Source organism: Panthera pardus, unplaced genomic scaffold, assembly GCF_024362965.1.
Source record: "Panthera pardus isolate Hobbes unplaced genomic scaffold, ASM2436296v1 HiC_scaffold_27, whole genome shotgun sequence".
In the NCBI taxonomy this organism is placed as follows: domain Eukaryota; kingdom Metazoa; phylum Chordata; class Mammalia; order Carnivora; family Felidae; genus Panthera; species Panthera pardus.
Genome location: NW_026526843.1, coordinates 108,941,213 through 109,063,108, shown reverse-complemented (window position 1 = coordinate 109,063,108; position 121,896 = coordinate 108,941,213). Strand labels below are relative to the sequence as shown.

The 121,896-nt window shown below is 42.8% G+C and overlaps 2 protein-coding genes across 13 annotated transcripts in view; both read right to left on the bottom strand.

Annotated features, from left to right (window-relative positions):
- Positions 1–209: 209 nt before the first annotated feature.
- Positions 210–113,795, bottom strand: MAP7D2 (MAP7 domain containing 2). Of its 12 annotated transcripts, XM_019431677.2 has the most exons (20): positions 113,592–113,689; positions 97,915–97,974; positions 97,416–97,565; positions 58,544–58,621; positions 57,327–57,490; positions 50,726–50,837; positions 49,791–49,889; positions 47,345–47,455; positions 45,146–45,268; positions 39,379–39,533; positions 36,066–36,193; positions 20,900–21,168; positions 20,167–20,299; positions 9,176–9,401; positions 8,303–8,407; positions 7,185–7,241; positions 6,671–6,749; positions 5,521–5,707; positions 2,844–3,116; positions 210–367 (listed from the first exon to the last, which is right to left on the bottom strand). In XM_019431677.2, exons 4-19 carry the CDS (start codon positions 58,617–58,619, stop codon positions 2,867–2,869), a joined length of 2,274 nt encoding a protein of 757 aa, XP_019287222.1. In that variant the 5' UTR covers positions 58,620–58,621; positions 97,416–97,565; positions 97,915–97,974; positions 113,592–113,689; the 3' UTR covers positions 210–367; positions 2,844–2,866. The 12 variants fall into 12 exon arrangements, with proteins under 12 accessions (XP_019287222.1, XP_019287224.1, XP_019287216.1 ...); XM_019431679.2 differs by lacking the exon at positions 97,416–97,565; XM_019431671.2 differs by lacking the exons at positions 97,416–97,565; positions 97,915–97,974 and having other exon boundaries at positions 113,592–113,794.
- Positions 113,796–120,775: 6,980 nt separating this feature from the next.
- The window catches only part of EIF1AX (eukaryotic translation initiation factor 1A X-linked), a 25,728-nt gene continuing 24,607 nt past the window's right edge, over positions 120,776–121,896 (bottom strand). The window contains exon 7 of the mRNA XM_019431669.2: positions 120,776–121,896. This exon is cut by the window's right edge and continues 2,745 nt beyond it. The gene's annotated coding sequence lies outside the window, so the exon portion shown is untranslated.

The following is a 121,896-nucleotide window of genomic DNA, read 5'->3' as shown; positions in this document are numbered from 1 at the left end:
AAAAGACATCTAAATGTTTATGTACTCCAACTTTGGGAATAAGAATGGTTATAAGGTGAATTTCCAGCACAGAATCACCTGGGTTATTCAGAGGATCACTATGATAATAAAGTAGTATAGGAAGCACTTTATCAGCAGCTGAAGCTCATAAATAGAACTGTAACATGAAACTTCGCTAAAGCCCAACAAGGCCAATGTTTCAAGGTTTCGACCAAGAGTGGCCAGTGTTTGACATACTAACTAGGGATACAGTTACATTTTCATCTAATAATTTGGAATCCAGTGATTTAGGACAACAGAAGCTTCTTCAGAGGACCAGCAGCTTGGATTTGACTACCAGCAGCTTCATGGGGTCTCCAAACACCACCTGTGTCAATCCAAAAACAAAACCAGATGAGATGAATGAAGAGACCACATTGTACCTATTCTTTCTCACTAAAATGATCACTCTGTCTGGAACTTTCTACCTTCTTGATAATTATATAGCAGTATCTTTCAATGGAAGAGCTTCAGCATTTTGGGTGGGACTATTCTATTAGGTGGCCAAATTTTCTGCAGGATACTTAATGTCCCAAGCTCTGCTTTCCAAATGGTATTGCTGCCCCTAGCCACCGTGACAACAAAAACCAACACATTTTAAGATTTCAGTGCAGAACTTATTTTAAGAAGCCAAATGCAGTCAAAACAAACAACAAAACACATGCTTATTTATGTTCACTTGTATCCTATCCTTGATTTTAAGTTTTTAATTCAGTTAACATACAGTGTTATATTAGTTTCAGGTGTACAATATAGTGACTCAATACTTCCATACATCACTTGGTGCCCATCAGAACCGGTGCACTCCATAATCCCCATACCCTATTTCCCTCATCTCCACCGCCCCCTGCTTTCCCCTCTGGTAACCATCAGTTTATTCCCTATAGTTCAGAGTCTGTTTCTTGGTTTGCCCCTTTTTCTCCTCTTTGCTCATTTGTTTTGTTTCTTAAATTCCACATGTGAGTGACATCATATGGTATTTGTCTTTTTCTGACTGAGTTATTTCACTTAGCATAATACTGACACAGTTTATTCTAAATGTTACCTGTCATACATTCCCTTTTATGTGTCAAAGGGCCACAAGTGCTTTCCTAAGAACAAGAGAAGTGAACTCTTAAGATGCACTATCTACAGCTGATAGCTGAGCACAGGAAGATGTATGCAAAATACAGTGACCTTTGGCCATGTGCCCTCCCCAACCTGTTTCCTCATTTGATTTTATTTATTTAAGTAATCTCTGCACCCACTGTGGGGCTTGAACTCATGACCCCAAGATCGAGAGTCACATGCTCCTCCAACTGAGCCACACAGGTGCCCCAAAATAGACTTTACTATTTTAAAATAGGCTCTATGCACAACGTGGGGCTTGATCTCACAACCCCACGATCAACAGTCGTGTGCTCTTCTGACTGGGCCAGCCAGTCAGCCTGTGTTTCCTCATTTGAGAAAGAGAAAGATTGGACTAAATCATATCAGGCATCGAAGCTGTGTTATAGGAGTGGAGCCTCATAAGAAACGAAGTGAGAGAATGCTGAGAATATAAAAATGTTTTCAGAGTCTAAAGTGGGAGGACAACTGGAATTAACTTACGAAAGGATTTGATGATAGATTCTAATTATGTTTTCGTTAATTAAAAAACAAGCCCCAAACTGAAGTAAATCCAATGTAAGGTATGTATAACTAAATCACACAAACGCAGAGTGTTTATAACCCACTTTGACAAGAAAAAAGGCCAAAGGTGGGGAACAAAAGCTTCAGGACATAAACTTCAGCTCTCCATCTCCCCACTCCCTCAGTGTGATCCAAGAATAGATGTTTGCTTGCAAAGATTCCAGAATGGGTCGAGAGAACAGCAAATCATTTGACCCAATGCTCATCATTATATATGAATGACTGCAGATAGAATGTGGAATGTCATCGAGTAAAACTAGGGGAGAAATTCACTTTATTAATACCACCTTGTACCACTATTACAGTATTGTCTTTGCCTCTAAAAATGGTGCTACTCCAGATAGATGGTTGGTCAAGCTTGTAGCAGTGCTTCTCAACACACACACCACACACCCATCCACACACCCCCAACAGCAGGGTGGGCATGCTGGGGTGTGGCACTGAAGGCTCTCATACAAAGGATTCACTTGAAATCCATCTCAATTATTGTGTGCGCTGCAGTATATACCATATACAGGTTTCCTCCCATCTGAAAGAATGTTCCTATGAAACCTTTTGTAAGCAGAAATGCCGCAAGGTGAAGAAGCAATTAACTACTATCAACTCATATGGAAAAATTTTTGAGTGTTCCCAGACCCCCAAAATAACCTCTTAGGCTTTTCTTTTACCTTAGAATATATCTTGCTAATGGATGTGTAAAATAATATGAGAGAAAGCACAGATGCTCGCAGACACAGTGCAAAGCTATGGCGGCTGAATGCTGAGTGCAGCTCTCAGGAAGGAGTTTGACGGAGCCACTGTCCCTGTGCAGGGTGCATGCTGCCTCTCAAACAGCTCACTCCAAGACAAACGCTGAAGGCTGTTTTTGCATTTTGCCTTTTTTTTTGTAAAAGTGAAAAGTCTCTTTGCACTACTTTCAGTTAATGCAAACAGGTAGTAATGCAGGTCTTTCATAAACTACATTTGGCATAATGTTAAGTTTTGAAAAATGAGTGATACCTCTATTCATATTCACATGTGTATTTTTCAAAAAAAACTGACCATTCAGGACACTGAGTGATGTTTATCCCATCTTTACAAACCCCAGTTGGAGAGGTATAAATTTACACTATAACCAAAGGACTGGACTGTACCTTTCATTAAAGAGATGTATTTGTCAACAGAAGGTGTTCAGAGTATTTTCTTGGCCAGGACTGTTAAATCCTTCAATCAAGTTTTTGTTACAGTCATCCAGGCTGAGATTTTCACTGGATCGCTTGGGGTACATGGGCGGGCCAGTGAAATCTAGGAGATCTTGAAGTGCTCGGGCATTACCAGTTCCATTTTGGTCCAGAGACACCCCAGGAATCATTTCACTTACTGGTGAAAATTCTGGGATGGAGATAAGCTCTTCCTTTGAAACAGGACTGGGATGGGGGGAAGGGAGGGACAGTGAAGGAGGGAGGCAGAGAAAAATATGAAAATTAATTCTATTTACAATATTCTGTTACACTACTTTTCGAGAGAAGATGGATTTAGAGACAAAGCTGGTGTGAAACACACTATAAAAAACACAAGTTAGTTCAAATCTGAGACATTGAGAGATAGAAGCCCCCCTCCCAAGGGAAAACAAGGGAAGTGGACTGGGCAGGGCTGTGAAGGCCAAGCTCACACTGCCCACAGGAAGAAAGAAAATAAAAACCACAGGTACCAGCACTCTACTGCAGAGAAGCCAACCACTTCCAAAACCTTCAAAATGGGAAACCCAAACAGAAAGCAAATGTTAGAAGTTAAAACAGAGCTGAGGAAGGGCCCTAATCAGCACCAGGGTTCCTGGTGCTGTTTCTCTTTAGCAGTGCTACCTTGGACAAGCTGTTTTTTCTCCCTGCCAGCCGCAGTTTCCACTGCTGTACAACGAGATGAACAATCATTTCTCCCTATCGGGGTTCCTGTGAGCATGACGTGGTCATACTGAGGAAGTCTGTGCAGCCTGCAGTAAATGTTCAGTTTAGGTGGGGGCCATTGTTAAGAAGGACCCCACCATGCACCCAGTCACCTGCAGAGCAAATCTCTCCCATGCTCCCTCTCTAAAGTGAGGCCCCACTCTACCCTGACTTATCTAGCTCCTGCCCAGTGGGTATGGCTCTCTCTCTCTCTTCAACCTAGAGATGGAAGAAGGAGTTTCATAGCTGGGTCAACCACAGGCCTAGCTCAGATGAGGTGGGCTGGGATGTGAGGTCCTGACCCTGGGGGTCTTTCTTAATAGCCAGAGTAAGGTTGCTGCCAAGTTTGTCTGTTCTTTTCTTCCTTGATAAGATCTGAGAGAAGAATCTACAAAAACCAGGTGAACTGAAGAAACTGAGAAAATCCATTTCCCTCATACTCAACCTAGTTACAAGGCAGTAGAAGACCTAACACCACTTGTGGTGGCTGGAGCCTGGACAAACTGCCCCATCAGCAGAAGCACCCACCCTATCTCCACCTTGCCTCACCTCCATTCCCTGGCCTTCAACAGCTGGTCAGATCGTGAGGAGGAGAAAATGCTACAAGCTTGGGTGCAACCTCCAAGAGTCACCTTTCTTTAAATGCAGAGGTGGCCACAGGAGAACTCAGAGTACACACTGAGCCCCTTCACTTTCTTGAACCCTGGCTGATGCTGTGTCTTATCGTCTTCCCCACACCCAGAGACATAAGGAATAAGTAGAGGTAGGTTCAACACGGGGAGGGGGAGAGATGCTGTGTTAATGTTTAAGATGCCTCTGCTGTTTCACCCTAGGGCCTAAGCAGATGGACAGCAATGGAGGCAAGGGTTGTCTCCATAGAATTTGCTCTACTGGTGATGGGGTGCTGGACCCTGGGTTTGTACATATCTGGCTTAAGGCCAGGGTGCACAAGCTAGGACATTTACAATCACTGTGCCCTAGGAAAGACCCTCCTCCCCAGACCCCACCCCCAAAGAGAAAGCTGAGAATTCACAGCCAAGGAGAAAAGGTTAACCTCTGGCCACCTGGAGCTCTGGCAGAACTTTTGTAAAACACTGTCACTGCTTCCTGGCTCAGATAGCTGCCCCCACTCCAATTGCCCTGCCCAAGGCTCTCCGTTTCAGTGTCTCTGTCTCAACCACATGCTAACTGAATTTGCCTTTTGTCTGAGATTAATTTGCCAGGTGAATTGTTTAAGATTTTAGTATCTGGAATCAGATTAGATCTTTTATCAAGTCTCCAATGACAAGACTACTTAAACATAAGACACTGGACACAGTGAGTCCTGTTGGTGCCCCACTCAGACCCCACTGATGTGTAGGCGCATCCGTCTCCCAGCTGCACAGAGAGCTGGCTGCTAATAGCTCATAGTTGCCACCCTTTCTCTGGACAACTGCCTTTGGCTGACAGGAGTCCTACGCCCACAGAAGTTACAACTGCATCCCTACCTTGGGTGACCACACTCAATGGCTGATGGGTAGAGTGGCACGAAGGCTGCCTCCCTTAATCAGACCACCCTCTAGTGGAAATTCATCCTCCAGAGCTCCCATAGGACCAGCTAAAACAGAATCCTTGCTTAGTGACTTCCCCTGCTTCATACTCCTTCCCACCCTCCACTTGCTTGTGAGAACTCTTTCCCGATAAATCCCATGCCTTAGAGTACCTGTCTCAGGCTCTACTTCTAAAGAACCTGACCCAACACACTAATATACCACTGATAGCTTTTGTGAATGGCAATCGAACCTCCTTTAGTTGATTTAGGTATGTAAAAGATGAAAAAAATCAACAAAGAGGCAGTGGAAGTGTTTGGAGAAGAGATGAGGCTCACATGCAAAATAAACCAGCTTACCTCACATCCATAGACTGAACTTCTTCAGTTGAGTCATCCAGGCTGTTTGATTTCCCATCAAGGGTGTCTAGATGAACAAGTCCCCCAACTGGTTTAAGCCCATTAGAGAAAACGTCTCGAGGAAAAGTTTCTGGGGCAGTACGCCCCACACCATTAACTTCCTGGCAGGTGTTCAACCCATTTATTTCTGATTGAGAACACAAAGTCATTCTGTTAATCATAAAATACCAGAACAATGAAATAGCAGGGGAAATATATATTGAGACAATTAATTTAATCCTCTGCTTTACCAACAGTCCAACATCCTTTTGCAAAAAGAACCCGATGTCATCAGCTTCAGAGAGAAAAGAAGACAAATGACATCATCAGTGTCTGTGCAGGGCTCATGACCCACCCAGGAGGCTTGGTGTCATATACTGTGCAGGTCCCCAGGCTCTGTGTAGCATTTTCTTGGGCCCCAAGGCAAAGGAGAGATGTAGAGTACCTCTGAGATGGACATGCCTTTCTGACTTTGGCTGCCATGATATATTCACATCTAAGGAGGGGTTTTCTTTGAGAGAGAGAGAGAGAGAGAGAGGGAGAGATGGAGGGAGGGAGAGGGAGGAAGAGCGCAGAAAGAGAGAGAGCATGAATGAGAATCCCAAGCAGGCTTCACACTCAGTGAAGAGTCTGATGTGGGGCTTGATCCCATGACCCTGGGATCATGACTTAAGCCTGAATCAAGAGTTGGGACAGTCAACCAACTGAGCCACTCAGGTGCCCCTCACATCTAATGAGTTTTAAGTATACATGAGAGAGAAGAGCTGGACTGTCCAGCTCTCCTGTGTGGAAGACAGGAGAAACCACTGTAGAATAGCAGAATCGGTTCTGAATAGAACCTGATCAGCTGTTAACCTCCCTGGAAACTAGCATGGGACTCCAGGTGGCCGGCTTCCTGTGCTGGGACTATTAAAGTAACCGAAGACCCCAGAGCTTTCTGAATGGACCTGACAGACCTGTACTGGAGATGGAGACTCCCCCAGGAGGAAAACTACACAGTGCCCTTACAGGAATAATGTTCTTAAGACCCATGGGTGTTCATCCCCGCAGGAAGTGCTTTGAGCCCTCACCTGCTGAAAGGAAGAACCCAAGAACCAGCCCTCACACTCACCTATTTTGTTCGGGACAACTGGTTTTGTCTTATTTTCCACACACACAGGCAAGTGAAGCTCTACTTTTGGGTCTTCTTTCTAAAAACAGAGGGAAGGATGACTTTACATACAAAGACAAGCACTTTTGAAAAGCATCAAAGGATATTCAGAACTGTGCTGAACCATCTGCCTATTCCATGCTAATTCTTTGAATCTTCTGGGCTTATTACAAGTTAACTGTATTTCCCTTATCAATATGTCACCATTTTCTTTTTTATTCATGGACTACTGTGCCTCTCTCTGCATCCACAACCCAACTCCTCAAATTTTTTATTACCACCCTGTCTCTGAAACTCCTCTCTTAGACTCCTCTTTCCATCCAAGTACCTGTAGCCTCCTTAATCTAGCCAGGAACAAAGCAGGAAGAGTTCGTTTTTTTCTGGCTGTTCCTCTCCAAGACCTACAATTCCACTGAACATACTGTGCCATTCTCCTCAGTCCATAAACTATCAAAATGGCACTCTGAACACCTACCTTCACTTCTGGAGACACATCACTCTTCCTTGTTCTCTTCATGATTTCATCTATTCTCTGGAAACCAAAAAGGACCAGGTAAGAGGACTATAATACCAAATGAACATAAAAGCAGCTGGGTCTATATGTGATTTTACATATCTCAGAAAACTCGTAAGAGAGAAATGTCAGAAGAGGATAATGAGTACAGAAAGGTTTCCATTGGTTTTGCAGATACACACCTCTGCCCTATGGACAAGGTCAAATGCTTGAAAAGTGAACTAGTATTTGGAATCGACATTCAGTTTATATCCCACCTTTTTCCTTCCTCTCCTTAGGTTACCTAAAAACAACAGATCACTACCTGCCATTCTAGAGGACCACCCTAGAGAAAGTGAGGGTGAGGTGCAGGTCATGAAGGGATGCCAGAGATTGATCTCCTAGCTCCCAGACCTAATTCAGTACAAAGCTTAGGCTGGATCTAGGACACCACGGGAATGGAGCTTTATTTATAATCAGCCTCCTTAAACCCAACTTTATCCCTAATTACATTAAATGTAAATGGACAAAAGCACCCCAATGAAAAGCCAAAGGCCATCAAACTGGATTCAAATAACAAGTCCTAACTTTATGCTGTTTACAAGAGACATATTTGTAAGGAAACACATAGGTTCAAAGTAAAAGGATGGACAAATATTTACGATGCAGACAGTGAACATAAAAAGGCTGACAAAGTGGAAAAAAAAAGTCTGACAAAGTGGACTTTAATACAATTATTAATGGAGATAGAGATATACTAATGATAAAAGGGTCAATTTAACAGGAGAATTTAATAATCTGAAATATGTATTCACCTAACAGTAGAGCTTCAAAACGTTTAAAACAAAAGTTGATAGAACTGGAAGGAGAAATGGATAAATACATAATCACAGAGAGAACTTTTAACACTCTTCTCTCAGTTACTAAGAGAACAAGATGACAGAAAACCAACAAAGATACAGAAGATGTGAACAGCACTATCAACAAATTTGACCTAATTAGACAATTCTAAGATCACTCTACCAAACAACTGCAGAACAGAACTGGATTGATTTCCTGTTCCTGCCTCACCCTAACTCCTCCTGATCCTGAGCCCTTACCTTCTTCCTCTCCAGGCGCTCCTGCTCAATCTGCAGCATGATCTGTTCTCTTTCTAGACGCATCTGTTTAGCTGCCTCCTTGGCCTTTGCTTCTGCTGCTTCCTTCTGATAGAAATAGGGAAACCAAGGCATAAACTTTACTAAGCTGAGAAAACACTGTAGTGGGATTCCCTGGGATATGCACGTGTTCTTCTACCTTATCAGCTACCTCAAAGTAGATGCTGTTCCAATATTCAGTGTGGATTTACACAGCCTGCTCTATGATGTAGTAGACACGGCTGGGCCTCACTCATATACTCTGGGTCCATCATGCAAATTACCTGCAGACAGTTTCCATACTGCCTGCCAAGGTCTTTCTGTGTCTGAGGGTAGTCTCTGGCCATGTGCACATGGCTAGGTGTTTCAGAAAGTTAATTACCCAAGGAGTGACCTTCAACCATGAGAGATAGAAGTTGGCAGATAAACAATCCAGTTTCCTCACCCCTTAGAGAGACAATTCTAAGGCATATTCCACAGTCTCTGGGAGAGTCCCAAAGGCATTAGCTCCCAGTGGTCCACAGTAAGCCACTCATCAGTGCACTTATACTGGCTTTCCTCTCACTCTCCTACCAGCTTCCTGGGATCTTCTCCCAAATAAACTCCTGGCACCCAAATTCTCATCCCAGGATCTTCCTTCTGGGGAATGTGAACTGACATACAGCAAACATTACAAACTTCACTTTTATTGCCCAAAGTAACTCATACTTAATAACCATCCCAGTTAGTTTAAGAGAAAACTTCAAGCAAACATTATGAATCATTCAAATTTAACTAATTTTACCTAATATTAACTAAAGCTCTTGAGGAGAGTCCATATGAAGACTTATACTATACCTGCTTTTCAATCATGGCTTTTTCTTGCTTTTCTTTTTCTTGTTTTTCCTTTTCTTGCTCTTCTTTTAACAACAGCTCCTCCTTGGCCTTCCTCTTAGCCTCCTCTTCTGCCTTTCTTTTTTCTTCCTCTTCCTGCCGTTTCTTTTCCTCCTCCTGCTTACGGGCTTCCTCTTCTAGGCGAAGCCTTTCCTCCTCTGCCTTTCTTTTCAATTCCTCTCTCTCCAGCCTTTTGAGAACATAACTGTTGTTAGAAGATGATGACATGCTCAAAAGGCAAACTGCCAAAGAACTGTGTGCCAACAGGAGAGCATAACACACGGCACACAGACGTGTGAACTTGAATTAGCATCCACTCAAGAAATTGACTCATCCTTCCCGGAAAGCAACTTCAGTCTATACGTTATAAAAAAAATTAACCAAGGTTGACTTTAAATTCTGTTATACAAAGAGTAATGATGTACTGATTTGAGAACACACCATAATGAAGACATAAATGCTCCCTAGTCAATCTACAAATGACCACAGTCCCACCATTCTTACTTAATGACAATTCTTTGAAAAACTAAGTGAAATATTTAAACCTAATTGAAGCTGAAAAAAACTAGAAATGTCTCAATGGCTACAACTGTGCCAGTTGGCAACTTAAAGAGCAGTGACTACGTGCTCAATAAGTTTACTTTGGGTTCTAACTGCTGTGTTAGTTCTGAAGCGGCAAGTAGAAGAAAGTATTCAACAGAACTCTTATATTTAATATAGAAATTCAAACATCTATTTCTCATTTGTATTACCAATATTTAAAAATCTTTTAGCTTTTATTCATTGCTATATGAAAATTAAATGACATTTAGACATTTTTCATCCACAGACGAACAGTTGATGATATAATGCTAAAGAGCTCCAAGCAGTGAGGGAAAACCCTATGAAGTCTAAGCAGTTGTTTTTACATTTCTAACATTCTTCCTAGTCACAAGTGTGTCGCTTTCCTCATCTATGAAAAAATGCGAGTAATCATACTCATCTTGCAGTGTGTTACTGAATGACAATGTGACATATGGGCAAGATCAAGACTGTACCTGATTGTACCACTCACTGTGTGCCCCTTCCTTGGAAAGTCACTCAACATTTCTGATGCCCGTTAAAAAAAAATAAAACAGGAATAGCTATACTACTGGGTCCATGACATCATTGTGAGAACTAAATGATATAATGTAAGGGAAGCACTTGGCACAATACCTGGCCCTAAGAAGATTCTCAAATGCACGCCCTTGTAAGCATATCTATAAATCTGTATACTTTTCAGACATCACCTTTATACAAAAGCAGGGGTCACTAACTTACTGGGGTATTGTTACATTTTTATAAAAAGTCAGGACTTAAAAAGGATATCCTGCAGGAACTGTGGAGGCAATTAGCCTATATGTCACCAAAGAAATATTTACATTTTTTTTTTAAATTTTTTTTAACGTTTATTTATTTTTGAGACAGAGAGAGACAGAGCATGAAGGGGGGAGGGGCAGAGAGAGAAGGAGACACAGAATCGGAAGCAGGCTCCAGGCTCTGAGCCGTCAGCCCAGAGCCCGACGCGGGGCTCGAACTCACGGACCGCGAGATCGTGACCTGAGCTGAAGTCGGACGCTTAACCGACTGCGCCACCCAGGCGCCCCTTACATTTTTTTAACGTTTATTTATTTTTGAGAGAGAGAGTGAGCATGAGTTGGGGAGGGGCAGAGAGAGGGAGACAGAGGATCCAAAGAAGGCTCTTCACTGTAAGCACAGAGTCTGATGTAGGGCTCAAACTCACAAACTGTGAGATCATGACCTGAGCTGAAATCAAGAGTCGGATGCTTAAATGACTGAGCCACCCAGGCGCCCCCACCCCGCCCCCACCAAAGAAATATTTTAAAAGGTAAAGAGATACTTAGAGACATTAGCCCAGGACTATAATAGTATGTAACATATTCTATATTTGCCAAGACTGTGATGCCTAAAAGCACTGCTGGAACAATGGAAATTATTAACAAATATTCTAGGGAACTCTGGCCAAGAGCATTATGGGGCCTAATCAGAAAGAAACTCCAGTTCTTAGATTCCTCAATGGAAGACTAAGTATGTCTAACACAAGATTATCAAAATGTCAATAACAAAGTTTATCCTAAGATTAAACAGGACACTATTTTAGTTCCTAACCCTCACCTGATGAGATGGTTTTAATTGTCCCCAAGGAACTAATACATAAAGGATACAGTGTTTATGAATTAATGCACAAGCTACTTCATCTTTAGCTTCAGGATCTGAAAAGCGTTCTGTTTCTTCTGTTTCACCATGAGGACTTCAGAGGTGCCCAATGCATACACAAACAGTAAGTAACACATCCCCTTGGCTCCAAAGTCTCCATAATCTCTATCATTATGCACAACACACATTCCTCCTCCCCACAGGCCCATTAGCTCTACCTTGTCCCTCCTGTTACAGACAGAATACCCTCCATTAACCAAACTCTGCTTTCTCCAAATTAGGTCAAAACTAGCTTCCCACGTGAAACCGAGTCCCTCAATATCCTCTCCAAGGATGAGTATTCTTTATCTGCTTAAAAAAACAGACAACATGGATTTGGTCATTTCTCCACAGTCATGCTGCTGCAGACTGCCCCACCCCCTTGCCCTTGCCATCATTACCAAGTTCCTTCTGGAGTTCACAACTCCAGAACTGCATGCAGTTCTCTCACCCCTCTGTTTTTATTCCTGTCACCTACTCCAAACCCATCCCCCTTCCTTGCCAGGGAGAAAGTACCAAAAACCTATGCATCATGGTCATCATTCAACATTTAGCAGATGCATCCTTTATCCCTGTCACTGGCCGCTGGTGAGGGTCTTGCACATCTCTGATACATGCTCAGCCTTGAACTACTTACTCCATCTGTGGACAAGGATGGGGGTTTTGCTATTCTCTCCTGTGTGCTTAAAAGTTTTCATTAAAAAAACAAAAAACAAAAAACAGGCCTTCCTAAAGAAGGAAGAAAGAGCTCAGATACACAACCTAACCTTACGCCGTAAGGAGCTGGAAAAAGAACAGCAAATAAAACCCAAAACCAGCAGAAGACAGGAAATAATAAAGATTAGAGCCGAAATTAATGCTGTCGAAACCAAAAAAAAAAAAAAAAACAAAAACCAGTAGAACAGATCAATGAAACCAGAAGCTGGTTCTTTGAAAGAATTAACAAAATTGATAAACCACTAGCCAGTTTGGTCAAGGAAAAAAAGGAAAGGACCCAAATAAGTAAAATCAAGAATGAAAGAGAAATCACAACCAACACAACAGAAATAAAAACAATAATGAGAGAATATTATGAGCAATTATATGCCAATAAAACGGGCAATCTGGAAGAAATGGACAAATTCCTAGAAACATATACACTACCAAAACTGAAACAGGAAGAAATAAAAAATTTAAACAGACCCATAACCAGTAAGGAAATCAAATTAGTAATGAAAAATCTGCCAAAAACAAGAGTCCAGGACCAGATGGCTTTCCAGGGGAATTCTACCAAACATTTAAGAGTTAACACCTATTCTCTTGAAACTGTTCCAAAAAATAGAAATGGAAGGAAAACTTCCAAATTCTTTCTATGAAGTCAGCATTACCTTGATTCCAAAACCAGATAGAGACCACACTAAAAAAGAGAACTATAGACCAATTTCCCTGATGAACGTGGATGCAAAAATCCTCAACAAGATATTAGCCAACTGGATCCAACAATACATTAAAAAAATCATCCACCACGACCAAGTGGGATTTATACCTGGGATGCAGGGCAGGTTCAATATCCGCAAAACAATTAACGTGATTCATCACATCAATAAAAGAAAGGACAAGAACCATATGATCCTCTCAATAGATGCAGAGAAAGCATTTGACAAAATACAGCATCCTTTCTTGATAAAAACCCTCAAGAAAGTAGGGATAGAAGGATCATACCTCGAGATCATAAAAGCCATATATAAACGACCCAACGCTAATACCATCTTCAATGGGGAAAAACTGAGAGCTTTCCCTCTAAGGTCAGGAACAAGACAGGGATGGCCACTCTCGCCACTGTTATTCAACATAGTATTGGAAGTCTTAGCCTCTGCAATCAGACAACACAAAGAAATAAAAGGCATCCAAATCGGCCAAGAGGAGGTCAAACTTTCACTCTTCGCAGATGACATGATACTCTGTATGGAAAACACAAAAGATTCCACCAAAAAACTGCTAGAACTGATTCATGAATTCAGCAAAGTTGCAGGATATAAAATCAATGCACAGAAATCGGTTGCATTCCTATACACCAACAATGAAGTGACAGAGAAATCAAGGAATCGATCCCATTTACAGTTGCACCAAAACCCATAAAATACCTAGGAATAAATCTAACCAAAGAGGTGAAAAATCTATACACGGAAAACTATAGAAAGCTTATGAAAGAAACTGAAGAAGACACAAAGAAATGGAAAAAGATTCCATGCTCCTGGATAGGAAGAACAAATATTGTTAAAATGTCGATACTCCCCAAAGTAATCTACATATTCAGCGCAATCCCTATCAAAGTAACACCAGCATTCTTCACAGAGCTAGCACAAATAATCCTAAAATTTGTATGGAACCAGAAAAGACCCCAAATAGCCAAAGCAATCTTGAAGAAGAAAACCAAAGCAGGAGGCATCACAATCCCAGAATTCAAGCTATACTAGAAAGCTGTAATCATCAAGACAGTATGGTATTGGCATAAGAATAGACACTCAGATCAATGGAACAGAATAGAGAACCCAGAAATGGACCCACAAACGTATGGGCAACTAATCTTTGACAAAGCAGGAAAGAATAGCCAATGGAATAAAGACAGTCTCTTCAGCAAGTGGTGCTGGGAAAACTGGACAGCGACATGCAGAAGAATGAACCTGGACCACTTTCTTACACCATACACAAAAATAAACTCGAAATGGATGAAAGACCTCAATGTAAGACAGGAAGCCATCAAAATCCTCGAGGAGAAAGCAGGCAAATACCTCTTTGATCTTGCCCGCCCGCAGCAATTTCTTACTCAACACGTCTCTGGAGACAAGGGAAACAAAAGCAAAAATGAACTACTGGGACCTCATCAAAATAAAAAGCTTCTGCACAGCGAAGGAAACAATCAGCAAAACTAAAAGGCAACTGACAGAATGGGAGAAGATGTTTGCAAATGACATATCAGATAAAGGGCTAGTATCCAAAATCTACAAAGAACTTCTCAAACTCAACACCCAAAAAACAAATAATCCAGTGAAGAAATGGGCAAAAGACTTGAATAGACACTTCTCCAAAGAAGACATCCAGACGGCCAACTGACACATGAAAAAATGCTCAACATTACTCATCATCAGGGAAATACAAATCAAAACCACAATGAGATACCACCTTACACCTGTCAGAATGGCTAACATGAACAACTCAGGCAACAACAGACGTTGGCGAGGATGCGGAGAAAGAGGATCTCTTTTGCATTGCTGGTGGGAATGCAAGCTGGTGCAGCCACTCGGGAAAACAGTGTGGAGGTTCCTCAAAAAACTAAAAATAGAACTACCCTATGACCCAGGAATTGCACTACTAGGCATTTATCCAAGGGATACAGGTGTGCTGTTTCGAAGGGACACATGCACCCCCATGTTTATAGCAGCACTATCCACAATAGCCTAAGTATGGAAAGAGCCCAAATGTCCATCAATGGATGAATGGATAAAGAAGATGTGGTATATATATACAACAGAGAATTACTCGGCAATCAAAAAGAATGAAATCTTGCCATTTGCAACTACGTGGATGGAACTGAAGGGTATTATGCTAAGTGAAATTAGTCAGTCAGAGAAAGACAAAAATCATATGACTTCACTCATATGAGGACTTTAAGAGACAAAACAGATGAACATAAGGGAAGGGAAACAAAAATAATATAAAAACAGGGAGGGGGACAAAAGAGACTCATAAATATGGAGAACAAACTGAGGGTTGCTGGAGGGGTTGTGGGAGGGGGAAAGGGCTAAATGGGTAAGGGACATTAAGGAATCTAGTCCTGAAATCATTGCTTCACTATAAACTAATTTGGATGTAAATTTTAAAAAATAAAAAATAAAGTTAAATTATAAAAAACAAAAACAAAAAACTTCATCTTCCACATCTGAACTTCCCCTTCTTTGATCTGCCCTCAACTTGTCCTTCAGCACCTTCTCTCCTGACCTGCCCAGAGGAGTGCTGCATGGTCACTTGCATCCGTTCCCTCTTCTCTCGCAGTGTCCCAGGCCTCTGACCTCCTTCTGAGCATTGTGGGGCTGGCATGGAAGCCACTCTGCTGCTCAGTTCCAAGCCTGGGTGGCCTCCCTGACCATTTGTGCCCCTCCTGGACTGCCAGCATTCATGAGAGTAAGGCCCACACAAGGCTGACTGGCCAGCTGGTCCTGGCCTCAGCTGCCACTCCAACCTTTTACCCTCATTTCTCAGATCCTTGTGGAAACAGTCTGAACTTCTACCTTTTCTCAGTCTCAGTCTTCAACATCCTCTTTAGTTGATGGCATCACCAACCACTTTCAGACAAGATTGGGGTTACCTGATCTGGGCTTCCTTATCTTCTCTTCTCTGTGGCACTACTGGTCAGAAAATTTCCCCTTTCTTCCTCTGCTTAGATGTGAAAGACTATAAATGCCACCACTTGTGCTATGAATCCCACGGCCTCCAGCACCTGTGTTCCTCTCACTATCCCCCTCTCTTCCTTTCATCAGCTCACCCTTAAACATGTGCTTTTCCATGGCCGGCAAACACTCAGGTCTTAAGCATCCCAAACAACTCTCCTCCACCCCCTCCCCCCTCCGCTCACAGCCTCCTAACATGCCACTGATGTTCAGAGCCTCTGCCCTCTCACCTCCAAGCTGGCTCATGTCTCCACCCTTCTCCATGGTTTCCCTCTAAAATCTCAGCTCGTCTTTTAACCTTGAGACCAACAGCCTTTCCTCAATCTTAGCATATTGTGCAGGTACAGACAGCATTAAATGTCCCTCCTGCAAGACCTTGCCACAGCCCTGCATGTGTGAGGCTGTGTCGCCCTAGCTCTCCCTTCCTGCCTCGACTGTTGCTGTATCCATCACCACTGTTCTCCAGTCCCAGGCTGTCTGGTACTTTCCTTTCTCTCTACCCACATGGTGCTATGCAAAGCTTCCTATCTGGCAAGAGAGAGGAAAATCAGTTTGGGGTCAAGGGTATTGCTCTTATTTTTACCTACGCCCCAGGTGTTGACTCCATTTCCCATCACGTGGATATTTCACGGGCACTTTAAACTTGATTTATATAAAATCAAATGGATAGGGGTACCTGGGTGGCTAAGCTGGTTAAGCATCTGACTCTTGATTTCAGCTCAGGTCATGATCTCATGGTTCATGAGATAGAACCTCGAGTCAGGCTCTGTGCTGACAGCATGGAGCCTGCTTGGGATTCTCTCTCTCCCTTGCTCTTGCGTGCATGGGCTCACTCTCTCTCTCTCTCAAAATAAGTAAGTAAACAATAAAAAAAACCCAAATGGATAGTTGTTGTCCTCTAAAACCAATTCCTTCTGTCCTTCATTTATCTTTTATTGGGTGTACCATTCTCCTAAGTCCTTAGAATCAAACGCTAGCATTGACTTTGAATGCACCCGTTTCTGTTGATTTGTGCAAGTCTGCAGACTGTAGCTGGACCACCTGTCTTGAATTCACACTCACTTTTCCAGGTCCATCTTCAACATACTGCATTAGCCCTTGCCTTCTCTTAAGCCGTGCCTGCAATGGCTTCTTAGTTGGGCCTCTTTCTCCTTCTCTGCTTTTCTCATACATTTACTGAGTGGCAGTACCAGTGGTCCAAAGACTGTACCCCAGCCTTTTAAAGGTGCATACTAGGGGGAAGCATGCCTATGAACAGAGAAGGCTATGTTAGTCAGCTGAATGGCTGGGCTCAGGAAGGGTAAAGAGTAGGTGAGTTCAGTTCTCTCCCAGGTGCAGGCCAGAAAGGCTACAGAGAGGGAGCAAGGCTTGACCTAGGTCTGGAGAAAGGAAGATGTGTCTGGTGAGAAGAAGCAGGAGTCCACGTGGAGCAAAGGAAAAGCAGAGATGTAGAGGTGTGGCACCACACGATCGGGGCATGTCAGGGAGCTCTGCAGGCTGGTACCCAGGTTGCTGGAGGCAAAGGGACACGTGGTAGCAGGTCATGGCCATGAAGGGTGGGCACCATCATCCTGATGGGTTTAGATGGCCTATGTGGGCAGGGAAATGCTGGTTTATTAAAGGATGGGAGCAGGACAATGACACTTATTTGAGAACAGTCACTGGGGACCCAGTGTAGAGAGTGGACAAACTCCTGCTCTGAGCAGACAGGTCAGCTGGGATGTCACAGACAAAGTCCAGATGAGAAACAACAGGGGCCAGAGCTCAGAGGAGAGGAATGGCTGGAAGGAAAGGGAGAGGAGAGAAATGCCAAAGAGGCAGCCCAGAGAGACCTGACAAGTGACCTTCTGACAAGGTCAAAAAACCTGACATTTGAAAACAAGGAGGAAGGGGAGGAAGGAGTTGAGAGCTGGTGCTGAGACTTCTGATTCTGGTGCCTGGAGAAATGGGAGTACAGAGCTTGTGAAAGGAAAAGGAAGTATGGGAAAAAAACAATAACGTCTACTCTGCACACGTTAATGATGAACTTGAGATGCACATGGGACATACTCAAATGAAATCATAAGGCATTTGGGATGTTCTCTAGACCACTGCTATCCAAGAGAACTTTCTGTGATGAGGGAGATGTTCTAGAGATTTGTTATCCAATATGGTAGCTACTAGCCATGTAGCTATTGAGCACTTAAAATCTGGCTAGTACACCCAAAGAACTGAATTTTACTTCATTTTAGTGAATTTGCATCTTGGTAGCCACATGGGACTAGAGGCTATGGTAGCGGACAGTACAGGCCTAGCAAGACACTGGGCAATAGGCGCAGATTCAGAGGTCACCACTGTATATGTGTTAGAGCCTCCCTTGTACCAGGAAGTACTGAAGGTTTACAAAACAAGATGAAATTAGCTTCAGAAACAGATGGTAAATGAGGCAAAGGGAAAACGAGGGTAGAAGGGAGATGAGGACACAGTTGGTTTAGCACACCAGATGCTCAACATGAAACTGCTGTGTGAAATGTGAGCCAAGGAAAATGGCTGATCAAGAGGGAGGACCGTTGCTCAGGGAGGGCTTGTCAGGTGAAGCTGGCCAAGGAGCAAGGGCTGGGAGCCCAGGCAACAAGTGAGGGGATAAGGGGCAGACAGAGGAGATGGAGAAGGAGAGGCCAAACAAGCAAGGGCAATCTTGACAAGGTCAAAGTCAACATAGAAATGGATTAGGAGTCTGGCAATTAGGAGGAATGATGAGCATGAGGTCTGAACATGAATTGAGGAAATACAGACAGGAAGTACAATCAGTTCTTTCAGGAGCTGGGCTGTACAGGAAATGTGAGAAAGAGAGGATGATCGCTGGTAAGTAAAGAACTTCATCTTCCTAAGCATACTGCCACAAATACGTTACTTCCTGCTCAGAACCTGCAATCACCAAGGCCTGTCATTTGAGGTCCTGAGATTCATCTTTACCTCCTGTGACCTCTCTTCACACATTTTATGGCCCACTCAAACCAGCCCAAAGACACCACTCAACAGAAAGATCTGTCACTGTTGACCAAAAGGCTGGAGGTGGGAAAATCATCAGAAGTACAGAATCTGAAGAAAAGACAAATTAAGACCCCACCCTTAAAAAAAATCAGCAAACCTGTATTTAAAGATCACAAAAGATTTGCCAAGGTCACTTAAGGATGAAGGCTATTCTATTATTTATCACTCTGAATTGAGTACCAGTCTTGAAGTGGTGCAGCATGGCTTGCTTCCTGTAAAGTTAATTCTCTAAATCACACTGGACTGTACTCTGTGATTATCCTGAAAGCTTCCTTATCAATTTAATGATAAAATCTACCTTGTCTTCCAACATGCATTTTTCTCTGAACACAAAGATCAGAAAACGCAGAACTGTCTGTACTCTGACCAAGTGCCCTGGTACTAACAATGCAGTGGTTCTCACACTTTGGTGAGCTACTGAAACAGGATGGGGCCTAGGACTGTGTGTTTCCATTGCCTTCCCTGTACAGTTTTGATACCCCCCCCAAATTTAGGAACCACTGCCATGATGTCTTCTGTCATGCTCCAGGATCGGAGTCCCTGTACTTTGTTGCTTGTGGATAATGATGTCAGCTTCCACCCCATCTAGTGGCCTCTGCTCCAACCCTCCTCCTTCTCACCTGGGGGTGCAAGTTAGGATAGTTTAAGGAAAAAAACATGATTTGGAAAGCAGAATCAAGATCTCTCCATCTGGAACCTTCTGTCTTGAAGGAGAACCTCATTTCATGAACTAAGTCGAACTCCCTTGATAGTTCTATGAGGTCTGGCTGGTTCTAGAGTCCAAGAGGAGAATGGGAAGCCATTGGTAACATTTAGATCCGGGAGCTAGGCAGGAGTTTCCAGGTAGTCTTAAAAGAGCAAAGTTCCATCAATGTTAATTACATCTAGTAGAAGAAGCAGTCTCCTGAATACCTGCCACGCAGACCTATTTTCTGTTAATCTTTTGTCAATACCCAAACTCTAGAAACAAAGGTAAGTTGCTCTTTCTACCACAGTCTTTTTTTTTTTTTATTTGAGAGAGAGGAAGAGAGCCTGAGAGAGTGTGTGTGCATGAGCAGGGGAGAGGGACAGAGGGAGAGGGAGAATCCCAAGCAGGCTCCATGCTCAGCGTCGACACAGGGCTCGAGCCCATGACTCTGGGATCACGACCTGAGGTGAAATCAAGAGTCAGATGCTCAACCAACTGAGCCACCTAGGTGCTCTTCTACCCACAGCCTTTTACAGAAGATAGCAATGAAACTCTGAACAGCCCCATACCTGTCCTGTTCTTCCTTCTCCAGCCGTTCCTGCTCCTCCTGCTCTTTCTGTAGCCGGGCTTGTCGTCTCTTTTCAGCCAGGATCTTTGCAGCCTCTCCTGCATCAGTGGTGCCTGCCGTGGGCTTCCCTGAGGCTGCATCGGAGGAAAAGATCATGGGAAATGAAACAGTGATTGCACTCACATGAGTAAGCTGCCACTTGGAAACAAAAAATCCAACCCAATGGGTCATGGGAAATGCTGCCAGGACAAGCACAATCAGCCACTGACAAGTTGCAATGGGCTGGCTACGACCCTGAATGCATCTCCCAGTGGAGGGTAGTGGAAAGGTGAGGAGGAGAGACATGGTGGCTGGCACAACCCACAGGAGCCACCACAGCAGTGCCACTCTGAGTGAACTCACTGCATCTAGCACAGAAGCTTGAAGGACTGAAGGAAGACCTTCTCTGTGGGAAGTGCAGATGCTAGCTGGATGCAGCTCAACACCCCCATGAGCTTCCAAAGCCATGACCAGTGTCAGTCCCTCCTCCAGGGGACCCGTAGGAGACCGAGGGGAAGGACTCAAGGGCAATGTGCAAGCCCGAGGAAAGAGCATGAGGTCATGAAGTTGTCCCAGGGAAACATCTCCTTCCCTCCCTCCTTCCCTCAAACATGAGATTCCCATGTGGATCCGGGCAGAGAGAGAACTAGCTTGGAAAAGCCAAGCTGCGGGCAGCATCAACAAGAAGGACCTACCTCCACTGCCCTCGGTCTTCCCTCCTGTGGCCAAATGCTTCTCCGTGACATGCTTGTCCACCACGTGCTTCTCTGGGGCTTCTTCCCCATGCAGGCCAGCTGCCTGCTGGGCCAGGGCACCCTCCCTTTCTTTATTGCTCTTCTCTTTCTCTGCTTTCCTCTTGGGTGTTTCCTGGCTGGGAAAGGTGGGAGAGCGGTACTTCACAGGAGACCCTGGGTATGGTGGCTTCACATTCTTTGGAGACTGTGGATATGCTTTTGAAGTTGTCCTGGAAAACCAAAAACATGCCCAGACGATGACTACTGGGCCTGACCAGAGAACCCTCTCTCTGTTCATAAGATGCTTGGTTCCAAAAAGCTGAACACTTTCATCCTTCAAGAAGAACAAATGGAAGGCTTAGCACACACTCAAAAGTCCTCAAAGTACCAACACACTGTAACAGGAACATATGGAATCTACAAGGTATCCCTGGTGGAAGGGACATGATTTTAGGAAGCCCAGCTGGTAATGCCATGTCGTGACCTCATTTAAGTCTGACTGACAATGTAAGGATAAAATGTGAGGCATTGTCCTACCACTTTTCAGTTGAATACTAGGGTTGGATCTGGCTTCAGCATATGGCAATGGATGAGCTGGCTCTTTTTTTTTTAATTGTGGCAAAAAACATGTAACAAAATTTACCATCTTAGCCATTTTTAAGTGTACAGCTCAGTGTCATTAAATACACTCACAAAGTGATGCAACTATCACCACCAGCCATCCCCAAAACTGCATACCCATTAAACACTAACTCCCTATGCCTGCGTCCCTCAGCCTCTAGTAACCACCCTTCTGTTTTCTGTCCGTAGGACTCTTACTATTCCAGATACCTCACAGAAGTGGGATGATATAGTATATGTATCCTTTTGTGTTTGGCTTATTTCACTCAACATAATGTCTTCAAAGTCCCCAGGTTCTTTTTATAAAAAAAACTCACCCATCGCTTCTCGGCCTTTTGGCTAAGATCAAGTGTATAAAAAAAAATTCACCTTTACTGAAATATGATTGATATCCAGTTCCTTTTTAAATGCTGAGGAACAAACTCAGACAAAAGGTGGGGAGAGGAGGTGTCTTTCTTTTGAGGTTATCAGGGTTTAAAAGAATCTCTCCTGTTATTGGAAAGATGTGAAAGCTGAGGACAAGCCTATTGTTACTCAGGGAAATGACACTTTGTTAAAATGCAGGAGCCTATGGGGGAGCCTGGGTGGCTCAGTCGGTTAAGTGTCCGACTTCAGCTCAGGTCATGATCTTGTGGTTCATGAGTTCAAGCCCCGCACTGGGCTCTGTGCTCACAGCTCGGACCCTGGAGCCTGCTTCAGATTCTGTGTCTCCCTCTCTCTCTGCCCCTCCCCTCCTCTTGCTTTGGTCTCCCTCTCTCTCTCAAAAATAAATAAACATTAAAAAAACATTTTAAAAAATGCAGGAGCCTATCTTATGTCTGTTGAAGGAGCTTTGGAAGCTACGTTTACCCAGATGTTTGCTCAAGGAGGTAGCATTTGCAGAGTTCCTTTAGGAAGAACATACAGTAATCTGTATATAAATTATAAATTGTCATTCTTGATCCTGTAGCAGATTGAACCATATGAAACTGCCAATATTCAAGTGTTTTTGATCTATGAAAACAGCAAGAAAAACAGCCATTCAACATAATATTAAAGGCCCATTTATTACCACAGGCTTAAAGAGTTACCTGATCAGATCCTGGTGGTAAGGGAAAACTATGATTAAATCAACACTGTACTTGGTCTTGAGCTGAAAAATCCTCAAGTGGTATGCGGATCAGGTAAGATACAGGCCAGTTTTCCAATGATGCTCTCATGCTAAAATGCCAACTCTGAGTGCCCAGGAAAACATCTTCTCTTAGTAAAAGCCAGACTGAAGGCCACACAATATTGTGATCACCTGACCTGATTAATACAACTTGAACCTGATTTGAAATTTTTTAAAATTTAAATTCTGGTTAACATACAGTGTAGTATTGGTTTCAGGAGTAGAACCCAGTGATTCATCACTTACATATTATACCCAGTGCTCATTCCAACAAGTGCCCTCCTTAATGCCCATCACCCATTTTGCTAAAAAAAATAAAAATAAAAATAAAAATGTCATGGTCATGGAGAAGAAAGGCTGAAGAGCTGTTCAAAGTTAAAGGAGACTAAGGAGACAAAACAACTAAATGCAGTGTGGGAGCCAGTGTTGGATCCCGGACTGGGGAAAAAGTGTTATAAGCGATCTCGCTGGGACAACTAGCAAAAGCTGCATATAGACCATAAATTAAGTAACAATAACATGTCAAAATTAAATTTTCTGATTTTTATAATTGTACTGTGGTTACACAAAAGAACCTCTTCATTCCTGGGGGTAAAGGGTCATGATGTCTTCAACTTACTCTCAAATGTTCTGGGGGAAAAAAATCAGTGTGTGTGTGTGTGTGTGTCTATAGAGAGTGAACGTGAGTGAGTTGGGGGATGGGAATGATAAAGCAAATATGGCTAAACATTAATAGGATGAAAAGCATACAGGAATTCTCTGTTCTAGTCTTGTAATTCTTCTGTAGGGCTGAGAGGATTTAAAAATAAAAAGGTGGGGCACCTGGGTGGCTCAGTCACCCAGTTGAGCATCTGACTCTTGGTTTGGGTTCAGGTCATGATTTTACGGTTCATAAGTTTTGAGCCCTGCATCGGGCTCTGCACTGGCAGCACAGAGCCTGATTGGGATTCCCTCTCCCTCTTTCTCTGCCCTTCTCCTGCTTGCTTTCTCTCAAAATAAAAAAAAAAACAACAACACATTTTTTAAAATAAAAAATAAATAAGCTTTTAAAAATTGATCTAAACTCAAATTATCCTCTAGTAAAACTGAAAAAGTACAGGATTATAGACTGGGTAAATGTATAAGTATGGCTATGAGGAAGGAGCATAAGTTAACATTTGTGATTATCCTTTTCAAGAAAATTTGCAGATAAGAATGTAAAAACTTATTTGAGAACAATGGTGGTGGCAAAAACAACTGGTAAACTGTCAAGGCAGGAGCCCTGATCCACAGTAGACACTCATCTGTAGGCAGGAGTAACCACGCCATATATGCAGATGTATACAATGATGCCCAGTAATGACTGATTAAACATCTTCAACCATTGAAGGAATAGGCTGGCTCCAGGAATCTTCCATGAGCCCATGATTCTGAGTGGGAGGTACTTATTTGGGGCCATGCCGACAACCTGGTCTTAATTTTTCACTCATGTGGACACACAGAATCTACTTTGTTTCTCAAAATCCATGATAAAGTGAAGTTAACCTAGGTTCCTGATACAAAATTGATCTCAGGCATGAGATCTCAAAGTGATTATCTTTGGCAGACTGTATTTTCTCAAGACGGTCACAAAAATATCTCTCCCAACTCAACATGATCTTTGGAGTTTCTTCCCCCATCCCACTGATTCTAGGTTGGCCTGAGTGCTGTGACCAATAAAACAGAGCAGAGAAGGAATGCTGTGCCAATTCAGGGCCCAGTACTTAAATGGCCTGACAGCTTTCACTTCCTGTCCTTGGGAGACACTCACTCTTGGGAACACTCCCTCCCTCTTGGAACTCAGCTGCATGCTGTGAGATGCCTAAGTCATACAGAGAGGCTATGTGTAGGCACTCTTTTCTGGTTGTCAGCCCCCACTGAGCTCTAGCCAATAGCCAGCATCAACTGCCAGTCAGGTGAATGGGCTATCTCAGACCTCCAGCTCACTCAAGTCCTAGGTAACTGCAGCCCCAGGTGACAATGAATCTATGATGGAAGACCACAGGTGAAAATCACCAGGTGAAGCCAAGTCAACCTACAGAAAAAACACACAAAAGACCCCAAGAGAGACCCTCTGGTAAGCCCAAGTCACAGAGCTATGAGAATTAATAACAAATGGTTGTTTTATGCTACTAAATTTCGGGGGTTGGGTTGCTACATCAGCAATAGATAACTGAAACATTCCTCAGTGTAATGACCAAGGTGACTCAGAACATATTTCTAACAACCTGAAACCATTAGAGAACATTTCACACTGAAGAATTTGTGAGTACAGGCGGTGCCAACACTCAGAGGCAGGGACGGGCTGGGTGAACGCACTTGGCCACACTTGATTTCCTCTCTCTAGGTTACAAGAAGGAAGCTATGCTCCATCCACATCTTTGAGAGTGTTGCTGAAGCTAGTTTTCTAAAACCCATACAAGTACCTAACAATGCAAACAATGGAAATAAACTTGAGCGCTTAAAAGAGCAATGCCATTAATATGCACAGCCACGGAACAGTGGCTTAATTTATCTGAGATCCTGGAGTAGAACAATGTCCTGTCAGAGGCATTTATCACATGACCTGTCTGAGTTTCTGGATGGGGGTTCAAAGGAACTAACTAAACCACCATTCAAAGCCACATTGCTTCCAGTATTCTTTAAAGATCACACACACTTGGTCTGCACAGAGAGAAGGAAGGTTGAAAATGCCACTCTGACTGGGATTTATTTTGTGTGTGACATCATTTTAAGAATCAAGCATTTCTTTTTCAATATCGAGCGTACAAAAAATATTTATAAAATCTGAAGGTATGAAGAATGAGATAACAAATACCCATACACCTAACAACTAGTTCCAAAGAATGACACTGTAAATATGCTAGAATTTCCCGTGTGCCCTTTCTTGACCCCCTTCCTCACACCCCACTCAGAGGCCATCATTACTTTGCATTTTATATCTGCCATTTTCTTACTTTTTCTAAAAATCATTTTAGCACATTTATATCCATGAAAACAAGCTGGCTAGTTTTGCACATGTGGGACCTCAATATAAATGTCATACTGCTGACATTCTTCTACAATTCCTTTTGCTGCTCAACACTATGTTCCTGAGATCTATCCATTGGTTGTGGGCAACTAGGATCCATTCTTTTCCACTGTTGTGGAGTCTGGCTGGATTTTCAAGAACTTATTTACAGTCTACCTGACTTCCCACATTTCTCAGACCTAGTCCATACCCAGTGTGGTTCAGCCATTAATTTTCACCTGGGGAGAAATTATCTCCTTGAGCGTCTTAAAAACCAAGAAATTTTTGCTTCTCCTTAGACCTCTCAACTTGGTAATTCTGATTTAGAGGTACTGGAGCAAACTCCTGTCCCCAGGGAACTTCCTTTTTTTTTAAATTAACTTGTTTTATTTCTTATTTTTTTAAATTGACATCCAAGTTAGTTAGCATATAGTGCAACAATGATTTCAGGAGTAGATTCCTTAGTGCCCCTTACCCATTTATCCAATCCCCCCTCCCATGACCCCTCTAGCAACCCTCAGTTTGCTATGGAGACATATTTATGAGTCTCTTCTGTTGTGTCCCCCTCCCTGTTTTTATATTATTTTTGTTTCCCTTCCCTTATGTTCATCTGTTTTGTCTCTTAAAGTCTCATATGAGTGAAGTCATATGATTCTTGTCTTTCTCTGACTAATTTCACTTAGCATAATACCCTCCAGTTCCATCCACGTAGTTGCAAATGGCAAGATTTCATTCTTTTTGATTGCTGAGAAATACTCCATTATATATATATATATACATATATATATATGTATATATATATATATATATATGTGTGTGTGTGTGTGTGTGTGTGTGTGTGTGTGTGTGTGTGTAACTGGAGTTGGTGGGCGGGGCTGCAGTCCAACCTGATGTCTGCCCCCAGCCCACCGCTGGGGCCACAGTCAGACTGGTGTGTGCCTTCTCTTCCCCTCTCCTAGGGGGGGAATATACACACCACATCTTCTTTATCCATTCATCCATCAATGGACATTTAGGCTTTTTCTATAATTTGGCTATTGTTGAAAGTGCTGCTGGGGAGGGGAGGGGAGGGAAGATGGCGGCGTAGGAGGACGCTGGGCTCACCGCGCGTCCTGCTGATCACTTAGATTCCACCTACACCTGCCTAAATAACCCAGCAAACCGCCAGAGGATTAGCAGAACGGAGTCTCCAGAGCCAAGCGCAGACGAGAGGCCCACGGAAGAGGGTAGGAAGGGCGGCGAGGCGGTGCGCGCTCCACGGACTGGCGGGAGGGAGCCGGGGCGGAGGGGCGGCTCGCCGGCCAAGCGGAGCCCCCGAGTCTGGCTGGCAAAAGCGGAGGGGCCTGACGGACTGTGTTCCGACAGCAAGCGCGACTTAGCGTCTGGGAGGTCAGAAGTTAACAGCTCTGCTCAGAAAGCGGGAAGGCTGGAGGACAAAGGGAGGGAGAGCTGCTGAGCCCCCCGGACGGCAGAGCTCAGCTTGGCGGGGAACAAAGGCACTCGCCAGCGCCATCTCCCCCGCCCATCCCCCAGCCAAAATCCCAAAGGGAACCAGTTCCTGCCAGGGAACTTGCTCGCTCCTCGCAAACACCCAACTCTGTGCTTCTGCGGAGCCAACCCTCCGGCAGCGGATCTGACTCCCTCCCGCTGCCACAGGGCCCCTCCTGAAGTGGATCACCTAAGGAGAAGCGAGCTAAGCCTGCCCCTCCTGCCCCCGTGCACCTTGCCTACCCACCCCAGCTAATATGCCAGATCCCCAGCACCACAAGCCTGGCAGGGTGCAAGTAGCCCAGACGGGCCACGCCACCCCACAGTGAATCCCGCCCCTAGGAGAGGGGAAGAGAAGGCACACACCAGTCTGACTGTGGCCCCAGCGGTGGGCTGGGGGCAGACATCAGGTTGGACTGCGGCCCCGCCCACCAACTCCAGTTATACACCACAGCACAGGGGAAGTGCCCTGCAGGTCCTCACCACTCCTGGGACTATCCAAAATGACCAAACGGAAGAATTCCCCTCAGAAGAATCTCCAGGAAATAACAACAGCTAATGAACTGATCAAAAAGGATTTAAATAATATAACAGAAAGTGAATTTAGAATAATAGTCATAAAATTAATCGCTGGGCTTGAAAACAGTATAGAGGACAGCAGAGAATCTCTTGCCACAGAGATCAAGGGACTAAGGAACAGTCACGTGGAACTGAAAACCACTTTAAACGAAATGCAAAACAAAATGGAAACGACGACGGCTCGGATTGAAGAGGCAGAGGAGAGAATAGGTGAACTAGAAGATAAAGTTATGGACAAAGAGGAAGCTGAGAGAAAGAGAGATAAAAAAATCCAGGAGTATGAGGGGAAAATTAGAGAACTAAGTGATACACTAAAAAGAAATAAAATACACATAATTGGTATCCCAGAGGAGGAAGAGAGAGGGAAAGGTGCTGAAGGGGTACTTGAAGAAATTATAGCTGAGAACTTCCCTGAACTGGGGAAGGAAAAAGGCATTGAAATCCAAGAGGCACAGAGAACTCCCTTCAGAGGTAACTTGAATCGATCTTCTGCACGACATATCATAGTGAAACTGGCAAAATACAAGGATAAAGAGAAAATTCTGAAAGCAGCAAGGGATAAACGTGCCCTCACATATAAAGGGAGACCTACAAGACTCGTGACTGATCTCTCTTTTGAAACTTGGCAGGCCAGAAAGGCTTGGCACGAGATCTTCAGTGTGCTAAACAGAAAAAATACGCAGCCGAGAATCCTTTATCCAGCAAGTCTGTCATTTAGAATAGAAGGAGAGAGAAAGGTCTTCCCAAACAAACAAAAACTGAAGGAATTTGTCACCACGAAACCAGCCCTACAAGAGATCCTAAGGGGGATCCTGTGAGACAAAGTACCAGAGACATCACTACAAGCATAAAACATACAGACATCACAATGACTCTAAACCCGTATCTTTCTATAATAACACTGAATGTAAATGGATTAAATGCGCTAACCAAAAGACATAGGGTATCAGAATGGATAAAAAAACAAGACCCATCTATTTGCTGTCTACAAGAGACTCATTTTAGATCTGAGGACACCTTTAGATTGAGAGTGAGGGGATGGAGAACTATTTATCATGCTACTGGAAGCCAAAAGAAAGCTGGAGTAGCCATACTTATATCAGACGAACTAGACTTTAAATTAAAGGCTGTAACAAGAGATGAAGAAGGGCATTATATAATAATTACAGGGTCTATCCATCAGGAAGAGCTAACAATTATAAATGTCTATGCGCCGAATACCGGAGCCCCCAGATATATAAAACAATTACTCATAAACATAAGCAACCTTATTGATAAGAATGTGGTCATTGCAGGGGACTTTAACACCCCACTTACAGAAATGGATAGATCATCTAGACACACGGTCAATAAAGAAACAAGGGCCCTGAATGATACATTGGATCAGATGGACTTGACAGATATATTTAGAACTCTGCATCCCAAAGCGACAGAATATACTTTCTTCTCGAGTGCACATGGAACATTCTCCAAGATAGATCATATACTGGGTCACAAAACAGCCCTTCATAAGTTTACAAGAATTGAAACTATACCATGCATACTTTCAGACCACAATGCTATGAAGCTTGAAATCAACCACAGGAAAAAGTCCGGAAAACCTCCAAAAGCATGGAGGTTAAAGAACACCCTACTAACGAATGAGTGGGTCAACCAGGCAATTAGAGAAGAAATTAAAAAATATATGGAAACAAACGAAAATGAAAATACAACAATCCAAGTGCTTTGGGATGCAGCGAAGGCAGTCCTGAGAGGAAAATACATTGCCATCCAGGCCTATCTCAAGAAACAAGAAAAATCCCAAATACAAAATCTAACAGCACACCTAAAGGAAATAGAAGCAAAACAGCAAAGGCAGCCTAAACCCAGCAGAAGAAGAGAAATAATAAAGATCAGAGCAGAAATAAACAATATAGAATCTAAAAAAACTGTAGAGCAGATCAACGAAACCAAGAGTTGGTTTTTTGAAAAAATAAACAAAATTGACAAACCTCTAGCCAGGCTTCTCAAAAAGAAAAGGGAGAGGACCCAAATAGATAAAATCATGAATGAAAATGGAATTATTACAACCAATCCCTCAGAGATACAAACAATTATCAGGGAATACTATGAAAAATTATATGCCAACAAATTAGACAACCTGGAAGAAATGGACAAATTCCTAAACACCCACACTCTTCCAAAACTCAATCAGGAGGAAATAGAAAGCTTGAACAGACCCATAACCAGCGAAGAAATTGAATCGGTTATCAAAAATCTCCCAACAAATAAGAGTCCAGGACCAGATGGCTTCCCAGGGGAGTTCTACCAGATGTTTAAAGCAGAGATAATACCTATCCTTCTCAAGCTATTCCAAGAAATAGAAAGGGAAGGAAAACTTCCAGACTCATTCTATGAAGCCAGTATTACTTTGATTCCTAAACCAGACAGAGACCCAGTAAAAAAAGAGAACTACAGGCCAATATCCCTGATGAATATGGATGCAAAAATTCTCAATAAGATACTAGCAAATCGAATTCAACAGCATATAAAAAGAATTCTTCACCATGATCAAGTGGGATTCATTCCTGGGATGCAGGGCTGGTTCAACATTCGCAAATCAATCAACGTGATACATCACATTAACAAAAAAAAAGAGAAGAACCATATGATCCTGTCAATCGATGCAGAAAAGGCCTTTGACAAAATCCAGCACCCTTTCTTAATAAAAACCCTTGAGAAAGTCGGGATAGAAGGAACATACTTAAACATCATAAAAGCCATTTATGAAAAGCCCACAGCTAACATCATCCTCAACGGGGGAAAACTGAGAGCTTTTTCCCTGAGATCAGGAACATGACAGGGATGCCCACTCTCACCGCTGTTGTTTAACATAGTGCTGGAAGTTCTAGCATCAGCAATCAGACAACAAAAGGAAATCAAAGGCATCAAAATTGGCAAAGATGAAGTCAAGCTTTCGCTTTTTGCAGATGACATGATATTATACATGGAAAATCCGATAGACTCCACCAAGAGTCTGCTAGAACGGATACATGAATTCAGCAAAGTTGCAGGATACAAAATCAATGTACAGAAATCAGTTGCATTCTTATACACTAACAATGAAGCAACAGAAAGACAAATAAAGAAACTGATCCCATTCACAATTGCACCAAGAAGCATAAAATACCTAGGAATAAATCTAACCAAAGATGTAAAAGATCTGTATGCTGAAAACTATAGAAAGCTTATGAAGGTAATTGAAGAAGATATAAAGACATGGAAAGACATTCCCTGCTCATGGATTGGAAGAATAAATATTGTCAAAATGTCAATACTACCCAAAGCTATCTACACATTCAATGCAATCCCAATCAAAATTGCACCAGCATTCTTCTCGAAACTAGAACAAGCAATCCTAAAATTCATATGGAACCACAAAAGGCCGCAAATAGCCAAAGTAATTTTGAAGAAGAAGACCAAAGCAGGAGGCATCACAATCCCAGACTTTAGCCTCTACTACAAAGCTGTCATCATCAAGACAGCATGGTATTGGCATAAAAACAGACACATAGACCAATGGAATAGAATAGAAACCCCAGAACTAGACCCATAAACGTATGGCCAACTAATCTTTGAAAAAGCAGGAAAGAACATCCAATGGAAAAAAGACAGTCTCTTTAACAAATGGTGCTGGGAGAACTGGACAGCAACATGCAGAAGGTTGAAACTAGACCACTTTCTCACACCATTCACAAAAATAAACTCAAAATGGATAAAGGACCTGAAGGTGAGACAGGAAACTATCAAAACCTTAGAAGAGAAAGCAGGAAAAGACCTCTCTGACCTCAGCCGTAGCAATCTCTTACTCGGCACATCCCCAAAGGCAAGGGAATTAAAAGCAAAAGTGAATTACTGGGACCTTATGAAGATAAAAAGCTTCTGCACAGCAAAGGAAACAACCAACAAAACTAAAAGGCAACCAACGGAATGGGAAAAGATATTTGCAAATGACATATCGGACAAAGGGCTACTATCCAAAATCTATAAAGAGCTCACCAAACTCCACACCCGAAAAACAAATAACCCAGTGAAGAAATGGGCAGAAAACATGAATAGACACTTCTCTAAAGAAGACATCCGGATGGCCAACAGGCACATGAAAAGATGTTCAACGTCGCTCCTTATCAGGGAAATACAAATCAAAACCACACTCAGATATCACCTCACGCCAGTCAGAGTGGCCAAAATGAAGAAATCAGGAGACTATAGATGCTGGAGAGGATGTGGAGAAACAGGAACCCTCTTGCACTGTTGGTGGGAATGCAAATTGGTGCAGCCGCTCTGGAAAGCAGTGTGGAGGTTCCTCAGAAAATTAAAAATAGACCTACCCTATGACCCAGCAATAGCACTGCTAGGAATTTACCCAAGGGATACAGGAGTACTGATGCATAGGGGGCACTTGTACCCCAATGTTTATAGCAGCACTCTCAACAATAGCCAAATTATGGAAAGAGCCGAAATGTCCATCAACTGATGAATGGATAAAGAAATTGTGGTTTATATACACAATGGAGTACTACAGGGCAATGAGAAAGAATGAAATATGGCCCTTTGTAGCAACGTGGATGGAACTGGAGAGTGTGATGCTAAGTGAAATAAGCCATACAGAGAAAGACAGATACCATATGGTTTCACTCTCATGTGGATCCTGAGAAACTTAACAGAAACCCATGGGGGAGGGGAAGGAAAAAAAAAAAAAAAGAGGTTAGAGTGGGAGAGAGCCAAAGCATAAGAGACTGTTAAAAACTGAGAACAAACTGAGGGTTGATGGGGGGTGGGAGGGAGGGGAGGGTGGGTGATGGGTATTGAGGAGGGCCCCTTTTGGGATGAGCACTGGGTGTTGTATGGAAACCAATTTGACAGTAAATTTCATATATTAAAAAAATAAATTAATTAAAAAAAAAAAAAGAAAGTGCTGCTATAAACATTGTGGTGCATGTGCCCCTTTAAGACAGCATTCCTGTATCCCTTGGATAAATACCTAGTAGTGCAATTGCTGGGTCGTAGGGTAGTTCTTTTTTTAGTTTTTTGAGGAACATCCATACTGTTTTCCAGAGTGGCTGCACCAGCTTGCATTCCCACCCCAGGGAACTTCTTAAGGAGCTAATGATTCAGGTAGTTTTGACAGTACACAAGAAGTCCAGCTGTGTTAGAGTTTACTATTTTTCCTGCTTGCACTAACTAGAGATGACATGTACAGGGCTCTGGAAAACAAGGTCATTCTATTACTTCTTCTTTGCTGAAGCAGCAGGAATATGCTGCAATACAGTGTAGAAGCAGGTATCCCTCATCCTTTATAAGTTCCCCAGATGAAATACATAGCCCAGAGAGGAGAACGTTTAAGGGAATGATCAGTGAGAGAAAAAAACTCATGATTGGCCCAGAAGAAAAGGGGAGAGAAAGGGCCTGAGTCCTTGGGCAAGAACAGTCCTAGCAACACCCATACCCACCAGCCAATCTGCTCTCACCCTCCAGACTCTAGTGCCCTTCTAGCTTCCATCGCACGGACACATCCTGAGCACCTACACTGCAACAATAAATCCCATTGGGCCTCACCCTCGTGGCAGTCTAGCAGGAGATGATACAGTGCAAGAAGGCCTGCTCCCTTACTTCATGCAGGGCTCTGTTCAAATGTCACCTTCTCAGAGAAGTCTTCCCTGACCACCATATCCAGCCAGCTACTACTCCCCTCTACCACTCTATCATCTGACCTGGTTTTATTTTTGTTCGTGGAACTTCTCACCACCTGATGTATTTGCCTTTCACTGTTAGGTAAGCTTCACAAGGGCTGAGAACACTGGACAGAGAGGACACACTCTGTAGGTATATGATGAAGGAAGGAAGGAAGGAATAATAGGGGTATGTACATGAGGCTCTGTGAGCACGGAGAAAGGGGTAAATTCAGCTTTGGCTGGTTCTGGAAAGGATGACAGCCGAGCTGAGTTCTGAGGGATGAGCAGTTTAAGTTGGACAAGTCTCTGTCCAGACTAGGCCTGCAGGTGTCCTCACCTGCACCCCCAACTCTCCCCCACCTCACTTGCAGCCTGTTCTAGTGGAGACTTTTCTCACTTATTTGGAGGTTCTCCAAAACATATGGCACAGGGACTTGCATTCATTCATTCCACAAATATTTATAAAGCACCGACTAGGTACCCATTGCTGTTCTACATAGAGGGGAAGTTTTTAACATTTCTTTAAATTGAACTGCATTAAAAAAAAGTCTGGGATTTTAAGTCTCTTTGGTCAAAGTGAGCTTTTCATAAAATTCAGATGATATGTCCTCTAAAATATAAAATAGTTCCATACACACACACACACACACATATAACAGAATACTATTCAGCCATTAAAAAAATGGAATCTTTCCATTTGCAACAACATGGATAGACCTTGAGGTTATTATGCTAAGTGAAATAAATCAGACAAACACTGTACTATCTCACTTGCATGTGGAATCTAAAAAATAACCAAACCAAACAAAACCAAGCTCACAGATCCAGAAAACAGACTGGTGGTTGCCAGAGGGGAGAGGAGGGTGGGGGAGTGGATGAAATAGGTGAAGGGGGTCAAAAGGCACTAACTACCAGTTATAAAATCACTAAGCCATGGGAACGCAATGTACAGGAGGGTGACTACAGTTAATACTGTATATTCAAATAGTGCATATTTGAGAGTTGCTAAGAGAATAAATCTTAAAAGCCCTCGCAAAAAAAAAAAGAAAAAACATTTATATTTATGTATGGTGATGGATGATAACTAGACTTATGGTCATCACTTCATAATGTATACAAGTATCAAATCATTATTTCGTCCACCTGAACAAATATAATGTTATCTATCAATTATATCTCAATTAAAAAATATAAAATAGTTCCTGAAACACACAATCAAGATTTTCAACATCAAAGAGAGCACAGAGCCCACTGGTAACTTGCTTCCAAAAACTGAATTCTCATCTCTACAGAGGGCAACAATCCCCTTAGTTTACTTTAGTGAAATTTACAATGATGATGATGATGAAACTTGCCAGCTACTCTCCATGCAGGGACCATAATTCAATATCCAGGAAAGACAGGGGTGTAATCTGGAAAAACCCCCATACGAACAGGCTTTTCTCTCTGTTAATGTCCCACACTAACACCGGAGTAGTGACATGTGAATGGGGTTTGCAAGAGAGTAATATCACAACCAGAAACAGGCAATAGGAGCACAGAAAGAATGCAATGGACTTAAAACAAAACAAAAACTTGATACTATTAACTCAGCAATACCTTATGTAAGGATTTTAATTATAGAAGAAAGATATATCAATAACAGTCTATAAAAACCATAGTGTTCTCTGAACAAAATAATAATAATAGAGAAAAAGTCTCTGTTAGAAAGCAACAAATTAGAAATACGAACTGATGTCACTCTGAAATATTTTAAACAAATTCCCAAACATTCATTAAATTTGTTTTATCCTATGTTCTTTGAAAAAAATTGATGTACTAAACAAGTGTCACATGATTCTCTCTATATAAAGAGTTTCCCATTTTCCCAAATTAAAATTAAAATCATAGTTCTCTTTCTTTCTCAGTAAGTACAACTGAAGATGTTTCCATTCTACTGGACTGAGTTATTTCCTGAGTCATTCTTGTTGGTTACTGTAAGAAAAGTATTTTAATGACTTAAGAGAGTGGTTACAGTGTGTATTTGTTTTTCAGTTACACAGTTTCATTGGTGAGCTCATCTAATTCTTAACAAAAAAAATACATAATGGCTTCATTTAAAAAAAAACAACAAACAACATACTGCTGATGGTGGCTGACAAGTTATTATTGCCTCTCTGTTGAAGACACAGATGAGGGAAGGAAGAGAGTGAGTGTACAAACACATGAAGTTGAGCACCCAAGCACAATGTAATCACTCTAGATGCAGGTGTAAGAGAGTGTCAGAAAAGCAGAATGGAACTGATGGACCAAAGGAGAAAATTCTGAATGATTCATCTCAGTAAATCAGAATCTTGTACTTAGCAGGCAACAAACCCCTGAAGAGCCCATCATTTATCCCAAAGATACACAGACAGTAAATGATATAACTCAAGGTCCAGCATTCCTCCTGCTTGCCTCTTGGACTGGCCACGACTCACGTGGCAGCAGGAAGCACATGCTGCACCGTACAGAGCCCCACCAAACTGCCTTAATGGTCTGACTGTGGCAAAGCAGAAAGATGCTTACTTGGATGTCACTGGAGAGGATGACCGCTTAGAAATGCTTCCTGGAAACTCACATCTTCTCAGAGGAGACCCGAGGCCCACGCTGGGAACAGAAGCTGTTGTTCGAGGGCCTCTCTTCATCTTCTCTGTCTGAAGGGCACACAGAATAGGTCAGCCATGGCCCATAACTGGCAATACTTCTACAATTTCTATAAACACCTCAGATAAAAGTGATGCATAGCTTTCTTTCAGAAAGATCTATATGAAGCTACAGTGCTTCCCACAATGGGCATATCTGCAGGGAAGCACCATGAGATCATCATAGTGAGGTCATCCAATAAAAAAAAAAAAACCACTTCTGCCCCAAAATGCAAAGACTTTCTATTCTTTGTTCTCTTGCAAAAAGCTGACAACATAACCATGCGATGATTCTGGACATATAGAAACTGGATTACTTGGGGAGGCTGCATGGCTCAGTCAGCTAAGCATCCGAGTCTTCAGCTCGGCTCAGGTCATGATCTCACAGTTCGTGGGATAGAGCCCTAAGTCGGGCTCTGCACTGACAGCTTAAGATTCTCTTTCCCTCTCTCTCTGCCCCTCCCCCACCTCAAAATAAAGAAATAAACCAAAAAAAAAAAAAGAAACTCGATCACTCATCATCAGGAAAATGCAAATCAAAACCGTCATGAGCTATCACCTCATACCCATCAGAATGGCTAAAATCAAAAACAAAAGAAACAACAGGTGTTCGCAAGGATGTGGAGAAAAAGGAATCCTCATGTGCTGTTGGCAGGAATGCAAACTGGTGCAGCCACTATGGAAAACAGTATGGAGGTTCCTCAAAAAATTAAAAATCCAGTAATTCCTCTAATGAGTATTTACCTAAAGAATACGAAAACACTAACTCAAAAAATATATATATGTACCAGGGGTGCCTGGGTGGCTCAGTCATTTAAGTGTCCAACTTTGGCTCAGGTCACATCTTGCAGTTCGTGAGCTTGAGCCCTACGTTGGGGTCCGTGCTTTCAGTGCAGAGCCTGCTTGAGATTCTCTTTCTCTCTTTCTCCTGCTCTCTCTCCCTCCCTGCCCTTCCCCCACTTGCAAACACTCATCCTGTCTCAAAATAAATAAACTTAAAAAAAAAGATATATGCACCCCTAGGTTTATTGCAGTTTTACAACAGCTAAATTACAGAAGCAGCCCAAATGCCCACAGATAGATGGAGTATGTGGCATAAATGTCCAAAAAAAAAAAAAAAAGAAAGAATATGTGGCATATATATACAATGGAGTATTAGCCATAAAAGAGAATGAAATCTTGCCATATGCAACAACATGGACCGATCTAGAGGGTATTTTGCTAAGTGAAATAAGTCAGTCAGAGATAGACAAATACTCATACGTGGAATTTAAGAAAGAAAACAAATGAAGAAAGAAAAAAAGAGATAAACCAAAAAACAGACTCTCAAATACAGAGAACAAACTAGTGGTTGCTGGAGAGGGGAGGAGATAGGCCAAAGAGGTGAAGGGGAGTAAGAGTATACTTACTGTGATGAGCACTGAGTAAGGTAGAGAACTGTAGAGTCATTATATTACACACGTTAAACTAATATAACACTATATGTCTGGACTGGAATTTAAAACATTTTTAAAAGAAAAAACTGGGAAGAGTACAAAAATATATAATCACTCAAAAAAACTACAGGTGGAAATAAATGTGGTTTTTAACACTCAGGACAGTGAGCTGTGGACTCTTAACAGTGTACCTGGTGTAACAGCGACTGCAACCCCATAGACTTGTCCCTCTATGTCTTCTCCATGGTCTCTGGTCAGCAAGAGGCAGTAGGCACGGCCTCCGTGCCTGGCATGCAGTGGGGGCTCCACAAGGGTGGTTCCCCTCTCTCCCCATTGCACTTCTCCACAACAAATCCTCATTTGGCCCTCCCGCTCCCACACACGTTAACCCCCTTCCACAGTAATTGACTTTTTAGTAAAACCCAAGGGTCTAACACACTTACTTCTCATGTAAGAACCTCAGGGTCACAGTGGATTTTAAAAATACAAATGGTGGGGCGCCAGGGTGGCTCATTTGGTTGAGCATCCAACTCTTGATGTCGGCTCAGGTCAGGAGCTCACAGTTGCTGAGAATGAGCCCCACACTGAGCTCAGCTTGGAGAGCGGAGCCTGCTTGGGATTCTCTCTCTCACCCTTTCTCTCTGTCTGTCCCCCACTCATTATCTCTTTCTCTCTCAAAATAAATAATCTTTTAAAAATCTTAAAAATACATGTAGTATTATAAAATAAATGCCCAATAGTACAGTAATGTGGTACTTTTAAGACAAGTCCACATGTCATTTGATGCTCCTTGAGTGAGTGTGGGTTGGTCTCAGTGATCTGTTTTTAATGAACAGCATATGGCAAAACAATGGTATATAACATGTGAGATTAGTGCATAAAAGGTGCTACAGCTTTTCCCTTGTGCGTGCACACACACACACACACACACACACACAGCGCGCGCTCGGTCTCTGTCTTTCTCTCTCTCTCAGATTTCCTGCTCTGGAGGAAGGCAGCTGCCATGTCATTTGGACACTCAAGCAGCTCTATGAAGAGGTACACACAATAGGGAACTGAAACCAGCAGCCATGTGAATGAGCCATTCTGTAAGAGCCCCAGCCAAGCTTTCAGATGACTACAGCTCTGGCCATCATCCTGACCACACCCTCATGAGAGACCCTGAACCAGAATTACCCAGCTAGGCCATCCTCAATTTTTGACCCAAAGAACCAGTACAGTAATAAACATTTGTTTTAAGCAGCTAAGATTTGGGGTGATTTGTTATGCACAACTGATAACTAAAAAAAGTAGTATGGTATGTATAATTTCTAAATAAATATACATAATTGGGAGTACCTGTTCAACATTTGTTTTACTGATGGTATCAGTATTATGTCAAAAATGTTTGAAGGCCACTGTTATGGACTGAAGGCTGACCTAGAACCTTAGTTCTAGTCGCCCACAGAGGCAAGAGTGGCCCAGAATCAGACATTCTTAAAAGCAGAGAGAGGACACTCAGAGCATTCTTTTTGACTCCTGTCCTCCGGAGGGCAGGCTATAATAAGGACAAGGTCTTTAGGAAGTTGTTCCAAGGCACTAAGATTTAGGAAGATGCAAAAAGTTAAATGGTTTTCCAAGGATGGATGAAATTTTAAACCAAATTCACCACTTGAGCAGTCTCTGGAGATTGATGGAAACAGAGACCCCACGTTAAGCACAGGGAATAATCACACTGTTAGATAAACCAGTCCCGAGGTGAGTGAGTGGGTTTCAACCTACCGGAGAGGCCTCCGCTCCTGCAGGGGCTCCTTTCCCAGAATCTCCTGTGCCAGATGTAGATGTAGTCTTCTTCCTCTCAGCACTCCGAGTGGGAGAAGACTTGTAAGAAGATTTAAGAGGGCCAGCAGGAGCTACACGAGGACAGGCATGGGATACTAGAGAGTTAAAATATCACAAAGAGATAGGGAGCACAGATGGAAAAAGTAGGGGGAGCAGGGAATTGGGAAGAACACATTTCTGTTAAAATGTGACATGGGCAATCCACATTCTCCAAATATCACCAAACTTTTTCTAGTATATATGCAGAATAGACGCTATCTTGAAAGACTCCCATACTCAATGCTCAAGAGCCCAGTTAATTTCATGAGTTCAAAGTCTGGGCTTTGGAACCAGACAGAACTAGCACTGTCACCAAACAGCTAGATCACTTTGGGCAGATTACTTAACCTCTCTAAACATCAATTTTCTTGTGCAGTTCAAGAGTTAACACAGCAGGCCTGACTACTGTCTTTGTAGAGGCCTACTTACAAGATTGGCCCCTGATCAACACCTGGGAACTTAGATTTCAGAAGGGCTCTTACCCCCTAACTGACCAGTAGCTCACTGTGCCTCTGCTATTTGTGCAAACAACATGACTTATTGTGAAATTCGGGTATATAATTGACAGAGGGTGCCTATGTGACCAGCCCTCAATGAAAACCCTGGGCAATGAGTCTCTAACGAGCTTTCCTGGTCGGCAACATTTCACATGTGTTACCACAGCTCGTCGCTGGGGGAATTTTTTTTTTAACGTTTATTTATTTTTGAGACAGAGAGAGACAGCGCATGAATGGGGGAGGGTCAGAGAAGGGAGACACAGAATCTGAAACAGGCTCTAGGCTCTGAGCTGTCAGCACAGAGCCCGACGCGGGGCTCGAACTCACGGACCGCGAGATCGTGACCTGAGCCGAAGTCGGCCGCCCAACCGACTGAGCCCCCCAGGCGCCCCAAGTTGGGGGGGGGGGCGGGAATTAAGCACGTCCCGTGTGACTCCACTGGGAGAGGACTCTTGGAAACTTGCACCTGGTGTCCTCTGGACTTTGCCTGTGTGCCAGTTCCTTCTGCTGATGTGCTGTGCAGCCTTCCACTCTAACACATCACGGCTGTGAGTGCCACCATATGCTGAGTCCTAGCAATCACAAAACCTGGGGCTGGTCTTGGAGACGCTGATACAATTGATGCGAGAAGCAGGAACTGTGAGCTTGACCCTGATTCATTGACATATGGTAAAAGTGGTGTTTGAAAAACAAAGGCTGAAGGGATGGAGGATGGTGACCTTCTGGTGCCTGGTGGCTATGGAGTCAGCTACCATATCACACAGAAGCCAAGCTGTTGTGTGTTGCAAGAGGTGAAATACCTATGCTATTTGAAGATAACCCATCCAACTCCAAGAGCTGGCTTGCTGGATCCCCTGGCTGCTTTTCACCACACTGGCTAAAGTAAGGGGAAGTAAGGGGAAAAATACAACCCAGGTGATGTCTTTGGTTTTTGTTTTTTCCCTCAAGCGGGAGCGAGGCACAACCTCCTTGTTCTTTGCCATCGGTGGTTTGGCTGGAAATTAAAACTCTAAGTACTGGAACCAGAACAAACCTTCCTACCTGATTCTTTTTGTGCTGACTTTTGTATAATGGAGCCTCTGGAAAAAGGGAGACATGACAAGAGAGCAATCTCCAGACAGAGAGATACATAAGGAGTTTTAAAAATCAAGCCAGGACTATTACAGATACAGAACACCCTGTATACAGATACAGAGCCTAACCTGTGAAAGTATCACGGATACTGGCTGCACCATCTGCATCATAGACAAATGCTCACGGGAAAGAGCTTGTTTTCTGATGGGACCATCTGACATGGGACTGCTGGTCAGCTCTTAATTTCTGATGCAGAGCCTAATTATATTCCTAACTTGTGATTCCTGCCACAGCTGTGAGCTGGGACAGAGTACTCACAGGGAGTATGACCCCTTCACCCAGCCCTGATGATTAGACTCAACACCTGCTGACAAGATTTTTGGTATTTGACTTTCTGGGATGAAAGTTTGTAACAACGGACTGGGAATCTGACTCTACTTCCCTCCCTTCCCTTTCTCCTGCTACACACACTTGAGGAAGGCAATTTGTTAAATGCACCTGTTCCCAAGGAAGGATTGCTTTTTTCTAGGCTATTCATTGCATAAATTAATAAGATTACAGAGATGGCAGTTGATGCAAATCTATCTTGAAATTTTTTTTTGAAAATTCAGGATTTTGTTCCTGAACATGAGTGTCTTTCTGGTTAAGTTAAAATTTTTTGTAAAAATGCTCTTGTCCTTCTGACATTCAACCTTTCCTTATGAAAGGTCATTTTAAAAATAGACGACTGAGAAAATGTAAAGTTTCAATTACTGAATGGGGCACACTGGTAACAATAAAAACAACAACAACAACAACAACAACAACAACAAAACCTAGCACCTGGAATGGTGCCAGGGAGGGGAAGGACATTTGTGATTTCTATTTTCCAGAACTGTTCCTGAGAACTCTCCCTTCTTCTGGAGGAAAAATCATGCTGCCTGTGCCAGCTGCTGTGAGTGCTTCACATTGCAAGTGGACTGCTGAGCCCAAGTTGCATGTGACAGTGGGACTGTGAACCACAGGGTGGGCCAGTTCCTGCAAAGTCCCTAAAGAACACCTCCACATGCTGTCCGCACTCAGCAGGCAACGAACTTGTGTTGTTGACAGAACTGTTTAGAACTGGCCACCTCACTGGGGCGCCTGGGTAGCTCAGTCGGTTAAGCGTCTGACTTCAGCTCAGGTCATGATCTCACACTCCATGAGTTCAGGCCCTGTGTCATGCTCTGCACTGACAGCTCAGAGCCTGGAGCCTGCTTCAGATTCTGTGTCTCCCTCTCTCTCTGCCCCTCCCCAGCTCATGCTCTGTCTCTCTCTCTCTCTCTCTCCCCCCCCCCCCCAAAAAATAAATAAAAATGAAAAAAATGAAAAAGTAAAAAGAACTGGCCACCTCAGGCAGTCCCTCTGAAAACAAGGACCCAACTGAATTCCTTGGGCCAGACTAAGAACCCTGGGGCGGGAAGACCCTTGGTGGGAAAGACACAAAGAGGACAGGTTGCCCTGTGGTGGCCAACCAATGTATGTCCTGCTGGGGGCTCCCCAACACTGTAAACCATCTCCAGGGGACATGTGTGCCCTCAGGGATTATATTTCTTAAGTTCTGACTACTGTGATACTGCCTCAGCCCTGAAAGACTCTGGGACAGCTTCACCTTACTGGTCAAGGCCAGGCTGGGCTGGGTCTGAACTGATGCCTTGGGCCAGGTTAAAAAAAAGAAAAAAGGTTCATAGAGAAACTTACTGAGGAAGTTACCTGGCTTTCTAAGACAGACCTTTATGGCTAATGGTCTGTGTTTTAACTGGCTAAGTTCAGAACCTCTAAAGGGCGTAAGTGAGGTCAATACCATAGATTGGCCTCAGCCTGCTGTATAGAATCCTGCTGATGACAATTCTGCTGTAATGGTGCCTTCACCAAGGACCAAGGGGATAGACTGAGCAGAAAAGAAATACAAAGCAGATCTGACTGCTGGCCTTGGAAAGGCTGGCTTACAAGGTTGGCCCGGGCATCAGGGAATCTGGATTTCGGGAGGGTTCCCACCATTAACCGGTAAAAGTAACTAGCTCACTGTGCCAAAGCTGTTTGTACAAATAGCATGATTTATCCTGAACACTTGCTTTCCTTCTGACAGTCTGGAATTTGGGTATGTACCAGACAGGGGGTAGCTACGTGACCATCCTCCAATAAAAACTCTGGGCAGTGAGTCTCTAATAAGCTTCCTTGTAGGTAACACTTCATACATGTCACAACTCATTGCCGAGGGAATGTGCCCTATGTGGCTCCAGAGGAAGAGGACTCTGGAAGCTTGTTCCTGGTCTTTCCCAGACTTCATCCTATGGCCTTTTCCTTTTGCTGATTTTGTTCTGTAGCCTTGCACTGTTATAAATCATAGTTGGGAGTACTCCCAGAGAATCACTGACCCTTCAAGTGGTCTTGAGGACTTCCTGACACATTCCTTGTTCTCAAAAGGGAGACCTTCCTACTTCTCAGGCATTTTTTCCGTTTAAGAGATAATTCATGTACCACAAAACTATCCTTTAAAAAGTTCACGATTTAGTGGTATTTAGTATATTCACAAGTTGTGCAATTATAACTACAGTTAAATTCCAGAATATTACCCCCAAAACAAACCCTGTACCCATTAAGCATTCATTCCCCTTCCCCATTCCCTCAGTCCCTAGCAACCACTAATTTACTGTCTTTCTGGATTTGCTTATTCTGGACAATTCATATAAATGGAATCACAGAATTTGTAGCATTTGTGTTTGGCTTCTTTCACCGAGCATAATGTTTTCAAGGTTCATCACATAGCATGTATCAGTACTTCGTTTCTTTTTATAGCTGAGTAATATTCCATTTTATGGATATACCACATTTTGTTTGCCCATTCATCTTTTGGACATTTGTGCCGTTTCCACTTTGTGGCTAATATGAATAATGCTGCTAAGAACTACTCAGGTACAAGTTTTTGTGTGTTTTCAATTTTCTTGGGCCTGTACCTAAGAGTCCAGTTGCTAGGTCACATGGTAACTCTATGTTTAACTTTTTGAGGAACTTGCCAGACTGTTTTCCAAAACAAGTACATCATTTTACATTCCCACCAGCAATTTATGAAGGTTACAGTTTCTCCATATCTTTGTCAACACTTACTATTTTTCCTTTTTTCTTTGAATTTTAGCCATCCTAGTAAGTGTGAAGTGGTATCTCATTGTGGTTTTGACATATATTTCCATAATGTCTAATGATGTTGAGCATCTTATCATATGCTTATTGGCCATTTCTTTATCTTCTTTGGAGAAATAGCACAATTACTCAGAAACTAGTAGGTTGCTTCCAGAAATCAGAAGTAGATAAAGGATTATATGTCATGTCTATGTCATCTAACTAAATACACTATCTTGGGAACTAAGACCACACCTGCCCTAATGTGGACACAATGTTGCTAATCTGCAAACAGAGAATGCCAGCCCTCATTAATCTTGCTATGACAATTTGATCCGATTTGGTCAAGAAAAGGTTTTCATAGGGTGGCCTGGAATTTCTCAGACTTCAGTGTATCTGTCTTCCTTACAAGCTCCCAGGTGATACTCATGTTGATGGTCCATGGGCCACCCTTTGAGTAACAAGGCTCTAGACATTTGCGCTCTTACTATTGTAAACATTGTCCTATCTCATTTAATTCTCATGACAGTTTAAAGTAATTCAATTTTATAGATAAGGAAACTGAGCCTTAGAGAGGTTAATGAATTTACCCAAAGTGGAAAGAGCTAGTAAGTGGTAAATCTGGTTATGGTATTCCAGACATTGTGGTTTATAGGCTACGTTGCCAAATCACTCTTTAAAAAAGTGTACTCACCTCCATAGCTCATGAAATAGATTTTTTTCCCCCTAATCCACATGCCCTCAATCATAAAATAATTTACTTACCTCTGTGACACTTAAAAGAAAAACAACCATAGCAACAGCAAAACACTGGTGGGTAGAAAATGTGATTAACCACTGAAGACATTTCACAAAGTAAGCAAATGGGAAACAAAATACAAAAATTCAGGAATAGTTCATAGATCAACCAACATCACTTTGGGCACTTTTCTCAGTGTCACCAGCTTGGCCTCTTTTACCTGAGTCACTGGTTTGCTCAGAGAGCATGAGTGTACTTCTGCTTCTGGCTAAAGAAGCCTGTGTGGGAGTCAACAGTCGCATAACAAGAAAGGTTTCCATGGGACTAAGGTGTGTGCGATGAGCTGAGGGATGGAATCAAATGAAAATTTTAAAAAGCAAAATTAAAACAAAATAAAATGTTTAAAACAACACAGAACATGATGCAAATTAACTTTTGGGTGGCAGAATGTGGAAAATAAAAATATTCTAGCAAAGGATGGCTTCGGAGTTCATTATACTAAAATAAAACAAATGATGTCATTTGGAGTTTGGGAGAGTGTGGTAATTCTTTTAGGGTGCCAGAATTCATTCAGTATGCTATTACAGTATTACAATATTACCTGTATCATGTGAAGAGAATTAGCCCATCTCCCAAGATGTAATATGGACTCAAGAAACCATTTACTCACCTAGTAGATCTAACATTGAAAAAAAGATTACTCCTACGAAACACTTTAGGTTCTCTGTTAAAAAACATTTCATTATACACCGATTTTGTTAATGTATAAATATGCATCTGTTCATACTTTTTCCATGTAAATAAGGGCAAAAAATAAATAAGAACTACAAAAATAAAAATAGCCAACTTATCAGCTTAAATGGAAGTAGTAGTAGTCATAATTTAAAATTCAGTAACCAAAATGTCATTTTGGATGGCTTTGGAATATATTATATGGTAATGAATTAACTATTCCATTACTTTGAATTTTGGGGTACCCATTAGCCAGTAAATGGTTTGGGAATTGAAATTTTTCAATTTATAATCCACAAGCAGATAATTCAGTTGCCAAGAATATGTACTAACATACTGATATCTTTACATAGTAATCATTGCAAATATGAATTTAACACCAATATGTAACCCTGTGAATTAATGAAAACATATGGAATACACTCACTATGGAACAGCTATACAGAGTTAAGAGCAAGTAGATGTTTTCTCATTCACCTTGCAGTTAATTCAAGGTTTCCAGCATTCAGTTCACCCATGAACTGCATCAGGGATCAGCAACACTGACACTTACAGGGTTTCTGACCTGACAGCCTCTGTGCTGAAGGTGCAAGATCAATGCCAGTGAAAAACAACCAGAAAGGCACACTGGCCTATTCAAAGTCAAAACCCGTTTCCTGCTTGCCCTTTGGTAATGCCTGACCTGTTAAATACTTCACTGGCACCTGACTCTTCTCCAATAATGCTTTAAAATACGTGTTTAGGGGCGCCTGGGTGGCTCAGTCGGTTAAGTGACCGACTTTGGCTCAGGTCGTGATCTCACGGTTTGTGAGTTCAAGCCCCGCGTTGGGCTCTGTGCTGACAGCTCAGAGCCTGGAGCCTGCTTCAGATTCTGTGTCTCCCTCTCTCTGCCCCTCCCCCATGCACGCTCTCTCTCTCAAAAATAAACAAACATTAAAAAAATTTTTTTAAATAAATAAATAAAATACACATTTAATGCATGGAGAGCATCATTCTCTTCCCTAACCTATATACTCTGGAAGGTGTAAGTTCCTGCTTTTAGTGACTTATCTGAGCCTCAATTAGAACACAAGCAGTTTTAAATCTATTCAGTTTCTGGAACCGGCACACGTCCTACACATGCCATCTTCCACCTCAAAATGAGTGCCAGAACAGGCCACCCATTCTTTTCTCCTTTTAAAGCCTTCATATTAGTTCTGAACTTGTTTTCAAACAGAAATGGGCAGGCCTACAAACCACAGACAATAGCATAGCCCCATTTTTTTCATACCTGTAAGTTTTCCATGAACCTCAGCCTGATGACTTCTGCTGTTTCTGGCTAATCAACTAGATCACATCAATCAATAACCAGGCAGTTACTTTTTTAACGGTCTTCTCTGCCCACTGGTCAATTAATTCTAGGGCAGGATAACTCCTACATGCACTGTAGAAAATGGAATAGTCTCTTTCAGACTGAAAGAATATCATTAATTCCTGCACCTATTCAACAACGATCTGACTCTAAAGAGTGATGCCACTTTCCAAAGTCCCATTAAGTGAGGTCCTGAGGCTCCCACATTCAGACCACAAGGCTAGGATAATGGAGGTATTTGCAGGAGGCTCAAGGGGTTCTCACAAAGGCCGATGTTAAGACACTCACACTAGAAAAGAGGAAAACTACAGAGACCAGGTCTACTTGTTCACTTGCCTCGGTCTGGGGAATAGGATATTGCCACGGTGGATGAAGACAGGCGCTTACTCATGGGAGGCTCCATCTGCTTTGGCAAATTCATGGCTGATGTTGAAAGTTTGTCACATGCTGCAGAGAAACGCATTAAAGACATTGGTATTCACACCATTGTAGATCGAGAAACACATATCCCAAAGTGTTCTTCCTGTCCTCATCCACACGTTTCCTAAACTGCTGTGGCACAGCACACTTCTTCCATCATCCTGCTACATACTTAGCCTATCTGGAAATGCCCAGGCCACGGCAGTCATCAGTCTGAAGCAGGATCTTCTCTTCAATTTCAAACGTTCAACCTCACTCAACTGTTCAACTAAAGCCACACTAATCCCACCAGCAAATCAACTCCTTGTGTCCAGGGACTTTTAAGCACATTCAGACTACACAAAAACAAAACCAGTCTAGACACAGAGACAAATCACCACTGGAAAATGTTCTATGGTCTGAGACTGAGCTGAAACCAGACTTTCTGACAGTTATCTATAGGCTCAGGTTGGAGAGAGAAGTAATGTGTACTGCAAGAAGCTGTATTTAAAGCAGAACCACCTTTAGCAGCTGGTTTCTTCCTCTTCTCAAGAGATGGGATCACAATGGCCCTTTCTCTAGTGCTGTGACTATTTATGGTTAGGATTTTAACACATGATCTGGGATCTGGTGTTCTTAACTTGCAGCCGTTATTTTATTTTAGACTGGTTTCTAAATTAAACCATTATAGCAAATGAAGCGGTGCTGATAGTGCCGAGCCACGCCCTATCAAAGCCTGAGGCAAAAGGAAAGATGTATGCCCTTGGCTTTAAAGGAAGCAAACTCATTAATAATATTTTCAAAATCTACTCCTCTCCTCATACTGTTTTCAAATGTGAAAATTGCCATGTTTTACAATGTGTCATCAAATGACAATCTTAAGTAATTTTTAATTGTCTTAAGCTGGAGTGAAATTATAATAAATTCTATTTTGGTATAAATAAAATATTTAAATTTAAAATGATGTGAGATTTGGTGCGCCTGGGTGGCTGAGTCAGTTAAATGTCCGACTTTGGCTCAGGTAACGATCTTGCGGTTCATGAGTTCAAGCCCCGGGATGAGCTCTGTGCTGACAGTTCAAAGGCTCAAGCCTCCTTCAGATTCTGTGTCTTCCTCTCTCTCTCTCTTCACTTCCCCCACTCATGCTCTGTCTCTCAAAAATAAATAAAAATATTAAATTTTTTTTTAAAAAATGATGTGAGTTTTAGTAGACCTACTCAATTTTTCAGCATTTTTTCTGAGTACTTCAATGTTCTGAAAAAAAAATTAACCAGTAGAAATTACATAAAACCAAGTGTAAAAGGGTACACATTTCCCCTTTTGCTGTAGGCTCCGTTATGGCTGACTCAGTATGGTACTCGCCTTTAGAAATTGGATATTTTGTTCATCATGGATTATTACGCATTCATTTAGATTTATTCAAATATTAATTCATCTCGATAACTTAGATCTTTGGTAATGCTTTAAATTGTGTGTCCAAGTCACATATTGTGCTTGCCTCGCCCTGGCCCGAGCCCTGCGTGTGATTCCCAAGGGGTAATTATCAACTCCTACCTACTGCCCCTCTCTGTTAAGGGAAGACCAGTGCCACATTAGAGTTAACTTGGCCCATGCAGCAAAGTGTCTGCTACTCAGCAACACCAGTAAGGATTTTTCTTTGTCAAAGGAATGCTGGAAGCCAAGGATATTTATTCCTACTGCTGTAACTTGACCTTCCGTATTGCTGATAAATACTGCATCCTGTTTACATCTTGTTTTTCTTTGCCAGTCAAAGATGGATTAAATTTCTAAAGTCTTTATTAAATGGAAGCAAAATTTTACTAATTCTGCTCTTGTTCTAGGCACTAAGAATTTCCCAGGCCTGTATCCAAAAACAGAGAGCCTATTAGATAGAGTAAATCAAAAACAAAGCAAACTTATCTCCTTTAGATTTCCAGTGCTGGTACCGATAACCTCACTACCACTCTGTCTCAAACACCTCTTCCAGGAATCTATCATATTAACACACAGAACTCTCTAAGGGCACAGGTTTTGGTAACCAGAAGTGACTGAAACACCTTACTACTTCATGCCTAAAACCAGTAATTAGTGAGAGTATTAAAGATCTAAATGCACATAAGTCAAACACTGACAAGATTTTCAAGCAGCAGTTGGTGAGCTAAGGATGAAATGTCTCCAGGGCACTAGGGTGTAAGGCATGCACAGCTCCACGATGACAGAGGAACAAAGAAACATGGGCATGTCATTCACAGTTCTAGAAAAAAAGTTCTAAGGGGTCAGTCTAAGAAATCAACTAAGAGTGCTTGAGACAAACACGGTGATGGAGGAGGATGATCAGTACAGTCATCACAAAACGCCACGGTGCGGTGAAGCTCAGATATACCGTTGGTGGACTCGGCAGCGGTGGCACTGGTCCCTGGGTCCGGAGGAAGGGTGCTGGATGCTAAACCTAGAGGAGGGGGTGGGGTATTTTCTGATTCACCTACACAGCAAAAAATCAGAGCAAAGAGAGGTAAAAGAAAAAAGTCCCAATTTCTGGTTGAGTTTAGTTTCTAACTAGGAAATTAGAAAAAGTAACTGAAATAGGTTATTGGCTTCTCCAAAAGAAAATAAAGTATATTCACTGACAGAGGGTAAAAGCACAATACAGCAAAGTCAAGAAACTGTACTACAAATGGAATCCATCTGTTTTCAGAAAAAGCTAATATACAACTCCTGTGTAACAGAATGACAAAATCACAGTAAAGAAGGCACTGGAGAGGGAAAAGCTACCCAGAGACTAGTAACAATCCACACATTACATTAAGCACTTGAAAATTTAAAGATGAGCATGAACTGGAAAATGAAATAAATAAGTCACCTTGAAACAAAATGGGAAGAGCAACAAAAATTAATAATGAGGAGGGAAAAGCCCCAGCCCCTTTTGGAGGGTAACCGCTGCTCAGCCTTTCTGGGTCACACTGCAGTAGTGACTTAGGCTACTGCCATTTGACCTTCCCTGAAATCAGAGTATACCTAGGCTTGCCATATGCATCTGGTTAACCAGGCTCTGCATTCATTTTCTTTGCTTTTCTTTTGTTTTACCTCAAAAAGCCCAGTTACTGTATCAACTGCTGTTTGCTAGCAAAAATAATGCACAGACCCCCTTAATGAGAAATACATATACAGGAAGGTTGGCATCACAGCTGATAAAGGTACCTGCAGATAACTACAAAGCATGCCCCAGATCCCGTGGGCACCAGCCTGTGCCCACCATCTTCTGCTTGACCCATGATCTCCCACCTGGGCCCTGCAATGCAGGGATAGCCCTACACTCACCATCACGTCCTCCAGGCCCTGTGGCCAGTGAAGCTCCCCATGAGCACTTCTTCTTCATCTCCAGTTGCTGTGTGCGCTCCAGGGACCGACGCATCATCGCCTCCAGCCGCTCCTGCCCAGTTCACATAAGGAAGAGCAACATTAACCACCCAGCCCCACTGTGCTGCCGAGAGCGGTGCTCAGGGTGAGTCACCAAATGGGTTTCTCTGTGTTAAGCATCCAAAACCTAGGCACACGTGCTCTACATCACACCAGCGAGATCTTAGTGGGTGGAGAGTAAACAATGCAGCTAGTGCTGGCTCCCAGCCCCAGGGGACAGGCTGCTGCGGCAGCCAGGCCTTGATTTGTTTAAGAATAATGCCAGACAAGCATTAACTCCTTCAGGCCTGTCTCACGTCCCATTTTGCCCTATCTACTAGAACTAGAATTGTGCTCTGGAACCAAGTGCATTCTCTCTAGTAGAAAAGCATAAAGCATTCTCATTTGAGAAAATTTAAATTAAAATATAATTTGAATTTTTGTAGCCTTAAACATAACTTTCTGGAGTATACATACATGGCTTTGAGATCTATTTTACCAAGACCCATTTTCATCTTAGAACTTCTTAAAGGGGAATCAATCGTTTTCTACATTGTAACATTTTCCTGCTACATAGTATTCTGGGCATAATGCTGCATATTTCAAAATTTAAAAGAGACAAGAGTAGGGAACCTTCTGGCCACAAAACAAAGCATCGATGCATTCTCAACAGTTAGACAGGGGGTGGGGGGGGTGGTGAGGAGAAGAACTAGACGGTTTCTAGCCAGAAGAGAAAAAACAACAACAAAACAAAACAGGCTTTTCTCTTACCAAAGCATTTATTAAAAAGCACTCTCCTGTGTTACCAAAGTGTTATATTCATAAACTTGGGTCTGACGGCTGGCAAATATTTCCTCAGCACTGGAGTGAAGCTGTTCTAATTTTGCATTCTCCACCACCCCAATGACACTGCAAATACCAAATCCTCTCCCTGACTCTACTACAGAAAGCCTGAAGCAAGGAAAACAGGTACATGCTGATGCCCTTTTGCCTTCATAAAAGCCAACCCTGAGACGCTTTAGGAATCCTAGCCCAATCTAAAACAAAAAGATAACTATTTTCTCATGGCTTGAATAAAAAGCAAGCAAAATTAATTCAGGGAAGCACCAACTGAGTAACCATGACTTCAAAATCAGGGAAAGGCTCCTCCTTTATTTTACTTACTAGAAACACAGAAAGGTCGCTTATGAGGTGTCTGGATCTATCCCTTCTGTCTATACCAGAGAGATGGGATGTGCATTATCTACATCTCAGCTTCCTCTGCATAATTTTTCTCTGAATAGCACTTTGCTAAGACATGGTCTCTCCAGGGACCTCTGAGCAGAAAGGGGATTTTTTTTCTCCTGTAAATCTCAGATTTTTATTTGCTCTAGCTTTTGGCTGAGACTCTACAATTATGAGTGTGCATTTCCTAGCAAAGTCCTGTCCTCATGACCCTGGCCCATTAAATTCTGACAGCCAAACCTCAGGGCCTACCCCAAGAAAAGTTGGGGGTTTAGAGGGACTAGAACGTCTTGACTATTTGACACTTGAAGTACGTCGCTTGAGACCAGGACTGAAAATTATTTCATTATATGGATTTAACATGAAATATTTAACCAGTGACCTAATACAAGTGTTGAAACCTTTTACCTCGAGTGAATTTAGTATTGAGTGGGTTATGGGAGATTTCCTACATGCCAGAAGGATCTCACAAGACACTCCTTCATTTACTAGGAGATCAATGACAACTAAGAACACCAAGACTTGTCAGCCAAACTGAGCAGCTACATAGGGGTATAATTACAAGAGAATGTTCACCCAAAGCTATACCTACTCCTGGACTGTTCCGTTACCTTAAAGAAAAAAAAAAAAAAAAACCTCTGCCATCCACCCCCTACCCGCTGAGTTGGTGCAAATTCCACTGTTAGAGATACATTCCTTTGAATCATAAGCAGGTTTATGAAAATGAAGCTATCCTGAAGAGAAGACACAATTACTCTGTGTCACACACTTTTGCAGAGATGATGAAAAACAGGTGGTAATCAAACTCTATAGTATGAGACTTAATGGAACTCAAAGTCATCAGAATGGGATAATTCAAATATGTCAAAGCACTGGTCCACTTCACTCTTGTTAGAGGTTAGTCCTATATTGTATTATCGTGTGTGTGTGTGTGTGTGTGTGAGAGAGAGAGAGAGAGAGAGAGACAGAGAGAGAGGGAGAGAGAGAGAAAGAGAGATGAAAGGAGGGAGGGAGAGGGAGAGAGAGATTTTTCTATTCCTTCATTGGATGGAATGGAAATAATCCTAGATTTGGAGTCAGGAAATATGGCTTCAAATCGCACCTCTGCCTGCCACTTTCTAGCCCTATGACCTTGAGTTAATAATTTAACATCCTTGGGCATAAGTTTTCTATCTATAAATGGGGATGATATTGATATTTTTGTAAACTCCCATGTATACTTACCTAAAGTTTTTTCCTCACGTTAAAAAAAGTGGGGATAACAGTACCCATATCACCAGATCACTCAAGTCTATGAGACAATAACTAGCATAATATGTCCTTAACCAACACTAGCTGAATCCAGATTTGAATAGGAAAAATTATTATTATTTTTTAAAAATGTTCATTTATTATTGAGAGAGAGAGAGAGAGAAAGAGAGAGAGAAAGGGAGAGAGAGAGCACACGTGCGCTCAAGTGGGGGAGGGGCAGAGAGAGGAAAACAGAATGTGAAGCAGGCTCCAGGCTCTGAGCTATCAGCACACAGCCTGATGTGGGGCTTGAACCCACGAACCATGAGATCATGACCTAAGCTGAAGTCGAAGTCGGACACTTAACTGACTGAGCCACCCAGGCACCCCTAAGAATTTGCATTTCTAACAAGTTCTCAGGTGATGCAGATGCTGCTGGTCCTGGGATCTCAATGTGAGAACCACTGGTTAGAGGAAAGGCTGAGCATAACAGAGCATGCAAGGAAGTTCAATCACACCAGAATAACACTATTAATAAATATTATAGCTGCATACTGCATACTGAAATTCCTGCCAAATTCTCGTTCTCCTGAGTATCACTGGATAATCAACAGAGGATGGGGAAAGGGCAAGGTAGATTCTTGTCCTGAGAATGTCCTCTACTGGGTAAGCCTTAGTGGAAGGAAGGAATGAGGGGACCTCACCCTTGACCCCTTTAACTCTGGCCTTAGGTCTGCCTGGATGAACTCAGAGGAGAACCAAGACCAAGGTGAGCCACAGAGTTGGCTGAGGAGTGTAAAAGGCCTCCAGCAGGACACTGCCCAGGCAGTGTCGATGACCCAGACAGCCATCTCTAGCAGGAGTGGAGAGCTGGCTGTGCCTTTTCCACTGCCCTTACTACATGTGTTCTGGGGAACAGTGTGCGGACAAGCCCCCAAGAGGTTATCAGTAGGGCTCTGCAGAAGGTCTTTCTCTTTACAAACAGATGTCTCATCTGGCCAGAAGGCCATGTAGTCGCCATGGCCCCATGCCAGCCAATGCCCTCTGAGAGTGGCTAGCTCTCAGTTTAATGAAATTTTCGTTTTTACAGTCAGCTTGGTGGATTTTGCTAGGTATCAAGCAGTAAGAGTATGAGAAGTTGTGATGTGTCAAAAAATCCCACAGAGATGAAGCTACTCTTGGAAAGAGGGCTTTCCTGGTTATCTGTTTAACATGAGGACCATGGAGTTGGCTTCACCAAACCCCATTTCTCAGGGGCTCTAGTCAGGAAACCATACTTCGCCAAGTGGAGAATGGGTGAGTATACTGTGTTGTCAGTCTTAACCCAAGTAGGTGACAAGGGTTTGGTCCAGAAGCCTCAGTCTTGGGAGCTGTGTGGCATGTAAGGATTAGAAGAACCCAATTTGAGGAGAAAGCAGCCTTCAGTGAGGGAATGAGCTCAAGCTCAGTATCTCAAGTGGATACTGGACACCCCCTTCCCCAGGACAGGCCTGACTAGCCTCCAGCCCTTCCAGTCCTCAAAAGCCCAGGAAGCCAGGCTGTTTGTGGTGCCCACTTCGGTACTAGTAGATAGGAAGCCTCCTGGCCAAGTCTGGGGCTCACCCACACAGACATGAGGAGTTACCAAAAGTAACATCATGGCAACTCTATGGACATGGAACCAGACCAGGGCTAGGAGGGAGGGGTGGAGTCAACAGGTCTTTTATAAGCTCCTAATACCAGACCCAGAGATGTAGGACTTGGTGGGCAACCTGAATACTTACTAATAAGCTACAGTAGCAAAATGGGCTGCAATGGAATGAACCATTCCTATAGAGACTTTTCCCTAGTTGACAGAGACAGAACATGATAAGAAGAAGAAAAGAATGGAGAATCTCCACAGCCATGTGCCACGCAGGCAGCAGCACTGCTGAAGATCTCCATCGAACCATGAAGGCAAATGCACAGGGTTTCCTCTGGAAAGGGGCTCCTGAAGTGCAGACCTATCCATCCTCTCCAAAGATCACCCACAAGAATGCCAAACAGATCTCGGTACCAGCAGACTGCTGACGCTGCTGTGGTTACCAGGCCGGCCTGTATGTGGAAAGTCCCTAAGCTCCACCTGGGACTCTGGGGGCCCTGAGGGTGGGAGCAGTGGCAGAGGACGGCTGCTGTTTCCTTGTGTTGCTACACAACCATGGGAGGCCCAGGCTCTCAGCCTTGCCCTTCTGTGTCCGGGGAGAAGAGGGAAGCAAGCTCAGCTTGTATGTGTCATGACAAAGGTCAGGCAGCATCCTCCACTCCCCACCATCACCCATCTTAGGGGTGAAAGGAAACACACAAGGCAAATAGAAAATTATCTGGAAGTGCAATTGCTAAAGATTCAGCTGAAGTCACTGAAGGGAGTCTAACATTTCCGAACATTACTCTGTACAAGGTGCTTTGCTGGGCACTTTCACAAATGTCATTTCCTTCGGGCACCTGGGTGGCTCAGTTGGCTGGGCATGCAACTTCAGCTCAGGTCATGATCTCGTGGCTCGTGGGTTCGAGCCCCACATCAGGCTCTGTGCTGACAGCTCAGAGTGTGGAACCTGCTTCGGATTCTGTGTCTCCCTCTCTCTCTGCCCCTCCCCACTTGTGCTCGGTCTCTCTTTCTCAAAAATAAACATTAAAAAAAATTATAAAAAAAAGTCATTTGTGACCACCTCTGTTTTGGGCCGAGGAGAGTAAGTTAGAGGGTTATGAGCAGCTATGTGACTCGCCCCCAGCTACCAGCTTCCTAGTAGTGGAGCTGGGATTTGCACAGGGAACAGATGAAGCCATGTAGCTATCAGGCCACAGCCAGAAATGGCAAAGTAGGGCTAAGACCCTTGCAATGACTTCCCTTTGCTAAGAGGAACAAAGAAATCGTTATCGTTATCATATCATATGGTATCGTATTGTATTTTAGAGAGAGAGTGTGTGGGCAGGGGAGAGGGGCAAAGGGATAGAGAGAATCCCAAGCAGGCTCCACACTCAGGGTGAAGCCCGACGTAGGGCTCAGTCCCACAACCCTGGGATCATGACCTGAGCCGAAATCAAGAGTTGGATGCTCAAATGACAGAGCCATCCAGGCACCCCAGAAATCACCATTTAAATAAGGGGTGTATAGGCAAAGATGGGTCTGTGTGTGTATGTATCCATGTGCACATGTTCATGTTTTTTTTTTAATTTAAAAAAGAGGAAGGGGCAAAGATGTATAGTGATAAACCATTCAGCAATTTAAAAAGATACCAAATTTATTCAAATGTCTCTGAATCCTATAGTGCTAGCGATTAACAAGCCTCTATATTGTTCATACTAAACGATGAGTCATTATACCTTATGAATAAAAAATGATCATCACCTGATACAAGGCTATGATTACATCCTTAAAATATAGTTAAGAAAATCTATACCCCAACTATGCTTTCTAAATATATTTTCAAAGTTTAGTAACAAGGGACTCTGCAGAGGTAATTACATTCCATTTCTTTTTAAAAAGGTAACTGGAGAGAAAGGATGATTAAAGCAAGGAACCACATTAAAATTTAAATATACTAGCATCTTTGTAGTTAAAGGCAAACTATTTGCTTTTCCAGCTATGAAATATGAGGACCATCACCCTCTGCCCTCACCCTCTCCTCTGCCTTCAGGTCCCTTCCTCTAGCCTCATGTCCATCCAAGAGGCACAGGCTCACAGCACAACCCCCAGGGCTATATTAGCAGGTCCCTATCCATAATTCCTTCTGAGTCTCAAACTCAGAGAACATTAGGTCTGGAAGAGGCCTCGGAGACTGCTAAATCCAACCCCTCACTTCAGAGATAAGCAAATATCCAGACAGGCCAATTGGCTTGTCCAAGGTCACAGAGCAAATTAACACCTGAGTTGAATGAGTAAGTCTCTTCATTCTTATTCCATTGTTGCTTTCACTATACCATGTCTTGCTGCTGAGAGAAGACATGGTATGAGATGTTTTCTGTACCCTAGAGCTGGGCAGGACACTCAGATGCCCTTGAGCACCAAGCCCCGTGTGAGCCACTGAGAGGCTTGGAGGTCCTTGGACCTTACCTCCTCCTCCCGGAGTTTCTGCTTCCTCTTCTCTTCCACAGCAGCCCTCTTCTGATCCTCCCGCTGCCGCTGCTCTTCCAGTTTCCGCCATCGCTCTTCGATTTGCTTTTCATACTGGAGCTTAGCTCTTTTCTGTTTCTCCAGGATTTGCTGCTCCCGGGCAGCTGGGGGAAGGAAAGCAGAAGAGAGGTGTCATTACCAGAGCACCCCATGCTGTTTGGATTAAGACCAAAATGTAGATACAAGACAGACCAAAAAAGGAGCCCAGTGGGATTCTAGGCTACAGTGACTGAGATGAAGGGTTCTGGCATGTCTGCCACTAGCTGGGTGACCCTGAGCATGCTAACCACATAATCCTCTTCTGTGAAGTGGAGACCATCATGTCTGCAAAATCACAATGTTGTGAAGATTAAATGAGGCAATGCACGGAAAGTGCACAGTAACTGCCCTACACATGGAAGCTACAACTATTATTGCTATCATTAAGTGAGGCTTGCCACAATGGGCAAGCCATACACTAGGTTGAGAAATGAGTTCTAAGGGTACATACACTAAAAAACATGTTAACTATGCATTTCTCATAATTAAGACATTGAGCTAGGCAAGGGGGTATAAACTCAAGACACTCCTCTCTCAAGACATTTCCTAAAACTATCTACCTGGCTGTGTCAGGGAAGGGTTCCCTGGGAGACGCATTGTGTGAACCAACCACCAGGAGGCAATCGGGAATTTGAAAGCTCATTTGTCTCAATTCAGTGGGGAAACCACTATTTACCTACCTCCCAGTACCCTGTGGGGAATACATCATACCCTTCTGTCTATAGTTTGCAAGAGGTAAGACAGCTTTTCTCAAATGGGTTCCCATTCTAACACAGAAAATGTCTTAACTGCTTATTTTCTCAGTTCTGATGATGGCCTTTCTAGATGCCCTAGAGAGAGCATAAGTGAGGGCACATAATGGATGCCTGAGGGGGCGGGGTCAGTGATTATTTCTCATTCTTTACCATCTTATCCACAGTCTCTAGCAGAGTGTCTAGAACACAGCAGAAGTTCAATGTTTGCTAAATAAGTGTAGATTTACCCCCCAGTTCTTCATGTTCATCTAGCAATTGTCCTAGCTCTCTTCCCATTCAGTCATAAACTCCTAAGGATCTTCAGAAAACACACCACCACATCTTTATGCCTTTGTACCTAAATAGCCAAAGGGCACAACTTACCAAGACATTTTTCTCTCTCTTCTCGTCTTTCTTTAGCTAGTCTTTGTCTCTCATCAGATCTTAAAAATCCATCCATGCCTATAAAAAATATAACATGATGAAATTATTTTTCCCTCTTTCCCTATCTGGTGAGGGTGAGGGGCCACTGGTCCCACACCCTGGGTCTGGCCATACACATACATCATCCATCACCATCACCATCACATGGGGGCCCAATCCACCATTCCCCACCACACACACACACACACACACACACACACACACACACACACGGCCAGGCCCTGAGAGCTGAGGGGTGACAGTCACAGCTTCACACTCACCCATCAAACTGCTATAGTGGCCCCAATACCAATCCTGGAGAACCACGCTCTTTCCCTAGTCCTCTGTCCCCAGGACTGGCCCTGGAGGGAGTCAGAAAGTGCAGTTAAGTGCCAAGAAGGTCTGGCAGTGTGCAGAAAAGCACACTAGGCCTCCCTGAGCCTGGCTCCCAGGGAGATGAGAAGCACAAAAGTGGACACAACTATTACACAGATAGTGAACATTCTATTTTCTGAAGGGAGCCAACTGCTGAGGGACATGTACAAGCTCCTTGAGTAAGCACTGAGAAATACAACATTGAATTTTGACTTTGGGTTCTGTTAAATATGCTTCAATGTCAATCTTAGTATTTTATTTTTTTTACATTTTTTAAAACACTTATTTATGTGTGTGTATGTGTGTGTGTGTGTGTGTGTGTGAGAGAGAGAGAGAGAGAGAGAGAGAGAGAGAGAGAGAATGAATGAATGAATGAATGAATATGAGTAGAGGAGGAGCAGAGAGAGACAGGGAGACACAGAATCTGAAGCAGGCTCCAAGCTCTGAGCTGTCAGCACAGAGCCTGATGCAGGGCTCAAACTCTTGAACTGTGAGATCTTGACCTGAGCTGAAGTCACATGCTTAACTGAGCGAGCCATCCAGGTGCCCCTCAATCTTAGTATTTTAGAATCAGAAAAAAAGAAATATAATGTGCTCCTGTTTGTCATTTAAATACCTACAACAAATAAAATGGAATAGAGGACAGCCCCCCTCCACACCCCCTGACACAAAATGTCCAGGAAACAACCTAGGAGCTCCACATCTCTACCCATCTTCTACAGGATCATAAAGAGCTTTTTGAATCAAAGACCAAATGATCTTTATGGTCATTTTAGGATTACAAATAATTTACTGCACTCAGTCACAATCATTCAGGAGCATTACTTATATAATGTTCAGGCACAACATCTTAGAGAAATCAGCTTCTGTGTTAGTACAACCAGATTCACTTTCATGGTGCCTAGACCCTCCTTTCTGGTAATATCATATGCTGACTTTATTGTGTGCCTTGCTGCCACAGTTACTGCACCTCTTTTGGAGAGGTTCCTGTGACTGTCCAGGGGAAAGACCTGGAGACTTGGACTCAGTGTAGGTAGGAGGAATACAGATAGGGATGGATGTGATAAACACCAGATTGTCACAACTTCCCATGAGCATCTGATTTTGCAACCTGGATTATGTATCAGGCATACTGAAGCTCAAGACTGAAATGCTAGAAAATCAACGTGGACTATAAGTACCATTACCCATGTCTGTTTTTAGTCAACTTTTTTTTTAATGTTTTATTTATTTTTGAGAGACAGAGCATAAGCAGGGGAGGGGTAGAGAGAGAAGGAGACACAGAATCCAAAGCAGGCTCCAGGCTCTGAGCTGTCAGCACAGAGCCCGATGCAGGGCCTGAACCTGAACCGTGAGGACATGACCTCAGCCGAAGTCAGGCACTCCATCGACTGAGCCACCCAGGTGCCCCATGTTTTTATTTAGTCAAGTCTTAATAATTATGATGCTACCAACAACATGATCATCATCAAGAATCTGAAGGCCCTACAGAGAACAAACTGAGGGTTGATGGGAGTGGGGGGTTGGGGAAATGGGTGATGGGCATTGAGGAGGGCACTTATTGGGATGAGCACTAGGTGTTGCATGTAAGTGATGAATCATGGGAATCTACTCCTGAAGCCAAGACTACACTGTATGTTAGCTAACTTGATGATAAATAAAAAATAAAAATAAAATAAATTGAGGACACTAATCTAAAAAGAATCTGAAGATCAAATTTCTTAGATCATCATTGCTGGCTCCCCACAGTCTGATCTCAAACTCTCTTCCCAACTTGACCTTAGCACTGGCCCTTTCTTCCACACACCTTCTAGCTCAAAACACTCTTTCTCTCACATCCTCCTTGTACCTATTAAAACCCCACCCACCTTCAAGATCCCACAGTTCCCCAGACCCCATGATGCTCTGTGCTCCCATACAGTTGGCAGAACCCTCATTTCATTCTTCTTGGCTGCAGAGTTCTCCTCTGACTCAGTCTCCTTGGAAGGAGGGAGAGGCTACGGAGGCAAGGGTGGCTTATGTATTTCTGGGTCACCTCAGCTCAGGGCACTGTCCCCCAATAGTGCCCCTGAGGTGTACATACAATGCTCAAAGGTAGGTATGTAGTCAGTGAAAGGGAAACAAAACCAGGTTTCTCTTTTCTCTGGCACTTTCAGGCTCTAATATCTCCCTCAAGAGTTTAATTAATAAGAATTTTTCTGTGTGAAAAGTTACAAAGAGAAGCTTAGGACCCCTGAACAGATGCTTGTTTCTGTCAGCACCTATATCAACCTGTCCATCCTAGAGGGACCTAACTTTATTGTCCATGCCACCTTTCAGATGTTTATGGGCCTGCCCTCTATCTGAGGTACAGCCAAAGAAACACTGAAAATGTTCTTCAAAAAGAAGAAAAAAACCTGAAGGTTTAAAATGGCCAAGCACATTTGGAACTGGCCACATTACCCAGAGGCTTTACAAACAGAAGTCACTTTGTTCCTGGGATATGCATGATTTTAGGCTGCCCCCTTGTGGCCACTTGTAAGAGTCACAGCTACAAATCCTTTCCTTTCCAGAAAATCTTCATTATGCTCATAGTCATCATCATGTGCTTCAGAGTAGGAGGTGACGCAGTTCCTATGCACTTCTTGGATTTACTTGGCTCAATCACCCTATAATGGAGGTACTCTATTTCAACCCTCATAGGCTCAGAAATGGAGGCACAAAGAGGTTAATTAACATGTCTGAAGTCACACCATCAGAAAGTGGAGAAGCCAGATCCTAACCGAAGAATCTGACTCCAGGACTCACACTCTTAATTACTGCTTTACTGCTAAGGAAGAAATGTAACAACTTGATCTCCATGCCCATGAATGAAAGCTGTGACCCAGTATCACACACAGGGAAAAAAAAATCTCATCCTTGTCCCAGGAATAAGCCTGCAAATGTGGAGAGAGGTATAAATCTAACTCATCAGAGAAGTATCAAGTAAGCACTGCTGTGAGCCAAGCACTGACCGGCTGGGCGCAGATCTGGCCACTGCTCAAGCAGACTAATTATTTGCTTCCTCTTCAAACTAACGGTTTGGAAATGTTTTAGAGAGGCTGATGCTGGGTGGGTAAAGGGAGTAGCCAGAGAATCCTGGAGACAACTATGAAAAGCAATTCTCCTTTGGCCTGAGGAGGGTGAAGTGACTCAAACAGTCCAAATGGGTAAACTAGAGTCTCTGTACAGTCACACGGCAGCCACAAGCCACATATGACTACTTCAATTTAAAATAATCAAAGTTAGGGGTGCCTGGGTGGCTCAGTCAGTTAAATGTCTGACTTCAGCTCAGGTCATGATCTCACAGTTTGTGAGTTTGAGCCCTTGCGTTGGGCTCTGTGCTGACAGCTCAGAGCCTGGAGCCTGCTTTGGATTCTGTGTCCCCCTCTCTCTCCGCCCCTCCCCACCCTTGCACTCTGTCTCTGTCTCTCAAAAAATCAACATTAAAAAAATTTTTACATAACTAAAATAATCAAAATTAAATGCAATTAGGGGCTCCTGGCTGAGTCAGAAGAGCATGTGACTCTTAATTTTGAGGTTGTGAGTTCAGGCCCCATGGTGGGTGTAGAAATTACTTAAATAAATAAACTTAAAAAAATTAAATGCAGTTAAAAGTTTAGTTTCTCAGCACACTGGCCACATTTCAGGTACTCACTAGCCACATGAGGCTAGCAGCTATCATACTGGACAGCACTTAAAAGAGAAGTCTGGCAGCTCCTTCCTGTGATTCTCTCCCTTAACACTTAGCTACTCTGGGACACATGGATAAGGAAGATCTCATAGTTCTATCAGGGTTGAGCTTTGCTGAATAAGTGAGACTGGGTTAGGGCCTCATTCCTCCACACAGCATCAGCCTCTCCTGATTGCAAGAACTGTCAAGCAATCATTTCTAGAACATTCATTTGAAGAGAAGCCACATAATTAACTCATATCTCCATCTTCTATCTTGTAACTTTCCATGACTCTGCAGGAGCCCCGGCTGAGAGGCTCCAGGCTTATCCTGGGATAGAGCATGAACCACACAGCCCCTTTTTGTTAGGGGCCATGGACTTAACCAGTTATTACCATTAGTGCAACACAGTCAGAGGAATCAAGGCAGATCATGATTAACACAGCAAAGGCAATTAATACATGAACATTAACAATACCAAGAGACCTCCTCTAAAGTCATGGTATACTTATAGGTTAATGCTGAATTTGGTTCCTAAAAGAAGCCTTCTTCCTGTATGGCCTGAAACCTGAAAGTGTTTATAGTTTTCTTAATCAATCATCCTTTGTCCATTGTACTTTGTACTATATGCATATCCTTGTCTCTCTTTTATTAAACCAGAGACCCAATTTTATCTCTGAACCCCATGAGAACAGATGGAGAATAGAACTTGCCAGGGGGTAGGGAAGAGGGGCAGAAGGGAGGAAGTAGGTGGCTACAAAAGGGCAGCATGAAGGATCCTTGTGGTAATGGAAATGTCCTCTATTCTTAACTGTACCAGTGTTACTGCCCTTGTTGGGATAGTATACTGCAGTGTTGCAAGTTAGTGCCATTGGGGGAAAGTGGGTAAAGGGTACCTGGGATCTCTCTGTAGTATCACTTATAACTGCATGTGAATCTACAGTAACTTCAAAACAGAAAGTTTAATTTAAAAGAATCTGGCCCGAGAGTGAAGGTCTTAAGGAAACCCAAAACAAAGAGAGGAGCAGAGGACACCTTCCTCCAGGTGCCCCACCTAGGAAAAGGACAAGGAGTGCCCATGTCAGAGCCACACCTGCCCCATTCCTGATGCAGTAATGCTTCCCAGGACAAGAGTGTTGAGGTAATGGGCACCATTAAAATGGAGGCCTTTTCCTGGGCAATTCATCCCTATGGAAGTGCGAATGAAACGGGGATACTGAGCAGCTAAACAACTATTTCATGTTAACAGAATAGCATAAAATTTCATGCTTCACTGATGTGCTCTTGCTTGGAGTAATTTCCCATTATCCTTGGGCTGCAGCAACACATTTTTTTTATTAAATTTTTTTAATGTTTATTTATTTTTAAGAGGCAGGGAGAAAGAGTGTGAGCAGGGTACAGGCAGACAGAGAGGGAGACACAGAATCCAAAGCAGGCTCCAGGCTCTGAGCTATCATCACAGAGCCTGACGTGGGGCTTGAACCCACGAACCGTGAGATCATGACCTGAGCCGAAGACGAACGCTTAACCGACTGAGCCATCCAGGTGTCCCTGCAGCAACACATTTTTAAAAACTAATTTTAAAATGAATGAATTTTATTAGCCTGAGCACTCTCTCACTAGAATATTAATGAACTGTTATCAATTATTCATGGTACTGGTAATAACCATTATCAAAATACAAAGTTTTCAGGGGAGGCCAGCTGTGTTCGACTTTTAAAAATTAATTGCATTAAATGAATTTTAGGGTCCTCTTGTTGGCTCAGTCAGTTAAGTGTCCAACTCTTGATGTTAGCACAGGTCATGATCTCACATTTTATGGATTCGAGCCCTGCATTGGGCTCTGTGCTGACAGTGCAGAGCCTGCTTGGGATTCTCTCTTCCCTCACTCTCTGCCCCTCCCCCACTTGTGCACGTGCTCTCTCTCTCAAAATAAATAAAAATAAGCTTTTAAAAGAATAAATGAATTTTAAAGAAACCTTCCCAATCATACTCATATCAGTGCAACTGAGTCAGTGTCCAGAAAAAAGAAAGGGAACCAGGAATGAAGAGCTTATCAAATGGGAAGTCCAATGCCAGCCAGCCCCCTCCTGTGGGGGCTCTCCCCTCTGTAGACTGGCAGGCATGGATGCATTCACATCTGTGGTGATTCATCTAAGCACATGAAGACCAGTGGTTCTCAACTATGGCTATGCAGTGGAATCACCTTGATAGCTTTCACTTAATTACTTGCTTACTTACTTATTTAATTTGAGAGAGAGAGAGAGAGAGTGCACACAAGCAAGAGAAGGGGCAGAAGGAGAGAGAAAATCTTAAGCAGGCTCCATACTCTGTGAGAAACCTGATATGGGGCTCAATCCCATGACCCTGGGATCATAACCTGAGCCAAAATCAAGAGTTGGGCCCTCAAATGAATGACCCAACCAGGTTCCCCACAGAGCTTTTAAAAAATGACAGATGCATGCATCTCCCTCCCAGAAGCTGACCTACTATCTCAGGTGTAGCCAGGGTAGTGGTGCTTTAAAAGCTTACGTATGAGGGGCGCCTGGGTGGCGCAGTCGGTTAAGCGTCCGACTTCAGCCAGGTCACGATCTCGCGGTCCGTGAGTTCGAGCCCCGCGTCGGGCTCTGTGCTGACAGCTCGGAGCCTGGAGCCTGTTTCCGATTCTGTGTCTCCCTCTCTCTCTGCCCCTCCCCCGTTCATGCTCTGTCTCTCTCTGTCCCAAAAATAAATAAAAAACGTTGAAAAAAAAAATTAAAAAAAAAAAAAAAAAAAAAAGCTTACATATGATTCTAACATGCAGCAGGAGGATTGAGAATTGTCCTAGCCCACTATTCCTCCCACTGAGGTATGCATCAGAACCAGTTGGAGGGCTTATGAACTCTGACTGAGGGATGGCACCCTCAGAGCTTGTGATGGAGTGGTCCTGGGGTGAGCCAGAGAATCTGCCTTTCTAACAAGTTCCCAGGTAAGGCTACTGGTCCAGGGCCCACATCTTGAGAATTGCTGTTCTAGACTATGCTGATCTACAGGGCAAGGCCCTGCCTGTAGCTCCTCTGTGGATGTGCAGAAGCCAGCAGAATGTGGGACTCGAAGTGGGAAGGAAGGAATGCAGAGAGATGATCCATCACTTACCTGCATCACCCCCCTCCCAACACAGCATTTCCCTTTGCCACAGTTGTTACTGCCCCACATGCTACAGTCTGGGCCTGTTCATTTACCCCTTGCCCTCTAAGCTCTTGTCTTACCTCTGAATCCCCAGTGCCTTACACATGGTACTCAAATACTTACTGAATGAACAGACCATGAATATTATGTCCCACTGACCAAAACCTCCCCATTTGTAGATCATTTCAACATCCTATCAGTAATATCTATAAAAACAACTAACATTTTTAAGCATCTTTGTACCTGTTATCCTGCTGGAATTAGGCAAGGAGTACAAAGGTAAATAAAGGAAACAGCTTTTCCCACTACGCCTCTTGCCTCTAAAATGAATCTTCCCTCTAAATTCCATCAGTGCTGTTCCTCTCTCAGCCATTTTCCCTCTTTAATCCAAATTTGGGTCCCTCTCTCTTTCATTTGTGGTTCTCAAGCACAAGAAGCTCCACCCTCCACAGGCCCTCTCTCATTGTCCCCCTTTTCAATCCATCTATTAGGATATATAGGCTTCTGGGTTTTTTTGTTTGTTTGTTTGTTTGTTTAGATTTTAAGTAATCTCTACACCTAATGTGGGGCTTGAACTCATAACTGAGATCAAGAGTCACATGTTCTACCAACTAAACCAGCAAGGCACCCCAATATAAGCTTCTTTTTAAAAAGATTTTTAAAGTTTATTTTATTGTGAGAGAGAAGAGACAGAGGGACAGAGAGAGAACCCCAAGCAGGCTATCAGCACTACCAGCACACAGCCCGACGTGGGGTTTGAACTCACAATCTGTGAAATCATGACCTGAGCCACAATCAAGTGTCGACACTTAACCAAGTGAGCCACCCAGGCGCCCCCTGATAAGCTTAAGGGAAAGGCCCAAGTTCCATTTCTTCCTGTAGCCCTGATGGCCTAGCATAATATTCTGTACACATTAAGCACTCAATAAATACTGAGTTCACAAGCACCTACTATGTGCCAGGCCTGGAGGGGATATTAAGACACACATTTCCTTATTTCCTATGATCCTCTGACAGCATCAGGACAAGGACATAATTCCTGTGGCTTCTGTATGACCTGACCCACTCATATAACTTTAGAAGACTCAGTTTCCCATACTTAAAAGGGACATGGAATGCCAGTTCTGGGGTCTCACCCTCTTGGAACACATCACCATGCTCTGAGAAGGCTAAATCAAACAGCAGGTCTCAGGGAAGTGCTCCAATCAACAGAGCCAATAGCTACCGCCAACTGCCAGCCTCTGAGTGTGTCACCTTGGCCCTCCAGGTGTCCCTCAGTAAATATCTCAAGTGAAAACCTCCCAGCCAAGCCCAGGCAATACACAGAACCCTGAGAAAGAAGGCAGCAATACAAACTGCTCAGTCTTAGTGAGCAGCACTATACTCACACACAGCACTATATTTGTTACACAGCACTATAACCAGAAAACCAGTCCACCGACCAACCAACAGCAAACAAGCAACACTTTCTGATCCCTCAGCATACAGGACCCAGATTATGCACCACCCTAGAATGCTCAGTCTCATGGCCTCACCAACCCTGGACCTTGGCCACTTGTTACACTTCTCAGCCTTAATTGTTCCAGTGATGGTTCATGTAGTTCCCTCACCATGCCCTGGAAGCTGCTCCTGCCACTGCCCCCAACAGAGGAGCCCCCATGCATGGCACCAGCTCAAAAGGAGTAACATAAACATCTTGATATTGACTAGGCCAGTCCTACAGAGACTTCCCACAGAGGCCAAGAAACATGACCCAGAGGACAAAGGGATTAAGGCCCTGTGGCATGCACTCTGAGACAGGAAGTGAAAACAGATGAATTGGTTGCCCTTCTTTCGACCAGTGAACTGCTCTGAGTCACTGGGATTCATAACCTCCCTGGACATGGCCTGTGGGTCCAAGCACCACTAGCTGTGTTAGGTTGCAAGGCGGTGGTCAGCTTGATGATGCAGCAACTTTTATTTCCTCTCCTTCCTTCCCGGGCTCACATACCTTTCCCCTCATTGTCAGTTCCCAGGGAGCATACCCTTCAATAAAGTGCTGGTAGGTGTAAAAGAGGACTGGAACCTGTACGTGAATGTTCATAGCAACATTATTCATAACAGCCACAAAGTGGAAACAACCTAAATGCCCATCAACTATTGACTGGATAAATAAAACATGGTATCTCCATATAAAGGAATACTATTCAGTCATGAAAAAGGAATTAAGGAGTTGATGGACTGTTAATGGGTGCAGGATTTCTTTTAGGGGTGATGAAAATGTTCTGGTATTAAACAGTAATAATGGTTGTACAACGTTGTAAATGTACTAAAAGGCACAGGAGTTTATGCTCCAAAATGGTAACTGTTATGTGAATTATGTTGCAATAATTAAACTCTGAAGAAAGAAAAAGAAAACAAAATATAAAACCACCTTGTAGAGGGCTCCACAAGATTTAAAATCCATGGCCTAGTGGGGTGCCTAGGTGGCTCAGTTGGTTAAGCATCCGACTTCGGCTCAGGTCATGATCTTGTGGTTCATGACTTCGAGCCCCGCGTCGGGCTCTGTGCTGGCAGCTCAGAGCCTGAAGCCTGCTTCAGAATCTGTGACTTCCTCTCTCTCTGTCCCCTCCCCAGCTCATGCTGTCTCTCCCCAAAAAATAAATAAATAAACGTTAAAATCCATGGCCTAGTTAATCTCATCTGTGGCCTTCAAGTGTCCCAACTTACTGGTTTTACTTTTTCCTCTCAAGTATCTAAATGATGTATCTTGTTCCAACAAAACATTTTTCATAGAACAAGAATGCATGTGGCTCATTTGAGCATGTAAAAATCATATATATATATATATATATATATATATATATATATATATATATATATATCTGCCACACAATCTCAAGATCTTTCTTATATTGTATAAAATGGGGAGCAAAAATGATTGTTTCCAAGTTTAAAGAAAGAGAAATGAGTCTGCTTTCTGTTTAAATATATATTTTTAATGTTTATTTATTTTTGAGACAGAGGGAGAGACAGAGTGCAAGTGGGAGAGGGACAGAGAGAGAGGGAGACACAGAATCTGAAGCAGGCTCCAGGCTCTGAGCTGTCAGCACAGAACCTGACACAGGGCTCGAACCCACAAACCATGAGATCATGACCTGAGCCAAAGTCAGATGCCTAACCAACTGAGCCACCCAGGCACCCTTGTTTAAATATTTTTAACTTTTAAAAATGTATTCATTTAATTTGTTTAGAGAGAGCAATCAAGCAAGTGAGCACAAGCAGGGGAGAGGGGCACAGGGGGAGAGAGGGAGAATCCTAAGCAGGCTCCACTCTCAGCATGGAGCCCAACACAGGGTTTGATCCTAGGACCCTGGGACCATGACCAGAGTTGAAATCAAGAGTCAGACGCCACTCTGACCAACTGAGCCACTCAGGTGCCCCATGTCTGCTACTGTTTGTTTAAAAGGGGAGGAGATGAAAAAATGTGAATAAATGATAAATGTGTTATGGTAAATAGTTATAATTATATGAAATGATATATGTGAAAAACTTTCCATTATGCTAAATGCTCATGAAATGTTAGTGGCTATTATTTTTAGGGGGGTTATATTTGGAGATTAAAGATATGGAGACTCAAAATTAAGTCAAGAGACCCACCCACTGTCCTATTAAGTAGGAGGATTCTCATTATTTCTCTGACCCTTAATCCACTGTGAATTTTCCTAGACTGTGTTGCACTCCTTGGGGAGAAAAGGTAGGATCAGATTCAAATCAATGAAGGGCAGGAAGGTGAAAATTCCAGGAAGGGGTAATGGTATATGCAAAAATGCTCTAGAAAATAATAAAGCCTGAAATTTCATTGAACTTCAATCCTACCAGTCTACACTGAAAATCATTGGACAGGATCTAGAACCTTTTTCATCTTTGCATGAGGGTAGTGTTTTTGTTCAGAAAGTATCACATATTCCTGACTCATATTTTTCAATTAAAATCTCAAAAATAATTACAATGCCAGAGGGTCACTAAATTTTCAAATTAAATTTCGTTTAATGTGGAACTAAATCTCAATTCTCAGTAGACCTTGTCAGCATCCACCCATACTTTGAGATGACTGCTTTCTGCAGTGGATTATGATGAAAGCCAACAGTACTAACAGGTAAAGAAGATTCTTGTTTGGCAACCTGATTTTTCTTCAAAATGAAATTCATATCCATTAAAGACGCTCTGAGAATAATAAATCAACCCCAACACTGTTAAAATCAGGGCTTAATCATACCAGTGTACAATGCACAAAAATTCCCCCAAAAGTAAATTTAATAATGCCTGATCGGTACTTTTGAGATCCCAAATCAAGGAATTACAAGTAGAAGAGCTCTCAGAGGCCCAATTCAACCCTCTACTTGGGGGGAGGAGGAGAGGGACGGGGAGGGGAGGGAGAGGGGGAGGGAGAGGGGGAGGGAGAGGGGGAGGGAGAGGGAGAGGGAGAGAGAGAGAGAGGGAGAGGGAGAGGGTGAGGGAGAGGGTGAGGGAGAGGCAGAGGGAGAGGGAGAGGGAGAGATTTGTTCCCTTTCATCCACCAGCAAAAGAACTGTCTTTATCCTCTTGGCTTCCTCCATCTGCCCATCAGATGTGGTGGATCAGTTCTCGGGATTTTGTTATACAGATGGAGGATGTAGGTAAAAGGGCTTCAGGACTGCAAGAAGTGAACCAGCTTTGATTAAGTGACTTTAGCAAGGGGAGCAAACCTACATGAAGGAAAAAAAGGGAGAAGGAAGGAAGTAAGAGGTGGACATGGGAGTCAGAAGCCAAGTTAGGGCTGCCTTTGTGTATATGTTCTGCCTAGGAGGTAAACACAGGAAGGGTTTCAAGAGACTCCTGGAAGGTATGGTATGTATAACACTGGGAGCCAGAGGAACAGGCAAAAAGTTGCAGGTTAAATTCAATCCTCTAACACTTTCCAAATCTCCAGTAAAGATAGAAATTGCTTTTAATCACTTTTGGCTACTGAGTTCTATTTCTTTGGCTATCACATGAATTTCTAGTATTTATTTTAGAAACAAATGCCTAGGCAGAAACTAACTTCAGGGGAATCAAGGATTACAGAGACCCTTCAGTGGCCACCAATTCCACTTTCTGTCTCTGATAATAGCAGAACTGGGCAGCTTCAAGTGCAATTTGTGTCTTGGAAAGATACCATTTCTCCCAAAAGCTTAATAACTCATCTGAGAATTTTGGGGGCAAACACTAATCCAGTGATTCTCAAACTTTAACACACATGAGAAGAATCCCCTGGAAGGCCTGTGAAAAACAAATTGCTGGGACCCACCCTCAGAGCTTCTGATTCAGTAGGGCTGTCAGGGCCTGGGAATCTCCATTTCTAACAAGTTCCCAGGTGATGCTGATGCTACTGGTCTGAGGACCACACTTTGAGAACCACTGATCCAATCGATTTCTCAAATGCTATAATCTTCTGAACTGGTTTAAATTCTATTTTTTTAAAGATTTTATTTTTAACTAATCTCTACACCCATGTGGAGCTTGAAATCACAACCCCTAGATCAAGACTCGCACGCTCTACCGACTAAGCCAGCCAGGTGCCCCTAAATTCTATTTTCAATGGTAAGAAAAAGTCATTATTACCACCTAATTCACTACTTTCAACATGTCTTTTTTTCAAGGATGATGTCATAATTTATACTTTTGAATGAGGCAGGGCTAGAGCTAGCTTTTATGTTCAACAGCCACTGATGTACTAGGATGAAGGTACAGATATCCAGGCATCAAAATAAATTTTAAAAAATGTATACAGACACTAAAGCATCCTTGAAAATAAAGAAGTGGGGAAATATGGAACTACACAAGAATATACACAAATCTATGCTGTTCTTATGTTTTTATAAAATATACTTTTATAGACTTCCTTTAAAATAGCTAACTGAATTATAGTTTCCAGAACATTCAGATGTGATAAGAATATTACTGATTCAAACGATCCCTAAATAATTTTCCTAAACAAAAATTGCACAACAGAGAGAATGACAAGTTTTTTTTTGTTTGTTTTGTTTTTTTTTTAAGTGCAGAACTGGGTGAAGTCCAAACAATCGCAAAGAGCATAACAGTTTGACATTAAGGTCGAACAATAAGAATGACTCTCCTCCTCACCATGGAACCTGGCACATAATCATCACCAATATGCCTCAAAATTCTCTGCAGAGGGTTACTGGAAGAAGGCAAAAGGGTGAAGTACTATAGCAAGTGCTCTCAGTCCTGTCTTCTATACAGTGGAGAGAACAGCAATCCCTATCTTACTCACAAGGAGGATTAAATGGGAGATCACAGGCACTGCTTAACTGTGCTCACCACATAGTAGGAGTTCAACAAATTGAACTATTCCTTGTGAACCATTCCAGCCAGGCTGTTCCTGTTTGGTGCTCTTCCTCTTCCACTACCGAGGTCTTCTGAAAACCAATCCTGCTACCTTTCCTTAGTGGGGCAATTAGATAGAGGGCATGCAACAACACTAGGCTAAAACCAGGGCAAGCTTTCTTTTCCCATAAAAATTATACTAGAATGGGTATATACACACACACAAATAGATAGATAGATAGATAGATAGATAGATAGATAGATATAGATATAGATATGATTTCTCATCTTCTGCTAAGAGTATCAATTACCAATCATCATTTGTATCTACACATGTAGACACATGCCCCTTCTGGTAAATCAAAAGAAATGAGATTCTGTCTTTAGCAGCATAAGTAGCTTCTTACTGAGAAAAGAATATGTAGGGGGCACCTGGGTGGCTCAGTCAGTTAAGCAGTCGACTTCAGCTCAGGTCATGATTTCATGGTTTGTGAGTTCGAGCCCCGCATCCGGCTCTGCACTGACAGTGCAGAGCCTTTGGGATTCTCTCTCTCCCTCTCTCTCTGCCCCTACCCCACTCACGTGCTCTCTCTCTCTCAAAATAAATAAATAAAATCTAAAAAAAATACATAGATGGCATTTCACAGACATTAATTGTTAAGGCTGTATATGATGATGTTCTTCACCACTTCAACAGTAAATTTCCCAATTATATTCATATACCATAATCAGCTGTCCCAGGAATACCCATTCCAGCAACTCAAATAAGCTCCCCAGAACCCAGTGAAAATGTGTCACAGTGCCCAGTTTCAGGAACTATACACATATTCACGGGCCAGACTCTTTTTTTAAAGGTACCATTTATTAAGTTCCTACCTCCTGCCAGGCATTACACTCTCCAAATGTTATTCAAAGCTCACAACAATCCTAGGAGATGGAAGGTACCCCCCTATTTTACAGATGAGGAAACTGACACTCAGAGTTATGAAATCGTCCAAAGTCATAGCTGCTATGTAGCAAAGCATGGACTTGAGGCCAGTCTGGTTAACTCCCAAGCTGACAGGCACCAAGTCAGTACTGAGAGAAAAGGAAGGCCACCTAAAGGAAAGAATCATGAAAGTCCAGAAAATTGGAGCTATTCTTATTGGGAGCCAGGAAAATGGGCTCAGCCTGGGCTCACTCAAATCCTTCCTCAGCCCACACTGACAGTGTGACTACTGAGGAGGCTCCTAAGCCTTAGTTTTCTCATCTGTTGACTAGGGAACATAGTACCTATGTTATAGAGTAATGTGAAGTTTGAACTAGAACATATGTAAAGCTCTTAGCACGTATTAAATGCCTAATAAATATAAGCTAATGGTATCATCACCATCATCATCATCATCGGTTTAGATGTGGCCCTTAAATGAGAATGTAAATACAAGTGCTTAGGACATATTAAGCTCTCAAATTACATTAATGTTCATCAGTATCATCATTATTATCACCCTCGCCACCACCACAATGGCTACTACTACAGTCTAGAACTAGCCCCTGATCCCCCCATCATCTTTAAACCTTGCTTTCAAATCAGTAATGCCTTCAGCTTGCACCAGGCCTCTAGTCAGGAACCCACTGGGCATCTCAGGAACTCCTGCCTCTGCCTGCCAGGGCCCTGAATGTTAGAGAACTCTTATGCTAATGAGGGGGGTCTGGGTGAAGGCAATGTACACACTAGTCAAAAATCACCTGATGGAGGGCGCCTGGGTGGCGCAGTCGGTTAAGCGTCCGACTTCAGCCAGGTCACGATCTCGCGGTCTGTGAGTTCGAGCCCCGCGTCAGGCTCTGGGCTGATGGCTCGGAGCCTGGAGCCTGTTTCCGATTCTGTGTCTCCCTCTCTCTCTGCCCCTCCCCCGTTCATGCTCCGTCTCTCTCTGTCCCAAAAATAAATAAAAAACGTTGAAAAAAAATTAAAAAAAAAAAATCACCTGATGGTACACTTGAACTGTGTGCATTTTAGTGTATGATACCTATTTGTAATGCTACAACTGCTACAACAGAAAAGGCAAAGTTTAGCGCTGGGTGACCTGCCATATGTCATTAGTGCCCCAGGCTGCAATGAATAACCCTGGATATCCCAAGCAACAACATTCTCACCATGACCATGGGACTCAGACTCTTAAGGGAAGCATGGGAGACAAGAGGTATGCCTCACCAGAGCTAGTGTGGAAACTGAAGTCACTTGCAAAGGTCCAGGGAGGATAGCTCAAAATGCAGGTTCTTAAGAAAGCACCTTGTTATTCAGGAGATAAGGAGGTCTAACAAGCTGGCTCCTTGGTTCTGAACCCTGCCTTGAAAATCCAAGTTCACCATTAACCTTTAATTAACTGTTTGCACCCACACCAGATCCCAGCTACCAATGTCCAACCAGCCTCTTTTCTTTTTTTTTATTATTTTTTAAAAATTTCTTCATTTTTGAGAGACAGAGAGAGGCAGAGTGTGAGTGGGGGAGGGGTAGAGAGGGAGAGGGAGACAGAATCCAAAGCAGGCTCCAGGCTCTGAGCTATCCACACAGAGCCCCATGTGGGGCTCCAACTCAGGAACTGCGAGATCATGACCTGAGCTCAAGTCGGAAGCCTAACTGAGCCACCCAGATGCCCCTAACCAGCCTCTTTTCTACAGCCACCAAGAAAACTTCTTTGTTGGATCACTTCCCTATTCATGCGTAAAGCTTGGCTCTGGGGGCTTCTTCTTGGTTCCATCCATGTGGCCTACCCAAAGGTAACCCAGTCAAAGGATCTTGAGCAAATCCTTTCATACCTCAGAGCTTCCAGCTGCTCTTCTGTAAAGCAGGAACGTGATATCACTACCTACCTTAGAGTTATTGGGGGAGAGGGGGGGACTTGTGAAAACATGTGGCAGCAGGAGTAGTCACAGTTGGCCCTGTTCCCCTAATGATATATGAGAACACACACCAAACAAGTTGTGGCAGATGCTCACTGGGCCCAAGCCCTGAGCCACGGAATCATAAGCTCCACATTTCTTTCCAGTCTTCCCAAGAGCCCCACAAAATTCCCCCAGGAAACCCCCCACAACTTCCCTAAGAGGTCACAGTTTCCATTCTAAGACTTGTTCTGCCTTGCTGATTCAACTAGAGGTTGAGAGGAACAAAATCAAAGGTACCTAAAGGAAGACAACAAACAGCTAAAAATTTCAACCCGATTAATTACTAAGCACCTTGATGCACAAACTTATCTTCCACCCTGGCTCTTCATCTGGGAGTCAAGAGTTACCTGGATTTCTGTGTTTCCAAATTATATTCAATACAACTATATATCATTTCAAAAGGACTCAATATGCACAGCATACTCTATTCACAACATGATTTGCTAGTTAAATGAAATCTACATAATTTTCCCTCTACCATTCTGAGTTCTTGGCTGGGACTGTCTGTAATACAAAGAGAAGTGTAAATATTATCTTCAGCTAGAGACCTGTGAGAAATAAGTCCACTGACCCAATCAAAGGAGGGATTCGGAGACTCGCAGCACAGGGAAGCAAGGGTTTAACTGACGTTCTTGCAAGACCGGGTGTCTGTTGGACAGGCACATTCTGGGCAGTTACAGCAGACAATTTACCTTCTAGCGTGCAAGTCCTTCCCCTGATTCCTCGTTGGCTGAGCACCACAGAGGTTACAGCCTTACCCGGAAGTCGCCTGTGCCCATGTAAGGCAAAAAGTAGTCTAAATGGAACAAATGTATATTCCTTGAGGTGATGCAGAGACTTCAGTTCTTTGGTGCATGCTCACTGCAAAGCCCACAAAAATTAAGGCCACGAAATGGAGAGGGGAAGAACGAGGAGCCTGCTGTGCAGATATGCCTCTGAGGTAAAAAAGTTTACCCTGGTAATAGCTCTCTTCCTGGTATAGGCCCCCTTTGTATTACAAATTATAATAAAAGTAGACTTGCCTTACAAAATAATCCTTACGTCAAAGACGCATATTTTTTGAGAGAGAGAGAGAGAGAAAACATATGTGGGGGAGGGACAGAGGGAGAGATAATCTTAAGCAGGCTCCACGCCCTCAAAGATGCATATTTTGGGTGGCATATTCTGCTACCCTTCAACAGATAAGCACAGGGCTCACCACGGCAACTGGGTGCCTCCATGCTGCGATCCACCTTCCCAGCCTTTCTTGGCATGTGGTAGCCACACAATCACATCCCCTCCCCATCTATGCCCAACTCCCCCACCCCCATGTGTGTTTCTGGTCATCACAGAATTGTTTGCAGTCACAAGAATTTGGACTCCACCCATTCTGTCAAGGGTGAGATCGATCTCTCTCTCTCTCTCTCTCTCTCTCTCTCTCTCACACACACACACACACACACACACACACACACACACAAAACACCAGAGCAGTGGGAACTGGCATGAGGAAAGGGAGCAAACATGGAAAGCAGAGCAAGTATAGAGGTTTTTACCATGGACAGAGCACACAAGGCCAGGCGTCTGAACTTGGCCTCAGGGTCTTTTACATCTGGGGAGGCTCTAACACATGGCACTTTGGTTTGAGTATCCAGAGGCTCACTTGATGCAGGGTTCCAAGAAAGGGGTAAGGCTCCAGTCTGTAGACAGAATGACCCTTGAATAGCCCTCCCATACCCCAGAAAGTATGGAGAAGGCAGCTGGGAACACTGCCTGGGAGCAAGAGCTCTGGAGCCAGGTGGGCCTGGTTCCAATTCCAGTGAGATCAAGGAGCATCAATGGAGAGGGAGGGAGATGGAGAGAGAGAGGGAGGAGGGGAGGGGAGAACAGGAGGGGAGGGGATAAAGGGAGGGGAGGTAGGGAGAGAGGAAGAGGGGGAGAGAGTGTGAAAGAGTAAGTGTGTGTACTACTCAGAATTATCACTCAATAAATGTTAGGCATCAATATTTCTAAGCCTAAACCACCCAGGACTATCCTTCAGTGGTGGAGCAGAGGCAGGTTTTGGGGTTGCACACTTGGAGAAGTGGTTGTTTACAGTGAGGGTCATGTTGTGTGAAAACGCAAGCTCCCAACTCACCATCCTGAGATAAGCCTCAGAAAGGCCTTAGACATCTGGGAAAAGGGCCAAATACAGGGGAAAAGGCTAATTCTTACTTGCTTTTATCAGCAACAAAGTACAAGAGATTTACAAATGTTTCTTTTAAACTGTGGACAGAATCCAACAGGTAATAGCTGGCAAAGAGACATCAACTGTGCATTCCATTATTAGTACAGTCATCTGATGTTCTCTTCAGGGTGGTGTGTATATTTGATGACCAGGAAAGTAAAAGATGTGTAAAGAATCCCAGAGTGTCACTGGAGGCCCTTCTGGCCAATCTTCAAACCACTCCTGGCTTAACTGCCCATAAGGCCCAGAGTCCCCAAGGTGGCAAGAGCTGTGCCCTTGAGCATAAGTTAGGCAGGCCGGAGAGCTTGTCCTGAGCCCCTTATTTTACCTTTTTCCTGAGTGTTTCCACACATGACATGCTCACAGGCACTTAATGTTCCCTGCATCCTCACATTACGGAGTTGGCAGAAGCCTTCAGACACTCTCCCTATGGATATTCCCTTGTTCCCAGGCTGCCTGCTTCCCCTCTGCTGTCTCATTGGGCACCAGATCTGAACTTTGACCATAACTGTACAACTCAACCATCCAAAGTGAACCGTTCCTGGTCCAACCCCCCCGCCCCCAGTTTTAGCTCCAAGCAGTGCAACCCTGTATCAGAGATGGCCCCAGTTATACCAGCACTTTGAGGACCCCTGACAGGGATTTGGAAACCCAATCCAAGTCATCAGTATGGTTGTGAGGCATGCAGTTCCAAGAAGTTTCCTTAATGTTAAAACAAAATAAAAAAAGATAAATAAAGAGGCTAGGGGAAAAAACACTCTTCACATTGCAATTTAGAGACATACTAACAATTTTCAAAGTCATAACCTCCTGTTCCTTTTTTCCCTAAAAAGCATGCCCAACAGGGTTGCTCCATCCCATCCCAACCTACAGGCCTGGGATCTGGCATCCTCAGCTCAGCCACAATATAATTCTTAAACAAGGGCAGTCTTGAAGGGCATTTTGAGGCCTTGAGGCAAAAAGAGCTTCCTGACTCAGACAGATTATTCTTAAAACCACAGGAACAGAGCAAAACGTGTGCTCTCACTCAGCATCATTCAAGAGCAATCTGCTTTGTCTTTTTTTTGAGAGAGAGAGAGACAGAGACAGAGACAGAGAAAGAGACAGAGAGGCAGAGAGGCAGAGAAAGAGGGAGAGAGGGAATCCCAAGCAGGCTCTGCACTGTCAGCACAGAGCCCAGTGCAGGGCTTGATCCCACGAACTATGAGATCATGACCTGAGCAGAAAAAGTCAGAGGCTTGACTGACTGAGCCACCCAGGTGCCCCTGCTTTGTCTTTTTAAACAGCCTTGCAGATATCTAGAGCCTGTTGATTAAATTTACCCTGCCTCATCTCCCTCCAACCACCCCCAGCAAATACTTCTTTGGAAAAACAAAAGGCACATGAATAGTTTTATTTTAGGTTTATTCATTTTTTGAAAGAAAGAGACAGAGCACAAGTCAGGGAGAGGCAGAGAGAGAGAGAGAGAGAGACAGAATGCAAGCAGACTCTACGCTCTGAGCTCTTGGCACAGAGCCTGATGCAGGGCTCGAACCCATGAACTGTGAAATCATGACCTGAGCTGAAGTCAGATGCTCAACCAACTGAGCCACCCAGGCGCCCCATAAAGGCACATGAATCTTAAAAGTTCTACTTATTGCTACCAGTAGTCAAAAGCTTATTGTGAAAATAGTAAGATAACAGATGTGACACTGACAAGAGAAAAAGTAAAATGTAAATCTTGATGTTTGTTTCTGGGCAAGATTTTTGTAGAGTAAAACAACAAGGCCTTTAGAAGGTATATGGACATATAAAGGCTTCTCTTTGGCTGTTCCACAGAAAAAGCCCCTGCCATTCAAAACAGCACATAAGAAACACCATTTTGTGCACTATGGTTATGTCTGAGCATGGGTGCCTTGCCAATGGTGGCTGTCACTGTTTCTTTCCTTGTTTTTCTCTGCAGTAAAATAAAAACTGATATAATGTATTTTCAAATCCTGCATGTTGCCTTTCACCTGCAAAAACCATCATCAAAGAACAACAATATACTACTGTTATTTAAGCATGCTAGTTCATCAGAACAACCCAGGTTTGGATTCACCACGTTATTTTAAATTAACCAAACTGTTACACTTAAAGGTCACCACACACATTTCTATTACAGCTGACCCAAAACCAATACTTAAATGACCATTGCCTTTAAAAACAGCATGCTACACAAACCTTATACTCTAATACAGAGGTTCTCAACCAGAGGTAACTATGCCCCCAAGTGACACTTGGCAATGTCTGAACACACTTTGGGTTGTCACAACTGGGGTGGAGGGGATGCTACCAGCATCTAGTGGGTTGAGGCCAGGGATGCTAACTAATATCTTAGAGTGGACCCAGGACTCCCCACTCCTCACTCACACACCCCAAATCTATCAGCCCTAAATGTCAGTAGTGCCAAGGTTGAAAAACCCTGCTCTAGTAAGCAGCAATGCATGTGACAATTAGAAATACCTCCCTTTATATACTGTATACACCTTGGTTCATGCCAGATAGCAGTAAGAAAGAAAAAAGCTAGAAAATGATAAATACAGAATAAACAGGATTCACATTGCGGCAGCTCTGTTAAAAAGTAAATTTGTAGGGGCGCCTGAGTGGCTCAGTCGGTTAAGCGTCCGACTTCAGCTCAGGTCACGATCTCGCGGTCTGTGAGTTCGAGCCCCGCGTTGGGCTCTGGGCTGATGGCTCAGAGCCTAGAGCCTGCTTCCGATTCTGTGTCTCCCTCTCTCTCTGACCCGCCCCCGTTCACGCTCTGTCTCTCTCTGTCTCAAAAATAAATTTAAAAAAAAAGTTAAAAAAATGTTAAAAAAGTAAATTTGTAGTAGTTTTTAAAATTCTTCTTTGGGGCACATGGGTGGCTCAGTCGGTTAAGCGTCCGACTCTTTCTTTTGGCTGAGGTCATGATCTCACTGTTCGCGAATTTGAGTCTCACGTTGGGCTCTACGCTGACAGTGTGGAGCCTGCTTAGGATTCTCTCTCTCCCTCTCTCTCTCTCTCTGCCCCTCCCCCACTTGCACACATGTATGCTCTCTCTCAAAATAAATAAACTTAAAAAAAATTCTTCAAAACTAGAAAATCAATACATTTCTTATTGGTGTTTGACAGCATCAATAGGCACAGTTCTCTTGCGCAGGACTGTGACTAAATGCATTAATAGGTGTTAGGGGCACGTGGGTGGCTCAGTCGGTTGAGCATCTGGCTCTTGATTTCAGCTCAGGTTCGAACCCATGGTTCGTGAGATCAAGCCCCACACTGGGCTCTACGCTGGCAGCACAGAGCCTGCTTGGGATTCTCTCTTTCCCTCTCTCTCTGTCCCTACCCCACTCACGCTCATTATCTCAAAATAAATAAGTAAACTTCAAAAAATATTTAAAAAAATAGTAGTATTAAAGGTTTTATAACAACTATTATGGAACAAACTGCCCAAGGTCACTTCCTGGATGGCAGTGCAGTGAAACTATGGTACGAATCTGCAACAGAAGCAAAGATAATGCGCTGTCCTGGGGACGAGGAGTAAGAAGGCTTACTTGGCCAGGTCACTCCCTCAATAGGGAAGGCAAACACACTCCTTCTGCCTATATGTGGCCTTCACAGGCCCTATTAGGCAAAGGAACTCCCTCCTAAGAACATTAATACAAACTGTACCCTTAATCATAATCTCTGCTGATGAAAACAATTCATATTGTGCCTTGTAACAATTATCCCGGGGGTACCAGGGAAGAGGTGAAGAGAGATGGATGGAAGTAGTTTTGATCCCTATAAAATTCAATAGCATTTGAAAATTGGGTTTACTTGATTTGATCAGCACTAAAAGGAAGTTTTATGTTTCTGATCAGAGTTTTTTTTTAAAATAGCAGCTCTCTTTAGGCACTTTTTTTTGAACACAAAGAATCAGTAAAATGTAGGTTGCCTCCTGAATGCAGCCACTGTGTCCCTTTTTATAGTAACAGGAAGGACGTCTGTGTTTCCAAGGCAACCTGAGGTTTCACTCATCAATAAAGCACTGGGTTCTTTCATCAAATACAGTATCAATCATCTGAGGTTTCAAAATGGGGAGTTCTATGCTCAGGACAGGGCATGATGGTCACCAAATGCCAGAACAAAGATAAAGAACGGGTATCAGGCTAAAACACTATTTGAAGTCTTTCTCCAGGTGATCATTCAAGCTGGTAACAAGCCATTTGGTCCAGTTTGATCTAAGGACTTTATGCAGAGAGGTTCCACAAAGAATATAAAAACTAAAGGCATTTCAAATACATGGGGGCTCTGAGATATGGCTTGGTCCCCCTCAGAGCCCTCTCCCCAGTGTCCTTCTACCCTGTGCCTCACACTGCTAAGGTCCACCCTGCACTCCATCCTGTACTCCCAGCCCACCTAGGTGGGTACAGGACCTGGCCCAAAGAAACCCTGTCTTCCTATGTCAGCTAGGAATGAATAATCCAGATGAGAGTTTACGAAGATTTAAACTGGAATGGAATGGAAAGGAAAGGATAAATTATAGCACAGAGAGGTAGATGCCCACACAAATAGGCAACTAAACGGAGGTGGAAAGGAGAGAGCCAAACATAACAACCTGAGGTTCTGGGCCTAGGTAGCCTGGAGAAGAGAGGTGGACACCATTTACAGAAATGAGGAAAACTTAGGGGGAAGATGATGAGCAATGAGTTAAGTATGGTTGTTAAAGAATGTGGGGAGCTTAAAAATAGCTAAATGAGAGATTTTGCCAATAGCTAATTCAGATAATATAGTTTAGAGAATGATAACAATAATGATAATGATGATAACCAACAATGATCATGCCAGGCCCAGTCCCAAATGCCTGACATGTCTAAACTCGTTTAATTTTCCAACAAATCTAGAAGTACGAATATTGTCCTCATTTTCCAGGTGGGAAAACTGAGAGGTTAAACACTTTCCTAAGGCCACACAATTGACAAACAGCAGAAGCTAGACACAAACTCAGGCAGTCTGACTCTAGTACTACAGACTGGTGGAGGTGGGGGAGCAGTAGTTGCCTACAGGTGAAAGACAAGGCCTTGCCTTAAAGGCATTACAAAGAAAAATATATTTCACTCTGACAACAGAAATCTACAATATGTACTCAACTCTGGGCTTCTCAATCCTTTAAGGACTGAACTTTTACAACCTGACTTGGACAATAAAGCTTCACAAATCAAGCCCTCTATATTTTCAGAAATTGTATTATTTCAGACACATGTGACTGGTTACTGCTGAACAAAATATCTGAAATCATTTCATCTCTGTGCAAACTGTCAGGGTCTAATTCACAACCAAATAGTCAAACTAGGTTCAAAAATATGTAGACATATCAACTCTAGGGTTTAAGACGGTCAAGATTCTTTTAACTTATAAAAGATTCAGCAACTAAATTCTACATGTTTAAGTTCTTTTAAATATATGATACATTGTTATGTGACAGAAATATACTACAAATAACCTTCTGTGTAAACATAGTTCTGTGCGGTGGCCTGCATGGCTCAGTCGGTTGAGCATCTGACTCTTGATTTCATCTCAGGTCACAATCCTATCGCAGGGTTGTGGGATTGAGCCCCCACTTTGGGCTCTGTGCTGAGTGTGGAGCCTGCTTAAGATTCTCTCTCAAATAAAAATAAATAAATTAAAAATTAAAAAAAATAGTTCTATGCTTGGAAGTCATGTCACAGGGCCCCTGGCCTAATAAGGAGCCACTTTTAGCTCCTTATTTAGAGGTCTGAGCATTGCTGCTATACAGCTGGTCCAACTCAAGTCTTTGCAAACTGTAGGTAGCTACCATTATTTTAAATAAATCATGGAGGATTGATTGTAAAGAGGCAGAAGGGAAAGTTTTGAGGTGATGGAAGCATTCTACAATTTGTGGGGTTAGCTGCCCAGGTATATAAACTCAAACTATTCACTTAGAATGGGTAAACTTTACAGTATGTAAATTACACTTTGAGAAAGTTGCAATAGAAAGGAAGAGAGGGAGGAATATGGTAGGAGAGGAAAGAAAAAGGAATAGAAAAGCAAACACAAATATAATAAGGGTAGCCACTGTTTTGTAAAAATTTGTTTCAGCAACATTGATATGCACATTGTAGCAAGTTTTTCTAATTGTGGAGTTGTTCCTGATCCAAAAAGCTGGAAAGCTTCTGTTTCAGGGGAATTACATCTAGGAGAGTGCTGTGCAACCTGGATGGGCATCTGTTGGGGATCTCATTATGAGTGCAAGTTCTATTCACTAGGTCTCGGGAGAGGTGAGAATCTGCATTTTAAAGAAACTTCTGGATGATGTGATGTTGCTGGTCTGTGGACCCCACTTTAAGCAGCAAGGAGCTGGGGTACAAACTGAAGCTGAGCTGGCAGGATTACAGATACCTAAGACTGTCATTGTTGAAAGGATTCTTAGAAAACTTGAGTACAGTGTTTCCCAAACAGACATGATCATAAGAACATTCTAGAAGTACTTATTAAAATATAGATTCCCATAATCAAGATAGAATGGTGCTGGCATAAAAACAGACACACAGAACAACAGGACACAATGGAGAGTCCCAAAATGTATCCACACACATATGAGCAATTGGATATTCAACAAAGGTGTCAAGGTAATGCAATGGGGAAAGAATTACCTTTTCAAAAAACGGTACTGAACAACTGGCTATCCATACGCCAAAAAAAAAAAAAAAAAAAAATGAACCTCAATCCATACTTTGCATCATGTATAAAAATTAACTCAAAACAGACCTATAAAACTTCTAGCAGAAAACATAGGAGAATATCTTCATGACCCTGGAGTAGGCAAGGAACACAAAAAACTCAAAAAGCCCAAGCTATAAAAGAAAAAATTGAAAAAAAAGAGAAAAAATTGATAAATCACACCATCAAAATTTAAGTCTTCTGGTCTTCAGAAAGACATCATTAAGAAAATGAAAAGGCAAATGAGACAAGGAGAAAATATTCACAATACTGATGTCTGACAAAGAACTTGCATCCAGAATATAATAGAAAATTATAAAAGAAAAACACTTGAACCTAACATAACTATTGGAGCATGTGGGTGGCTCAGTCAGCTGAGTGGCCAACTTCAGCTCAGGTCATGATCTCGCGGTTCATGAGTGTAAGCCCTGTGTCGGGCTCTGTGCTGACAGCTCAGAGCCTGGAGCCTGCTTCAGTTTCTGTGTCTCCCACTCTCTGCCCCCACCCTCACTCATGCTTGCTCTCTCTCTCTCTCTCTCTCTCTCCCTGTCTCTCTCTCAAAAATAAATAAACATTTAAAAAAAACTATTGACCAACTTCACCTGTGATAAAGATGTAAAATTCTGAAATATAAGCAAATAAAAAAATTCTTACAGCTAAATAAGCAGACAACTCAGTAAAAAAATGGGCAAAATACATGAAGAGACACTTCACATGCCAAGAAACAACTGAAAAGATGCTCAGTATCTTTAATCATCAAGAAAATGCAAAGCAAAACCACAATGAGATACCATTATACAACCACCTGAAAGGCAAACAATTTTTAACATCCCACAAAAAAGTGACCATACCAAGTGCTGGCAAGGATGCAAAGCAACTAGATCTCTCTCCTACACTGCAGGTGAGAATGTAAACTAGTACAACCACTTGGGAAAAGAGTTTGGCAGTTCCTTTCCCAGTTAAAGCATACCTTTATCATGACGCAGCAACCCCACTCCTAGGGATTTACCCCAGAGAAAGGCAAATGTATGTCTACAAAGCAGTTTTGCACGTGAATGTCCACAGTATCTACTGACCAAAACTGGAAGAAAACCCCAACTGTCTATCAGCAAGAGAATGGCTAAAGCGGCAATGCAGCAAAAACACTGTCGTATATTCTCAGTACTCCTTAGCAATAAAAGGAATGAATTACTTACATAAACACAACACATACGACTCTCAAACACAGGCCAAATGAAAGAAGCCAGAGAGAAAAGAGTACATTCTATACAATCCCATTTATAGGAAGTATTAAAAATGGCAAATGTGATCTATTGTAACAGAAAGCACATCAATAGTTGCCTGGGGCAGGGGCCGGGGAGTGTCTGCAAGGTGTGGGAACTGACTAGTCTGTATTTTGATTGTGGAAGTGATTCCTGGAGTGTATACTATATTGGTCAGAGCACATCCATTGGTTCACTTAAAATGGGTGCCTTTTCTTGTATGTAAACTATATACAAAAGTATGTACGTACATAAATTATATATACACACAATAAAGTTAATTCAAAATGTACAGATTCCCAAACTTCTCAGACCTGGTGAAATGGCATCTCCTTGCAGATAATCTGAATTTCCAACAAGCATACCAGATACTTCTTAGGATCAGATAAGTGAGGAAAATACTATTTTAGTCTACTTCACAGGAGCAGAAAAGGAGGGGCTCATTTCATTGTGAAATGAAGTAGCTTTATGAAGGTCCCAAATAAAGACCAAATGCACCTGCTCACAGGAATGAGTATGTATCATTATTTTACCTAGAAGCAAAATGTAGAGGGAACAGGGCAGCACAGGAGGTGAGATGAGAGCAATGTCCATGACATGCCTGATTGTCCAAGCAGCACTGAGCAGGCCATAATAAAAAGCAGTAAATAAATTCTTTCTATTTAAGACAATGAGAGCCTAGTTCACATTAATAAATCATTTAAATACCATTCTTTATACATCTCAGCCTGCTTCTCAGATGTATCCATGGTTTCTGAGAGCTTGAACAGAACCATTTCCCTGGCACACTGAGGGCTCTTGTCTCTTCCCTGAAGAAGCCAAGGTCTCTCCTGCCTCTAGGCCTTTGCACAAGCTGAAGCCCCTGCTTGAACACCCTACCCCCAACCCTGACACACATACTCTGAGTACTCTTGGATGAACAGCTGCTTCCTCCAGTAAGCATTCCCTGCTCTACCCTGGTATCCCAGGAGAGAGCATTCTATCGGTCCCCACAGCCCCCGTTGGTCCTCCTCACTGTAGTTTTGATACTCTAGCTCCATCATGTCTTTTTATCACGTCTACCACTGTTTTCTCTGCACCCACCTCAGAGCCCAGCCCAGAGTATGCCCTCAGCAAGAATTTGCTGTCTGAATACCTCAGATATTACTCTATCCACCTATCTGTGAGACTCTGAAGTCTGGTGTCTCCTCCATCAGCCTCTACTTACTGAATTCTTTTCCTCAGGGGATGCAAATATCTACACCGGTCTTATGCAGGTCTAAAGGCAAAGGACTTCTAGAGCTCCATAGGGAGTGGAAGGATATGGGGACTAAGCTGGCCTCAGGTAAGTGTCCATAGACAGAGACAGTGACACCCGAAAACCCAGGCAGGTTTGACTGGGGCCTCCTAGGAAAAGCATCATCAAACCAGTTGAGCCAACAGATCTGTGTCACAGCCACTGGGATAACTTGGCGGTCAGTGCTGACAAACCTGGTCCTCATCTGGCACAGAGAACTGACTGGTAAATTTCAGCTCTTTTCTTACGGACCCTGATGGCATGAGTTTTAGGAAAGTATAATCGTTTCAACCAGTCCTTCTCAAACTTGATTTTGCATCAGAATCACCTAGAAGGGTTGTAAAAGCACAAGTGCCAGGCCCCACAGCACCAGATCCTGAGTCAGTAGAGCTGGGGTACAGTTCATGAATTTACATTTCTGATAGGCTCCCAGGTGACAATCATGATGCCAGTCCATGAATCACACTTTGAGAAGTCCAGGCTTAAATAACAAAGACATCTGGGATCTCATTCATCAAGAGGTATTCAGGAAGGGTCTTGGGGTTCCTTCAATAGTTGGAAGATGAAGGACTCAAGATCTGTTTGCTTTTCTACTCAGCCACCCTTCAATGGGTCTCCCCCTCATGACCAAGAGATGGCTGTCACAGCTCCAATATCACATTCTCACAGGAGAGCAGGTGAAGTGGGATGAAGAGACTAGGAGCCAAAACAGGAAGAAGGGAGCTCACTCCTCATGCTCATTTGTCTTTGATCCTAGAAAGACCTCTAGTAATCTTTCTCTGAAGTCTTCCTGGCAGGTACTAGGTCAAATGGCTGCAAGGGATACCAGGAGAGTAGCAAAGGAGAATGAACCACTAAGAATCACTTAGGCTTGGGGTGCCTGAGTGGCTCAGTTGGTTGAGCATCCGACTCTTGATTTTGGCTCAGGTCATGATCTCATAGTTTGTGAGATAGAGCCCTGACTTGGGCTCTGTGCTGACATCATGGAGCCTTCTTGGGATTCTCTCTCTCTGCCCCCCTCTCTACCCTTCTCCTGCTTGCCCACATGCACAATCTCTCTCAAACTAAATAAAGAAAAATTAAAAATAAATTAAAAATAAATAATAATTAAAAGGAATGACTTTGGCTTTAAATGACTCATAGCCTGGCCCCACTGCTATCTACCCCAATACCTGAGCTCTAAAAAAAGGAAAGGATGGCTATGGGGTAAGCAGTCAATAGCCTGCCCCACCACTCATGCTCCTGTGTGACTGCCTCACTGCCAGCAAGAGAGTGTCCCTAAACAATGCCGTCACCAGCATGCTGCTAAAAACCAACCAGGCACCATGCGGTAGCTGTTTAACAAACCTAAACAGCTCTCACAGCCTTTCTCCCTGTAAAAGGAGGTTAGTTCTCTCTTTGCCAGGGGAGAATAAAAGAAGTCCGTCCACTTTTTATCTTTACCAGACTGAGCTCTGGAAAGCCAAGGACTGTGTTGACTCCATCATATATCATAGGTTAGCACATGTCAGGCACTCAATAAACATTTTCAGAGTGGACGAAGAGCTTCATTTAAGTACCTATCCTTAGACTTTGTGAAGGCTGTTAATAGAAAGGCCTTCGGGATATTTTCACACCAAAGGAGATATTGCTTAAATAGAAGCTAGAAGGAAATGAGGACTAACCCACATGACAAGTAGAAAAGGCTAGCTGTTGTGGAAACAGAATAAAGAGTATTATAGGGTTGTGATTCAGGAAGGCTCATGTTTAGACAGGCCATTCTACAGACACTGCCATGGAGGAGTGGGGGTAGAGGTCAGCAACCTCACCCACACTACATGTGGCAGGGGTGACAACCAGGCTCCAGCTCTTCTGCCGAACTTGACTGAATGGCAGTGGCTGCCTGGAGCCTGGTGTTGGAAGGACGATGAGGCCACTTGCAGGTGATGACTTGAGTTTAGCATGAGGCAGATGGGATAAAGGAGTGTCACCATATGTGTCACGCACTTTTGTGAGGGATGTTTAATTGACCAAAAGAAATTGACTGGCCTGGTCTCTGTGTTTATTTGAAGGTGCCACAGAGCAAACTCACCATTCTTTCCCAGGCCTAGAAAGACTATTCAATAGGTCTAACCCGTGAAAGGCAGCATGGTGTTTGCTTCAGTTGTACTTTTTTCTATTTCTTAATACAATTTCAAGAAGTAATCCCACTTTACTGATGGGAAAGTGAGGTCCTAAAAGATATTTTCCCAAGACAGCACTGAGTTAAGGGACTGAGGCTGTATCTAAAGATGCCTCTGGTAGACACTCTAAAGCCCATCTCCTAGCCCTAACCTCCAGTGGGTCAAAAGGTTTTAGCCTGTACCACACTGCAACTGACTCTGATAATCCAGAACCAGGTCAAAAGTGGTTCTCTCAGGCTAAAACAGACATAGGACTCTACCATCAGAATGCTTACCATTTTCTATTTTAAGAAATAAACAAAAACGAAAAGTTCCTCCCCAAACAGAAGTTTATTCTATTTCTTTCAACCAAAGTAGACTCTAGAACACAAGGAAAGGCAGGAAAGATCTTGTTCTAAGAGTACACTGTGCTTCTCTCACATGGCTCAGAAAATTCCACAGAAACGGCCTGCTGATACTCGTTCTGTCAGCAGCAATATGGAGATGTAACAGAATAAGAGATATGCCTGGGAATAAACGCTATTGATGTCTTTTTAACACCAAAAACAATTAGGAGATTCATTAAGTAGGATTGTGACTACCGTTTTTTGTCAAGGTTATTTGTTTTGACAAAGATGGTTTGTCTTGAGTACAGCTACCAGTGGCCAATAGTAAATGACAAAATGTTTTAATTTTCCCACAAGAAATTATAATATCTACCATTCCCAGGAAAAACCTAACCTTAGCCAAGTATTTCCTGTGTGGATTTTGTTTTTAGGTTTACTTATTTATTTTTGAGAGAGAGAGAGAGAGAGAGAGAGAGAGAACACAAGTGGGGGAAGGTCAGAGAAAAGTAGAATCCCAAGCAGGCTCTACACCATCAGCACAGAACCTGAAACGGGGCTCAAATTTGCTAACTGTGAAATCATGACCTGAGCTGAGATCAAGAGTCAGATGCTTAACTGACTTTGCCACCCAGGTGTCCCTCCTGTGTTGATGTTTAAACTGATACCATGTTTTATGAAAATTATTTAATAAAATTTATAGTTCTCAAGAGACAAGTAAAACGTGGATATCACCCAGCCTCTGCTTCCCCAGCATTAACTGCCAAGCTCTAGGCACAACTGTAACACCAACAGGGCTTGAATTCCATTCATGAGACTCTGGTTTATTTCTTATAGAACTTAACCTGGTGCCTTGTATATAGCAGGTACAGAATAAAATATGGCCCCTTAATACCAGCTAATATTTATTGACCTTTCACTCTTGGCTAGGCACTGTATTAAGTGCTTTGCACATGTTATCTTATTGAAATCTCACAACAACCTCATGCAGTCAGATTTATTAATCTCCCCTTTCACAGAGGAGAGGAGTCTTCCAAAAACGGTGAAGTGCTCAAGGTCACCTAGGTAATAAAAGGAGCAGAACCAGGATTAAATCCCAGGGCAACTGACTACAAAAGCAAGAAAAACACATACTAAGTGAATAAAATTATTTATGCCCCAGTGCACCAATCTTTTGTCACTGCCAGTAACAGTGATTGGCACGGTAGAGACGGATATTTGCAGATTCTGAAGCTGCTCTATGATTAAGGACTACTAAATACTGTTTATGTTAGAGAAGCAAGTTACTGAATTTACATTAGAAACTGCATTTGATTTCTGTTCTGGAACTTACACAGGATCAGGGATCAATCCTAGGGCAGCTTCCAGTCCAGGGGCTCTCACTGACTTAGCTCTCGAGGTCCCAGCAGCCCAGCCAGTGAAAAGAAAGCTAGCTTCAGAGTACAGAATGCATTCCAGGGCTCAGCAGCAGCTATCTGTTCATCCTTGCTGTTTTTGGATTAATTCCTGCAGCTGTGCCCAATTCACTTTGAAAGCTGTTTAAGGAAGATTTATAGCTAACCTGCTAGTATCACAAGAGTTAAAAAAAAAATAAATAAAACAGAAACAATAGGAAAATGACAAGAATGCAACATGGAGGGAAAGTTGGGTGAGTGACTTATAGTACAATTTAGGGGAGGAAAAAAATCACTGTTGGGGTGCCTGGGTGGCTCAGTCAATTAAGCATCTAAATTGGCTAAGGTCATGATCTCGCAGTTCATGAGTTAGAGTCCCACACTGCATGGGCCCCGCTTCTCTCTCTGCCCCTCGCTCACTTGCGCCTTCTCTCTCTAAAAAAAATAAATAAATAAATCACTGTTAACAAGGATGTAAGACAGTTCGCCCCAAATCTGTAGAGATAGAGTAGATTAGTGACTGGGTTGCCTAAGGCTGGGTGTTGAGAAGAAAGGGTGAGTGACTGCTAAAGTATGAGGTTTCATTTTGGAGTGATGAAAATGTCCAAAAATTGATTGCAGTATTGGTTGTACATTGCCCAACTCTATGAATATGCTAAAAAAACCCACTGAACTATATACACTTTGAATGGGTGGACTGTACAGTATAAAAAAAAGAGTGCTAGCCAATTATCAGAAGACCACAATAAAACCATCCCCAAAGCATAAAATATTAAAACCACAACTACATGGCAAGAATGAGCAAAAATCAGAGCGCCCTGATATGAATGAATGGCATACACAGCTGACCCCTGAACAACACAGGTTTGAACTATGCAGGTGCACTCATATGAGGATTTCTGTCAATAAATAGAGTACACTAAAGAGTAAATGTATTTTCTCTTGATGATTTTCTTAATAGCACTTTCTTTTCACTAGCTTACTTCATTGTAAGAATATAGTACATTAATACATATAACACAAAATATGTCTTAATCAACTGTGTAGGTTTATCAGTAAGGTTGCAGGTCAGCAGTAGGCTATTAGTAGTTAAATTTTGGGAGAGTCCAAGTTATATGCAGATTTTCAGTGGCACAGGGGGTTGGTGCCCCTAATCCCCGAGTTGCTCAAGGGTTTACTGTAATAACAAAAGTATATGAGTTGTAGTATTTGCTGCAAAGCAGAGAAATCAGAAATCTAAGAATCCATATTGAAGGTATTTATTGTAAACAATATGTTTGACGTTTGGAAACCAAGTTGTTTTGTAATTTGGAATCAGAACCAGAGAAGGAATAGAACCAGTTCCAAGACAGGGAAAGATATCTGGCAAAGCAAACATAAGAAGCGTGATAAAAAAGAAAGAAGCCACGGCTTCCAGAGCATTCCTGAGGAGTCTGACCCATTTGTGAGGTTATTCAACATCCCGTTCCATAAAACAAGGCCTCACAAGTAGCTGAAAATATGTCAGGTAGCAGGGGAGCCTTTCTGAATTTCAGTCTAAAAGCCTCGTAGTGAGCAAGAGTATTCTTGCTAAAGACTGCACAGCATTCCAAGGATTTGGTACAAATATCTTTTTTTTTACCTTTATTTATTTTTGCTAGACAGAGAGAGACAGCACAAGTGGGGTAGGGGCAGAGAGAGAAAGAGACACAGAATCCGAAGTAGGCTCCAGGCTCCGAGCTGTCAGCACAGAGCCCGATGCAGGGCTTGAACTCACAAACTGCGAGATCATGACCTGAGCTGAAGTCGTATGCTCAACCGACTGAGCCACCCAGGCGCCCCACAAATAACTTTTTTTAAAGTAATCTCTACCCTCACTGTGGGACTTGAACTCATGACCATGAGGATCAAGAGTCGCATGCTCCACCAACTGAGCCAGCCAGATGACCTGCAAATAATAAACCTTTTTTTTTGAGTCTCATTATTTATCCTGAAAGCTCCCTTCCTTCCACCTAACCTGCCTTCAAGATTCTGTCTCTGAGCCAAAGCATAAGAGACTGTTAAAAACTGAGAACAAACTGAGGGTTGATGGGGGGTGGGAGGGAGGGCAGGGTGGGTGATGGGTATTGAGGAGGGCACCTTTTGGGATGAGCACTGGGTGTTGTGTGGAAACCAATTTGACAGTAAATTTCATATATTAAAAAATAAAAAAATATATATACAAAGAAGAAGTGTAACACAATCTTCGGCAAGATAAACAAATCTGAACATTTAAAAAAAAAAAAAAAAAAGATTCTGTCTCTGTCCCCAACTCTGGTTCCAAAGAGACTATAAAAACCAGTGACAAGGGGCACCTGGGTGGCTCAGTCTGTTAAGCATCTGACTCTTGGTTTAGGCTCAGGTCATAATCTCAAAGTTCGTGAGATTGAGCCCAGCATTGGGCTCTGCACTGGCAGTGCCGAGCCTGCTTGGGTTTCTTTCTCCTTTCTCTCAATAAAAATTAACACATTTGGGGAGCCTGGGTGGCTCAGTCGGTTAAGTGTCCGACTTCGGCTCAGGTCATGATCTCGCGGTTTGTGAGTTCGAGCCCCGCGTCGGGCTCTGTGCTGACAGCTCAGAGCCTGGAGCCTGTTTCAGATTCTGTGTCTCCCTCTCTCTCTGCCCCTCCCCCGTTTGTGCTCTGTCTCTCTCTGTCTCAAAAATAACTAAACATTAAAAAAAATAAAAATTAACACATTTTAAAAAAATACAAAAAAAAAATCACTGACAACTGGGGATGATTGTACAATCTTGTGAATACACTAAAAGCCACTTTACAAGTACACTTTACAAGGGTGACATTTTTTTATATGAATTATATCTCAATAATTTTTAGACTATTTCCAAAAATCAGAGCCAAACACAGAACTACCATATGACCCAGCAATTCCACTTCTGGGTATGCATCCCAAAGAACTCAAAGCAGGGACTCAAGCAGATACTTAGACACCCACATTCACAGCGGCACTGTTCACAAGAGCCAAAAAGTAGAAGCAACCCAAGTGTCCATCAACAGATGAATGGATAAATGTGGTCTATCCATACAATGGAATATTACTCAGCCTTAAAAAGAAATGAAATTCTCATATATGCCACAACATAGATGAACCCTAAGGACATTTGCTAAGTGAAATAAGCCAGGCACAAAAGGATAAATACTGTATGATTCCACTTACATGAGGTACCAAGAACAGACAAATACACAGAGACAGAAAATTGTACATTGGTTACCAGGCATTAGGGGGAAGGCATAATGGGGAGTTACTGTTTAATGGGTACAGTTTTTGTTTGGGATGATGTAAAGTTCTGGAAAAAGACAGTGGTGATGGTCACACAATACTGTGAATGCACTTAATGCCACTGAATTGTACATTTTACTCTCAGGGTCATTTCAGCCCCATGTAGAGATTACTTAAAAAAAAATAAACTTTAAAAAAATAAAATAGTTAAAATGGTAAAGCTTATGTTACGTAATATTTTACCACAATTAAAAAAATCAGGCGTCTCTCACCTAAGAATCCACACTTGGTAGCTGCTTCAGGGTAATATGGCAGTACAAAAAACACTTCAGAAAGTGAATACCCTTTTTGTATTACAAATTTGAAGTCAAAATATTTTACGTGCATTAGTCAAGTTTCAGTTGATTTGGCAGTTACATGTAATGCTTATACATCCAACTTGGGTCATTTGGAAGAAGGATCAAAACCATAACAGCATGGATAAACATCTATGTTTTCCTTTCTCTACTAAGCAGCCCACAACTTTAAGATAACCTAAACCAGTGCTGTCCCATGAAACTTTCTGCAATGAAAGGAATGTTCTGCATCTGTGCTGTCCAATACAATAGCCATTAGCCACATGGGGCTACTGAGTACCTAAAATGTGGCTAGTGCAATTGAGGAGCTAAATTTTAAATTTTATTCATTTTTAATTAATTTAAATAGCCACATGTGGCAATTGGCTATCATACTAGCCAGCACAAAGTCTAAAATCCTAAACTTACAGGGGCGCCTGGGTGGCTCAGTCAGTTAAGCATCCAACTCTGGCTTGTGACTCAGGTCATGATCTCATAGTTCTTGAGTTTAAGGCCCACATCAGGCTCTGCGCTGATGGTGTGGAGCCTGCTTGGGATCCTCTCTCTCCCTCTCTCTCTGCCCCTCCCCTGCTTGTGCTCTCTCTCTCAAAATACATACATACATAAATACATACATATAAATTTTAAAAATCCTAAACTTGCAAACCTATAGTAGGCCACTCAACTCTCTTATCTTGCCAAAAGCCACATACAGGTTCCACAGTTCCGGAAAACTGAATGATCTCTTGAGCTCTGGGCCAATTTGTGAAGCAAAATATCTAGCAGTGGGTGTCAAAGAAGGGTAGAGGACAAAAAATAAGAATTTTCCTCTGTTCTGTGTCTCATGTGGAAAAACACTAACTACACAAACTGAAAAGGGTAACTTCACCCAGTACAATGAGAAACTGGACCTAGGATGAATCTCTGACATATTTATAGGAAGAGGAAAAGAAATGCCACTGGCTGAACAGGCTCTTGAATAGGACACAACTGTATCCCTCAAGAATTTCAATATGTAAATTGAGCTCTGAGTGGGAGAAAAAGAACCACCATTCCTATGCAGAAACTGGAGAGCATGGCCAAAGACAGGTCTCCAGTAACAATTTGCTGAGTACCTGGCAGGGTTGTCCTGCTAACCACAGGACACTTAAGGGACTGTGAAGACTTACATAGGCACAAAGACTGTCCCCAGGTCCTCTGCCAAAATTAACTGCTCATCTACGGCCTCATGGTCCACTTTTGTATTTCCATTTATGGTACTTTTCAGTGTTAGACCTGGGTTATATTAAGTTACAGAAAGCCTATCTCACTAGGTAATTAGTTCCTTGGAAGGCAAAGCCAGTATATAAATACATCAACATAAGTACAGTGATATAAATGTATGCCATATATATCTCTCTCTGTGTGTGTGTGTGTGTGTGTGTGTGTGTGTGTGTGTGTGATTTAAATTTTAAGTAACCTCTACACCCAACATGGGGCTTGAACTTACAACCCCGAGATCAAAAGTTGCATGCTTGTACCAAATGAGCCAGCAAGGTGCCCCCAAAATACACTTTTTATATTCACAGACATAAGGTCTGGGGTCTTATATTTGAGGTGAAGATGATGATAACCATTATCACTTACCTCATGGAGCACTATCTATGCAACACTGTGCTAAGCACTTTCCATGCACTACCTCAATATAATCCTCCTGTCAATCCCATGAGGAATTTCTGTTATGATCGCCATCTTATAAGTAAAGAAAGTGAGGCTAAGAATAGACCAAGAAACCAGCCCACGTCCGCATAGTTAATGGCCAAACCAGGAACTGATCAGATTAAGGTCTTACACGGTAAATTCTTTTTAAATTTTTTTATTTTTTAAATTTTATTGTGGTAAGAACACTTAACATGAGATCTACATTCTCAACATACTTTTAAATGTACAATATAATATTGCTGACTCTGGGTACAATGTTGTACAGCAGATCTCTAGAATTTATTCATCTTGTTTAACTGCAACTTTGTGTCCATTGATTAGTAACTCCCCATTTCCTGCGGCCCCCAGCTCCTGGGAAATACCAATCTACTCTTTGATTCTATGAATTTGTCTATCTTAGATATTTCATATATCTGGAATCATATAGTATTTGCCTTTCCAAGACTGGCTTATTTCATAATGTCATCAAAGGTCCATCCATGTTGTCACATATTGCAGAATTTTCTTCTTTTTTAAGGCTAGATAATATTCCATTGTATATATATATACCACATTTTCTTTATCCATTCATTTGCCCATAGACATTTAGGTTGCTTCTACACAGTGAACAGTGTTAATATCCCTAAGATCCTGATTTTAATTCTTTCGGATAAATACCCAGAAGTGGGATTGCTGGATCATATGGTGTAGTTCTAATTTTACTTTTTTGAGGAATCTTCATACTGTTTTTCATAACAGCTGCACCATTTTGCATTCCCATTAACACTGCACAAGTGTTCCAATTTCTCCATTCTCACCAGCACTTGTCTCTTTTTTTTTTTTTTTTTGACAATGGCCATCCTAACAGGTGTGAGGTGGTATCTCATCAGTAAATTCTTAACTGAATAAAGAGGTGAAAAGGCTACTCTACGAGTAATTTGTACAAAGAGAGAAGGAAAACACCAATGCCACAGGAGTAAACACCAAACAAAAAGTCATGTCAAGAAGGTTAAGGAACTGGGCCCCACAGAAGGTCCCAGGTCTCTTTATGGAGACTGGAAAGTTTTGTCAAAATGATGCTGTGTGGTTGTTCTGCCTGTCCACAAAGGACACAGCAAGAGGGGAGGCATTTAGAGGAGAGATGCCTTGTATGAACATAAAGGACTTCTTGACCTAGGAAGTAAAGGGTGCCCTGCCAGCCTCAGAGAATGTGGAGCAAAGATCCACTGTCTGTCCTAGAAAAAGTTAACATGCACCTGCTTACAGGCGGCAGCACCCCACATTCTCCCTCAAGATCCCCTCCAGACCTGGAGTCCACAAGGAGAATTCCAAAAAGCCAGGAATACAGACATATGACTTCTCCACAACTTGAATACACCAGGTAGAAAAGAGAGAACATCCAGGAAGTCATTGGAACACTATAAACATAGGCACAGCCCTGTTGAGCCTATCCCAACCCTCCTGGTGTGTGTGTCGGCCACATCACCCAAGGCCCAGGCATGCCTCCATTCTGCCACAGCTGGCTTGTCTGCAGATCAGCCTGTGAATCACGTGTGTACTTACTCAAATCACTAAAGCTGTAACATTGTCAGCATGTCTAAATAGGGACCAATAACCCCAGCATAAGCCCAACATAGTAACTCGGACACTGAGCTAGTATTTTTCTCAAAAGACCAACTCCTTTATGATCTAAATAAATACTGACCATCCAGGTCTTGTCGAACAGAGAAGTTTTCTCTTCAGGGCCAAAGAAGTCCTCTGCCACATGGGATGGCAAGGTTTCTCTCACACATGCCACACCCCAGAGGGTCAAAGTAATGCCAAGCTGCAGGAATTCTGCCAACACCTCAGTGGCCTGGAAAGATAAGATTGAGGCCTTGAAACCTTATAGCCCTCATGAAACCAGGTGTTTTGCCCAGCAAAGTAGACTAGGGAACAAACTAGAACACAGAAAGTGGTTACTCACATCAGGATGTTCCTAAAGAAAGCCACAATCCTGTCTGCCTTTTGTCTAATACTAATTCCTTCTTCCAGGTTTCTCTCTCTAGTGCCAAGACATTTGCGCCCACCACTCTGTGTCTGGGGGAATTCGAAATTCTTTTCTACTCTGGCTTCACCTTCCTCAGAAATTCCAGCCTCAAGTCTTCAAAGTGGGTTTAAGTCTACACACGCTACATTCCTTGCAATCGAGAAACCCTACTCACCTTCTAGTCCTTCCTTCTGCAAGCCAGAAGCTGCAGTGTGTTGCTATACTGGAGCAGAATCTAGGGAAAAGGAAAAAACTTCAGATGCTGTAAAAGGTCCAAGATCAGACTCTCCAGAAGCCTGCCTGCCAGAACTGCACTCTCCTCTCATTTACATATAAGGTGAAGTCATGTCCAACCAACGCCCTCAGGAGTTGAAGTCTACATCTCCTTCTAGAGCATTACTGACTTATAGATTAACTATCCTGGGAAAGACAACAGCATGCAGAAGCTAGAAACCAGGTTCTTTGCTCCGGTCCTATTTTTCATTTGGGAGAAACCCTACTTCAAGCCAGAGATGGGACTATATGCGCAGGCTTTCATTTACATCTTTAGCTCTGCTCACTTCTGTTGAAAAATGCCCTCTGTCATTTATCATCCAAGGAGGATTTATTGAACCAGCTACTACCTGCCTCATGAAGGATGTGTGGTCTGGCCAAGACAGAAGCACGTAAACAAATATTTAAATATGGATAAGCTGCAAGAAAGCTGTACCAGAGCAAAGGAGGACACACTGCCTGGAGGTGGTAGCTGTGGATGTACCCCACATTCAAACCAGAATGGCTAAAATTAAAAAGACTGGCAATACCAAGTGCTGACAAAGATGTGGAGGATCATGCTTTACTGATGGGAATGTAAAATAGTACACTCATGTACCATTCTACCATGTAGGCAGAATAATGCCCTCCCCCTCATCCCTGTTGAGGTGTCCACTTCTAATCCCTGGAATCTGTGAAAATGTTGCCTTATTTAACAAATAGGCCTTTGCAGATGTGATTAGGTTAAGGCTCTGGAGATGGAGAGATTAGCCAGGATTTTCCAGGTGGGTCCAGTGCAATCACAAGGGAGGCAGGAGAGTGAAGAAGGTGAGAGAGAGGAAATGTGACAATGGAACCAGAAGTTGGAGAGGGATATTGGAAGATGCTATGCTGCTGGCCCTGATGACAGAGGAAGGAGTCACAAGCCAAAGAATGCAGACAGCTTCTAGAAGCTGTAGAAGGCAAGGAAATGGGTTCTTGCCCTGAAGCCTCCAGAAAGGTTCTAGTGACACATATTTTAGGACTTCTGACTTCCAGAATTATAAGATAATAAATTCATGTTTCTACAAGCCATTACATTTGTGATAAATTGTTATAACCACAATAGGAAACTACTTCCAACTGTTTGGAAAACAATTTGGCACTGTCTGCTAAAGCTGAACATATGCCTACCTTACGACCCAGCAATTCTACTCCTAGGTATATAAGCAATAGAAATGCATTTGTATGGGGGTGCCTGGGTGGCTCAGTTGGTTGAACGTCTGACTTCAGCTCAGGTCATGGTCTTGCGGTTTGTGAGTTCAGGCCCCATGTCGGGCTCTATGCTAACAAAGAGCTCAGAGCCTGGAGCCTCCTTTGGATTCTGTGTGTGTCTCTCTCTCCCCCTCCCCTGCTCATGCTCTGCCTCTGTCTCTCAAAAATAAATAAATGTTAAACAAAAAATTAAAAGAAATGCATTTGTATGGGCACCAAGAGATGGGTACCGGTAGGTTCACAGTAGTTTTAGTCAAAAGAATAAAAAGCTGGAAAAAGCCCGACTGTCCATTAACAAGAGAAAGGACAAAACAAACTATAGTACAGTCACACTATGGAATACTACTCAGAAATAAAAAGAAATAAACTGCTGATATCTACAACACGGGTGAATCTTATAACACTGAGTGAAAAAAAAAACAGACACAAAAAAGTATATACTTGATGAAAAGTTCCTGGAGATGGATGGCAGTGATGGGTGCACAACAATGTGAATATCCTTAATGCCAATGAACATAAAAACTGCTAAAATACAGCGGTTATCAACAATAGCCAAATCATGGGAAGAGCCCAAATGTCCATCAACTGATGAATGGATAAAGAAGATGTGGTATATATACACAATGGCGATGAAAAAGAATGAAATCTTGCCATTTACAACAACAACGTGGATGGAACTGGAGGGTATTATGCTAAGTGAAATCAGTCAGAGAAAGACAGAAATCATATGATTTCACTCATAGGTGGAATTTAAGAAACTTAACAGATGACCATAGGGGAAGGGAAGGAAAAATAAGATAAAAAAGAGAGGGAAGCAAACCATAGCAGATTCTTAAATACAGAGAGTAAACTGAGGGTTCCTGGAGGGGAAGTGGGGGGATGGGTTCAATGGGTGATGGGCATTAAGGAGGGCACTTGTTGTGATGAGCACTGGATGTCATATGTAAGAGATGAATCACTGGGTTCTACTCCTGAAGCCGAGACTACATTGTAGGTTAACTAACTCAAATTTGAATTAAAAAAAAAAAACAACTTGGGGTGCCTGAGTGGCTGAGTCAGTTGAGCACTGACTTCGGTTCAGGTCATGATCTGATGGTTTCTGAGTTCAAGCCCCACATCGGGCTCTGTACTGACAGCTCAGAGACTGGAGCCTGCTTCGGATTCTGTGTCATCCTCTCTCTCTGCCCCTCCCCCACTCCCGTTCTGTTTTCTCTCTCTCAGAAATAAACATTAAAAAAATCTTAAGCAAATTAAAAAACTGCTAAAATAGTGAGTTTTATGTTATGTATATTTTGCCACAATAAAAATGGACATGCTACATGAATCCATTTTAATAAAGTTCAAAAACAAGAAAACTAAACTACAGTGAAAAGAGGTGAGAACAATGGTTACCTCTGGGGGGGGGTGCTAATGCCTAGGAAGACGTGGGAAGAAGCTTTCTGGGTGCTGGAAATATTGTTTTTTGATTTGGGTGGTTACACAGGTGCATAAGCAAACATTCATCACACTGTATGCTTAAGATGTATGTACTTTAGTTTCCAAATGCCAGTCCCAAGTTTATTTGCATGTGATCTGATTCACCTGCATTAGCATTATCAAGAATGTAATGGCAATGGAAAAGAAAAATCCACCGAAAGTGTGTAGTCAGAGAAGGCTTCAGGGAAGAGGTGAGGTGTGGGCCAAATACTCAAGGATGAATGGCAGATAGAGAGAGGAAGGGAATTCTGGGCACTGGAAGAGCATGCCCATGGGCAGGGAGGAGCAAGCGTGTATAGAGTGTGCTGGATACTACAAGCTGCAGGTGGTCACTGGCCAGAGAGAAGGGCTGGAGTGATAAGTGGGAGCCCCATCCCAACATGTCTGGGAAACCCTATCAGCAGTTTGGACTGTACACACGCTAGGCAGATGTCAGAGGAAGTTAAGTAAGAGAGACACAAGATAGATCCATGACAGGATGATGACCTGGATAGAGGAACAGAGACCCCCCGCCCCCAAGGCTCTTATAATAATGGTCAGGCCCCAGATGACAGGTTTGACCCAGACAATAGGAATGGGATCATAAGAGATGAAGGAGGCAGAACTCCCTACCTGGTTGTAATGGAGGAGGGAAAGGAGAAGGCTGGTAAGTCTGTTGGCTCTAAGCCTTTTTGACTGGTGATCCTCATAACACAAGGGTGAAAACCAAACTACCCTACCCCCTCCCTCCTGATCCAGCAGTGGAGGATCACAGTAGCTCAAGAGTTGGAAAGCACCAGTCGGATTTCCTAGCGTACCATCTCACAGACAAGCAACTAAGGTCTTCTCATGGGCCCACACCTGAGGCCACGGTTTGTAAACAACAAGCTGGAATGAGAGAGCTGAGGCTTATCTGCTTTGGTGAGTATGTCCTAAAGAAGAGGGAACATGACTCATTTGGCTGTGGTGCCCAATGCCCTCCAAATGCCCTCACCAACCTTACCTTCCACCACAGGGTTCTCTGGCCTAGGCTAATAGTTTCAGTCTCTGCCAATCTGTCACTAGAAAAGTTCTCCCCACAGCCCAACCAAATCCTGTGCAGCTAATGGTTTCATCAAATGGTTTGGTAATGCCTTGTGAGTCAATCCAATTTATCCTCCAACCAAATTGTGCAACCAAAACTGAGGCAGGGACAGAGAGGAGTTGGCTGACCATGGACACCCCAGGGCCACCAGGAGCCAGACATAAGTCTTGGCTAGTAGATTCCATCAAGGACCTACAGATCTGATATGAACAACAGAGATAACTGCTGGGTTCTGTTCTTGATGGCCTGTGCACATCTGAGAGTGGCTGAATAACAAGGGCCAAATATCAGAACTTGTAGAGGAGAAACCAAGAATAGATGGGTTTGAATTAACTTGTTTGAGGCCTAAAACTTATTCCTAATTTCTGATCCTAATCTGGCAAGGTTAGTCAACAGTTTGTTAACTGTACAGTCCAATTCAAGAGTCACTACCATGTGTGTCTATTTAAATTTAAATTAAAAGGGTGCCTGGGTAGCTCTGTAAGTTGCATGTCTGACTCTTGATTTCGGCTCAGGTCATGATCTCAAGGTTCGGAAGACTGGGCCCCACACTGGGCTCTGCACTGACAGTGTGGAACCTGCTCGGAATTGTCTCTCTCTTCTCTCTCTGTCCCTCCTCTGCTCATGCTCCTCTCTCTCTCAAAATAAATAAATTAAACTTAAGAAATGTATTAAATTTAAATTACCTAAAATCAAATACAATTAAAAACTCAGTTCCTCAGGGCTCCACAGCCACATGATGACTGGTGGCTACCATATGGAACAGACATAGAACATTTCCATCCTCCCGGAAACTTCTATTAGACAGCGCTGGTCCTCATGCATGGTATCTCCTGCTTGAATTGGTCTGATTATAAGAGGTATTCACGCTGAAATCATCTTTACACACCAAAGTGGAAAGAATCCTTTTAATTTTTAACTAATGAAGATGAAATTAGGTATCAAAAAGGACATTCAGCACTCCTTAGTAGAAAGGCACCAATCAAAGGTCCTTCAGTCAAAACTGAGAGGAAATAAAAAAATAACGAAGAAAAATGAAAGCTAACAGGGTACAGTGAAACAGTCCACATTCTGCTCTCTTAACTGTTCTTCTATACAAAGAGCTAATCTCATTCCAGAAGATTAGGAATATGTGGAAATTAATGGACCATTAATAAGCAGCAATTATTCTTTAGAAATAATTCATGACTGACAAAAACAAAATCAAATGAAATAGAAATTTAGGTGGGTGAGAAGGGAAAAAGAGGAGAGCAGAGACATGTTTTGCAGTAATAAGACTGCAATCAGAATCAGTAGTTTTGTAAAGAGAGTTTTTAGTCTGAGGATGTAACTAAAACAGCTTAAATAATATTGGTTACCTAACTAATGAAAATGATCACCTAAATTTTGTTCATGACACATACCTCCACTGGGGGGATAATTGGTAATTATCCAAGTGGAAGTAAAGCTTCTACTGAAGGCTGTCATAATATTTCACCACCAACTGTCACCCTTCACTGGGGCTCAAGAGAACCCACCACACACAATTAAGATAGAAAAGAGCAAAAACTCACACTACTCCCATGCACAAGGATGGTTCCTTCTAGCAAGCAGAATGCATGCCTGGGTGCTCATGAAAGAGGACAGGAATCTTGGGGGTAGGGGGTAAAAAATAAGCCCAAGAGAATCCTGTTTTGTCTAGTTTACAATTCAGATGGTTGTTTCAAGTTAAGGGCACATATTAAGGTGCTGTTGTGAAACGGATACAAAGCACTGCTTAATTAAGGGCTTTAGGTGCCTGGTAAAAGACACAAGCTACAGGGGCATTTCCTGCTCTGTACTTATTAATTTCAGGTATTCATTTATGCCCTCTTTCTCTTTCTCCTTCTGCTTATATAAAATAGAGCAGAAATAAATATAAAAAGTGAGTGAGAAAAAGAAAAACAAGAGTAAAGATAGAAAAAGGGAGCTAAGAAGAAAGTTACATAGGGCTCTGTGTTGACAGTGTGTAGCCTGCTTGGGATTCTCTCTCTCCTTCTCTCTGTCCCTCCTCTGCTCACATGTTCTCTCCGCCCCCGCCCCCCCCCCCCACCCGCCACCTCAAAATAATAAACATTTAAAAAAAAACAAGAAGGAAGCTTATCCAATATACCTACCACAGCAACTGAGGTTCCACGCTGGTAGACTTGCTAAGCTAATAGTTAATTCTTAAAGACTTGGTGTCAAAGGTAGACAAAGACCAACTGCTCAGGAGAAAGACAACTCAGCCTGGGCAAGGACTTGTCCCACAGGCCCTGCAAGTGAATGCTGGCTAACTGGCTCTGCCCAACTAAGTCCCTTTATAATCAGTGCCAGCTTTCTCACATAATCAAACCCAGGACACAGGAGGTGGGACCAGCCCAAGAATTCACTGGAACTACCCAAAAATGTGGTGCCCAGAGTCTGTCCTGTGAACCAGCAGGAACTTGTTGCTCATCAACAGTTTCTGTAAACAAGTGCTAGGAAGGTACAATACCACCTCTGGGGGGAAATGACCAGATCTGACCTCACAGAACCCATCCCAATGCAGCTCAGCAAATCCCACCCAGCAGAGAGGATTCCCCACTTGACCCCAGCACTGAACCTCGGAGACCCTGAGCCGGTTAACACTGCTGTCTCCTCCCACCTTTCTATCAATATTATACCACGCTTTCCATGGATAACAGCTCAACAATTACCATAAAGTCAAGCTTACCCTCTTTCCACAGCCTGTCAAGTCCCCATGACGACAATCTTGCCCACACTGGGGAATGCAAAAGCAACTTCTTCCTTCAAGAGCCTGGGGATCAAGCCTGTTTGGCCTCATTGTAGGGGAGACCATTTGTATCAAAGTATCTTTCCATTTCCACTAAGCCCTCCCCTGCTGGACTGAATACCACAGCACATATTCTGCTCTTCATACCACCCTCCACAGCACTCAATACCGCCATGCCCTATGGGACTGTGGTCTCATTCCTAGACCAAAAGAACTTTCTGCCATGATAGAAATGTTCGACATCAGTGACTGCTGTCTAATATGCTAGCAACTAACCAAAGTTGCTTACTGAGCACTTGAAATGTGACTAGTCCAAATGAAGATGTCCTGGAAGTACATAATATATACTGGTTTTGGAAGACTCAGTGCAAAGAACAGATTGTGAAATTTCCTATTAATAATTCTTTATATTAATTACATGTTGAAATGATCATATTTTGGTTATACTGGGTTAAATAAATTGTTTTATATTAATTTCACCTGTTTATTTTTACTTGTTTAAATGTAGCTATTAGAAAATTTAGGATTACATGTGTGGCTAGCATTCTATTTGTATTAACCAGCATCAACCTATACTACTTAGTATTTTTCTTTAAAATAAGTTTTCATTTTCTACTCATTCTGAAAATATTCATGAAATTACAGTTTGATTAGAGTTTGATGTACTAGTTGCATTTTTACAATAAAGTTTTTATTTTTTTTTATTTATTTTTTATTTTTTTTTATTTTTTAATATATGAAATTTACTGTCAAATTGGTTTCCATACAACACCCAGTGCTCATCCCAAAAGGTGCCCTCCTCAATACCCATCACCCACCCTGCCCTCCCTCCCACCCCCCATCAACCCTCAGTTTGTTCTCAGTTTTTAACAGTCTCTAATGCTTTGGCTCTCTCCCACTCTAACCTCTTTTTTTTTTTTTTTTTTCCTTCCCCTCCCCCATGGGTTTCTGTTATGTTTCTCAGGATCCACATAAGAGTGAAACCATATGGTATCTGTCTTTCTCTGTATGGCTTATTTCACTTAGCATCACACTCTCCAGTTCCATCCATGTTGCTACAAAAGGCCATATTTCATTTTTTCTCATTGCCACGTAGTATTCCATTGTGTATATAAACCACAATTTCTTTATCCATTCATCAGTGGATGGACATTTAGGCTCTTTCCATAATTTGGCTATTGTTGAGAGTGCCGCTATAAACATTGGGGTACAGGTGCCCCTATGCATCAGTACTCCTGTATCCCTTGGATAAATTCCTAGCAGTGCTATTGCTGGGTCATAGGGTAGGTCTATTTTTAATTTTCTGAGGAACCTCCACACTGCTTTCCAGAGCGGCTGCACCAATTTGCATTCCCACCAACAGTGCAAGAGGGTTCCTGTTTCTCCACATCCTCTCCAGCATCTATAGTCTCCTGATTTCTTCATTTTGGCCACTCTGACTGGCGTGAGGTGGTATCTGAGTGTGGTTTTGATTTGTATTTCCCTGATAAGGAGCGACGTTGAACATCTTTTCATGTGCCTGTTGGCCATCCGGATGTCTTCTTTAGAGAAGTGTCTATTCATGTTTTCTGCCCATTTCTTCACTGGGTTATTTGTTTTTCGGGTGTGGAGTTTGATGAGCTCTTTATAGATTTTGGATACTAGCCCTTTGTTCGATGTGTCATTTGCAAATATCTTTTCCCATTCCGTTGGTTGCCTTTTAGTTTTGTTGGTTGTTTCCTTTGCTGTGCAGAAGCTTTTTATCTTCATAAGGTCCCAGTAATTCACTTTTGCTTTTAATTCCCTTGCCTTTGGGGATGTGCCGAGTAAGAGATTGCTACGGCTGAGGTCAGAGAGGTCTTTTCCTGCTTTCTCCTCTAAGGTTTTGATGGTTTCCTGTCTCACATTCAGGTCCTTTATCCATTTTGAGTTTATTTTTGTGAATGGTGTGAGAAAGTGGTCTAGTTTCAACCTTCTGCATGTTGCTGTCCAGTTCTCCCAGCACCATTTGTTAAAGAGACTGTCTTTTTTCCATTGGATGTTCTTTCCTGCTTTGTCAAAGATGAGTTGGCCATACGTTTGTGGGTCTAGTTCTGGGGTTTCTATTCTATTCCATTGGTCTATGTGTCTGTTTTTATGCCAATACCATGCTGTCTTGATGATGACAGCTTTCTAGTAGAGGCTAAAGTCTGGGATTGTGATGCCTCCTGCTTTGGTCTTCTTCTTCAAAATTACTTTGGCTATTCGGGGCCTTTTGTGGTTCCATATGAATTTTAGGATTGCTTGTTCTAGTTTCGAGAAGAATGCTGGTGCAATTTTGATTGGGATTGCATTGAATGTGTAGATAGCTTTGGGTAGTATTGACATTTTGACAATATTTATTCTTCCAATCCATGAGCAGGGAATGTCTTTCCATTTCTTTATATCTTCTTCAATTACCTGCATAAGCTTTCTATAGTTTTCAGCATACAGATCTTTTACATCTTTGGTTAGATTTATTCCTAGGTATTTTATGCTTCTTGGTGCAATTGTGAATGGGATCAGTTTCTTCATTTGTCTTTCTGTTGCTTCATTGTTAGTGTATAAGAATGCAACTGATTTCTGCACATTGATTTTGTATCCTGCAACTTTGCTGAATTCATGTATCAGTTCTAGCAGACTTTTGGTGGAGTCTATCGGATTTTCCATGTATAATATCATGTCATCTGCAAAAAGCGAAAGCTTGACTTCATCTTTGCCAATTTTGATGCCTTTGATTTCCTTTTGTTGTCTGATTGCTGATGCTAGAACTTCCAGCACTATATTAAACAACAGCGGTGACAGTGGGCATCCCTGTCGTGTTCCTGATCTCAGGGAAAAAGCTCTCAGTTTTTCCCCGTTGATACAATAAAGTTTTTAAAATCCACAGAACTATTAGCCTAAAATTGAAAAGATAAATTTATCCACAAGTAACCTAAAATCCTCTTGTGTACCACACCCTTTAGGAAATGCTGGCCCAGGGCAGAGCTACTGAGCGTGGCCTGTGGACCGGTGCCAGTCTTCCTACTGTTTGTCATCACTCACAATAAGGACATAAATTGAGAGCATGCATTTAGACACATTTAGAGCAATGTGACAGTGTAATCTAATATCCACTGACGTCTTGGAATCTAATATCTAATCTAATATTAAAAATCAGGAGTTGTATTTTCCATGTTTTTTTTTTAATTTTTCTAGTAAATCTTTTTTATTGTATTTTACCAAGATATTAGTCAATAACAGATTGGAAATTAGGAAAAAAAAACCCAACCAAACTGGTTGCCAAAATTAGTTAGAGATACACTGGCTTAGAGTATAAGAGAATCTTCCATGGGCCTTCCAGAGTGATGACCGAAGAACTGCAATCCTAAGTAACACCCAACAGTGTCCAAATAGAAGTATACTAAGGAGATATTCCAGAGCCCTACAATAAAGGCCGGCACAGGAAGAGTGGGGAGTTAATACCTGGGGAACTAGAAATCCTGTTAAATGGAACCTCTCCTCCTCTAAGCATTTTAACTAATAAAATTTTTACTAAAATTCTAAGAAATGTGGGTTCTCATTACCACTGGGGAGAAAACTTGTGTACCAAGGAAAAGGCACACAAAAGCCTTAAAAAATATGGACCAATAGCACTGAGGTAGATCTCAAGAGGGGTGCAGAAGATGTGAGAGGCACGGTCCACGTGCTAAAGGAGTTTGTTATAATCTATCTGGAAAGGCACAATGGCCTGAAGGTTAAGAATACTTAATTCTGGAGTCAAACATAGTGGCTTGCCACTTACCATATGACCTTGAGCAAATTACTTAACCTCTCTTACATTCAAAGTACTTACCTGTTGCAGTAGAGAATCTCCAAAAATGGAGATTCCTCCTCTACCAGTAGGCGCTTGCCACTCCTCACATCAAGAAGTAGAGTCTATTTCCCCTCCCCTTCAATCTGGGCTGGCCTTGTGACTTGCTTTAACCACTGGATGCAGCAAAAGGGACATTCTGGGACTTTCAAGCCCAGGCCTTAAGACAACTGGCAACTTCTGCTTCCTCACTCTTGAAACACAGCTGCTTTGCTGTGAGAAGTCCAGGAAAGACTCCCTGTGATTAGACACCTGGCCCATGACAGACCATGTTGGACACTTCAAGCCCAAGCGAACTCTCAGCTGACTGTGACTCCCGCTGACGCCACACAGAACAGAACCACTCAAATGAGTCCAACTAACCTCCAGGATCATGAGAAATAGTAAGTTTGGAGCGGTTTGTTACATACCAATAGAGAATTTAAACATCTCTAAAATGAGGATAAAAAAAAACAGGAAAACAAAAGTATAAAGAGTGGATGTGAGGAATAAAGTAAAATAAGGTATGACAAGTGCTTATAATGGTGCTTGGCACAGAAGTTGCTCAACAACTGCCAGCTGTTACCATCTGAGGAGCTAAAATGAACACACGTATGCGCAGTGTGTAACTGCAGGCTGTCTGGGAGGCTACATACAGGTTCTGCTGCCTTTCAGGCCCCGGGAAGTAGAATGCATAGAATGCCAAAAGGCAAGGCTTTGTGGTGAAATCAAGTATTGGACACCTGAAAGATGGAGAGTACAGAATAATGATTTCTAAAACTCTGATACATGAAGACCTACCCATGAACTGCTGGGCAAGAACATATGTATGCTCCAAAGGCTGAAGACCACCACGGCAGAACCCTAGAGGTCTCTACAGAGACAGGGTAGATGGGTGGCTGCCAGTGCTTAGGAAGCAGGTGGCAAGGGATAATATGGAATGACTGCTAATTGTTATGGGGCTTCTCTGCGGAATGATGAAAATGTTCTAAAATTGATTGTGGTAATGGGTGCACAACTTTGTGAAAATACTGAAAACCAGTGAATTGTGCATTTTAATTTTTTTTAATGTTTGTTTATTTTTGGGAGGGAGAGAGAGAGAGAGACAGGCAGACAGAGTGCAAGCAGGGGAGGGGCAGAGAGAGAAGGAGACAGAATCTGAAACAGGCTCCAGGCTCCGAGCTGTCAGCACAGAGCCGGACGCGGGCCTTGAACTCAGGAACTGTAAGATCGTGACCTGAGCTGAAGTTGGATGCCTAATGGACTGAGCCACCCAGGTGCCCCAAATTGTGCATTTTAAATGGGTGAATGTATAGTATATTAATGTTGTCTCACTGAAGTTATTACTGCATAGTAAAGAGGAGGGTAAAATGAAGAGGGTGTAAATGACAAAAGACCAAGAAGCATTCCATAGGGTTGTATGGGGCTGAAAGATGCCAGCCTATTTGGGATTAAAAGGAAAAGCAGGGGCAGCTGGGGGGTTCAGCTGGTTGAACATCCGACATCTTCTCAGGTCATGATGTCACAGTTTGTGAGTTCAAGCCCCGCATGGGGCTTGCTGCTATCAGCTGAGAGCCCGCTTCAGATCTTCCGTTCCCCTCTCTGTCCCTCCCCAGCTTCTGCTCACGATCTCTCAAAAACAAATGAAACATTTTTTAAAAAATTTTTTTCAAAAAGAGGAAAATCAGGTATTTTCAGATAGCGAATGAACCCAGTGCCAGCTAGGAGCTGTTTACCCTGGGGACAGACTCTGCCATTCCAAAGGATCATGTGGCATGACTGCTTGAAAGCTGTGTAGCTCACTCATACCTGTCTCCCTTTGGCTTAAGCCACAACCTGAGCTCTGCTAATCATGGGGCTTTTAAAAAGAGGAAAACTTCTTAAGCAAAAATGCTTCCTGACAGGAAAGGAGATTAAGGCCTTCATTGACCGACCTCAGAGGTGGATGAGTTCTGCACCCTAACTTTATCCCGATGTAGGGCAGGAAATGGAAGATATGCAAGTGGAAGGACAATGAGGAACCTCATCTTTCCTCACAGCAATGCTCTCTTTATTAAGGAACAGTGGGCAAACGAGTTCAACTCAATAAACAATATTCACCAATCAAATGCACCAGAAAACTCAACGGGCCCTTAGAAAATATGCTCCGTAACTCCACTATGACGGGGCGCCTGGCTGGCTTAGTCAGTAGAGCATGTGACTCTTGATCTCGGGGTTATGAGTTCAAGGCCCCTGTTGGGTATAGAGATTACTTAAAAATAAAATCTTAAAAAAAATCCACTATCACAAACCCCACCAACACACTTCTTTAATCTAACTCATGAATATTTACTGAGCTCTCAACCCAGTATAGCTATTTCTAGCATAATGCAATTGTTAAACATCAGTTATAGATCTACTGTGTGCAGAAACTCTGAAAAGGGGTAGCATGACCATGCAGCCATCCTCTGTACCAGGTGGCACTGAAAGAGGCACCTATAACCTAGATCCGGGCCTTGCTCTCAAGCAATGATATAATGGGAAATAACTGCTAACTAGCTTGAATACGTACGTGTGTCAGGCACTGCTTTACAGATACTAGTTCCTTCGTCCTCAGAGCACTGCTTCTATCTCCCCATAGAGGTACTGTTAAGTCCATTTTAAAGATGAGAAAACTGAAGCTAAAGATGTCAAATGACTTCCCTGAGTTGAGACCGCAGGAAAGTGGCAAGGTGGCATTCATACCCAGGCATTCTGGAACTCAATCTCCTTAGCTTCAGCAACGGCAGAAGCCACCAGCACCAGGTCCTGCTTACAGTGGGCACTCAAAGAACATCTGCTGAGAGGAACTGGAAGGTTAATGTAACACAGGCAGAATAAGAGTGCTTCACTGGAGATGCTGCAGGCACAGACAAGAGGAAGTTCCTTAATTCTCAGGGAGAGGAGCCTAGAGAAGGTGAATCCTGGAAAGGGAAAAGAGAAAAGGGGGGCAGTTCAGGCTGAGCGAAGCACAGACCCTGTGTGACACTGAAGCAGTCTGACAGCTGAGATCCAGTGATTCTATCTGCTGGCTAAAGGTATTTAAGCAGATCCAAGCAACAGGCGCTTGCTCGTCGTTAGTTATATGGTACATATAACACAAGCAACTAGAAGGAACCGTTTATTTGGTGACTTTCATCCTGGCAGTAAACAAAAGGAAAGAAAGCAAGCATCACTGCTGGATAATGGGAACACACATAGGATTTCAATTTTGGAAGAACCTATCATTGAAAGAAACAACCAGAGGTATTCCTGTGCCACCTTCTACAACAGCTCCTAGGAAAACCACTCACCAACTCATAACCCCCAAATGTGCAGGTTGAATCTCATTAGGAATGGATCCCAAATGATGAGGCCTCCGGGCAACCAAGAATGATCTGTATCCAGGATGGATTATAATAAAACCTCAACAATCAAGATTTTTCTGAGGATGACATTATTTTTCTAAGTACCTAGCCTCACCAAGCCTTCGAAAGAGCAAACCATCGTACTACCTGGTACCTAAATGATACACTCCACAATTTTTCCACAACCACCGTAATACATGTAAGTGTAATATTTTAAACCTTCACACGTCTTTTCTCCATGGTTCCAATTCCAAATAAAGGGAAACAGCTTTAAGCTAATCTTAATATCAGTAGAGAGTGCATTAAAATAGTTCTATAATAAAGTTTCCTACTAGAACTTAGTAAGAATGCCTCCTTACTAAGTTCCTTCAAAAAATTTAAATCCCACAGATAAATTGCAAGCACAACCATAGCATTTCCGTGCCTTTAAAACATGGAAATAACCTATTATTTAAATTCCCAATTTAAACTGTGAGCTTCCACAACCTTTCCAATATTTTCTTCCACTAGGTCTCCCTCCCCCAAGGCTGATTCTGATGGGTAGGTGGGTTGGTGGGTTGTGGGTGCTTCCCTAGGAGACACATCTGAGTTTCTCAAATTAAGCAAAAAGGATGAAAACAGAAGTATACATATTTATAGTATTTATAACACTAACCTGTGATATTTGTTAAATTCTGCCTTTAAAAAATGCATGTTGAAAACGCAAATTGGGGAAGATTTAAGCCACCACCTTCTGTGAATGATGCAAATGAAGGCCCAATCAGAAAATATCTCCCACCCACCATGAAAAGCATGTTTTAAGTGACTAAAGAACATTTCCCTTGACTTCTTTGCCTTCCTTGGTTCACCTCATAAAAAATACTCATATCTTCACTATGTGATAATTCTTCTAGCCACATACTATCTGTGCGCTTTTGTGGTATGCATGTTCTACTACAGTAAAAAAGATGTTTTAAAAATAGGTCACATTAACTTAAAAAAAAAAAAAAAAGGTGTTGCCAGGAAAAAACAGCATGAAATCGGTTTCCACGTTGCTTACACCCCCGCACTACCTGCAACCACTTCACAGAACGTCAGAAGACATGAGACCTGCTTATCTAAAATCCTACCAAATGTCCTCAAAATCTCCCCCTGCTTCGCTCATTTTGGGGCAGCCAGTCCGGAGACCAGCCGTCCACAGCTCCTAGCAGTTGCAGCCTCGCGGGCTGGGAGATGCAGTGGTCACACTGCCACTTGAGGGGGCCTGCGGCCCCACCAGACCTCTGGGCAACGCACCCGAGGCCTGCGGGAGCGCCTGCGGGTGCCAGGGGAAACCGGCCTGGGGCTCGCGCTCCGTTCGCCGCCTGCCGGTGGGTGACGTACCGGTTCTGCCCCCGGGATGCCGCGAAGCACGAAAGCCGGCCACCTTCGCGGCGGGCTGCAGCTGCCGCTCGCGCGCATTTCCCAAGACGCACAGTGGGCGGGCGCGCAGGCCCCGGAGACCCCCCGGAGCCCGCTCGGCCTGCCCCAGTGCCCCCCGCCCCCCACGCCGGCTGCTCCGCGAGGCATCCAGGCTTCCCACAGCAAACATACTTGCCACCCACCTTAAGCCACCCCCGAGTGCACTCACTCACTCAGGCCACCTGAGAGGGGACCCTGCCACTGGCACCTCGAGCGACGCGGCCCTGGGTACCGCACCCAGTCGACCTGGAGCCGGGGGAAGGGCGTTTAGCCCAGCACCGCGCTGCGTCCCCGCCCCGCGCGCTCCAGAGCCGCTACCCTGCGCGGCCCACGGCGGGTCCGCCCCGCCCCTGGGGGGACCTGAAGCCCCCACGCGTCCGCCGCACCCCAGGGGCCCTACCTGAAGGCCGGTGGTTGGGCGGCGAGGTCCGCACCGCACCCGACTCGGCCATCTTCCCAGGGAGAGGGGATCCCCGCGCAGCCCCCTCGGTCCCCGCTCCAGCCCCGCAACCACCGCCGCGCTCCATAGGGACGCGCGAACCACACAGACGCACTGCCCCAGCCGCCGCGCCGCACCGGACCCGCGCGCGTCCGCACGCGCACGCGTCCTTCTCACACAGCTTGCGCACTCGGCGTGCACGTGCGAAGTGCGCACCGTTTCTCACGCCGCGCACGCGCACCGCGTGCACAAGCGAGGTGCACACTGACCCTCACACAACACAAGCACGCGGCATGCACATGCAACGTGTGCACTAGTTCTCACAGCACGCGCACATACCGCGCGCACGTTCGACGTGCACACCGGTCTTCACTCAGCGCGCAAGCACACCCGGTGTGTACATAGTCCTCATACGCTGCTTACACGTAGCGTGCACACACCGATGTAAACACACGTCCCCACACAGTACGCACACTCAAAGCGTTATACACGTAGGATAGTTTCTCAGTGCACACATCCTCACAAAGTGAAAACAGCGCATACATACCATGTGCACACTTGCTCACCCAGCACGCACGTGTTCTCACACACGGTGGACACACATCCTCACACAACCTCCATATGTTCACACACACTAGGCATCCACACACATATATCCTAAACGCTGCAGCTCTGGAAACAGTTCCTGATGAGGGCCTCAGGCAGATGCCACTTGTGCAGACGCCTGTGGACCCTCCCCTAAGCACAGTTGGGTTCCAGTTCTCCAGATGCCCCGGTGGTCGGTGCTAGACTCTCCCTCACCCCAGCCAAGGCGTGCGGCCACCCAAGGCAGGACTACAGGACCTTCAAGGCAGGGCAGGGGCATGTAGTCTTAGGGACCTCAGCCTTCCAGCCATGCCCTCACTCCCTGGCTCACTCCTTGGCGGATTCCACTTAGAGAGCTACTCTATGGTTCCTTTTTTCCTGGGGTGAAAATCTCTTCCAGAAGGACTTCTGTGGGAAGACGCATGGCAAACTGTTAAATGGTAGCCTCAGGAGTAGAGGTCCGGAAAGGGTGTGTGGTGGTGGTGATGGGGTTCTCCCGGACATCCTTTTAGCCTTGCCATGAGCATTTATCATTTTTCAAAAACATACATATTGAAAAATATATCTTTGCATAGCACCAGTTCAAGCTTCCAGGTTGTTTATCCAGGTATGGCCTGCCAAGTGATAACCGATCTCAGTGGGGCCCCAGGCTACACGTTTCTCTGGTGGACAGTGACCAGCCCTCTGAGCTTTTTACTCCCAACCCTGGCGGAGAGATAAATGTAATTAAAAAACCGAATGAAGCTGAGTAAGAGTACAGGGTTTCTATTGGGGATGATAAAAAGATTCAAGAATTAGATTACGTGATGGTTAGCTCCGTAATATTAAAAAAACATAAAATTGTACATTTTAAATGGGTGAACTTTATAGTATGTAAATTATACAATTTTTTTAGGGGCGCCTGGGTGGCTCAGCCAGTTGAGCCTCCAGCTCTTGATTTCCACTCAGGTCATGAACCCAGAGTTCTGGATTGAGACCCGCTCGACAGAGCGAGAGGATTCTCTGTCCCTCTCCCCTGCTCACTCCCTCTCTTTCTGTAAAATAAAAGTAAATTAACAAAAACAACAACAAAAAACCCACCCAGCTGAAACTCTCAGGAACCCGCACCTGGATTCGTAGTTCAAAGCTTGGAAGTCCCTTTGTGGCACAAAAATATGATGGACTTGTTGGTGACACTCCCAAAGGTGAGCTGGGAGTAGGGAGTGACTGTGATGAGAAAGGCAGAAGGGGACTTTAGACACAAATGAGCAGGAAAGCGGGCAGGTGGGGGCTTGTCCCCTGGCTGTAAAGAAAATAGTTTCTAACCCAAGTAAGATTAAGCCAAGTTAATTAGGTAGGGCATGGGAGCCATCTTCACTTTTCCCTTTATTTCTTACAGACCTTGGGTAGTTCATAATCAATCCAACTCTTGAGCTCTTGCCTGACATGTCAGAGTGGCACCTCATCCTAGTTTTATTCTATTTCTACTTTCTATTCCCACTTCCATTCTAGTCAGACACCTCCTGTTTATTTATTCTGTAGCTCTATTCAAATATATAGTGTTGTAAAGATATGCATGGTTTTAATTTATATAAATGATATTGCACAACAGCTATCATTGTTTCTCCTTGCTTGGAATTGTTGTCAACATCTATCCATTGCAGCTGCATACAAACCAGAAATAGAGCATTCATTCATTCTGGCTCACTTTTTTTTTTTTTAATGTTTATTTATTTTTGAGAGACAGAGTGTGAATGGAGGAGGGCCAGAGAGAGAGGGAGACACGGAATTCGAAGCAGGCTCCAGGCTCTGAGCTGTCAGCACAGACCCGACGCCGGGCTTGAACTCACAAACCTGAGATCATGACCTGAGCCGAAGTCTGCGGCATAACCGACTGAACCACCCAGGCACCCCCTGGCTCACTCTTCTTAAAAAATTTTTCTTAATGTTTTTATTTTTGAGAGAGCGAGAGAGCACCAAAGTTAGTAAGCAGGGGAGGGGCAGAGAGAGAGGGAGACACAGAATTCAAGGCAGGCTCCAGGCTCTGAGCTGTCAGCACACAACCCAACGCAGGGCTCAAACCCAGGAACCGTGAGATCATGACCTGAGCCAAAGTCGGACACTTAACCAACTGAGCCACCCAGGTGCCCCTGGCTCACTCTTCCTAACTCTTAACTTGCATATTCAATGCTTGTCCATCTTTTTATTGGGTTGCTTGTCTTTTTCCTGTTGATTTTCAGGAGTTCTCATATTCTAGATAATTCCTTGTAGGTTTAAATGTTGCAAATTCACACTACTCAATTAACCTTTTCTGAGATTAGCAAAATTCCTTATGCCAAAATCCATCCATTTAAAAACCTTCTTATATGGAAATAATCTCAAACTTATTAAAGTTGTGAGTTTACAAAGAACGCTCATATACCCTTTACTCAGATTCACCTATGGTTAACATTTTACTCCATTTATCATTTGTGCTATTTATCTTTTTACCCTCAACTGTTTTTGAAAGTTGCATACATATGCATGGCCCTTTACAAACCCTTAATACTTCAATGTGTATTTCCTAGTAAGAATATTCTTACACAACATCAGTTATCAACTTCAGTAAATGTAACACAGATAACAATTATTTTACTTACTTGACTGCCAGTTTCTCCACTGAAGAAGTACTATTTTTCTCTTGAAACTAATAGGCAATCTGTGGGGGAGACACCATAAAGCCATGCAAATACGCTACTCCTTGTCAAAATTTCCCAAGATTTAGCATCTATCAGTAGTTCTTGATCTAACCTTTCCCATGTCTAAAAAAATAAAACCTATCAATTTTTCACCTTAAGGTCTGTACTTTGAGGTATTTTTTTTTAACTGCAGCTATAAAAGGCCAAATTGTGGGATGTTTGTTGCAGCCCTTCAACCCCAGTGGAGATAGATGGGAGTCAAGGAGTAAAGGGATTAACTCAAAACACAGCCATCCGTAGTTAGCAGAAGGAAATAACAAAGATCAAAGAGGCGTTGTTTTGTATTTCCCTTGCCCCAAGATAGTCTATACTTTCCATTACTTTATAGATTAACCTCTAAAGCAATTTATTTTGTCTATGGTGTAAGATGAATCCTTATTTAGTTTTCTCTGTAAAGCGTAGCTTCTCAGCACATCCATTAATCTATCCTTTCCCCAGATTTCAAAACCACTTTTATCAAATATATCAAATTCTCATATATACACGGACTTGGTTCTGAGCTCTCTGTTCTCTTACTTTTGTTACTGTATGTTACGATGGCGTGACTTTGTATTTGACAAAGGGGTTCTCTTTCTGGTTTTTAGAATTGTCTTAGAAATTCACGATTTCCATATGAAATTATCTTAGAATTAGTTTTTCCACACTCCCCCATCATGATGGAATATTAATTGGAATTATATTGAAATCAGACAAATTTGGAGGAGAATTGGCATTTTTATAGCATGTCATATCTACAAAGTCTCTAAGCCATGTGTTAAAAAAAAAAAGTTTGCTGGGCTTTTTACATTAGACTAACTTCCTAAAGACCTAGTTATACTTGAACGGTATCTTAAAACCTACTATACCATCTAGTTGCTAGTCTAGTGCGGTTCTCAAATTTTTTGTCTGAAACCCTTACATCAGAGGTTGGCAAACTACAGTCCATGCATATGGGTCAAACGTAGCCTGCCACGTATTTCTGTTGAAGTTTTATTGGACTATAGACACACTCATTTATGTGTTGTCTACAGCTGCTTTTCCGCTACAATGGCAGAAGTGAGTAGTTGTAACAGAGGCCCTATGAACCCTAAATTATTTACTATCTGGTCCTCTAGAGAAAGTTCACCAACCCTTATCCTTACACTTAAAACAGAGACTCCAAAAAACCTTTTCTATCTGCTAACAGTGCTGGATGTTATATTTTCCAAAACTTAAAGCTCTACACCCAACCTGGGGCTTGAACTCACAACCCTTAGATCAAGAGTGGCATACTCTACAGACTGAGACAGCCAGGCGCCCAGGTTTTCCAACTCTTTTTACTTGATAGCAGAAATGTAATACTGGCAATAAACACTTGTCAGTTTTCCTTGAAATGACAGGTTCACTTGTAGGTTATACCCATGAATATAAATTCTAGAAAATTATTAACAATTTTTTAATGTTTATTTTTTGAGACAGATCATGAATGGGGGAGAGGCAGAGAGAGACAGACAGACAGACAGACAGACAAAATCCGAAGCAGGCTCCAGGCTCTGAGCTGTCAGCAGAGAGCCTGATGTGGGGCTTGAACTCACGAACTGTGAGATCATGACCCAAGCTGAAGTTGGACGCTTAACCAACTGAGCAACCCAGGCGCCCCGAAAGGAAAGAAAAAAAAAAAAAGTATTAATTCAATACTAAACTCATTGAAAACTAAAACAAAAAATTTATTGACTAGAGTGGCACTGTTTCACATTTTTGCAATTCTATCACTGTTTTGCTTGATAGTCTCAGATCTGCTTCTGTATTCAACGTGTTGTAGGATGTGGTTTTCGTTAAAGCATATAAAGAAAATCTGGCTTCAGAGGTATGCAGATGGAAAGGGGAGAAACATTCCAATAGCCTCATCAGATAACTGTGTATGTTCTTCTTTGTTACCACCCAATCTTGGCAAATGGTAATTTCTACAAGGTTAGCTGCAATGTGGAATCTAACACGGAATCAATGATCTATTACATTAAAATCCACCCATCATTTAGAAAATATTGGTTGATTCAGCTGTGAAGATCTTTCAAACGTCAACACATTTCATTCTACAATATTAAAAAGCCATTCATTAATACCATTCACTAATCTCTTAAGAAATCTCTACTGTGAGTTGCCAAGCTACTAATAACTAGTTTTTCCAAACTCTTTAATTTTTTGCTTGAAAGCTTAAATCTTATCAACACCAACAAATGCTGCCAGTTGTTTTCCTGGAGGCAATAGCCTCATCTCATTCATCTGAGGAAATGTTAACCACAAACACAAGCTGCAATAACCAGTTTGTCACTTGTTCAAGTAAAAATAGTGTTCCATGAAAAACAGTGGACAATTTAGCTTACAACTCAATCACCCAAGTATTTTTCCTTGAGACAATGGTTACACTTCATTCACAGTATGCAGAAGTGCTTTATGTAGCATTTCCTACTTTGTCACATGCAATATTAAAAACGCATGTACTCTGGGGCACCTGGGTGGTTCAGTTGGTTAAGCGCCCGACTTCAGCTCAGGTCATGATCTCCCAGTTTGTGAGTTCAAGTCCCGCATCGGGCTCTGTGCTGACAGCTCAGAGCCTGGAGCCTGCTTCAGATTCTGTGTCTCCTGGTCTCTCTCTGCCCCTCCCCTACTCACATTCTGTCTCTCTCAAAAATAAACAAACATTAAAAAAAAATAAAGACATGTACTCTAGGGCTGGATTCAATGAAATTAATACTTTTTACTGCTTCTCAGGGGCACTCTTAAGTAAAATTGGCTTTTTAAAAAGACTGGGTTTCTATACTTTTTTGAGTTAACAAAATTCCAATTATTCTTAGATTTCTAAAGTATTTTAAGTCATAAATATGCATGGATTTTTATTAAATTTGCAAAAACTCAACTATATTTCAATACCTGACTCTCCAGGGGATCAGCAATGGGACTTTACTCAGATTTTGTCCCCACTTTTTGATCTGCCGTTATCAAGTTGTGAATCAGACAAAGCCTGGATTGGAACAGAAGTGACCAGTTTTTAAAAAGTGAGCAGGTGGGGGGGGGGGTGTGTGTGTGTGTGAGCAAGTTCACCAGAGGATATCTGTTTCACCCAAGTGTCTGCAGAGTACAAAATAAGGTCCAATCTGTTGAATGTGATTTTGGCAATTTGAGGTGATTCTGGATGACTGATCTACCTTTTGAAAACATCTTCTGCACAGGTTAACAAACTCACACAAAATGCAACCCCATTGTTAGTCTGAATGTCTTAAATCAAACAGCCAAAAACACAAAAATAAAATACAAAGTATACATTATTCTCATATCACAGTTGGTTTTTCAGAAAAGAATCTTCATGAATGTAACTGTAAATAGTTTAGAGAAAGTCATAGGGGCACCTGGGTGGCTCAGTTGGTTAAGCCTTCGACTTCACTCAGGTCATGATCTCACCATTTGTGGCTTCGAGCCCCATGTCAGGCTCAGTGCTGACAGCTCAGAGCCTGGAGCTTGCTTCAAACTCTGTGTCTCCCTCTCTCTTTGCCCCTCCCCTACTCATGCACTCACTCACTCTCAAAAAATAAACACATAAAAAATTTTAAAAATTGAATTTCCTTAAAAAAAAAAAGTCATAAACAGGGGCGCTTGGGGGGCTCAGTGGGTTAAGCATCCTGCTTTTGATTTCCTCTCAGGTCATGACCTCATGGTTCATGAGATAGAGCCCCCAAGTTCAGCTCTGCAAAGACAATGTGGAATCTGCTTGGATTTCTTTCTGCCCCTCCGCCGCTCACATTCTCTACTCTCTCAAAAGAAATACATAAACTTAAAAACAAAAAAAAAAAAGTCATAAACCGTTCAAAAAGAAGCAATTGCATACTATTGAAAGTTATTTCATATTTTATTTTCTAATTGCATTAGTTTGCGTCCAACTGTTTTTACATAATTTCAAATGACCGGAAAGTAAACCTTTTAATCAGTCAGTACTAATTAGCTGTCATGAATCTACATAGTAAAAGAATTCATTAGACTTAAGAATAAAATATGACCAGAGCTATCAATAGCTATAAACTTTCAATGAAGAAATACAGAATAGTTGGTATTTTGCAAAAACATCTTTAAGCAATTTAGAGACTTCCTATCTGTTAGCCTTATACTGAATGATGGTAACAATTATTTTAAATATTGTATTGACATGAATATATATATATATATATATATATATATATATATATATATATAAAACAAGTTTTTTTTTTTTTATTATAGTAACCAAAGACTGCAAGTGAAAGAAATGACAAATAGAAAATATAAAGACGTGCATGTTCGATTTTATACGGTCCTGGATACCAAGTGAAAAGCGGCAGACACTGCTCTAGGTGCATTACACATATGGACACATAATCAACCCTTCCACCAATTCTGTCGGTACTCTTCTTATCATCCCAATCTTACAGGTGAGGAGCCTGAAACTCCTACAAGTGAGAGAAGGTGCCCATGGTCACTTGCAGGTAAAGGGCAACGTGAAGGGTCGGGGAAAAGGCCTCCTGACCCCAAGGCCCAAGCTCTTCACTCTCCATCACACTGCCTAAATACCTGGCAGCTGGGGGGAAGAGAGGACCCAATCCAATACTCTCCAAATTCCTTGGTTCTCTCTGTACCTAAGAAGCTTGTATCTTAATGCATCTGTAGTGAGACTTAAGATTTTGTCCTTTTCTGAGTAGGAAGAAATAAGCAAGGATAAAAAAAAAAAAAAATGACAGTTTAAGGTAAATCAACAACACAACATGGTGTGTAAAAGTTCATGGGAGTCCAAACAGTATAAATGAAACTTCTTCTTGCTAAGCAGGATAAAGATCTAAGCATTTCCTACCAACACAAATCTTTTTAATCGTTATGACAGGTATACATAAAGAACTTTCATTCTGATACTTTAACTGTAAAGTTATAGTTAATATTGTATATTTTAAAATCTGTAAACAACAGAAATAAAGTATAAATCC

What these genes read in the sequence shown, in the direction of transcription:
- MAP7D2 (XM_019431671.2), bottom strand. Translation starts at nt 113,718, where the DNA reads ATGGAGCGCGGCGGTGGTTGCGGGGCTGGAGCGGGGACCGAGGGGGCT. An exon ending in AAGCCATGATTGAAAAGCAG is followed by an intron (nt 8,408 to 9,175) that starts GTATAGTATAAG and finishes TATTTCTATCAG; the next exon opens with AAGGAAGCAGCAGAAGCAAA. An exon ending in AGTTGTCCCGAACAAAATAG is followed by an intron (nt 5,708 to 6,670) that starts GTGAGTGTGAGG and finishes GTTCTCAATCAG; the next exon opens with AAATAAATGGGTTGAACACC.